At 44.4% G+C, this 120,526-nt stretch overlaps 4 protein-coding genes and 1 pseudogene across 10 annotated transcripts; 3 read left to right on the top strand and 2 right to left on the bottom strand.

Moving 5' to 3' along the window:
• Positions 1–5,118: 5,118 nt before the first annotated feature.
• On the top strand, positions 5,119–5,230 carry LOC129151042 (U2 spliceosomal RNA; annotated as a pseudogene).
• Positions 5,231–10,087: 4,857 nt separating this feature from the next.
• On the bottom strand, positions 10,088–35,591 carry NSFL1C (NSFL1 cofactor). 3 transcript variants are annotated; one of them, XM_008140997.3, is made up of 9 exons: positions 35,394–35,588; positions 32,993–33,090; positions 26,227–26,301; positions 22,711–22,876; positions 21,994–22,086; positions 20,366–20,475; positions 19,863–20,000; positions 12,322–12,486; positions 10,088–10,494 (listed from the first exon to the last, which is right to left on the bottom strand). In XM_008140997.3, exons 1-9 carry the CDS (start codon positions 35,493–35,495, stop codon positions 10,332–10,334), a joined length of 1,110 nt encoding a protein of 369 aa, XP_008139219.1. In that variant the 5' UTR covers positions 35,496–35,588; the 3' UTR covers positions 10,088–10,331. The 3 variants fall into 3 exon arrangements, with proteins under 3 accessions (XP_008139219.1, XP_054579954.1, XP_054579953.1); XM_054723979.1 differs by lacking the exon at positions 19,863–20,000 and having other exon boundaries at positions 35,394–35,591; XM_054723978.1 differs by lacking the exon at positions 26,227–26,301 and having other exon boundaries at positions 35,394–35,589.
• Positions 35,592–36,499: 908 nt separating this feature from the next.
• Positions 36,500–50,257, bottom strand: SIRPB2 (signal regulatory protein beta 2). Its single transcript, XM_008141253.3, has 5 exons — positions 50,094–50,257; positions 41,996–42,361; positions 40,411–40,752; positions 39,801–39,866; positions 36,500–38,594 (listed from the first exon to the last, which is right to left on the bottom strand). Exons 1-5 carry the CDS (start codon positions 50,161–50,163, stop codon positions 38,449–38,451), a joined length of 990 nt encoding a protein of 329 aa, XP_008139475.2. The 5' UTR covers positions 50,164–50,257; the 3' UTR covers positions 36,500–38,448.
• A 7,404-nt stretch (positions 50,258–57,661) lies between these two features.
• LOC103285821 (KRAB domain-containing protein 5-like) lies at positions 57,662–81,943 on the top strand. 5 transcript variants are annotated; one of them, XM_054724430.1, is made up of 6 exons: positions 57,662–57,785; positions 60,448–60,603; positions 65,887–66,013; positions 66,364–66,459; positions 70,854–70,927; positions 81,803–81,943. In XM_054724430.1, exons 2-6 carry the CDS (start codon positions 60,589–60,591, stop codon positions 81,845–81,847), a joined length of 357 nt encoding a protein of 118 aa, XP_054580405.1. In that variant the 5' UTR covers positions 57,662–57,785; positions 60,448–60,588; the 3' UTR covers positions 81,848–81,943. The 5 variants fall into 5 exon arrangements, with proteins under 5 accessions (XP_054580405.1, XP_054580403.1, XP_054580406.1 ...); XM_054724428.1 differs by lacking the exon at positions 81,803–81,943 and adding an exon at positions 71,787–74,035; XM_054724431.1 differs by lacking the exon at positions 81,803–81,943 and adding an exon at positions 71,076–71,357.
• An 11,493-nt stretch (positions 81,944–93,436) lies between these two features.
• Positions 93,437–112,089, top strand: LOC129150989 (zinc finger protein 420-like). The gene is made up of 6 exons (XM_054724427.1): positions 93,437–93,563; positions 102,482–102,645; positions 106,521–106,641; positions 107,281–107,370; positions 110,581–111,852; positions 111,933–112,089. Exons 2-6 carry the CDS (start codon positions 102,631–102,633, stop codon positions 112,004–112,006), a joined length of 1,572 nt encoding a protein of 523 aa, XP_054580402.1. The 5' UTR covers positions 93,437–93,563; positions 102,482–102,630; the 3' UTR covers positions 112,007–112,089.
• The last annotated feature ends 8,437 nt before the right edge of the window (positions 112,090–120,526 follow it).

Below are 120,526 nucleotides of genomic sequence, written 5' to 3'. Positions count from 1 at the left end.
TTCCCTACAATCTCAGGGACCTTGTGACGGAAACTGCTGTCTTATTTTTTTAAAATATATTTTTATTGATTTCAGAGAGAAAGGGAGAGGAAGAGAGAAACATCAGTAATGAGAGATAATCATTGATCAGCCGCCTCCTGCACACCCCCCACTGGGAATGGAGCCTGCAACCCAGGCAAGTGCCCCGATGGGGAATCACAAACCGTGACCTCCTGGTTCATAGGTCAATGTTCAACCACTGTGCCACACCAGCCGGGCTATTTCTTAAAAATATTTTTTTATTGCTCTCAGAGAGAAAAGGAGAGGGAGAGAGAGAGAAACATCAATGATGAGAGAGGATCATTGATCGGCTGCCTCCTGCACACCCCACACTGGGGATGGAGCCTGTAACCCAGGCTTGTGCTCTGACTGCCCTGATTGGGAATGGAACCGTGACTTCCTGGTTCATAGGTCAACGCTCAACCACTGAGCTAAGCTAGCCAGGCTCGCTCTCACTTTTAATGGTCCAGAGGCAGGTAGGACAGCTTGGCTTCACAGGCTCTCCAGAGGATTATGTTCCTTTGACTTGTGCCTCTCCATCTGTAGGATCCTACCCTCCTCTGCATGGTCCAAGCTGACTCCAACATACTTGCATTCCAACCAGTGGAAAGGGGGAGTGAAAGCTTACCCATCCCTTTAGGTGCATGACCTAGAAGTTGCACATATCTCTTCTTCACATGTCTCATTGGCTACAACCTATTTGTATGGCCAAATTTAGCTTCTTTTGTGCCCAGTGAAAAATAGGAGTTCTGTGCTTATAGAAGAAGGGAAGAACAGGTATTAAGAGCCCCCCCCCCAAAAAAAGGGGGGGGAGCCTGCAATCATTGTACAATGCAAACCAAGGACCCTTTGGTCTGCAGGCCAATGCTCTATCCACTGAGCCAAACCGGCTAGGGGCAAAGAGTTTTTACATTTTTGGTTACTTTATTTTTCAGTTCAAAGAGTTCCATTTTGTTCTTTACATATGAATTTGCTTAAACTTTCTATCTTTCCATTTGTTTCTAGATGGTTTGTCCATGGTTTGCTGGAGCATGTTTATAGTAGCTGCTTTAAAGACTTTGTCAGATAATTCCAACAGCTGTTTACTCTCAGCGTCTGTTGATTGTCTTTTCCTTTGTGAGTTGAGATTTTCATGTTTCTTTGTATGTGTTAGCTCTGATCAAATAATCGAATCGATTTAGCCTCCTCTGGAAACTGACCTTTCGATCATTTCACAACTGACATTCTCTTCCGCTTAGACCACATTCCATTTGCTAAGAACAGTAACTTTCCCCTCCAGACTTGCCCAGGATCCAGACCTGCCCAGAGAATTCTCCATGGAAAAAGCCCTCCTAGAGTCATTTAAAATTTCTGACTCTCCGTCCCTGGCTGCTGATGCCATTTTGGCTCAGCTCATCTGGTCTCCAAATGATCTAATAAATTTGTAATCCCTTGCCACTTTTGTCCTTGTGCATTCCTCCTTTGGTGACCCTAACAATATGTCAAGTAATATTGGGATATATCCTGAACATTTTGAATGTCATGATACAATACGCAGTCTTTTTAAACCCCTATGGAGGATGGTGATATTTTTGTTTTAGTAAGCAATTGACCAGATTGGTCTTAGGCTATAGGTGGTAGTCTGAAAATGCTCCTTGGTTCGGGCTTCTGAATAACTGAGATCTTAGTGGCTGGATCCTGAGGAGGGGTGGTGGCACAACCCAGGATGAGGGTTGCTCGACAGATGCTCCTGAGAGGGACAATAATGCTGACATGAAAATAATATTGTCAGGCAGACTTACAAATGCCAAGTATCAGAAACTGCTAGATTAGAGTGTCATTCTGTCATAGATTTAGCAGGTGGAAATACATCAAGCCCAAATGGCTTGAGGGGGGTTATTATTTACACGGACAGCAAGATCAACAATGGTGTTAGCATCCCTAGTCCACAAGATGATACTGAAACAAAAGGGGCTAGGTGACATGCAACAAGAGTAATGGGATCCCAATTCCATGCTGCAGCTAAGCCATTTGACAGCCTGAAGCTAGAAGGAAGGTAAGGTAGAAGGGGATGAACGCCCACCTCATCAGAATCAGGGAGGCAGATGAGAAAGAGACTATGGCTGCAGCCTTACTGGGGATAGAAATGGCCTTGTGGCAGCTTCTCTCATGACCACCTGACTTCTCATGTTCCAGGAGGATCCAGGGATGTTCCATCAAAGCATAGGTCAGCTGTGGTTAAGCCTTGCCTACATGGCCTAGGTGGACATGTGCAAAGTTGTCAGGGCACCAGAACAGAACAGTTTCCCTCCAGAGACGAGCCAGTCACAGAGAAGAAGAAATATAAGGAACACAAAACAGTTTCCAGGGTGAGGTGCGTGGTAGAGTGGGAAGAGCTGTGGGCAGGAAGGCGGGAGTCTGTGGTGTGCTGTCCTAGGCTCAGGGATTGAAGAAGACATGATTCCTGCCTCCATGGGGATTCTGGGAAGAGATTGGAAAGAAACACACACACACTAAGTGATAAGTCTAGGAAGAAAAATAAGAACAGGGTAAAGGAGCATGAGGAGTGAAGGGTATTAATTCAAATACTACATGAGGCCTTGGTTTTAGTTCAAATGTGATGGAAGCCACTGGACGGTTTTGAGCCAGAGAGAGCCAAGATTTGATTTATCCTTTTAAAGCTTTCCAACTCTCACATTTTAACAGAGCTTACAGTCTATCTGGCCTATTAACAACATGGACTCTCCGAAGGATGAGAATGAGTGCTTCCATTTCACAGGGAAGGAAATTAAAGCACAAACAGGGGCAGTGGCTTGCCCAGTGGGATCCGCTTCGCCAGGATTGGGGCTGGGCGTCCAGGCTCTCCTAGGGCAGGCAGTGCCTGTTCTGCCACAGGTGCCTGGATCTGCCCCCCATTTCCCACCCGAGGACTGGTGGCAATCATCAGCAGTGACATGCAGGAGTCCCCACAGTTGGGGAGTCTGAATCCACATTTGCAGTGCTCACAGTGGCCTGGAGCCTGAAGTGCTTGAACACAGAGGGCTGGAAGGGAAAGGAGCGGGGGCTCTGAGCAGAGCATCTTGTCAGGCTCAAGAATGTCCTCTCTGGACTGATTCTTCACTCTCAGGCCTGGGCGCCCTTCCACTTTCATTTCCCCTCAGAGCTTAACGCCTGAGTCTGCTGTCCTTGCCAGGCTGTGAGCTTCCTGGAGTGCCGGGAAGTGGTGCTGAGCGTGGTGGCAGCAGGTGGGGATGTAGGAGAACACAGGATTTGTGCAGGACTCCGCATTGCTAGGTGCTCCTGTGTGACATTGGGCAGGTGATCTTACACTGTAAAATGAGAATAGGCCCTCGTGCATCTTTTGAGGCAATATATATTAGAATGGCCTTTTAAAATATATATATTTTTATCGATTTCAGAGAGAAATAGAAACACCAATGATGAAAGAGAATCATTGATTGGCTGCCTCCTGCATGCCCCTACTGGGGATTGAGCCCACAACCCAGGCAGGTGACCTTGACCGGAATCAAACCCAGGACCCTTTAGTCTGCAGGCTGATGCTCTATCCACTGAGCAAAACTGGCCAGGGCTAGAATGGCCTTTCAAGAAAGCAGCTGGCAACATAAATCCATAGTGTTAAAAATGTGCTTACTGGACTTCTGGTTGGACAAGATGACATAGACACACTTCTCTTCATGGTTAAGCACAATGATAAACCAAGAGGCAACTTAAGGAGCACTATGGCAAGCGGTAAAGGAAGGTGAACTGATCTGGGAGGCCAGGATTGAAAAAGCAACACAGAGGCAGGGCCTCTTATATTCCCCCACCCCACAGAAGAAGGAACCTGGACCTGGCACTTCCTCACCCCAACCTAGCAACAGAAGGTAGCCCAGGTAGGCAGCCCTGGATTGAATGGGAGCCCCTCTGCCAGCAATAGATGCACCCGACACTGCTGATGGGAAGCCTCACTAACAGTAAGCATGGCGGGGGGGAGGAGGGGGGAGGGGGAAGCAATCCCTTTCCCACAGGGAGACACGGGGGAAGGTGAGCAGGTGGAACAGGTAGGAGGGAACCTGGCACAACAAGCAACCACAGTAGGTCTGACACTTCCCTCCCCACCAAGAGACACATGGTGGCCAGGCCTGGGGAAACTCCTCCCACCCTCATGGCAGCTTAAGCAGAGGCCGGTGGAAGACCCTGTAACACCAGATAATCCAAGCAAATCAAACTGTCATTGGAACCACAGCCTACAAATGTAGGCTGTGTGCTAAACCTAAACAGGGTGGCTGCCTGCTAAAATAAAGGATTTAAATAGAACCCAGAGTGAAAATCACCCATAAAAATAAGAATAAAAAAAGTCACAACTTGAATGAGAACACAATCAACTAACTCCAACATTGAGATAAGTTAGATGTTAGCCCTGGCCAGGCAGCTCAGTTGGTTGGAGCATCGTCCTGATGCGCCAGGGTTGCAGGTTCAATCTTCGGTCAGGGCACATACAAGAATCAACCAATGAATGTATGAATAAGTGGAACAACAAATCTCTCTCTCTTCTCCTAAGAAATCAATTAAAAACATAAAAATGGCCCTGACCAGTTTGGCTCAGTGCATAGAGCGTCGGCCTACGGACTCAAGGGTCCCAGGTTCGATTCCGGTCAGGGGCATGTACCTTGGTTGTGGGCACATCCCCAGTAAGGGGTGTGCAAGAGGCAGCTGATTGATGTTTCTCTCCCATCGACGTTTCTAACTTTCTATCCCTCTCCCTTCCTCTCTGTAAAAAATCAATAAAATATATATTTTTAAAAACAAACATAAAAATGGAATTATAGGACAAGGGTTTGAAAACAGCCATCATAAAAATGCTTCAACAATCTATTACAAATCTCTTGAAACAAGGAAAAATTAGAAATCTCAGTGATGAAATACACATTATAAAAAAGAAGAGCCTCTGTTAAGAACTCGTTTAATTTAATACAGATACAGATGGTTACATATAGTAATATTTTGGATATGTGTATATTGTGGGTTAGTATTCAGGCATATATTTCTTTACTCTGTTAGCTAAGATGGCCTAAAAGAAAGACACCCAAAGAGCAATGAATCGCTTCTCGGCCTTTTGGCTAAGATCAAGTGTAGTATCTGTTCTTATCAGTTTAATATCTGATACGTCCTCTATCCAAAGAGCAATGAGCTTGCCTAGTGCCCAGATCTTGGTTTCCCATACACTTCTCCAAGTAAAGAAACCAGGGCTGATTTTAGGACTGGGAAAGGAAACATAGAAGATGAGCCTGGAGCATCTTGTGGTAGAAAGTAATAAAGTGCTCAAAACAAAGAAACAAACAAAAAACCCCCAACCAAACAGACAAAAAATGAGGATCTGGTACAGGAAGCTGGGAGAGGGCAGGTGGGTGAGACTGGAATGTCCCATAGATGATGGTGGAGATTGTGGAGATGGTGGTGGTGGACACAGAGATGGAGGTACTGGTAATTGTGCAGATGGTGGTAAAGGTGATGGTGACGGAGAGCAAGTGGTGGAAGATGGCAGAGATGGTGGAGGAGGCGGTGCAGGTAGTTTTGCACGCAGTTAAGTGCATTTCATCTTGTGACCACTTGGAAATAAACACCTTATTATGGGATCCTCTGACCCTCTTTAAGAAAGGGGCGTGTTTGAGGTTTTGTAGTGAGACTATATTAAGCTTCTTTGTGAATCATTTATTTCCTTGTGTCCACCCCTTTAATTGTGGTATAGACCCCTATGGCCCTCGCTAAAACCACCTAGCAGAGGTTACTATGACTTAGCTCTTGACCTAACTCCTCCTAAAGCCAAGGATTCAGGCAGTTGGGGGTTTAGATCTTGGCTGTGCCTTTTACATGGTGTGTGACCTCACCACGCTGAGCCTGTGTCTTCCCCCATAATAAGCTAGCCATGGTACCTTTGGGTTGTTGTCACACTACACAAGGCAAGGTACATATAGGGCCTAGCACAGAATTGTGCTCAAATAATGGCAGCTGCTGTTATCATTGGTCGTGGCTGAAGATCTGGTCCTGGCATTGAGGGTCTCAGGTGCTCAAGATGGAGGGTGATTGCCCCTTCAACTTCTGAGTCCCATCCTGTCAGGGTGGGGAAGGTGCCCAGGCAACCCCTGCACATCTTGCTCTCCCACTCCACATACATATCTGCTTTTTTGTGGGTTTTTGTTGTTGTTGTTAATCCTCAACTGAGGATATTTTTCCAATGATTTTCAGGGAGAGTGGAAGAGAGAGGGGAAAGACAGAAACATCGATGTGAGAGAAACACATCGATTGCAAGGGCCCAGTTGGGTTTGGGCTGGGGAGAAGCCCGCAACCAAGGTATGTGCCCTTGATGGAATCAAACCTGGGACCCTTTGGTGTGCAGGCTGACGCTCTATCCCGAGCCAAACCGGCTAGGGCCATATCTGTTTTAGTTCCACCTTCTTAGTGTCTTTGCTGGAAGAACCTGGATGCCTTTACTGGCAGCTACAGGTGCCCTTTAGAACAATGCCCCCCTGTGGCTGAATGAGAACCTACTTTGGGAGAGAGGGAAGAACTGCAGTTACCTAGGCACCACTTCAAGGGACACTTGAAGCATCATCACCTTCACCCTTTAGATAGGGAAGTCTTATCGCCATTGCACAAGTTCATAGAACCAGTCATTTGTTGAAGACCTAAGATGTGTCAGGCACTGTGCCAAGTGCTTAGAGTCATGGAGCTTATAACCCAGTGGAGGGACAAAGGAAACAAACAGAGAGAGTATATAATGCATCACATGGAGACAGAATAAGGAAAATAAAGCAGGGAAATGGATAGCTAGTAATGGGCCAGGTCCTGCAGGGTTCCTCAGGGACCAACCAGGTCACCGCAGTTGTCCATGTGAGAGGTGATGGAGGCTGGATGCGGGAGATCGCAGGGTAGGAATGGTGAGTGGCTGGATTTGGGATGCGTTTGCAGCAGAACCTTGAGAACTTGCTCATGGACTGGATGTGGGGTGAGAAGAGATATAGTCAAACAGCAGATTGGCCACTAGAAGTCAACAATGTGCTTCCCTGTCCTGGCCTGAGAAAAGTGGACCTGGAAGAAAGTGTGTGTGTGTGTGTGGGGGGGGGGGGGGTGTGTGTGTGGGGGGGAGGGGGGAGAATCCATTTTAAAGAAAAAAAGACTTTCTTTCATTTGGCTTTGGCAGGGAGAAGTCCTGACAGCAGTTCCTCTGGAAATCCTAGTGGGCTAGAGGGCAGCAGAGAACCCACACTTCTGCACCAGTTGCTTCCATGGAATGAGCTCAGTCAGCTTGAAGGAGTTCCTGGTGGGGACTAGCATGTTTTGTAGCGCTGGTGGGTACACAAAAGGGCATTGCCGCTTTGGAAGACACTTTGGCAATGCCGTCCAAAGCCAAAAAGACATGCTCAGCTCTTGCTGCACATGCCTGCTTCTGAGGGAGCGACCAGATGTGCCCCAAACTGTACCTACAGGGTTGTTGGGCATGGTGTGGTTTACAAGACCAAACAGAAACACCACATATGCCCCACAGTAGAGAGTAGTTTAAGCTGAACTTGTTAGGAAGGGCATCCTCATAACTAATTTGCCTTTTTCACTGTGGATGTCATTCCATCAGGACATGTCCCATGCATTCCAATATATTCTTGGCCTGGCCTATTTAACTCCAGGAGGTTCCCTTACTTGCCAACCAAATTTTAGGATGATCCAAAATGTCCCTATCAATTAACAAAATGCCTCAGTTGAGAATGAATGCCCTGAATTCAGAAGCCGCAGAACCAGTTGCTGAGTATCCTATATTTAAAACAAAACACTGTGAAAGCCTATCCGTGGGTGGATGAACCTTTCCCTCTGGACCACCGAGAGAGAACCAGGACTGAAACCAGCATGGATGCAGACTGTGTGATCCTCGCAATGTGGCTGACAAGCTCTCTAACCTTGGGATGGTCAGAACTGGGAGGGCTGCATTAGATCCTTTCCCCAGGCTGGGAATCCCAAAGGCCTTTGTGCTTTTCTAGATGATGCAGGTTGTAAGTGGTGTTTTTGTGATCTCTTCTGGTATGTACTAATGAAATTTAAGCAGAAATTCTGATAAATCTTAATAAAAATTTTTTTAAAAAGCATGCCCTGGCAGCATAGCTCAGTTAGTTGGGCATTGTCCAGTGCACCAAAAGGTTGCCGGTTTGATTCCATCAGGGTACATACCCAGGTTGCAAGCTTTATCCCCCGTAGAGGGCATGTCAGAGACAGCTGATTGATGTTTTTCTCTCTCCCTCTCCTTTCCTTTCCTCTCTTAAAACCAAAAAACAATCTTTGGGGGGAAAAAACTCTGACGCAGGGTAGGAGGGGGTTGAGTGTATGTGTACAGGGCCCGGGTTGGGGACAGCATGTATGTATGTGGAGCATCAAGGTTTAGAGCATGACCTTTGGAAGAAAGTAAACCTTACCACTTACCAGCTGGGCTTTAGGTTTTGCACTGTAAAATGGGATGCTCGTGGCACAGATGTACTTAGAATGGTTGCTATTACACTTCTTCAAAGCAACCCATTATAAAGTATCCAACTCCATTGTCCTCATTCTGGTTCAATTCCCAGTCAAGGGCATGTACCTGGGTTGCATGGTCAAGGTGACAATTTACAAAGCTTTTCCAGACCTGCATTGTTTCCACAGTTGCTACCACCTGCTGGAGCACACTGGCAGATGCTGCAGCCCTGGCAGGCCCATGCCAATTTGGGATCAGAAGCACCAAGCTGTGTGTGTCCCTTCCTCAGGATGGGTCTTGGGGAAATCCAAGCCATTCCCCAGCTCCGGATGTAAGTAGTGTTGGTTCTTGGCTTGTTGCAGGGGGTGAAGCAGGATGGGTGATGAGTGCTTAGAAGAGGATTGAGGCATATTGATTCAAAACCAGGAGATTCTGAGTCAGTGTTGATTCTAAATCTGTGGTTCACTTAATTGGGAGGTGGAAAGGCTTCCAAGACCCCAGTGACCCTCCTTTCCCAAACTTGCACAGGAAAAAGCACCCTTACTTATGGGGGAGGTCTTTATCAGACTGCCTAAGTTGCTGTAAGTCTGAACTCAGTGGGGCAGAGAACTGTGAGGCGGAACCTGCACACCAAAGCCAGGCACTGACATTACCCTTACTCTTAAAATTTACTCAGCACAGGCCTCCCCTCCCCTTTCAACATTTGATTTGCCACACACATCATTATCAAATAGCTAGGCGATATAGATATATATATATATATTCCTCACCAGAGGACATTTTTCCCATTTCTTTTTTCAGAGAGAATGGAAAGGAGGAAGGGGAAGAGACAGAAACATTGATTGGCTGCCTCCCGCATATACCCTGACAGGGCAGAGGATCAAATTTGCAACCCAGGTACACACCCTTGACCAGGAATTGAACCTGAGATTCTTCGATGCGCAGGCCAACACTCTATCCGCTGATACACTGGCTAGGGTACTCAGTAATATTTTTATTATTTCTCAGTAAGATACCCTGACTCTGAACTCAGGTTGGCACGAGCTGTTTCCCAATGAAAAGATACCCCATCTATTCCCTAGGTATACACTTCTGCATGTGGAGTAAAGCAATGGCAGAGCAGCTGAGAATCACCAGGGTGACAATGGCCCAGATGATGAGGGAGGAAAGGCCCGGCGCAGACAGGTGAAATTAGAATCTCAACTGGTTCGAACTTCCCAGGGTTTGAGCGAAAGGAGCACAGGGAATATTTATTTTCATCTGAAGGAGTCATGTGCCTCTAGATCTGCTGCTGCCTGGTTTTATCTGGGCAAGAGATTTGTTCTTATGGGAGTAAGTGGCTGCAAATCCTCTTTCTACAAGTCCCCCACTTCCTTTCTTATACAGGGGGAAATCCTCTACTAGTCATCGTGGGAGAGGCACGTGGACACACAAGTAGATGGGTATTGTGGGCCACAAGCAATTTTTATGCAGAAAGGAAAGGTTCTTCTCACAGGCCCTGGAGAGAAATTATTTTAAAGCAATCAAAGCCTATTTCAGTGGGAGAGGTTCCCTATAACATGCTGGCAACATTCCTTCAATTTTTTTAGTTGTTTTTATTATTTTTTTTTCTTTAAAGTCCATTGATCGTCACAAAAACCCAGGAAATGCAACTAAGGAGAAAACAAATGTCCAACGGAGATCTAAGAACCCAGAGCTACGGAGGAGACGGCACTGGACTGCTGGGTGTTCAAGAGGGGGCGGAAGGGGCAGTCTCCACGGGGCAGCTGGCCATGGGAAACACAGGAGGAAGGTGAGGCCACCTGGCAGGGCCGGGTGGTTATGTTAATCGCTGCACGATGACGGCGTTGAGCAGGTTGGCTTCCTTAAGGGTCTGGTTCTCATCAGCCAGCTCTTTGTTCGGGAAGGTAGTCATGAGGACAAAGCTGGTGGCGGCCATGGCCGGCCGGGCGTCCACAATGAAGAGTCGGACGTCACTGATCCTGGTGGAGCAGGGGTGAGTGGGAAGTGGTGAGCAGTGCCCTTCTCTGCTACCCACAAACCCCACCCTTCAGGATGCACCACATCCCCCAAGCCCCCTCCCTTGGCCTCATCTTCTAGAGAGTGGCCAAAGCTCTCCTTTGGAAGCCCATCTGAGCAGGTCACTCCCTTGCCTAAAACGCTTCAGGGTTACTCCCATTTTCTTTGGGAGAAATACCCATCTCCTTACTGTGGTCCCAAGGCCTGACGGATTTTACACCACCCTTCTCCTTTCAGTTCCTTATCATGCTATGCTCCCTGCCTATATTTGGGCCCCTCTTTCTAGAGGCTCCTCTGCCTGATTCTTTTCCTGTAATCCTAAACAAACCTTAGGCCTCAGCTCAAATGCTCCCTCCTTGGAGCAGCCTTCCCCCAAAGCTCCATCCCCGGATCTTGCTTCCACAGTACTGATCAAGTTTGTAATGAAACAATTTTGGGATAGGATGAAGGTCTGTCTCCCCCTGTAGACCATGAATTCCATAAGGGCAGCAAATATTATGTCTCTTAGAAAATTACTAAAACTATTAGTGAGAAGAATCACTGAAGGTCAGTAACACGTGAGTGCCAGGAATCCCTACTCTAGATACTGCTTGTGTCCTGAATCTTGTGAACATGAGAAGAGTGATCTGAAAGAGCCAGCCTTCTCCCCTAGAGTGCTTAAACAGAAACTTCTTTCTACCTCCAATACTTAAAATTTATGCAATTCACAATCTGGCACATCTAAGGACGTAGACATCCATGACATAGTCCGAGACCTCCAGGAGAATCCACTTACCCACCAGCTGGTAAACTCTTGGGATGGGCTGTCCACCCGGGAGAGTGAGCAACACTCATGCTGAAAGGCTGGAGTTACTGAGTGAAATGACACTGAGGCAAAGAACTCAGACAAGTGACATGAATTAATTCCCTTAAACACAAAGCATCTGACAGTGCAGTGAACAGTTCCTACTGAACAAGAAATGTTTGAACAAAGATTCCATGTGCTCCTGGGGCCTGTTTCACAGCTTACCCGACATGTGAACCTTGTCAACACTCAAGGATTGTCAAGCCATTCATTGAGTCCCACATGTGGGTTCTGGTTCACCTGGCCTATGATTGATGACATTTAGACACTGCTAGTCTAAAAAAAGGAGTTGTCAAATATCTTTACTCTATCTTCCCCTGCTAATCACTTCATCACTCTGAGTCTTTAAAATGAGGGAGGCAGTTTGCTTTGATCCAGGCCAGATGATCTGAGATAGAAGAGCAGGTGTTCTGTACATGGGGGAAGGCTGCTCCAAGGAAGCAGCATTTGAGCTGAGGCCTAAGGTTTGTTTAGGATTACAGGAAAAGAATGCCAGATCTGGAAGAGAGCTTAATAGCCGGGTCATTTTCAGAGACCCCTTGTGGGAAGGAGGCAGAGAAAGCCATGGGTGGGATGCTGGTACTGTGTCTCCTCTCCTCTCTATCAAGCACAGCTGTTCAAATTTTATCTGTTCTACATTTGGGATTTAGCATGAGATTTCTTTTGAACAAAGAGTTTGATGGCTGAAAAATCCCTAAGGAATCCAATCCCCCAATTTTACAGGTAAGGAATGAGACCCACAATAGGCAAGAGAGCAGTCACTGGCCACATTTAATGGGAGTAGGGGCCAAAGGCTTCAGACTTGCATGCTTTCCATTCCACTGTCTCCTTTTCTAAAGGCATGGAGTGCCTGCTGAGGTTAGAAGAAAACAGTCCCCTGCTTCCCCCTCTTGTGGGAATCTCTGGGACCCTCCTAAAATAAGGTAGGCCAGACAACATAAGGTACCTGTGGCTGTGATTAAATTTCTGCACCAGCCTCCCGCCATCAGCAAGCCGTATTTGGATGTTTGTGGTAGGCTGTGACTCGTCGATTGAGATGGAAGAGCTGGCTTTGGCTTCATTTTCTGCTTGCTGGGCTGGAAAGACGGTATTCAATACCTGGGGTGCAGTGCTGAGGAGAGAGGATCGTGTCAGGATACTAACAAAAACAAGGCCCGTAGCAGGAGGGAAATCCTGTCTGACTTTTACTAAGCATTTGCTGCACCTGGCATTGTGTTTGGTGTTGCTGAAACAGGAATGATTAAGACAGAATGCCTGCCCTCATGGAACTTATAGGCCCAGCAGAATTAGCCTCAGACTCTGGATTACTGCTAGCTCCCCCTCACTCCTAGTAACACTGGGCAAGTTATTCAATCCCTTCTTCCTTGATGTCCTCACATGAATAAGGGCTTAAAGAGAGGAAAGCTGTATGCAAGACAGCCTGGGGTGGGAGAGACCATGGCCGGAACGTGGAGGGTCCAACAGACCAGAATGCGTTTAGCTTCAATGAGAGAGGTGGAGGGCAGAATGGGGAGAGGAACACTCTAAGTCTGCAGTGGAGGCAGGCTTGACACAGCCTGGCAGTGGCTGATGGGACATAAGAGATGAGTCTAGACCAGTGATGGCGAACCTATGACACGCGTGTCAGCACTGACATGCGTAGCCATTTCTGATGACACGTGGCCTCAGCGGCCGCATGCCGAGAATGAAACATTTGCTGCTCCTGAGGATGAAACATTTGCGAAATAATGTTTTTTCCTCAAAGTGACACACTTCCCGAGTTATGCTCAGTTTTTTGGCGAAGTTTGACACACCAAGCTCAAAAGGTTGTCCATCACTGGTCTAGACTCTTTCCCTGTGATGGAATTTTCAGGCCTGCATTCCCTACTGAAACCTCACTCATGTGTCTATTTCATACTCATGTGCCAACCATGAGAAAGGGGGGTGGGTGCGGGATTTCCTGAAGACCAACTAAGTGCCCGACACCATAGGGATTGATTATATCTTATGAATAAGACATGGAGTCTGCTGCAGTGTTTAGAGCTCGCAGATGGACCGGGGCTGGAATTCACCCACTAGCCATGGTGTGCTCAGCAAGTTACTTAAGGTCCCTTAGTTTCAACAAGAATAGTAACAAGGATTTTTAACAAGGGTTAAGGCTACCAGCCTTGCTCAGTTTTTGTGGGAATTTAAGGAGTAATCAAATAAAGCAATTAGGGTAGCTGACAAACACAAAATGTACATAGAACTCCCAATTCTCTGATCTTTGTCTCTCTCCTGTAAACCAACATACATCTCACTCGAAGCCTTTCTCTTAGCAGATGCCCTGGCCTAGGCCTTTGCAGATCTTGTTTCCCCTCAAAGCCTCTAAGCAGATCAGTCCCTATACCTCCCCCTTCCCTCTGATCTTTAAACGTAAGAAGGGGACTCAGCACATTCAACTGGAAGTCATTTCCCAAGTGTGCTTCCTGGGGTCCTAGTCCCTTGAGATATCTCCAGGATGGTTTCAGAAATGCCACATATCACTACACCAGCAGCATCATGGGGCACTAGCGTATTAAAGGTCTTGAGAGATTGTGCGGTTAAGGCAAACTTATTCTAGCACCATGTCCTTTTCATGTTACACTTGTTTTCTCTTGCAGAGAATGTCAGTCTACTAAATGGCAGCCATTATTATTCAGGAGTCAGTGTGATGCTGGAGAAACAGCACAAGACCGGCCATCTGGTCCCAGCTCTACCACTAAATTAAACAAGAGGACTGGCCTTGAACAAGTCACTTGACTTCCCAGGGCTTCAGTTTCTCTATGTGTAGCACAAGGAACTGTTCTGCTATGAGGATTAGATAAGATAATGTATGCAGAATGCCCAAGACAGGACACTCCATACAAGAAAGCAACTGATATTTTTGGCTTTCTTCCTAGCACAGCCTAGCATAGAGCTGGTGCTCATCATTTGAAGGTCAAAGAAAGCATGACACATGGACTTGCCATGCGTCTGACTGTTTCTCTTGCATACTCTGAAAATAAGGTTGATTAGGGAAGCATGATAAATATAGTGTATGTTTACGAAGCACGCATTACCAAGTTGGACCCTGTGCTGAGTACTTTACAAGTATCAGTTCATTTAATCCTCACAACAGCCTTCGAGGAAGGGATTCATCACCTCCACTTTACAGATGAGGAAACCAAGGCACAGTGGATTAAGCAACTCTCCCAAAATTTCAGTGTTGGTTCTAGGTGAAGCCAGGATACAATCCAAGCTGTCTAGCTCTAGGTCCTGTACTCCTAACACTTACCACACTCTCCAGGTCTAGGAGTCAGACTGACCTAGACTTGATTTCAGAAACATTACCCCCAAGATGAAATTGCCTCATCAATAAAATGGGAGTTAAACAAAATCTCCCATAATTACTAAGATAATAGCTAAAAATAATGCACCATACCCAGAATATAGTAGAAACACATATAAAAGTCTATGTGGCTATGGAAGAACATCCAGGACAGCCCTAGCTGGTTTGGCTCAGTGGATAGAGTGTTGGCCTGTGGACTGAAAGGTCCCAGGTTCGATTCCGGTCAAAGGCACATGCCTGGGTTGTGGGCTCGATCCCCAATGGGGGGCATGCAGGAGGCAGTCAATCAATGATTCTCTATCATCATTGATGTTTCTATCTCTCTCTCCCTTTCCCTTCCTGTCTGAAATATATATATGTATTCCAGGGTAAAATGCAGTATGGAGGGAACCCAGCTCTGCACTGGCCTTGGGTGTGACTTGACTCATGGACAGAGAATTGCACAAAACAGAAAAGAGAGAGAGAAAAAACAACTCATAGACACGAACAACAGAGTGGTGATTGCAAAGGGGAGGGGGAATTAGGAAAGGTGGAGAAGGGTAAAGGGGGTATAAATGGTGATGGACAGACTTTTACCACTTTGGAGTGGTAAACACAAACTAAGTATACAGATTATGTGTTTGTGGACGAAAGGGGCCACATGCTGACCTGACAAGCTCAGGGGAGGCCTGCATGGCAGTCTTGCAAACTCAAAGACCTAAGTAACCACAAAGGATGGTCTGAAATTAAACTTTAACTAAAAGCAGTTGGTGGGTAGTCACCTCCTAGGCCGGAATCTTCACTGACAAGGTCAACCTTTACCTTAACTAAGCCTATCTGTCTTTTTGCATCTATGATAACACATGCTTGAAATGTCTGGGTAACTTGTAACTTCTCTTTTTCTGGGCCCCTTGGGGCACAACCTAATGTGCCTGGGTGCCAGGACAGATACAAATTCCTTTCTTGTTATTGTTGTCATGTTAATTGTTGACTGTTAACTATCCTGCACCCACTTAAGTATGTGTCTATCATTTTGCTTTTTATCCACTCCCAGAGGTTTCCCCACTTTGCTTTCTCCTACCTCTCTTGTCTATCACCAATGGATTTCATGTAACCCACCTGTCTCCTCCTTTGATGCAATGTATAAAAATAGATGAAAGACCACCCTTCTCTGGAGCATTATCCCAATCCATTGAGATACTGCTTCCTGGCAATTGTCGACAGTTTGGCTAAAATAAACTCACAAAAATTCTTACAGGTTTGAATGTTTTTACATTTAACATGTTGTAGAATTATGCACCTGAAACCTGTATAATTTTGTTAACCAGTGTCACTCCAATAAACTCAATAACAAGAAAAAAAAGCCTCAGAATTCTTATTTGTAGAATGTGGATCAAAACAGGATTAAAGGCCATAATATATATGAAATGCTTAGTATAGTGCTTCGTTAACTGTAGGAAAACACTCAAATAGCTGATTGCTATCATTCTTCAAGGTCCTCTTCCACTATGTTTGCCTAAATGATGGACCCAAATCACTCAGAGATGCTACTGTCTACCCATGGGCTGTAAATGGAAGGTCACCTGAGAGGCACTCTGGCCTATGCTGAGAGGTAGGGAGTGGAGGAGAAACCTCAATACCGGCCTTGTGATTCTAATTTGAAGCAAGACATTCAAAGAACATTAGATCTATATTGTTCTAATCATCGTGTAGGACAGCAATGTGCATCCGTTCAAGGGATGCCCAGCCTGTGTCTGGTGCTCGAGAACTGCTATCACCTGAGTCATTCCTCTCCAGCAGTGGCTGGGCCATCTGTAGCAGTGAGGGCACTTCATCCAGGGGCAGGAATGGTCAGATCAGATCAGACATCTATTAAAAAAGGAGTTTCTTTACTGTCTCCCTGAAAATACCATATGAGTCACAGGGAAATTGTGTCTTATTCAGATTAAGAGCTTGAATCACCTGATGCTCATTTCCTTTGTAGTGAAAATAAAGTGGACACTAAGATGCTTTGTTTCCACAATTGTAAGTTCTGAGACCCTGCCATCAAATTGACTACTACAAAGCAAGGGGAGCAGCCAAAGCTCACCCCACACTGTAATGACCCAGCCCCACCCAAGTGCAACTCCTGGTGTTTGTTACTCAAACTCAAGTAAATGCAGTCTTATCCAAACCTTCAAATTAGTTCCCATGCAAACAACAGCAACATCTAAAACAATAAAATAAGTGTAATGTAACTGAAAGAATTTTTTTCAACTGAGAACAATCTATTCATTCACTTCAGAGTATTTTTCCAGGTCATTGGAGAAAAAAAACCCAGGACTGACTTTTGAGGCAGATCTGAGAAAATTTTTTTAAACTTTTCGTTCCAGGTCATTTTAGTTGACAAGATGACAATGGAAAACAGTAAAATTTATGGATAAAACACACACACACACACACACACACACACACACACACACACAAAAAAAAAAAACACCACACACACAAAACAAAAAAATCCCCCACAAAATGGAACAACAAAAAACAAACCCAAAAGGTTATCCATCTGGTTTAGACTAAAAAGCTAAAATCCCATCTCACTTAACTATATAAAACTTTTTTAAAGCCCTGGTCAGTGTGGCTCAGTTGGTTGAACATTGTTCTGTGCACCAAAAGATTGCCTGTTTGTTTGTTTTTATAAAGTAATTTTTGACATATTTTTATTGATTTCAGAGAGGAAGGTAGAGGGAGAGAGAGACAGAAACATCAATGATGAGAGAGAAGCATTGATTAGCTACCTTCTGCATGCCCCACACTGGGGATCGAGGACACAACCCAGGCATGTGCCCCTGACCGGAATCGAACCCAGGACTCTTCAGTCCATAGGCCAATGCTTTATCCACTGAGCCAAACCGGCTAGGGCAAAAGGTTGCCAGTTTGATTCCCCATCAGGGCACATGCTTGTGGGCTCTATTCCCGATAGAGGGCATGCCAGAGGCAGCCAACTGATTAACAATTTGCTCTCACATGAATGTTTTTTCTCTCTCCCTGAAAAAACAAACAAACAAAAAATCAATAACACATTAAAAAACACACACACCAGAACTGAAATAAAATGAAAGTGGAACTGGCAATGAACATTTATTTAGCTGACAAACACCACACCTGATTATCAAACCCTGTTTCCATCTATGGTTTCATTCTCCACACTAATAAAGTATGTATTCCCATCCTGCTAAAACAGACTTCCTTAAAAATATTTTCATTTTTTGAGATGTGGAGTCTTGTACACATAATATTGTTGAATCTTCTAATAAAAGCATTTCCTGTTAGTATTATGAAACTGAACAATCCCCAAACTTCATGGTGTTCTGAGCCTTTCCCTATAATTGCTGGTGGGTAAAAAACTGATAAAACCTTTTTTTGGAGGTCAATTTGACAACGTAAAAATGTAAAGACCTTTGGAGCCAACAATTTTACTCCTAGTCCATGATTAAGGGGCATACAAAGATTTAATTAGAGATATTCACTACAATGTTGTTCATAATACTGGCAGCTGCCTAAATGTTTAACAGTAGAGACTGGTTCAATTATAGCACATACGCAGGACAGAAAATTATATTAGCATTAGAAATAAAGTTATAGAAATACTTCTGCTGATATGGAATGACAGCAATATACTATATGGATTAGGCAAAACAGCAAGTGCTAAAAGAGCATGTTTACACGCATACTATAATATACGTAAAACTAGAAGGATACTTCCAAGATACTGACTGAATATACCTGGAGTTAGGTTTAGGAATCGTTTTTATTCTTTATCTGCATTTTCTAGCTTTTTAAAAAAATAAACACACTTCATTTTAATAAAAATAAAAGAAAAAATTATCTGGTGTACTACAAAGCTTACCATAGCCGACAGGAAAGCTACAAATGGACTACTTTGAGAATGGTTGTCCTGGAGTAACCCAGGACCCCAATGTGGTAGGTGAAATGATGAGAACAGGGTGGACTTAACTATGTTTGTTCTGGTAAATTATAATCTGTTGGTCTCTAATGCTCTGAGCTATGACCCTTGCCTCCGATGAGGCATGATGGCCGACAGGGAGGTAGGGAATCCAAGGAGAGGGCCAGCCAGCAGCTCAAAGAGCACAGCTGTTGATAGACCACACTCTGATCCCTGCAGATGAAGGTGAGAAGAGAAAGGGCAATGGAAGAGCTGCGAGATCTAAGTCAGAGAGGATATCTTGTCATGCAGGACTATGGGAAGGAATGCCAATTAGAAGGCCTGGGTTCTGGCTCCAACACATACCAGTCATGTACCCAAGGGTAACCCTAAAGTCCAAGAGCCTCAGCTTTCTCTTTGTAAAATAAGGACTATGCTCCGAGTGCCTCTCATGTGTACTCAGTTCCCTCAGAAGAATAATGGTCAAGTGACCCCATGACCATGGCCAAAAGTGAATGGGACCCGAGACAAGGCAGCCTGCATATAGGCTGGTCAAGGGTCTGGTGGGAGAACTCTGCCTATCAGAGGTAACAGTGCCTATCAATTAACCAGATCCCATCAGGGGTCTGAATGCAAGATGGAGGCCGTGCCAGAGGACACAGGCAGAAAAGTCACAGGAAGTGACAGAGTGAGTGTCAGGAAGGAGCACAGAAGAAATAAGAGCTAACATAGCTTGCACTGGTCAACAGTATCCTTGAGCTTTTCTGGATCCTGAACAATGCTGCTGCAGGGTTTGCTGGGAGAGAAGAGTCTAAGATTCCTTATTCCCCCTGAATCCCCATTTCAGATGACCTGTGTATGTGTGTCTGTTTCAGCCTTAAGCCACAAGGCTTCACACTCTAAATTACTGAGTCAAAGCAGCAATGTGTTACCCTTACTGCTTACACCGACTGCTCATTGTGGGGCAGTGTTGTGTGCTCCTCGAAACAATAATCAAGGAGGTAAGGACTCTCATCAGTCCCATTTTATAACTGGGAAAACTGAGGCTATACAGTCCAAGGTCACGTGGCTAGAAAATGAAGATTTAAACTCGGGTCTATTAACATCAAAGTCCACATTCTCCCTAATTTTCCTCCCATAAAAATAAAATGTGAAATACTTTGTAAAGAGTGAAGACTTACACAAAGTGAGCAATACACAGGATATGCTGAGCCTAACAGGCAATTCCGCTCCCACCTGTGCTGCTCCTTACCTGCCCAGTTTCTGACCCTCGCCAGTGAAGGCTTTGAAGGCTCCTTTGGGCTTCACAAAGTCCTCATCTCGATGGTCCTCCATGTCCAAATTCACCTGCCCTCCATGAGCTAACCTCCGGAGCTCTGCTGGCACCTCCCTGCAGGAGAAAATGCAATGCTGGGACCCACACAGAGAAGGATGGGAATAGCAGTGAGAGTATAAACTTTTCAGTGAAAATCACCGGGCCTCCACAGAAGGCTGGCTACTCTCATGGCTATCTGTTGCCTCCCCTTCTCTCTTGTCTACTCAAAGGCATGGTAGAGACCTGTATTTATTTGGTCACTTGGTTCTGCTCAAGAACCAAACAGAAAAAGACGCAGAAGGTTTTAGGCACAGATCTGTGAATCTGTACCTCAACTGTGCTAAATCTGCTTACAAATGTTTACTTCTTAAATAGTAAACATTCAGATCACCCCATCTCACTCGCTGACCTGGAATCTAGAAGAGGATTTTTCTGCTCACCCTCTGCGGATTGATTCCAGAAACTGGGCATTAGATGGGTCTTGGTAGCTTCTGAGTTCACCATTGTCCAGGCTGAATCCACTCTTCCAGAGCTTCAACACTATATGAACCTGTGACAACAGGAGGTAAGCAGTCCATGCATTGTCAGGAACCACACCATTGTGAACCTACAAGTTAGCATGTTTTTACAATTTTACTGTGCCATTATTAAAACACAGACAGACAGCCTGGCTGGTGTGGCTAAATGGTTGGGCATCAACCCATGCACCAAGAGGTCATAAGTGCGATTCCCAGTCAGAACGTATGCCCAGGTTTCCAGCTCAATCCCCAGCAGGGGGTATGCATGAGGCAGCCAATCTATGTTGATGTTTCTCTCGTCAATGTTTTTATCTCTCCCTTAACCTTCCTTCCCCTCTCTCAAATAAATAAATAAATAAATAAATAAATAAATACAGCACAAATACTAATATACGCTCAGGAAATAACCAATCAAGTAAGTATTAACCTAAAATAAAATAATATGGCACAGATTAAGAGAATGGGCTTTAATTTAAGCAAACCTGGGTCCGTGCTTTCATTTTGCCAATTGCTAATTCAGTGGCTGCTCTGAGCAGATGATTTAATTGAAACTGTGGCTTCATCAGAAGGGTTGCCAATGTGCTTGGCATGTAGTTTGTGCTCAACTAAACTACCTACGGACTATTTGGCAGTCATTAAAAATATCTACAACTCCCTATATGTACTCATAGAAAAGTGGCTAGAAGGCTAAAAACCAACATATTAGCAGCTGCCTCAGGTGAATAGAATTTCTATTTTCTTCTTCCTGGCCTTTTATTTTGGAGTAAAAGCCCAAATGATTAAAAAACAAATACATTATGGAAACTAATGGTGACAAGGCTATATGAAAAAATTTATGGCCCTAACTGGTTTGTCTCAGTAGATAGAGCATTGGCCTGCAGACGGAAGGTCCTGGGATCGATTCTGTGTCAAGGGCACATGTCTGGGTTGTGGGCTCGATCCCCAGTAGGAGGCATACAGATGCAGCCGATCAATGATTCTCTCTCATCATTGATATTTCTATCTTTCTCTCCCTCACCCTTCCTCTCTAAAATCAATAAAATATATTAAAAAGAGAGAGAACTTAAAAAAAAAAGTTTATGGCATTAATATTAAATTAAAACAACCTCAAAATTGTTTATATAGTATGATTAGTCTTACTGGAGGGGGAACCCTTATGCACAAGTACAAGAGAACTGGATAATAGTAAGAAAATTTTATTTTTAAAGTTGCATTTCACACGTCTTCTGGTGGTCTGGAGATCATTCTTTAGCTGTGCTTATCCCACCAGACAACCCTGAATATACTGCTCTCTGCCTGAGATCCATGGAGTGCTAGTTGACTCCTTTGTTTGTCCATCCCCTCTGCTTACCCCTTCTCAGAGCCCCTGCCCAGCCAGATGAAAGCTACCTTGGATTCTCAGGTAAGCCTCTCTGTTCATGGGCCATAGCAAGGGCACTGTCTCTTCCCTTTCACAGGCTGCTGGTTCACGTGTAACATGACCAGTCCCCTCTGAAAAATGGTAGAACAGTTCACAAACTTCCCCCTAAGGAAGGTAGATGCACACTCACATCTTGACTGGAATGCCGCCTCCTTTCTCCTGCTACGTAAGCAGACTCTTCCTCTGGTGCTGCCCCAAGGCGGTAGCCACCCCCAGCAAATGGCTATAAAAGAAAAATTCATAAAGACTTGAAGAATGGGTCAATAGAGGTGGGGATCCTCTATTGATGTAGTAAAAGCTCGTTAACTACTAGGTCCACTTTCCATAAATGTAGAGCTACAGGCCCAGGTGGAACTGCAGAGCCATTTACATGCCTGGTCATTAAGTGGCCAGGATTAGGGTGAGAACTGGAAGAGGGGAATGCTGCTTGGCTCAAGAGAACAGTTGCTCCTAGCTCTAGTTAATCATCACCATGTAGAAAACGGTGTATAGGATAACTGCAGAATTTCTGATCTCCCCAAAGAGACAGAAATCCAGATTTTATATAAAACAGGTGCCTATTAATTCAACTAAAACAAAATAAAGCAAAACACTAAGTCAAATCGGATAGGCCATATAAAAATGGGTTAGGTTCTGCACCCAACCCAAACCACAGGTCACAAGTTTGAAAACACTGCTCCAAATCTTGATTTCATATTAAAGGGTGGGAGAAACTGTGCTGCTCTTCTGTGTATGAGAGTAAGCGACAAATGAAAAACAAAACAAAAATTCACTACGGGGGTGAGAAGGGCCTCCTTCTCTTGCTGGAACCTGAGTCCTGTGGACAGAGATGGCCTTCTATGCTCACTTTTGGTTTACTGGTCTCTCCAGGGCTCTTGGTCATTTGCTCCACAGCTACAGCTCCATGTTCCTTGGCACCTTTAAACAGATCATCCACCAGCTCATTGGGACTTTTCTTCCTGGGAGGGCCAACAATCTGTTGTCCACTTCTCTCTGAGCCTCCGGCATAAAACCTGTGCAGAAAATACACATCTAACACCAAACGCACTTGAAAACACAAATACAGTATGTACCAGGTTCTGGGCTAGGTGATGGGCACACTGAGGAGAAGGGTACAATGCTCATCTTTAAGGAACTTACTATCTAGTTGGGGCATATGTAAGGAGGCAGGCAGGCAAAATGCAGGGTGAGCAGCAGCAGGCCAGTATAAGGGATACTCTAGGAACACTGGAGCTGGGGAGGACAGGCAAGGCTTCCTAGGAAAGGTTCTTCTGAGCTGAGTCTTGAGTAAGAGGATGAGATTATCAGGTGAAGAAATCAGGGAAAGGCATTCCAGGCATGCATGACAGCAAGTCAGCTCCGGAGAGTCCCACTGGCAATTAGCCATACGGTGGTCAGAACCTCTCCAGAACATAGCAACTATGGTCACAGTCAGAAGCAGCTACCACTAGCAGTTCTGTGTTAATGGTGACAATGGCATAGTTAGTACAGGCAGCAGAGACTCCAGTATTGGCTCTGCTGCAGAGTGACCCTGGGCAAGCCAGTGCATTGCCCTGTACCTTATTTTCTTTGTCTCTGAAATGAGAGGGAAGAACCACATGCCCTACCTACCTGCTCCTTAAGTCAGGGCCATGAGGTTCAAATCAGCAGATGTATGCAAAAGAACAAGCACAAAGTAATGCACACATGTAAGGTGGGGTGATATAGCACCAAGAGCTCACCCAAGCCTTACCTCACCTTGCTAGTCTTGTGACACTGAGGTGAGGGTACTGGAAAAGATCAGGGATGCTCAAAAACAAGCCTGAAGATACCCACATTGGGTGTTGCAATGGGCCAAGCATGCTTGAGATTAGGTTAGCACTTTTTTACCTGGGTCTGAAAACCAGGAGTCACATAGCCTGGCTAGCTGCCTCCTTATTACTCCTATTCACAGCTAAGTCAATAGCATTACCTGGGTAGGGGGAATTAAGAACCTATAAAAATAAGTCTCAGCCTTTCATTTCCTGACATTCCCTAAGAAATGCAAGGCAGCCCTAACGGTTTGGCTCAGTGGATAGAGCATTGGCCTGAGGACTGAAGGATCCCAGGTTCGATTCGGGTCAAGGGCATGTACCTTGGTTGTGGGCACATCCCCAGTAGGGGGTGTGCAGGAGGCAGCTGATCGATGTTTCTCTCTAATCGATGTTTCTATCCCTCTCCCCCTCTGTAAAAAAATCAACTATATATATATGTAAAAAAAAGAAATGCAAAGCAAAGCTATAGGCTTTGGCAAGAACACTACCACCAGAGTCATCAGGTCTAAAATGCTGAGGAGCCAAGGAAGTAATTAGGAGGTGAAATGAAGGGTCAGTGCTTGGAAGACAGGTCATTTAGGAGCTAGGCAGTCACATACTTGATGACATTGCCTGTCACTCAAGGAGTGTAAAACCCAAAAATTAACATTTCTTTCTCAACCTTGAGTGTATCCAAGAAGGCTGAAGGCAGTGTAAAGTGTATTCAGATGAAATCAGAGAATAAAACACATGCAATTTCTCAGCCCACTTCCCAAAGAATGACCAGGGTAAGCTAATTGCATTTCCATAATGGTTATTACACAATGTTCCTTAGGAATGTCTGACAGACCGAGGCAGAGTCCACGGAGAAGCAAAACCCGTGAAATGAGGCTGCAGCCAGTTCATTCTTGCTCATTTCAGGTAGATGAAGTTTTGCTCAATGGACTGTAAGGGATCTCCAAGCCTTGCTTATGAACTAGAGGCCTGTTCAACAATTGTCTTAAAATCATTCATGCCCATAGTCCATGGACATACACAATAGTGTGATAAAGACCAGAGGTGGGAGGCGGGGGGGTGGGGGGGGTTACTCAAAGGGGTCAATGGCGGAAAAAATGGGACATCTGTAATACTTTCAACAATAAAGATTTTAAAAAACAAACACTAAATTCATTAAAAAAACATTCATCATTCATGGCCATGACCTGGTATTTTCATTTCTAGAAACTATTCTAAGAAAATAATCTGAAATGTAGTCAAAGATTAACAGACAGATATGTTCAAAGCACTAATATTTATAGTGGTAAAAAATGAAACAATCTAAATGTTGGGACATCCATATGAAGTATTATTATAGTCACTGAAAACACTTATAATTTTAACGACATGAAAAAGTATTTAAGATGTAGGAGCAACCCAACAGAGCAAAAAACAAAATTATCTGACCATCACCATGTAAAATACAGTATATAAAACAAAATGTATTTATTTTACAAAAAACAAAATTATCTGACCATCACATGTAAAATACAGTATATAAAACAAAGTGTAGTTACCAAATAGTAGATGAATGTTTGTATTTTTTTATTACACTATTCTGTATTTTCTACAATGAACACTAATCTCACTATAACATTCCTAAAAGTTAAAAACAAACAGTATGTGTGCGTGTATAGTAGGGGAAGTATACATTTATAAGCCTTTTATTATTTATTATGTGATGTATTGCTTTTTATTTTATTTTTAAATATTCTTTTATTGATTTCAGAGAGGAAGAGAGAGGGAGAGAGAGATAAAAACATCAATGATGAGAGAATCATTGACCTGCTGCCTCCTGCATACCCCACACTGGGAATGGAGCCCACAACCCAAGCATGTGCCCTGACTGAAAATTGAACTGTGACCTCCTGGTTCATAGGTCGCAGCTCAACCACTGAGCCATGCTAGTGGGGAACGATGTATTGACTTTTTTTTTTAAGATGTGTTTTTTTTTTTTACTGATTTTTTTAGAGGGAGAGGAAGGAAGAGAAACAACAATGTGAGAGTAGAACATCAATCAGCTGCCTCATGCATACCCCCTACTGGGGACTGAGTCAGCAACCTAGGCATGTGTCCTGACCAGGAATCGGACCAGCAACCTTTTGGTGCACAGGACGATGCTCAATTGAGCCACACCTGTCAGGGCTGTAATGTATTGCTTTAATTAAAAAGAAAACGCTGGAAAGAAATACACCAAAAAATATTGATACCTGGTTACCTCTGGGTTGTGGTATTATAAGTTACTTTTTTCTTTCTTATTGATTTGTTTCCCTTCTCATAATTTTCTTCAACAAATAAATATTTTAACCATTAAAAACAAAAATAAACCCCAAATATACCAAAATAAAAGCAGTAGTAACAGGGGATAGGGATTACTTCTAAGCTATCTCTGGGAGGAGGGGGAGACTGTTTCTACTATGTGTGTGACTAGTCCACGGTAGTAATAGGTAATGATAACCAAACATGTTTATCCTTCTAGATGATTTACACATTACCATGATTTATACATTATCAAGGACTTTTCTGTGGACTGTGCTCCCCCATCAAAGACTCACCTCTGGCCCTCTTCCTCTTCCTCATCTTCATCTTGGTCATGAATGAGGTCTTTGAAGGATGTTACCCTGTTATCGCTAGAGATGCAGAAAACAACAAAATTATCTCAGGGAAGTTCATGAAAGGTAACCCCCATCACCAGCTGTTAAGGAGTTGAGGACACTGGGGTTAGATATTTTGGTGGTCAAGAAGAGGATCTTTGTAGAAGACAGTTAATCTCTCCAAGTTTATATATAAAATAATGTGGCATTTATTTCTTCAAGGTGACACAGGATTGAGAATAAGTTTAGAAAGGGGGAGAGGAACAAGATGGGGGTCTGCACTATTTAAAAAACTTACTAATGACCCTAGCCAGTTTGGCTCAGTGGATAGAATGTCAGCCTGCAGACTGAAGGGTCCCAGGTTCGATTCCAGTTGAGGGCACATGCCCGGGTTGTGGGCTCGATCCCCGGTTGGGGGCATGCAGGAGGCATCCAATCAATGATTCTCTCATCATTAATGTTTCTATCTCTCTCATCCTCTCCCTTTCTCTCTGAAATCAATTAAAAAAATTTTTTTAAAAAAGAAGTATTTTCAGTGTTTAGAAAAAAAGCAGTTGTCTGAGGTGTGGTAGAGAGGCACACAAAAAATGGGTGTGTGAAGGATTAACTCCCCCCTCTGACTTTGTCTTACACTGCCACTTTTTTTCTAGTTTAGATTTGTCCACGAAGAACCATCTTAGTTTTTCAAGGATCACGAGACACTCATTTTATAAAAACACTAGAGGCCAATTGCAACAAGAGATTCTGCCATCTTCGTCTTCACTGTGTCACTGCAGACTCCAGCCGGAACCTGCCATCTTCGTCTTCAATGCAGACTCCGGAGTCTGCAGTCTTGTCTTCACTGAGGCACTCCGCTCCTGTACATCCCTTCACCCTCCGCCCTCCCTCTCATAGCAGGCGTCCTGCCCCGCCTGGCCACTCTGCACCTGGAGCAGCTGGGCAGCCGCCACCTTTGGCCTTCTAATTTGCATATTCACTCTGATTGGCTGTGGGCATAGCGGAGGTATGGTCAATTTACAAGTTTGTCTATTATTAGGTAAAACTAGAGGCCTGGTGCATGAAAATTCTTGCACTGGAGGGGGGGTCCCTCAGCCCGGCCTGCCCCCTCTCACAGTCTGGGAGCCCTCAGGGGCAGGAGGCGACCTGGCGATCAGGGGAAGGCGATGCCCATCACACCTCTGCTGCTGCCACTGCCGGCAGCGCAAGCCTTGGCCGGCCCTGGTTACCTGAGTCTTGGGCGGCCCTGGGAGGCTGGGCAGCCGCCATCTGAGGCTTGCCTGTACCTCAGGCATCAGCTGGGCAGCCACCAACCAAGGCTTGCCTGCTTCTTGGGCCAGCCCTGAGTGGCTGGGGTGCTAAGGGGATTGGGCGCCGCCATTCTTGTGGCTGTGGACATCGCCATCTTTGAGGGCAGGACAGTCAATTAGCATATTCCTCCTTATTGGCTGTGGGTGCTTCCATCTTTTGCGACGGTGTGAGGGTCAATTAGCATACTCCCTCTTTATTAGATAGGATTTTCTGTATTTCTTAGGAGAAAATAATTGCATTCCTATGATATGGAGGCAAGAGGGCAAGATTTAGTCAGGCTAGACAGAGAAGGAAGAATTGTTTAACTAGGAAAAAGTTCCAGTTCAGTCTTGAAGATTTATTTCAAAGAAACAAGTAGGGGACAGAACAGGCTTTGAGGTTCCATCAACTAGAAATGGGAGGACAAAGACCAATTGATGAGGTGAATACATTCCCTGATCAAGTTAGTTGAGAGCAACTTCCTGGGCATTCTTTGATGTTCTATATGACATGGTAAAAAAAAAAAAAAAAAAATCCTGTCTTTCTGTTGTTAAACATCTTCAAATACACGTGTGTACACTTGCTTGAGCAAACCACTTGTTCTGGATATGGGTTTGATTCTTTCCCCAAAAGTTTTTATATCTAGACTCTGACATTACCTAATACAGAATCTGATGTCCACATATCTGCACCCGATCCCAACTTAGCCTCCTACCCTAGGACTTTGGGCATACTAATAAAGTTTCTAAGCCTTTGTTTTTTCAGGTGGAAATAGAGACAATCACAGCACCAACCTCATAGGCTTTCTGTGAACAACCGGGTACTGATGCATAATGTAGCACATTTCAAGTACTTTTCTTGAGCAGTGGCTCTCAAAGTGTTGGTCCTTGGACTGGAGCATCGGTATTACTTATGAAACTGTGAGAAACACAAATCCTCGGGCCCCACTTTAGACCTCTTCAAACAGAAACTATGGAGGAGTGTCTAGCAATCAGCTCTTAAGGAGCCCTCCAACTAATTCTGATGCATGCTCAAGTTTGAGAAACTCTGCTCTGAGAGTTACCTTAATGGTATGGATGTCTTGAGGACACTGCCAATTTCAGAATATTTTATCTTTGTCCTCCACAAGTTGGCAAAATGTCTCAGAAATCTCAATTTTTCAACATCAAAACTCTATCTCCCAAGCTACCCTGGAACCCTGAAGTGGCACAAATGTCCTTTGTTAGATCACATTTTCTGCAGTGTGGATTATCCAATACGGAACCACTAGTCACATGTGGCTACTGAGCATTTGAAATGTGGTTAAGTACAAATACTTAATTTTAATTAAACAACCACATGAGGCCAGGGGCTATAATGGACAGTATAATTTTAGATCAGACAATGGTAGTCCCTGAAATTCTCAAAAAGTATAGTTTTGTTAGATGGAAGAAAAAAACAAAAACTGCTACCTCTTGGTTGACCCTGGGCTAGGTACAGGGGTTGAGGTGCTGAGCGGGAAGTAGAAGTAACTCTGGAGTTAGACAGACTTGGGCTTGAATCTGGCATAAGAGCAACTGTGAGTTACTCAACCTTTCTAAGGCTCTTGACCTGTGAAATGGTGAGCACCCTACCTACTTTCACAGCTATCCTATATAATAAAAGCATAATATGCAAATTGTTCCCTCGACCAGGAGTTCGGACTGCTCGCTATGACGTGCGCTGACCACCAGGAGGCAGCGTGGAACACGGCAGGTGTTGGCAAAGTAGCACTGGCATTGGGCGGCAGTGGAGGTGCTGCTGGCCCCAACAAGAGCAGGACCGTGGCAGGATGGTGGAGCAATTGAGCAGGTGGTGCCAGGTCAAGGCAGGTGCGAGTGGGGCCTAATCGCCCCACCGATTATCCCACAGACGGCAACCAGTGGTGGCGACAGGAGTCAGAGCCGTCACCCGGCTCCCACGTGCTGAGGGAGCCATGTGGGGGCCTGATGACTCAGGTAAAGGGGGACACATGGGGGCCCAGGGACCCAGGTGCTGCCCAGGGCACAGGGGTCAGCTGGGACCTGCCCTTCCATGACAGACATTCGTGCTTCTATAGCTGGCCAGGCGTAGGGACCGCACCTGTGCATGAATTTCGTGCACCGGGCCTCTAATTGAGATATGAGAACATAAGTGAGGATATCTGGCAGAGCTAGACAGATGTGGGTGCTCCTGAAATACTAGCCCCTACCACTTCTTGGGACTTATGATTTACTTAGTGATAAAAACGAAGTTAAATGTCAGGAGAAGAGTTCACGAAAACACAGTAGAGATGTTACCGAGCAGAAAAGGATAGGCGTCAAATAAGTGAATTACAGTTGTGACTGGAGTTCTGAGGCACAGGGTTGTGGTGTCCTGCCTATGGGTTGGGGATAACATGCTCCATAGGGAAGGTGGGGATGGAGCTAAACCCGGAAAGAAGCAGATCTGGACAGGCAGAAAGCAAGAGTAGGCATGCCCCGTCAGATAAGAGGCTCAAACAAAAGCAGAAGAACCAAAAACAAGGCAAAACCGAGACACCAAGAAATCAGTGAGGTAAATGAGAAAAGGGAGGTTACAATTAGGATGGCAAGTTCACTGCACTCTGGAGGACCCTGAAAGTCCACAAGGAGAGGCAGGACATGATTCAGCTGAACGCTGAATGCTGGAACCAGAATGCTGCATTTAGATCCTTGTTTTACTAGCTGTGTGATCTTGGGATCTGTAAAATGGAAATAACAACAGTATCCACCTCATAGAGTTGTAGAGAGGCCTAAAGAGATATACGTAAAGACTTAATCCAGTGCCTGGTACTTGGTAAGTGCTCAATAAATGGTGGCTGTTACTATGAAGGAATTTAGATTTTCTCCTGTAGCAATGACTAATCTTTATGTCCTGAAGACCTTTGAGAATCTGATAAATGCTATGGATTTCCTTGGCAGAAAAAATACTACAAATTTTTGCCTACAATCTCAGGTAATTTACGAACCTTCTCACATTAATTCCAAGGATTTGTCCAAAGAGTTCAGAGCCTCCCACTAAGAACCTTGCTCGAGTCTAGAGTCAAAGGAGTAACTTACTAATTGTCATTCACAGGGCGACATGAAAGATATCTGAGATGAAAGAGAGTGGAGCACGGGGAGAGAGCCGAGAAGAGGCTAAGTGTCCTGCAGCAGTCAAGTCAAACAGGACTGGGGGTGGGAAGAAGCAGTCCCCACACAGAATTCCTTTGAGGTGCTAGCACAAGCTCAGCTTCGGAGAACGTAGTCAGTGTTTTCCTTCTGGACAAGGACAACAATGCAACAAATTGCCCTTCCTTTCCCTCAATGCCAAGTCTGAGGTTTAACCAGAGCAATAAAGCAAGGCCTTTGCGTCTGCATGTGTTCAGCCTTTTACTGCCCTCAGTCTTAACATTAAACTCTCCTACGTCCTTGATTCTTTTACTTTATGTCTATTTCTAAATATGTATACTTGCTGTGAAATGACAAAAGAACATAAAGAAAAAATGGGGAAGGTGAGAATGGATGCCAGTAATAATAAAATGATAATAATAGCTCTTTGTATTCAAAGTGCTTTGTAAGTATTAAGTCATTTACTCTCCTATTTCAGTGGTCGGCAAACTGCAGCTCGAGAGCCACATTCGGCTCTTTGGCCCCTTGAGTGTGGCTCTTCCACAAAATACCACGGCCTGGGCGAGTCTATTTTGAAGAAGTGGCGTTAGAAGTTTAAGTTTAAAAAATTTGGCTCTTAAAAGAAATTTCAATCGTTTTACTGTTGATATTTGGCTCTGTTGACTAATGAGTTTGCCGACCACTGTCCTATTTGGTAGGGACTATTATCATTCCCATTTGACAAGTGAGAAAAACTGAGGGACTGAGATGTTAAGTAACCTGCCCAAGGTCACAGATCTCTTAACCACTCCCTTAATAGTACTTTGGGATTACTAGAGAAGAGAGGTGTGAATACATGACTGACATCATAGGCTAAATTTCAACTTCTCCTGCTCTATATCTCTGACATGCCAACACCCCAACAGTAACCTGGGGTGGCTATGAAAAGACTCACACTCCAGGAGATCAGCTATTTATACCAGCAGCTGCAAGAGCAGTTATCCTATAACCATGTTCTAGGCAGTAACAACCTGATGTGCCATTAAGGAGATCTCACAGGTTAGCACCTACGAATAATGAAAAGATCTGTTGTCTACAACCTCTTTCCTCTGGAAATGGGAGGTAGGGAAAGAAGTTAAGCAAGCAATGAGATCTGGGGTTAGTGTTCTACTGAAGGGAGGAAATGTGCCTTGGCTAGTGTTGCTCAATGGTTAAAGCACCAGCCCAAGCACTAAAGGGTTGGAGGTTCAATTCCCAGTCAAGGGCTCATACCTGGGTTGGTTTCAGGTTCATTCCCAGCCGCAGTCAGGGTGCATGCAGGAGGCAACCAATTGATGTGTGTCTCTCACATTGATGTTTCTCTCTCCCTCTCTCTCTGAAAATTGAAAAAATATCCTCAAGTGAGGATTAACAAAAAAATAAATAAACAAACAAACAAACAAACAAAGGGATGTGTAATTTAAGGCTCAGAAACACAATTAGCAACTCACTGGCAAAGAAACACTATATCTATATTCCAGGATTGAAGTCAAACCCAAATACATTTGTTTTCTGTAAGACTTTTTTTCCTTAAATGTATTTTTATTGATTTCAGAGGAGAAGGGAGAGGGAGAGATAGAAACATCAATGATGAGAGAGAATCATTGATCAGCTGCCTCCTGCATACCCCACACCTGGCACTGAGCCTGTAATCCGAGCATGTGCCCTGACCGGGAATCAAACCGTGACCTTCTGGGTCATAGGTCGACACTCAACCACTGAGCCATGCCAGCTGGGCTCTAAGACTTCTTAATAGGGTAATGGGCATCCTAAAATGTCAACAAACAAACAATCCAAAACAACAACAAAAGCCCTTTTAAACTCTAATCTTGTACATCTACAGCACCCCTGGAAGGAAGTCCTTCAGTTTCTACTGAAACCTCAGAGATGGAGGCCACTCCTCACTTTCATAAATGAAAGACCCTCAAACATCTTAAAAGGAGGTTCTGTGGTTTCCCCCAGGACGATCATAAACCACACTCACTAAGAGTCCCCACCGGAGAGTGTTCTGCATCTCTCTACAGGAAAGGAACAGGGAGGTCAAACAGGGTTGGATTGGGGGAAGGCAGGCTCAACACAGAGTTCCTCTAAGGTGCTAGCACAAACTTGGCTTCTGAGAATGCCACCAGAGTTTCCTTCTGGACAAAGAACTAGGACCCACCAGTCAGTCTAACTCTGTCACTGAAACCCACTGGTCCATAACCCCAGGCCTGAACCGTCTGTCAAGTTAGGAAACAGCTCCTCATCACTGCTGGAAGCACACCCATGTAGCAATCATTGAAACTGGCCCTTACCTGGGGACTGTGCCTCTGGATAATGAACTGGGGGTTGCCTGCGCAATGGTCACAATGTCTTCGTCCCCTCCATCCTCATAAAAGCTCGCTAGGGCGATCTGAAACAGAGAGGTAGTTACTTGGGATCCTTACACAGGCCTTCATCTAACACAGATATCCTTTGAGTACAAAGGAGCAAAGACACTAAGATATGGCCCACACTTACAAGTAGGTCTGTACCTGAGGGTCATAGAAAATTAGACCAACTGTTACCCGAAACAAATTCCACCTACTATGAGGGGGAAAAGGCAAGAGGGAAGGCTGGGATGGAGACACTCCTCATTCTCATTTTATTTAAAGACATGATCTAGGAAAAGCCGTGTACAATTATTGAGCACTTACTACATGCCACATTGAGTGTAGCTGCACATGTGCTAACTCACTTCATCCTCAAAGAACCCTATGTAATTTTAACTACTATCCTCTCATTTTGTAGTTAATACCGAAGTCCTCAGAAATTAAGAAAACGGCCAAGGTCACACAATTGGTAAGGAGCAGAGCCAGGTTCCATCCCAGGCAGTGTGCGCAGGCTCTTATTCTCTGCTCTTATGTGACAGCCAGGAGTCAGGAACTGTGAGTGTGAGGCCAGTCCAGATGCTACTTCTACTTTCTCTCTGTGGCTCTTTCCTACCCATCCCACTAAACCTGCACAATGGATGAGAGAACCCTTTAATATTTATACAGAGTCATGTCTTAGCTTTATACACAAGGAATATGGAAGTCTTTCGGCCATTTGTGATTGCTTCTCTCGACTCAATGGGCAGGCATTTACTAATCACACTTACTTTGCGGAGAAATAGAGCACGGAGGTCTACAGAGATGAAAAAGACATGGCTTCTGTCCACAAGGTCACCAGCCTTAAAGGAGGCAGTGAGCTGTTATGGGACATAATCATCCTACTAGGAACTGTGTGCCTTCATGGGATATAATGTAACTTGCAGGACACAACAGGCTCGCCAGGAGAAAGTGTGCAGTCATGGGATATGAGTGATTGGCACTGAGAGGTGCCTTCATTCAAGTGATGGCCTGGCCAGGCAGATCATGTCACATGTGTGACACTGTTTCCCCACCTACAGTGTGAGGAGACTGGGGCTGATGTCGGGCTAATTGTAACACTGTGAGCTTCTAGGTCTTTCAGGCAGAAACTGCACTTTGTATTTCTGCCCTGCACGAGAGCTTTGCTCACACCGAGTCTGCAGAGGTGTGATGCGTACTCTCTTTGGGGAAGCAATTTAAATGGTGGAGTCAGCGGACCCAGTACAAATCCCCAACTCACTACTTATTGGCTGTGTAGCCCTGGCATATCAATTACCCTCTGAGCTTCCAAATCCTCGTCTGTACAATGAGGCTAGTCTTAACATCAGCGTTGCCAGGATTAAACGAATCATCATATGTAAAGTGCCTGGCATATGGTGGTAAAGAAGCTGGGTTTTGGGATCAGACATCACTGAGTTCTAATGTTCTCTCTTCCACCTGGTAGGTAGTGATGCCTTGAGCAAGTAACTTAAGCTCCCTTAAACTTAGCTGCAAAATGCAAAGTTTAAATGACTCAAGACACGTAAAGCAGTTAGAACATCATCTGGTTCATGGCAGGTGCTCAATAAAACATTAATCATCCTCTACCCAAGATGTACGCTGGCCAGGAACATTTATGCAATTCTTTCTATGATTTTTATGTGCCGGGCCTTGTTCCACATACGGGTGATTAAACAGTTTACAACAAAAACCCTGCGTGTGGCTCATCTTAATGTCTTAATAAGTATTTATGAATATCTAATACGTGCCAGTGAACTAGACAATAATCTCTACGAGACTTCCATTTTTCAGATAAGGTAGCTAAGAAAGATAAATACATTCCAACCTTGCGCCACCACCCCGGAGGTAGTTTCTCCCAGCAATTAGGTAGGAGGGGGCGTGGGCCAGATTCTTGGCCGGGCTTCTCCCTCCTCCTACGGTCGGAAATGGAAATAAACGACCACCTCGGCCCCCACCGCTGCTCCCCTGCGGAGCTGGTCTCTCGGCCCGGCCTCCGACCGAGAATCGGCGCGGCCGCCACGCCCCCAGGGTCCCCTTATCCACGCGGGTGGCTGCAGGGCCCACGTCTCGCTGGCCCAGCGAACCGGCGAGGCAGGAGGGGAAACTGAGGCCAGGCAGGGCAGGGCCGGGCCGGGGCTGCCCCGCGTTTTCTCACGACCCAGCTGAGCTGGAAACGCCTGTCAAGCGGCCGCAGGCCCCTAAGGCCTGTGTCGGGCCGCGGCCCGGCGGGATGACTGTGCGCTTCGGCCACCACGGGCTGGACGTGCCAGGCGCCCGCGCCACGCAGCCCCCGGCCTGCCCGACGCAGCCTGCCTCGCGGCCCTACCTGCAGATCCCAGCCGGCCGACTCAAGGAAGAAGCGAGCCCGGTCGTCCTCGGTACCCGTCACCGCCACGAACTCCCTCAGAGCCTCCTGCCTCTCCGCCATTTTCGCCCGTGTGCTCCCCAAACCGCTCCGGTCGTCTCTGCACAGCCTCAGCCGCTCCGTCGCGTTCCGCCCGCGGGTGGGTCCGGCCCAGCTGAGCGGCGCCCGCCCTCAGGCCCCGCCTCACGCGGTGCCTCAGGGAAAGCCTTCCGTGCTGGCAACGCCACCGCTCCGCGCCCTCTGGCGGCTGTGGCGCAGAGCGGCAGCCCAACGGCGGGGGGTTGGGGCGGGGCGGGTTTGAAACATGGGGGTAGATAGAATGCAGGATGGCTGAAGGAGTCAATCATGGACTCATCCGGTCTTTGCATTAATTTATTCATTTGTTCATCCACTTGTTCAAATATTTACGGAGTGTTCTCAAGGGCCCGATGCTCTTCCAGGGCTGCCGATCCGCAGCGAACAAAGCAAAGTCCCTGCCCTCCTGTTGCTCACTCACACTCTAGGGAACAAAAGCAGACCTTGAACAGCAGGTCACTCCTCTCTTCCAACCCTTCGGTGGCTCCTCATCTTCGCGTGAGTCTCTAGGGCCTGCCAGACCCACGTGACCTGAGCCTGCCCCTCCACCACATCCCGTAGGCTTCTCACTAGCTTCCTCTGCTCCAGGCACATCCCCTTCTTGATGCTCCTCAATGTGCCAGACATGCACATGCATGAGTCTTTGCATTTGCTGCTTTGGCCAGGCACACCTTTCCCTCATTGCTGGGCACGCTGCTCCCTCACTTTCTTCAGGCCTCTGGCCCAAGGCCACCTTCTCAGACACAACCCTGTCTTTTAGGTCCTGAGCTTCTTGGCCCTCTTGCCTCTTGCCACCGGCCTGGATGCGCTTCTCTTTCTCTTACCTTTGCCAGATGTCCCAGTTAGGCCCCAGTTAATTATCTGTCTAGACTTAGTGGGACAAATGCAGGTGACCAGGAGTCAGCAATAATGGTCTATTCCCTGGTACTTCAATGTCTAGACCGCTGAGCCGAACCGGAACACATGAATACACAAGACAGAATTAGGATGCAATCACGCAAGGTTTATTTACCTATTCCTAGTGGATCCTAGGCTCCGGCAAAGGCCACCTGGCGATGCACACTGAAAGATGGATGACGAAGACGGAGACAGACAGGCAGCCGCAGTTGGTTCAGGCTGGCACAGCAGAGCAGTCAGTCAGAGGCTCATCTTACGGAGCGACGTGGAGTCCTCCTCTTATCAGACAGGAGACGTCGACTGAAGAAGGTCCGGTGCTTATATAGCCGGTAGTAAACAACTTGTGTCTTATTGGTGTGGGCCAGACGGTGTGCCTTATGCTAGGAGCAGGGCGTTTACACTTTAAGGGCTTAGGGCGTTCACATCAAGATAGTGGGGTGTTCACCAGTTTGGAAGTTACAGAGTATTGGGGTCTCCACACAGCAAACATTTCACACAATAATCATTTCACACATTAGAGGGGTTTCCTTATGACCATAACATTGTTATAACACCAGATCCCGCTTCTCCTTCTGGTCTCAGTTTAGGTATCCTTTAGGCGTCAAGGAGGCCTTTCTGTTACCACGTAGACAGGCAGTTGGAGGCCAGGGAGTCTCTCCATTGGCCAAGATGGCGCAGGGGGAGATTCTTACACTAAGAGGCGCAAAGCCAAAAAGATGAATGGATAGAGAAAAAAGAACCACAAAACCTCCATGGGCTTGAACAGAAAGGGGAAATGGGCTCTGAGACAGGAGAACACCATTCTCCCAGGTCACAGGGCACCTGAATACACCTCTTCCCTTTTGCACTAACACTTGTCTCATGATTTTGACTTTTGTAGGGAGCAGGCAGCCAAACCTGTGTTTTCAGTTACATGTGCATTCCCATTAAGTGTCTGCCTTCCCCAAGGGCCACAATCCCGGTGGCAGCAGGGGCTGTGGCTGTCTCCAGCATAATATGGGTTAACAACACCTGCCCTGGATTCACATAGCCTGGGGTTGAAATCCAGTTATTACTGCTTATATGATCTTGGGCAGATCTCTCTCTAAGCTTCAGTTTCCTGATGTGTAAAGTGGAGCTCCCAACAGTACCTCCCTCAGAGGGATGCTCAAGGATTCAGTGGGAAGTGCTAAGAGCAGTGTTTGGTACTTATTAAGCCCTCAGCAAACATTAGCTGTCATTTTATCTCCCCTGACCTGCAATCGCTGATATTAAATTGCCCTAATGACTCTTTGCTGAATTAATGAAGAAGTAAATGAGTGAAACCTTTGTTAGGGGCAAAAATAGAATATTGAGGACTAGCTATGGTTATGGGAAATATTAATTATGCTCTATTAACCATGACTGCCTTGTTCTGGTTAAAGAAAGGGCATTCAAACTTGGCTGGAAGTTGTATGCCCTGGGACCTGGGAGTCAACCTTCGACCTAGGAGTCAATTTTGGAATGTGGGCCTCCTGCATGCCCCCCACTCAGGATGGAGCCAGCAACCTGGGCATGTGCCCTTGATCAGAATAGAACCTGGGACCCTTCAGTCTGTAGGCCGACGCTCTATCCACTGAACCAAACTGGCCAGGGCAAAATCTCCTCTTCTTGAGAATGACTGCCCTCCAGTATGCTGTCCTACTGCAGGTGCTGTTTCCTTGGGGATTGAACTAGGTGTCGCTCAGAGCAAGGAAGAGGCTGTGTCTGTCATTGAAGTATCGAGTTGGAAACTACTGGTTATAACAAGCATGTCAAACTCGCGGCCCGTGGGCCACATGCGGCCCACAATGAAGAGAGAGGAAAGCACACCCGAGGGGAGCCCAGTGCCATGTGGGGTATTTCACCAGGTGAACTGAAACCAGGTGTAGGGATACTGGAGTTTCTCATGAGTCCTGGGGAACATCTGGAGGCTGGGATTGGAGGCAGAGAAATGGTTGGGGAGTCCTGGCCCCTCTCCGACTCAGAGCACTATCTGGAGCTGACCCCTCATCCATGCACCATGCCCCATGCCCCATGCCCCAGGCTAAGATAAACATAGCTTTGCTGGGTCTGGGGTTTTGACATTTTCTTGCCCAGTGTGTCTCCAGCAGGCAGCCAGGGCCAGCAGGAGTGCAGCCAAGGTCACTGCCTTCAGTCCCAGGACCACAGCTGTGAGCACCGACAGGAGGCCTGGGGGACGCAAAGAAGAGTTCAAGAAGGACCCTAGGTGAGTCCTCAACAGCCCATACATCAGTGCTCCCTGTGGGCGAGATTTGGGCTCAGCTGTTCTCTAACTTTGGGGGCCACGTTCTTTCTATTACTAGAAGGGGAGATCCAAGACCTCCCTTCCCTTTGTCCCAGGCCCGAGAAGGCTTTGCTCAATATACTACCTGTACCTTTAATCATCCTGATAGCATCCCTGACTTCTGACAATACAGTAAGTCCTCACTTAACATCATCCATAGGTTCTGTGACTTTAAGCAAAACATATAATATTTGTAATGAAACCAACTGTACCACAGGCTATTTGATATAAACAAGAGTGAAGTTCCTATGGCATCTTGTTCACATTATAACAAAATGATGGAAACTACGTCATCCAAGGCCCTGCTACAATAGAAAACTGCTTTCATTTATTGGCTGATTGACTCCTCTGCCCCCGGTCCTGAGCTAAGCACTTCCTAATTGCCTAATAGAATCCTCAAACTAATCTTGCAAGGTAGGATAGCAATGCAATTTGTATAGATGAGGAGATAAACGCAGAGTAGGGAAGTGATTTGCTCAGGACCACATGTGTCAAAGAAGTGGTGGGCTCCCAAGGATGGCCGGAACAGGGCTGAGCATCAGGGAGGGCACCCTGGCAACCTCTATTCCCAGTTCCCCCAGTCATCGAGCGTCCCTGAGTACTAACAGGTGATATGAAAGACACAGTTCTGGGCATTCAGCACATGTGACTCATTGGGTCCACACACAACCCTGTGAGGTAGGCTCTCAGATCCCCACCCAACATCCCAGTTCACAGAGCAGGACATCAGAGATTCAAGGAGTGAGGCAACCTGCCCACAGTCTCACAGAGAGAAAGGGGCTCAATCCAGAGCCATGTGCTTATGCACAGTTATGCACAGTTTTGCAGTGTAATCTTACAAGGAATCACGGGGAGACCACTACCTCTCAAGCAAGACCGCCCACTGACCAATTAGCACTGTGTCTCTGGTGGAGCTTTAGCAAGGTTCTCTGGCTTCCCGGTTCTGCAGTTGAGATGGAGTCCTAGGAACTCTCTTGGTGACAGATGGGCCCTAGACGGGACGACTCCCTTCCCATGGCTAAGCCATCTGTGCCCCACCTTCACCTGTGGGGTACTGGTTAATTCCACTGGAGGTAGGAACACTCACTCACCTGGCAGAAATCTCCTGGCTACATGTTGATTGATGACTTCTGCCTCTTGAGAAGAAGTGGGCTCTGCTGCAAGGGAGAGAGGTGGTCTCAAATTCCATTTTCCTTTCTGTCCCACAACTTTCTAAGCCCTGTGCTTGGAGCTGGGGTCACCAAAATGAGCCTGCCAGTTTCTACCTGGGATGGGGGCTATGAGTCAAACCTAGTACCTATAAGGACTAGTTAGACCCGTTTGAGCATCTCTGGGGTTGAAGCAATGTCTGATTTCTTGCAGTATCCACAGCACCGAGTACACTGCAGAGCAGTCAACAGGCGCGCAGTAGATGTTTGTTGAACCATTAACTATAGAAAATTCTATGGGGTCCAAAATGAGGAAAAATGAACTCTGCCTGGTAAAAGGAGAAGGTTTCACAGAGGAGAGGCTATTGATACTGAGCTTTGAAGGACGAATAGGAGTTTGACATAGAAAATGAGAAAACATTCCAGGCAGAGGGAACAGTTTACGTAAAGGCATGGAGGCTGAGAAAAGCTGGCATGTTTGGGACCTGGTGAAAAGTTCCTTGTGGAAAACCTCCCCATTTTCCCCTAACACCTCCTAGACCACCTGCCTTACCTTTCACCCTCAGCCTGGTGCCCTGTCCAGACAGGTATTGCCGGTTAAGCTTCCTCTGAAACTTTACACAGTAGTAGGTGCCTGCATACTCAGTAGAGACACCTTGCAAAAGGATGCTGAAATCGCTGCTGGAGGCCTGGACCGCAGTCACATTGGGTTGGGAGATGCCTTCGAAGTTGTAAATGGCTTCACGGCTCAGACCAGACCCCCGGAACCACCTGATGGGTCCGGAAGGACCATCTCCAAGCACTGTGCAGTTCAGGAAGACAGTGTCTCCAGGGGTTGCCAACACCAGCTCTTGGGGCTGAATGATCCAGAGGTTTGGCTCTAGGTTCCCAGCTCCTGAAGCCAAAGAGAGATCCTTGTTTTATTCTCTCTCTTCTTCCATTGTCCACTCATTTCCATCCTTCTATCTTTCCTCCCTTCCGCTTCCCTGATTTCTTCACTCGGCCACTGCCTCCTATGTTACCTCTTTACTCAGTAGTTGAAGAGAGGAAGGGAGAGGGAAAGAGAGAGTAACAACGATGTGAGAGTGAAACATGGATCGGTTTCCTTCTGCACATGCTCTGAAAAGGGATCGAACTCCAAGCCTGGGCATATGCCCTGACTAGGAATCCATCCAGCAACCTTTCAGTGTAAAGGATGAGCCACACCAGCCAGGGCAATAAAGAAGTCCTCAGTACCGACTTTGTGCTGATGCTAGAACAGGGGAAAAGGAAGCTCAGAAAGACACACAAATGTCCTGCCCTGAAGAAGGTCTCAGTCTGGCTGTGGAGATGGCCCAGGAAATCCCCCTGAGTTTGGAAACCCAGAGCACTGCAGGGCCAAGAGAAGGCACCAGCCACAGCTTGGAAGGAGCCAGAGAAGTCTTCCCAAAATGCTTGCATCAAGTGAAAAAGGACCTCCCCGCCCCCATCACCACACTCACAGATACTCTCCATGTCAGCAGTTTACAGAGTGGTTTCACAAACATCTGTTCCTTACCCGAACGACGCTTGAAGCAGGAATTATGTTGTCTATTTTTCAAGTTAGGCACGTGAAGTACCTAGAGCTGAAGTGACTGATCTAAGAACACACTTCTATTGAATGACACACCCAGGATTTGGGTATCCAGGTCATCATTGGCGAACTTATAGATAAAATGACTGATTCCTTGGGGAGTGAGGAAATTAAAGGATCAGCCCCAGTTCTTAACTCCCCTCTGGAACATCCACACTCCTGCCATAGCCTCATGATGGTAGGGTACACTTTCTTGTCTATTGAATTGGAGCTGAGTCATGTGACTTGCTTTAACCAATGGGCTGTTAGCAGACACTAGGTCAGTAGAAGCTTGAAATGTAGTGGGAGTGTTAGGACTTGACTTCTTGTTCTCCTGCCATCTCCATGAGAAAATGCACTCTGGCCAGTCTGGAATGAGACATATGGACTAGAACCACCCCAGCTGCCTATAAATGTGTGAGTGAGATATACTAATTGTTATGTGCCACTGAGATTTTGTGTATACAGCATGATTGTGGATAAAAGTGACGGATGTAGATAAACAGATCAGAGCAGAATGCTTTAACCTGCAGGGCCTGATACTCACCCTTCACAAGCACTGAGGTGCCTTCATCCAGCTGCATTTCTGAGTGCTCACTCAAGCCATCAAACCTCACACAGTGGTAGGCTCCTTCCTGCTCCTTGGTGACATTATGAATATAGATGGAATAGTCGCAACTAAGTGGCTCCAGCGTCTGCTGGATCATGGGTGTCACCCCAGGGAAGAAGCCATGTTTGAAATTATAAATTTCTTGCTTGTCCCGATTGCTCACCTTGACCCATTTTATCATGGCATCAATGCAGGAGCCAATCACTGTACACCTCAGTAGGAGTGTCTCACCTTCTGCCACCAGCATGGGACCCTCAGGTTGCAGCACCTGCCACTCATTCCCTTTGCTCCGCTCAGAGACGCCTACAATAGACGAAGAAAGGCCTTGAGCTGCGCAGGAAAGACTTGGAGACCTAAGAGGCAAGCTTAACAGAAACTGGTCATTAGCTGACCAAGAACAATTGCTCAAGACACTCTAGGGGTTGCTGGAAATGGAAGTGAAAGAGGAGATGAGGCAACTGGCTGGAGAGAACCGAGATATTGAATGGAGAACTTACAAATAATAAATGGCACTTGACTACTCACCAGGGCCAGGCACTGTATGTATTACTGTATTTATTCCTCCCAGCACTCCCTTGAGGTGGGCAGCACCATTCCCATTTTAGAACAGAAGACATTGAGTACCCAGAAAGGTGAGGTAACTTTCCCAGGATCATCGCTTATGGGCTGAATGGTGCTCCTACCCCCACAATTCATATGTTGAAGTCCTAACCCATGTACCTCAGAACATGACTGCATTTGGTCATAAAGTCTGTAAATAGATAATTAAGTTAAAATGAGGTCACATGGGTGGGTCTTAATCCTTATAAGAACAGTAGATTAGGACACACACACACACACACACACACACACACACACACACACGGAAGACCACATGAAGACACGAGGAGAAGACAGCCATCTACCACCAAGAAGACAGGCCTCCGGGTAAATCAACCCTGCAGACATCTTCATCTTAGACTTCTAGCCTGTAGAATTATTATTTTTTTCTTAAATATATTTTATTGATTTTTTTACAGAGAGGAAGGGAGAGGGATAGAGAGCTAGAAACATCGATGAGAGAGAAACATCGACCAGCTGCCTCCTGCACACCCCCTACCGGGGATGTGCCCCACAACCAATGTACATGCCCTTGACCGGAATCGAACCTGGGAACTTTCAGTCCGCAGGCTGACACTCTATCCACTGAGCCAAACCGGCTTCGGCCTGTAGAATTATTTTTAAAAAATTCTGTTGTTTAAGCCAGCAGCCTGTGGTACTTTGTTATGACATCCCTAGCAAACTAATTCACCACCCCCAAAAATGTGACAGAGCCTCAATCCAAACACTTAAAGACTGTTTCTAGAGCCCCTGCTCTTAACCCCCACATGGAGCACACAGAGCACAATTGCTGTGGTGCTCATTGTAAGTACCCTCCCTGCCTCCTGTGACTCCTTCAATGCTTGTTGCTGCGTTGTGAAGTGAATCTACCTGGGGGATCGGTTGAACTTTGAGGTTGGCCTCAGACTAAGCTCAGAGAAAGAGGGTGGAGGCCACCGATGAAGGTTCTTCTATACCCAGGTAGGTACCAGCACGCTATGAGAAGGGCGCTATTTTACTACCTCTATTTTTTTTAACTTAAAAAAATATTTTTAGCCCTGACTGGTTTGGCTCAGTGGATAGAGCATCGGCCTTCGGACCGAAGGGTCCCAGGTTCGATTCTAGTCAAGGGCATGTACCTTGGTTGTGGGCACATCCCCAGTAGGGGGTGTGCAGGAGGCAGCTGATCAATGTTTCTCTTTCATCAATGTTTCTAACTCTCTATCCCTCTCCCTTCCTCTCTGTAAAAAAATCAATAAGATATATTTTTAAAAATATTTTATTGGTTTTAGAGAGAGAGGAAGGGAGAAAGAGATATATAGAAACACGGATGCCCCTCCTGCATGCCCCTCACTGAGGATAGAGCCTGAAACCCGGGCACGTGCCCTGCCCAGGAATCAAACTCTATGACCTCCTAGTTCAAGGGTTGATGCTCAATCACTGAACCACACTGGATGGGCTATTATCTCTATTTTTGAGATGAGAAAACTAATGTCAGAGAGTTGAAGAAATCTGAGGTGACCCATGCATTCAGTAGGTGTCATGGCCAGGATTTGAGTGCAGATCAGATGACTTAGTGTTCTGCTCTACACAAGGTCATCAGCTTTGTGCCCTTGGTTTGTGTTCCCATCAGGCCCTGGGAATAACTCAGTCTCACTCCAAGACATAAGCTTGCAATATATCACGGTGTTTCTCAGTTGCAAATGAGGTGAGGTAGGGCAGTGAAGCAAATGTCCCCTTCAAAGAGGATGTAGGGAAGGGTTGTAGAAGTCTAAATTTTTTTTTCTGCCTGTCTTCTGCTAGACGTATGGTATTAGTCAATGTTGTGACCAAGTGACACCCCCTATTTAATTCTAGAATCCTAGGGATGCCTTTTGTCCTTGGTGTTCTTAGTTTCAAGAAGTTCAGCAACACCCACTCCAAACACCATTATCTGAACTAGTCAGATCTGTTCTCTCCAATCCTTTCTGGTGGGCCTTTCCCTGGCCTCAGGTAGTTTCCTCACACGTATGCACAGAATAGTGACAATCCCTCAGCACAGGACTGTGAACTGTGCCTATTCCCACCAGCCAGACTGGAAGACCTCATGACCCACAGGGCAATGGGTAGACTACACAGGAAAGAGCACTTGACTCAGAGAGAAGTGCTCCTGTCCCACTTAACAAATCTGAAAAGCAAGGCCCCAAATTTATAAAAATAATAACATTCTAATGTGAGGTTTATAGTGCTTATTTAAGTAAAGACAATAATAGAATAAAGGCAGAGATGGAAGAAATGTTAGTATACTATTGTAAGGTTCCTATACTACAGTCATGCATCACATAATGATGGTTTCATCAACAATGGGCCACATGTACTACAGTGGACCCATAAGGTTGTAGAGGAGCTGAAAAATTCCTAGTGACATTGTAGCCATGGTAAGGTCATAGAGCAACATATTCCTCATGTGTTGGTGGTGATGATGGTGTAAACAAACCTACTGCGCTGCCAGTTGTATAAAACTATAATATAGCCTTAGCCAGTTTGGCTTGGTGGATGGAGTGTCGGCCTGCGGACTGGGGGGGTCCCGGTTCGATTCCGGTCAAGGGCATGTACCCTGGTTGCGGGCATGTCCCCAGTGGGGAGTGTATGGGAGGCAGCTGATCGATGTTTCTCTCTCATCAATGTTTCTGACTCTCTATCCCTCTACTTTCCTCTCTGTAAAAAATCAATAAAATATTTTTTTAAAAAACTACAATATACACTAGGGGCCTGGTGCACAGATTCGTGCACCAGTAGGGTTCCTCAGCGTGGCCTATCGGTATCGGCCGAAACCGGCAGTCCAACATCCTCCGAGGGATGTAGTAGTGCGTGAAATGGCAGGCTGCTGGGGAGAAGCCCGAGCCCGGGCCAGACGCTGCCTGCTCCCACTCATTCTGGCCCTGCTGTGCTGGCCGCTGGGTGTGCAACCACAGCTGTGCTTGCCAGTCGTGAGCCCAGCGTCTGGTTCCCGTTGGTCAGCTGAGCAGCACTCCCATTGTGGGAGTGCACTGACCACCAGGGAGCAACTCCTGCATTGAGCGTCTGCCTCCTGGTATTAGTCAATGGGACTAATGTCATAGCGACCGGTCGATCTGTAAACTGGCCAAACAGTTGACCAGTTACTTAGGCTTTTTTATATATAGATATAAGTATGTACACTACATAATACTTGATGATTATAATAAATGACTATGTTACTGGTTTACATATTTACTATGCTATACTTCAATCATTTTGGAGTGTACTTTTTCTACTTTTAAAATAGAAGTATTTAGTACGCTCTGAAACAGAATGCCATGTTAAACTGGCCCAGCCTCACACATCTCATGTCTATCGAAGCTCTTGATTGCATCGTTTTCTCTTGGGTATGATTTAATCTCATGTTGCTTTGCTCATCATGAACCCTAAATGTAGACACAATGACAAATTCATCTAATGATGCCTTTCTCAGTCCGTGTCCTAAATAATGCATGACTGTATTGTGAAATGGTATGATAAAAGGTAGATGGTGATAAATTAAAGGTGTATAATTAAACTCTAAAGCAACCACTAAACTACAAAATAAAGAATTATAGCTAACAGCCAATAAAGGAGATGAAATAGCATTATAAAAATATTTAATTACCAATAATAGGTAGAAGGAAAAGGGAACAAAGAACAGAGAGTAGGATAATAGATTTAAATTGGTCGATGTAAATGGTCTAAATATCATAAGTACAGGTTAGAACTTGTCATATTAGATAAAAAAATAAGATCTAACTATCTGTTGCTTATAAGAAATGCACTAGAAATATTAAAGGTGTAAATAGGTGAAAATGATAGAAAAATATTCAGCATACTAGCACCAATCAAAAGAAAGCTGGAGTGGTTATTATTTTTTAAATATATATTTTATTGATTTTTTGCAGAGAGGAAGGGAGAAGGATAGAGAGTTAGAAACATCGATGAGAGAGAAACATCACTCAGCTGCCTCCTGCACACACCCTGCTGGGGATGTGCCCGCAACCAAGGTACATGCCCTTGACAGGAGTCGAACCTGGGACGCTCTATCCACTGAGCCAAACCGGTTAGGGCAAGGAGTGGTTATTTTAATATCAGATAAAGTAGACTTCAGAGCAAACACTATCTCCAGGAATAAAGAGTATTATTTCATAATGATAAAGGAGTAAATTAATCAAGAAGCCATATAAATCCCAAACATTTATGTACCTAATAACAGAACTTCAAAGTATATAAAGCAAAACCCAGTAATAGAATAGCAGGGAGAAACAAACAAATGCACAAAGTGTGAGATTTCAACATCCCTTCTTTCAGTAGTTGATGGAGGGCTCAGTACAATGCAAATGCTAAACATATTGATAACCTGCAGGGTTAGCTGAGGTTTTTTTCCCAGGGCCGCGTCTCCAACACCTAAGAATGAGCTCCATGGACCAGAAGATTTAACGAAGCAAAAGTGTGGAAAATTTATTACAAGCAGATTCAGACTCCCCTCACGGGGAGGGGGCGCCAATAATGGGCTGCCCCCTTGAAGCTTTATAGTCTAGAGGTATATATTTGCTCTACACCTGCTCTATATTTACCAGTGTCACCTGATTGATTCCCTCAATTGTTCTTGCCCAGCAACAGACCTGAACTTTCCCTGTCCCTATGTGTCAGTTCACCTTATTGTTGCAGACCCTCCTTAGTTTCACCTGCCTCCCACTCTGAGTCCAAAAACATTTTGTTATTCCTGCTTGGTTGGTTTCTGTGATTAGGCTGCTCAAACTGCCTTGTCTGCCCCAGCCTATGTTCCACTTTCCTTTGTTTTCCACTGGACCCCTGCCCTGTCTGCCCGTATTTCAAGCTAGCTTCTCTCAATATTAGCTATCATTATTCAAGGAAACCATCTTGGAGAAGTGAAGTGGTGCCTCAAGTCATAGCCATTGAACAAGGGAGCATTTAGGTCTGGCCCCACACCTAAGTCCCACCAGGGCCCCTCCTGGGGTTACCACAGGGGTGGGGGGGGGGACCGAAGGTGTGATGAACAGAATCTAGATCTCAATAGGGCCTGGGGGCAAGGGACCAGTTGGGCAAGAGATGGAATGAGCCTGTTGAGAGCTAAGCATCTTGTCTGGTGGATCACAGTGTTCTGGGTTGAGAGGCTGAACAATACCCAGGATCCTCAAGACCCTGCAGCTAAATGATCTTAGAGGAGATATGAGTCTGATAATAATAGCCAATAGTTATTCAATCTTTACATTGTGCCAGGTACAGTTGACCCTTGAACAACATGGGTTTGAACTATGTGGGTCCACTTAAACATAGATTTTTTTTTCAGTAAATACATACAGCACTATATGTGTGTTTTCTTTTCTTTATGGCTTTCTTTAAAAAATATTTTTAAAAATATTGTTATTGATTTCAGAGAGGAAGGAAGAGGGAGAGACAAATAGAAACATCATTGATGAGAGAAAATCATTGATCGGTTGCCTCCTGCATGGCCCACACTGGGAATTGAGCCCACAACCCAGGCATGTGCCCTGAGTGGGACTCGAACCTGGTTTGATTGACCTCCTGGTTCATAGGTAAATGCTCAACTCCTAAGCCACACCAGCCAGGATCTTTATGATTTTCTTAACAACAGTTTTTAAATTTAGCTTACTTTATTATACGTATACAGAATATGCTATATAATAAAGAGGTAATATGCAAATTAACCCTCATGCCCTCACCAGATGGCTGCCTACAACCAGGCCAGCAGGGGGGTTAGTGAGGGACAATGAAACGACTGAACAGCAGGCTGCATGGGGCAACCAGGCCAGCAGGGGGGTGGGGGCCATGAGGGGCGACCAGGCCAGCAGGGGGGGCAGTAAGAGGTGACCAGGCTGGCGTGGTGGTGGGGGCCGGGAAGTTAGGGCTGATCAGGCCGGCAGGCAGGTGAGCAATTAGGAGCCAGCAGTTCAGGATTGTGAGAGGGATGTCTGACTATCAGTTTAGGCCCAGGGATCTGGCCTAAACCAGAATTCGGACATCCCCCAAGGGGGTCCCAGATTGGAGAGGGTGCAGGCTGGGCTGAGGGGACCCCCTGTGCACGAATTTTGTGCACCAGGCCTCTAGTAGTACATATAACACAAAATATGCGTTCGTGGACTGGTTATAAGGAAGGCTTCTGGTCAACAGTAGATTATTATTAGTTGAGTTTTTGGAGAATCAAAAGTTATACATGGATTTTAATTGCCTGGGGAGTCAGAACCCCAAACCCCTGCATTGTTCAAGGGTCAACTGTACTTATAGTTATAACCTCATTGAAACCTCCTAACAAAGTCATGAGGTGGGTCTTATGATTAGCCCCATTTCACAGAGAGGGAAACCTGAGGCTCAGAGAGAAGTTAATTAGAGCAATCGGGAATGAGATTTGAGCCTAGGTTTGTCTCGGGCTGGGCCAGTGCTGGCTCATGGCTGTTCCATGTGAATAGTCACATAGGCCCTATGCTTGAGTTTATGCTCTGTTGTTGCTGCCTTAAAATTATTACTATTTTTTTTAAAGAATGGAATATTTTGCCTTAGTCAGTTTGGCTCAGTGAATAGAGCCTGTGGACTGAAGGGTCCTGGGTTTGATTCCTGGTCAGAGCACATGCCCAGGTTGTGGGCTTGATCCCCAGTGTGGGGTGTGCAGGAGGCAGCTGATCAATGACTCTCTCATCATTGATGTTTTTATCTCTTTCTCCCTCTTCCTTCCTCTCTGAAATATTCCTATATATAGAATATTTTTGTTGTTGTTAATCCTTACCAGAGGATATTTTCTATCAATTTTTTTTTTTTTAGAAAGACTGGAAGAGAGAGGGAAAGACAGAGAGAAATATCCATGTGAGAGAAACACATTGATCGGTTGCCTCCTGCTCACACCTCAGCCAGGGCCCAGGCTGGGGATGAGCCTGTAACCAAGGTACATGCCCTTGACTGAAATCAAAGCTGGGACCCTTTGGTCTGCAGGCCAACCCTCTATCCACTGAGCCAAACCAGCTGGGAGCTGTAAAATTCTTAATACTTCATGAACAAAGGACTTGCGTTTACATTTTGCAAGAAAGGGAGAGGGCCCTGCCAGTAACACCAACGGCCCTGAGCTGCGCCTCGCCATTTTTATGTTTAATACTCCCAGCATTTCTAGAGAAATGTCCCATTAGCGGGCCTGCTTGGTGGAAGAGCTGACGTGGCACACAGGTGTCCGAACCAGAACCCACCTGGCATGAGCCTAGAGCCTGGGAACTTAACTTCACTGTGCTGCCCAAGAAGTTCTGCTTCTTTGGACACTAGGTCTGTGCTCTGCTGGGTCAGGAAAGGTCTCAACCTACTCCGTCTTGGTGGGTTCTTGCCCCACCAGGCATTCCAGAGCAGCTGATGCCCCTCTCCGGGACCAGCCAGGGGTAAATTCTGTTCTGTTCCAGATCCCACTCACCTGAGAAGACAAGGAGCAGCACCAGTAGCCAGGAGGGAGGTGAGTGGGCCAAGTGGGGAAGGGTGGGCATGACGAGGGCACACGGTGCCTCTTGTAGTCCCTGCGACCAGCCGTGTCTTTGCTCTCAGATGCGTGTTGGAGTCTGAAGTGGGGCTGTGGGCCAGGGTGTGTCTGCTTCTCGTGGTGAAGGCTACTTGGGGAAGTGTTTTGAACACAGCAAAGTAAGGCTGCTGATGCAAGAGGGAGGAGCCTGGTGGGCCGGGTTCCTGCTTTTGTGTCTGGGCAGTGGTTCCTGTGATCAGTCTGTAAAAACTTTAATAATCCCTTGCCACATACTCTGTCCTCGGCACCTTGGGAGGGAGATGAGCATGGCTGTCAAAATGTGTGCTGTTTGCAGAGGTTGTAAAGCTTGCGAGATCTGGCCTGCTGAGGATGTGGGATCTCATTGTCCTCCCAGCAATTCAACTCTTCCCTGAAGGCCCTCAATAAAATAGATTGTTCTTTAAAAAAATAAAATAAAAATGGTGTGCTCAAGTCAGCCAGACTTTGGACCAAGTACTGGGTTTGCCTCTTCCTGGCTGTGTGAGCTTTCAAACTCACTTGCCATCTCTGAGCCTTTGTTTTTGAGCCAAGAGTGGAAATGCCAGGTTATTGGGTATGTGAATGTTCAATGTAAAATTTTCCAAAGTAATTGTGCCAATTTATATGCCCACCAGTAGTGCAGGAAAGAGCCATTGTTTCCTTATTTTTGCTATTTGAATAGGGACAAAATGGCATCTCAGTGTGGTTTTATTTGGCTTTTGCTAATTACTCATGAGATTGGATGTCTCTTCATTTCTTTTTGGGCCATAATTGTTTTTCTTTAATCCCATTTTAATGATGGGGCTGTAAAGGTTTTGTGGCAGAGCTTGGGTATCCACAACGGAGTTTCCCAGGAGCCAGGAAGGGTCCTTTCAGAATCGCAGGTATGTGTTTCATCTGGTGGGAGCTTGTCCTGTCTCTGCTGGATTTCTTGTTCTGGGTCAGAATGGCCACAGAAGCTTCTTTCCTGGGGAGGGCATGAGAGCCCACCTCTCACTGCGGACCTTCCCATCCAGGTTTTTAAAAAATATATATATTTTATTGATTTTTTTACAGAGAGGAAGGGAGAGGGAGAGAGAATTATAAACATTGATGAGAAAGAAACATCAATCAGCTGCCTCCTGCACCCCCCCCCCCCCCCCCACTGGGGATGTGCCTGCAACCAAGGCACACGCCCTTGACCGGAATCGAACCTGGGACCCTTGAGTCCGCAGGCGGATGCTCTCTCCACTGAGCCAAACCTGTTAGGGTGCTCATCCAGGTTTTTACCTCCTCTGGGGGCTGCCGGCGACAGGAAGGGACAGCCAGCACTGAGCATGTCTCAGAAGGCTGATGAGTCAGGAGAAGCTAGGGTAGCAGCTACAGGCATCAAGTGCCCCTCGTGGATTGGTCCTCCTGAATAAGATAAGAGGGTACTGGGTCCCTGATCAGCTGAGTGCAAACGTTGTCCAACTGGCTCTGGAGAATCCAGTTGGGGTGAGACGGAAGGAGGTGGTGCATCTAAGCTTCCCTGACCAGGCAAAGGAGCACTGGGTGCCACTTGAGGCACCTATGGAGGTGGTAAAACTGGCCGCACTTCCTGTGGGGGGTGGGGGGGGGTCCTGTAGAACAGGGGGCTGAGCTTCCCTCTGAGGGACCTGCTTCTGTTCTGCCACTGAAACCTTACTCTGTCCCTTCTTACACACGCAGAGCCGGATCCAAGAAGCCCTGTGCCGAGCTATTTCTAGCCATTGATCTATGCAAGAAAACTGATCAGGATGAACAGGGTCACCCGTGATGACCTCAAAGAGGGCCCTGACAGTTGGGACATCTAGGGTTCCCTCTCAGGGCCAACCCACACCATAAGCTGGCCATTCTAATTCACAGGATTTTTCTTAACTTCAAGGGAATTAGTTTCACACTATAATCCCCGGCAAATTTTTTTTTTTTAATATATTTTCTTGATTTTTTACAGAGAGGAAGGGAGAGGGATAGAGAGTTAGAAACATTGATGAGAGAGAAACATCAATCAGCTGCCTCCTGCACACCCGCCACTGGGGATGTGCCCGCAACCAAGGCACATGCCCCTGACTGGAATCGAACCTGGGACCCTTCAGTCCACAGGCCGACGCTCTATCCACTGAGCCAAACCAGTCAGGGCACAAATTTTTTCTGTAAAACCCAATATTCTATAATATTATAACTAATCACTATTAGTTATAACTGCATTTGACAAAGGCTCCTATGTACCTTCAGTATAAAATTTTCCTTCATGAGAGAGAAAACAAACATTTGAGGCATTTCAGAGCCTATTGGGATGATCTAAAGCCGGTTCTAGGTCAAGAGAAAGTTTCTTAAAATTTAAACCCTTGAAGGATTGATAAACTTGATTTTACCAGAAGATGATACATCAAAGTGTATTAGACCCAAACATTCTTATAACTTTCAGAAATTACCAACTTGAGAAACTACCTTCTTTCTCCTTCAAAATGCATTTCTATGCCTATGCTTTCTTTATTGCACCAAAGCCATATTTTCCTTAACCTTAATTTTTAGGTGACATGTAAGTAATTAACATTCCTTAGATTAGCAATACACTTATATTTTAAGAGAGATTTCAAATAAAATGCAAGACTTTTCATTAACAGATTCAACTTCATCCTCTAGATTCTCCAGAGAAGGTAAACTCAGATCAATTAATGTTTCAGTATCATTTAACCCAGCAATGCTCCAAAGCCTTTAAGTTATCAAAGACTTTGGAAAATTATGTATAGGCCTATATTTATAAACCAGGGAAGAGTAAACTAAAGTCCCTAAAAGATTACATTACAGATATACAGACAGAAATCTCACTAGCTTAACTGCGTTTCCCAAAGTGGGACTTGCCCCATCTTCAAACAAATTAAACAAACAACAAAAAGACATACAGTTTCAACAGAAACACTCTGGCCACGCTCTGGGAGGAGACAATGATGTCTCTTAGCTTTGGAGAATCTGTATAAATCCTGGAACTGGATCACCGCCGCAGGGAGGGGCCGGGTTGCCTCAGTCTCCCAGGTGAGGACACCTCGCTTAGCCATATGAGAATCACCATTCACGCTCTCATTCACGCACCAGTCAGTCTGAGTTTGACTTCCATTCAATGGTAAAAAGACCATTGAAACCTGTAAAGAATTTTTGCGAGTTTATTTGAGCCAAACTGTCAACATATGCCGGGAAGCAGAACCTCAACGAATTGAGGTAATGCTCCGGAGAATGGCGGGTTACATCTGTATTTGTAAATTTACCATCAAAAGGAAAATATTTAAGTGGGTTACATGACATCCATTGGTGATAGATTAAGGAGGTAGGATAAAGCAAAGCGGGGAAACCTCTGGGATAGGATAAAAAGTGAAATGATGGACATATGCTTCTTTTACATAGATGGATACAGGATAGTTTTACATAATTAACAGAACAATGAGGGAATGTCCTGGTGCCATTTGTTGTGCCCTGAGGAGTCTGGGGGCGGGGTGTGTGTGTGTGTGTGTGTGTGTGTGTGTGTGTGTGGTGGTGGGGGTGGGATTTGGAAAGCGGGGGTGGGGGGGTGGGGAGGGTGGAGGAAAGTTACAAGTTACCCAGACATTTCACAGATATGTTATCTTAGAGGCAAAAAGACAAATGGGCTCAGTAAAGATCTTAGTTGATCTTTGTCAGGGAAAATACTGGACTAGGACATGACTACCCACTATAACCTGTTTGTGGTTAAATATTTAATTTTCAGATCATCTTTTGTGGTTATTTTAGGTCTCTGAGTTTGTAAGACTGCCATGGAGGCCTCCCCTGAGCTTGTCATGTTAGCATGTGGCCCCTTTCGTCCACACTCCTCAGGAAGTCCCACAACAGAGGCAGATAAGCTACCTAAGAGCTCCACAGTCAGTCTGAGCAAACAGAGGCAGATAAACTGCTTAGGGGTGATCAGCCAACCTCTTCTCTCCCTCTGTCCTGAAAGACAGGCCTGAACTCGGACTTTGGGTGGGGGTGGGGGGGGGGGGGAATGTAACCACGGATCCAGAAAGCTGTTTCCTGCCTCAGTGAGTCTGCTGAAGCACAGAGTCACAGCAATCTCGAGAGTCCAGGAACCAGCGAACATGCCGGTGGCGCCTTCCCAGGGTCTCAGAGCCCGGAACGAGTGTCCCGGAGTCCGGTCTCATCAGCGGTGGCCCCAAAAGCCAGCCCAGCTGATGCTTCCTGGGTCAGGGAACCAAGAATGTTGTGGCAAATGGCCCAAGAGAACGATAGCCGGCACCCAGAGGAATCTGGAAAGTAAAAGCTTTATTTCACAGTGCTGCTGAAAAGTATGGTAGCAATCATCTCAGGTAGAAACTGCAGTTTTTAACCTCAACTTTAACCCTGCTGTTTGGCTTCTGTAATTATTTGCTTGCTAAAGCAATAGAAAAGTTATTTTGATTTTCTGAACTTATGTATGCTCTCCCAATCGACTGAATACTCCATCGATGGTGGTTTGAATATCCCATTGATTGTGATCTCACTGGTTATCGAAGCACGTTCTTCTGGGAACCAGGACAGCTCAATCACCCTAAATTGTCTCAGTAGCTTCGTTTGACTCAGTGGTCCCGGAATCAGAACAGCACAATTACCTTAAATTGCCTCAGTAGCTACAGACAATGCATTCCGGTTGACTCAGTGGTCCCGGAATCTGGACAGCACAATTATCCTAAATTGCCTCAGTGGCCCCAGATAATGTGTTTCTGTTGATTCAGTGATCCATAGACCCAAAACTATAGGTAACTAACTTGCTCAATTTCGCTTCTGTAACTGCTTTGTGCAAACCAGGTTCCTCATGCCAAACCCAAAGATGTTATCGATGCCTTTGTGATATTCTGCCAATATAAGCCAGATGTGGCAAGCTTTTCGGCGCTGCGAGATCTGGAGCACTTTTGCCCCTCGTATGCCGCAGGCCTTTAATAAATGACTCCATAATTCAACTTCTTGAGGCGTCCTTTGTGAGATTCGGGTTACAATACAACACTGCTAGTCCAGGGGACTTTGATCCAAAGCCTGAACTGACCATATGGGGAGGTTTTGGTATATATATCTTCTTGTGGTGGGCCCCTTGGGGTGGGCTTTGTAGCTCCGCCCAAGCCAGTTAGAATGGGGCTTGTAAAATTACTGTTTAACTAGATACTGAACTAAGCTGTAAGCCCCCAAATTTCCCCCCTATTTTCCTTCTCAGTATTATATACAGAAAAGTCAATTGCGGGGGCCTGATGCGGCGGGGGCCAAACATGGCGGGGATCTCCCTTTTCCGCGTCCCGCGCAGAAAGAGAGATGAACGAACCGGTTCTAAGGGGAGGCAGCCAGGGATTGAGAAATATTAGAAATAAAGAGAGGAGAGATAGATTTGAAAGCTGGGGCTGGGTGGATCTTTCTGTGCCTGGCTGAGGCCACAGAACAGATCCAGACTGCAAAGCTGAGGCTTTATTTATAATCAGGGACAAACAAGGCAATTAACAATGTTCTTGTAAGTTTCACTTGTTTTGGCAGCACTTGCTGCCCCTCCCACAGCCCACTAGCTACCCAGGAAAGATCTAGGGATCGGTTACAGGATCAGGCTTAATTATGCTGGGAGGGGTCTGCCCTCCAAATGAACTTGTTTGTGACCCTGCCACAGGTCAGTCCGAGGCTTAACCCTATAACCGCTTCCTACAGTCAATGACAAATGAATTATGATATCACAAAAGTCTATCTCAACAAAGGTATTTGAGTTTATCATTCCCTCAAGTGCCGAATATGTAAAGGACAATACAATGTATATCTATTTTGTAAAAGTTGTTGCTGTGTTTTAAAAAAACAACACAGAAACCATGTATGGTGTTAGAAATAAGGCAAGCCCTCTAATTCAGGGGTCCAGTAGGACACAAAACATACCCGGGAGCTAGGCAGCAAAGCAAACATCTTTACTTCTACGTACAATGGTGCACACACATGGTCTGGAAGCACGCACACACTGAGCAGGTGGTCTGCTCGCCTTTGTAATCCTTGACACGCGTGACCTGTCCCTTACTCTTGATTGGAGCTCAGACACACAGTCTTTCGTGATTGGCTAACTCAAAGGGAGGGGCTGGCCTTTGCTGTTTCAAGATGGAGGCCCTCAGGGGAGCTGCAAGCCATGCGGCCAACACACAGTCCAAAGTGGCAGCTGTCTAAACTGCTTTTTGACAGGAAAGATGACTTGTTTCTTCTCACAGATGGTGACCTAGATGACCACATGCTTCATTCCTCTAGGTTGTGTCCTTATAAAATTCTCTGCGGCTGAGCACCGGTCAGCACAGGGTGAGTGGGGAATAGGAGTGGAAGTGGTGTTCTGATAGATGTCCGTCTGTGATGGCTTGTTTCACAAAGGTAGAATTTTGAATTTTACATTCAAATTTGCATCTCCTGCAGACTCCTTGCTTCATGAAATTGCTTATTTGGATGGTTCCTCCATCCAATTATTGTTCACCACAACTCGCTATGGAAGTCAAGGTTCCCAGAACCCAGAGCTGGAGTTCAGCTGGCATCTCTGCCGAGATGCGCAGGCATGTCCACCACTTCACACTAGCAGTTTTGAGTGCATCCGTTGTCAGCCTGTTAAAACAAAGACAATTTAACTTTTTCTTTCTTTTTTTTGGGACAATTTAACTTTCAACGTAAGTGGCCCACAGGACTCTCAATGTTACATTACACTGTTAGAAACATCAACTTAAAATGGGCAGGAAATAGCCCTGCTTCACAGGGCACAAAAGAAATTGAGCAAGTTGAGAAATCGAAAAATACAAACTCAGACCCAGGACTGGAGCCGTGGCCCAGCCGTAATCCCCGGCGGAGCGGACCCTGGCCAACATTCTGGGGGCTCGGCTCCACCCTCCTGCCATCAGGCGGCTCTGGGCCCCGTTCCACCACTTTCTTTTCCGGACCCTGCCACACTCTTCCACCCGCCCTGCGGCACTCTCCCACGGGCGTGGGCACCACTTTTGCTGAGGCCAAGCCAGTTCGTCGACACCTCATCCCAACACTCCGCCCCCTCGCCCGCCCCAGGCGCAGCCGCGCCCTCCCCTCTCCTGGGTGCGCCTTTCGGGGTAGGACGGCTCCGCCCCTCCCGCACGTGCTCACGCCCCCCCCCCGGCCCGCCCCTCCCCTCCCACCCCGGTCTCCACCTCCCTGGCCGCTTGATAAGGTGACCAGATCGTCCCGCTTTTGGCGGGACAGTCCCGATTTTTAACAATTTGTCCCGCATCCCACGGCGTTTTAAAAAAGTCCCTATTTTTGGAAAGATTAGGGACTTTTTTAAAACGCCGTGGGACGCGGGACAAATTGTTAAAAATCGGGGACTGTCCCGCCAAAAGCGGGACGATCTGGTCACCTTACGCTTGGAGCCCCGCCGGTCGCCGGCAGGGTCCGGCCCCGCCCCTGCCCCCGGTGCCGCCCGGCGCGCACATCCGGTGTCTCGCACTCCCGGAAGCGGCTAAGGCAGAGGGGAGGTAACTGCGATGCTTGGTCTTTATCTTTTAACCCTGAGCATCTCCACCCAACGTCCTATACAGAGGAACCACGGACCTTGAAATCCCCAAACCCGCGTCTCCCAGGGCGGTGAGTCTCGCGTCCCGGTGAAAGGCTTGGAACCCTTAGGGCTTTGCTTTGGAAACGGAATTTTTGGATGGGAACACGTGGTGTTCCCCTGGACTGGACCCCGGATTCTTCGTCCGCTGGAATCGAAGAGTGAATCCACGGGCAGAAAGTGGTATAGCAAAGGTGGAGATTTATGGAAGACCAAGTACAGACTCCACGTGGGGAGAGGGGGAGGGTCCCCCTGAGTTCCTTTTCCCTGTGGCTTGTAAAGCGGCAGATCCTGGTGCTTTGATATCCCCTCTGATTGGTCACTATTCCCCTAGCACCTCAAGTGGGACACGTGAAGTTCTCTCTCTCCCCTTCCCCTCCCCTCTTCCTTATTGTTTTTCTGTTCCCTTTGGGCTTTCTTCTCTCCTTCTGGATGAAGGGCTTCCTTCTATTTTGTAAATATAGACCTTTTGCTGTTCCCAGCTCCCTCATTCTATGGAAATGTACCTGTGGCAGCTTTTCAGTTTCCCTATTCTATGGAAATATACCTTCTGCTGCTCTGCAGCCCTGTGCTTCCTCCATGGTCCCCTTAATTTCTAAAATTTCCTAAAACCTGCCTTCCCCTCCCTCCCCCAAATTCCTGTTTCACTTTTGCGTTGAGGTTTCCGCGTTAGTTTCTGGTTAAACTCTTTCTGCGTCCGCCCTGCCTGTGGACTTTCCTTCTTGGGGCCACTGCACCCCGCCCGCCCGCGCTTAGTTTTCCTGCCTAAAACCTTCCGCGGGAGAGCCTTCCCACCCCAGGCCAGTTAAAGTCTTGGGAGATGGACTCAAACCCGCTGCGCCCCTCCTTCAGCCTCGCGACTCTTCTACAGCCCCCTCCCGTCCCCCCCCCCCCGCTCCCCCCCACACACGTTCTTTCGGAGACTCCTCCACAACTCTCCATTTAGTTACTAAAAGGCCAGATGCCAAGGAAGGGCACACGTTTCCGTGAGATGTCGGGGTGTCCCAATGTTACCCGTCGGGGTCTAGTAGTGTGTGGGTTCTTTTCACAACGTGAGTCCAGGTGGCTTTGAGAGTATGCTTATTAAAAGCTGGGGACAGTGAAATGAAATAAGGCCTTAGGATGAAAGAGGGAACCGAAGCCCGGCTGCTTTGTATTTGGGGGTTAACTGGAGAAAGTGAACATGAATGGCGTATGAGCAATCTCATACAGTGACAGTCTTCTAGACTACGCTCCTTTCGTTCATTTTCAAACAAAGCTGTGATGGAAACACTTTTCTGCTCCTGGTCCCTTAGGGTTTGAAGCTCCATGCACCTGTGGACGGCATCAGGGAATATGTTGTCCTGTTATACATGTGTCCTATGGGAGGGGACTGGGCGAAGGACTGGGGTCGGGGTAGTTTGGGAAGGATACTGAGGGCAACCCTGTTGCCACCACATCGGTTTCTTCTCCCCTGGTGCATCGGCACAGTGTCCAAGGATCTGGCCATGCCCATTCAAGGACAAGCCCACCTCTAGGAATCCACCCTGGGAGACTGCAATCCGGACGTTCCAGCCCCAAGCCCTCACACTACTCAAATCTCAGGTGGGTTGGGTCATTTGGTTTCAAAACGAGGCTAGTATTTATCAGAAGCGCTATCTGCCCTGGTGCTGCATTTATGAGAGTTGAGAGCAGGCTTTGGTCCCGTGGGAGGTAACAGGGCTCTCTTTTGAATTTGGGAGGAACAGAAGTGCAGCCCACATTCTCATTGCTGGGTTGGAAATTGTGCACATTTGTGGGATGAGAGAGCAAGGGAAGACAGGAGAGGAAAACTTAGTTTGGTCTTCATGTAGCATCTCATTGTTTCTTTTTTTTTCCTTTATATTTGTATTGATTTCAGAGAGGAAGGGAGAGGGAGAGAGAGATAGAAACATCAATGATGAGAGAATCATTGATCAGCTGCCTTCTGCACGCCCCCTACTGGGGATCGAGCCTGCAACCCAGGCACGTGCCCTTGGCCAGAATTGAATCTGGGACCCTTCAGCCCGCAGACCAACGCTCTATCCACTGAGCCAAACCGGCTAGGGCTCATTGTTTCTTTTGTTTGTTTTGTTTTGTTTGTTTATACTTTTTTTAATTGTTTGAAGTATTACAAATAGTGGTACATATGTCTCCTTTTTTTCCCCCCATTGACCACCCCCTGGCCTCCCCTACCCCCCAGTACATGCCCTCACCTGCCCTCCCGCCCCCCAGTGTCTTGTATCCATTGGTTACGCTTATATGCATGCGTACAAGTCCTTTGGTTGATCTCTTACAGCCCACACACACCCCTCCCCACCTCCCCTGCCTTCCCGCTGTAGTTTAGCAGTCTGTTCAATGCTTCTTTGCCTCTGTATCTATTTTTCCCCCCATTTCTTTCCTTTAAAAAATCTTGCCTCTGCAGACTAGAAAATAAACATATAATAACAAAAAATGTTTGAGTCCCAATTTCAATGTCCAAAAGTTCTGAGTCCCCGTTTCAATGTCAAACAGTTCCTTATGTGTACACGTCAGCAATGATATCTGGATGGTGGGCACATGGTGGCAATGCAGGTCCGACCCTCTCTGCTTTGGTCCTAGGCAACCTGCAGCGACGCACAGCTGCTGACTGCGAGCATGGCAAGGCGTCGTCAGCAGGGCTCATTGTTTCTTAATCTCTCCTGTGACAAAAAGCAGGGGAGTGTGACATTTTTCAGCATTTCAAGTCCTGTCTGTGAGTGTGGTGGCAGCACGGCATGGCCTCAAGATGCAGGTGTGATTGGTCCACATAAAGTCGCCTGAGAACACAACCCAGAGCAGGAGGAGGAAGAGGACAGTATGGCTGCTTCTCAGGTAAACGCTCTGTCTTGGCTCAGTTCTGGGTCTGCTTTTCCTTCTAAAGTTCATGGATGTAGGTGGTGCGGACCTTTGCTTCTCTATTTCTGATGATCCTGCCAAAGGGAGTTTGTTTTCAACTACTAACTTTTTTTTCTTATGGCTGTCCAAGTTTCCTCTTTTTTTTTTTTTTTTTTAATCGTCATGATAGGATATATTCTCTGCCAAACCCCCCCCCCCCCCACACCACACACACACACACACACTGATTTCTAGAGAGAATGGAAGGGAATAAGGAGGGGGAGAGAGAGAGAGAGAAACATCTACTTGAAAGAAACATGTGGACTGGTTGCCTCCCACATGCGTCCCTCCTGGTGTTGGGGAACCTGCCACCAAGGTAAGTGCCCTTAACCTGGAATCTAACCCGCATCCCTTCTGTCTGGGGCAGACGCTCTCACCACTGAGAACGGCAGGGCCCAAGTTCCTTCTTTAAAATGTTACTGTCATTTGGGGTTTTGGGTTCTCCAAGATAGAATTCAGGAGGAGCTACCAGAGAAATTTCTGGGCATATTTTCTTAGGCTTTTGCTAAAGGATGAGGGAGACGACACAGAAGAAAGGAAGGTCCTCTGAGCTGACTCAGGGGCTGGCTCTGCTTGGCGGCCCTAATAAGCTTGGGACACATAGGAGGGTGGTTTGAAAAGGCCTGCTGGTGGTTACTTGCTTTTCCAATTGGGTTACCTGGTAGTGCCTGCCCTGTGAGGGAAAGGTGGCAGTGTAGTTCACTAGAGCCACCCCAGGAAGGTCATGCAGCGGTCAAGCCTTCATCAACTGCTCAAGTACGTCAGCAGTTTCAACATCTGCAAGGAAGCAGGCCTTTAGGAGGGAGATAAAGTCAGCAAAGTCAGCTACCTCTGGGTTTTTGTCCACAGCTTTCTGTTTGTTGTGTCCATCCAGGTCCCCCATAGGAATCTCACCATACGTTAATGGCCATTGTGTGGGAGGAAGATACTTTCTTCTACCTTCAAGGTTCTCTCAGCTGGCCTAATCAGATAGAGGTGATATGTATGGGAGCTCCACACACATGACAGAGTCAGAGACCCCACATGCAAGAGAGGTTCAGAGACTGAAAGGGAAATTTGGTATCTGAGACATTCTGAGCCTGGGATGAGGTAATGCACTTTGGGACTTCAGAAGATCTTTGACCGGAGATCATATGTTCAGGGAGTATTAGTTTGCCTACCACCTAGATAGGTAAAAAGTCATTGGTTTTAACACTTATCCTGGGCCAGGCTCCTAATTTAAATTCTTCTGGGTAGTTCAGGGGGAGAGCAGAAGCTTCTCTTGAGCCCACAGGGTCTTGGTGTCTTCAGCTCAACATAATCTACCTACCATTGAAGCACATCTTGGGTGCCATGGTTTGAACCCCTGCCTTCAACTTTTGAAAACATTGTGTGTGACAGACCAACATGGGAAGGCATTGATATCCAAGATCCCTATAGAGATGAGGTGTGAAGCGTAGATGGGAAATGTAGGTTTTAGACTTCGTATGGCTGCAACATCTGCTCTTTAGAACAGGATTGAGACAATGCACATTTAACCAAGCCTTGACTAGATCAGATGGTTCTGAAAGAAAAATCGTTTCAAGAGACTTGCTCACTACATTGATAAGAAGGAATTACTTTAAAAAAATATATATATTTTTATTGATTTGAGAGAGGAAGGGAGAGGGGGAGAGAGATAGAAATAATGGTGAGAGAGAATCATCGATAGGCTGTCTCTTGCATGACCCCCACACTGGGGATTCCTAACCAGGAATCAAACTGTGACCTAATGGTTCATATGTCGACACTCAACCACTGTTCCATGCCAGCTGGACAGAAATAATTATTCTTGAAATCAGTGGTTTCCAAACTTTTTTGGCTATGCCCCACCTAAGCATCTCTAAAATCCTGATACCCCTCCTGTGACATATAATTCTTATTATTCAAAAAGTGAACTTCTATTCTCGTGGAGGAAGCCTAAAAGGTCATTAACTTGGTCTAAACAAGCTTCCAAAGAACATGGCATCCATGAAAGAGAAAAATAAAAGAATGAAAGGACAGTTGAAATACTGAGGAAGAAATCACTAAGGAATTGTTAAAAATACTAATAATATGAAGTGATATGAAAAATAGCAAAGTTTCAAAATAGCAAATAAAGTTTCAGGCCCCACCCCAGAAATCCTTAAACTTTTACAAGAACTTTATAGTTGTCACTCAGAATGACTTCTCTCCCTAACAAATATATACTGGTACACTTGAGTATTATATTCATATACTCTATATGAGGCCCCTAGGACCATAAGAAATGCAAAAAATTCATTGTTAACTCATTCTTGAATTGCCCCCCTTAAAATCAAATTGCCCCATATTGGGACCACTGCTTTAAATGCACTGTTCGATGTACAGAGTCTGGGAGGTATGTGGATTGAAATCTGTATAAGCTGATGTTAGTGATGTGTCCTTTCCTGTGCTTCAGTCCCCACTGTGATTTCCTTTGCACCTGATTTTCACTTGGTGTAGGTATTCTCTGCCAAATTTCTGAACTACAGAGTTAAATTATTAAAAAATATATATTTATTGATTTCAGAGAGGAAGGGAGAGGGAGAGAGATAGAAACATCAATGATGAGAGAGAATCATGGATCTGCTGCCTCCTGCACACCCTCTTCTGGGGATTGAGCCTGCAACCCAGGCATCGAACCTGGGACCCTTCAGTCCACAGGCTGATGCTCTATCCACTGAATCTAACCAGCTAATAAACTTGATTTTATTTCAGGGTAATTTGTTGACATGAAAATTTTATTTTGTATTGCATTCAGTGTGTACATTATTTCCATTTGTATGTCTTGGTTTTTGCAGAAAATGCTAACGTTGAGCTCTTCTTTCTTACCTTCTTGTTTCTATTCTTTACAATTACAACAGCTGTGTACAGTCATGAGGGTTGTGTCTGTGAGTTGGTCTTTGTTCCGTTTGACAAATTCCAGGTAAAGTTTGGAATAACGCCCAGGCTCTACCAATTGCTGGATGTTTTACAAAATTTTTTCATAAAAAAGGAACAATTGCCATGGTTCAGTTGGTTGAGTGGTGACCCTGAGAGGTCACTGCTTCAGTTCCCAGTCAGGGCACATGCCCTGGTTCAATCCTTGGTAGGGGGCATGCATGAGTCAGCTCATTGATGTTTCTATCTCTCTACCTTTTACTCTCTTTCTAATCAACAAAAACTTATTTTTTGAAAAAGGAAGAATAATATTATTGTTCTTTGATTACTTTTGAGATTGATTAATATGTATAAAACTGTTAGAACAATATATTAAACAAGGACTGTGGCCGTTAGGCTTACTAATCAATGAGATTTGTAAATTCCATAAAACTGTTCCAAATCTTATATATGAATTGTTTTCCTGTGTTTTCTTCTGTGCTATGTAAAATGCAACATATGAACCAGACACATTGGCATCCATAGTCATACATGAGTTAGTTAAACATGTGGAAACTCAGTCCCCACCCCAGAAATCCTTAAAATTTTACAATTACTTTATAGTTGTCACTCAGAATGACTTCTCCACCTAACAAATAAATATATACTGGTATACTTGATCCTCTGTGATTCAAACAAAGCACTCAAAAATGAATATTCCTGTGTTGATGCTTTTATTTATTACTAAAGGTCCGGTGCACAGAATTCATGCACGGAGCGGGGGTTTCCCTCAGCCCAGCCTGCACCCTTTCCAATTGGGGACCCCTTAAGGGATGTCTGACTGCCGGTTTAGGCCTGATCCCTGTGGGATTGGGCAGGGATCGGGCCTAAACTGGCAGTCGGACATCCCTCTCGCAATTTGGGACTGCTGTCTCCTAACTGCTCACCTGCCTGCCTGCCTGATAGCCTCCAACTGCCCTCCCTCCCTGCCTCGTTACCCCCAACTGCCCTCCTCTGCTGGCCAATTTGGTTCTGATTGGTTGGTTTATATGCCAGTCAGTGTCAGAAGCTCTGCCTCCTAGGCAGCCATTGGTTCTTTACAGCACCCACATTTGATTCTGATTGGTTGTTTCTTATGCCAATTAACGTCAAAAGCTCCACCTCCTAGGCAGCCATTGGTTCTTCACAGCACACACATTTGGTTCTGATTGGTTCCTATGCCAGTCAGCGTCTCTGAGCCTATCAACAGGGCCTGATCAGAAAGGTGGGGCTGATCAGCTGCCCTGGTGGAGGTCTGGAGAGAAAAGGAGGTGCGGCTGCTGGCCAGACTGGGAGAGAAAGAGAGAGGCTAGTGCTGATCAAAAGCTTCCACAGAGGCAATGGATCAGGCCTGAAGTCCCTGCTTCTCTCTTCAGGCCTCTCTCTGGCCCAGATTGGAAACCCCCTCAGCAGTTAGTGCTGACTGTAGGACTGACTTCCGGTTGGTCGAGCCTCAGTTGTTATTGGTCGTTACGACCCAGGGTTTTTATATATTAGGATCATTATTTTTTTAAAAACATTTTTGTTGATTTTAGAGAGGGTGGGAAAGGATGATAGAGATAGAAAATCAATGATGAGTGAGATTTGATCAGAATCAAATGTGGGTGCTGTAAAGAACCAATGGCTGCCTAGGAGGCAGAGCTTCTGACACTGACTGGCATATAAACCAACCAATCAGAACCAAATTGATTGGCTGCCTCCTGCATGCCCCACCCTGGGAATCAAGCCTGCAACCCGGGCATGTGCCCTGACTGGGAATTGAACCATGACCTTGTGGTTCATAGATTGATGCTCACCACTGAGCCATGACAGCTGGGCTATTTTTAAAATTTGTCTTCTAGAAAAGTAAAGCTTCAACTTTGGTTTTGTGGATCATATGCCATCCTTCTTTCTCAAAATACATTAGAGAATATTAGTGTCAAAGTGATGTTATTGGATAACTCAGGATATTTTCCTGGCTCAAATCAGTTCAGCACTAGCCGATTTGGCTCAGTGGATAGAGCTCTAGACTGTAGACTGAAGGGTTTCTGGTTTGATTCCAGTCAAGGGCACATACCTTGGTTGCAGGCTTGATCCCAGGCCCTGGGTCAGCCACATGCTGGAGACAATCCATCCATGTGTTTCTCTTTGTCTCTCCCCCTCCCTTCCAGTCTCTCTAAAAATCAATGGAAAAATAACCTCGGTTGAGAATTAACAAAAACCAAAAACAAAAGTTCAGTAGAACTTTTTTCTTATTGGGTGACATTATGACCTCCGCCCATGGTCACTTGAGTAATGTTTGTTTGTTTTTTCTTTTAATTTCAGGGACAGTTGACCTTCAATGATGTGGCCATAGAATTCTCTCAGGAGGAGTGGGCATGCCTGGACCCAGCTCAGCGGAAACTGTACATGGATGTGATGTTGCAGAACTACAGGAACCTGGTATTCCTGGGTGAGGATCACTTCCTTCCAGAATTTTTCCTCCACCTGCAGGGTTTTGTTTCTTTCATTAGTACAGTGTCTGCTTGTAGCTTCTGCTTTTTATGATATAATTTCAGATCCATGTTATTAAGGAAAGAACTTGGAGTTTTGCTGGTGTACTTGCAAGTGGAAATTAGAATCTGAAAACTTTAAATGTAGTCTCTGGTATGATAAATGTGACATTAGAAAATAATATTTTGGGGACACTTTTTCTAGACTATTCTGATATTCTACAATGTCCCGTCTTCTCACTTGAGCTCAGTGTATATTTGAAATTGGAGAATCTCCTTTAAAATTCCCGTTCCTTTTTCTTATAAACAGGTCTTGCTGTGTCTAAGCCAGACCTGGTCACCTTTTTGGAGCACATGAAGGAGCCCTGGAAGTTGAAGAGAAAAAGAACAGTATCCATCCACCCAGGTAGGTGGGAATGAAGGAAGCAGATGACCCAGATGAGAGGCCAAGGTTGACAGAGGAAGCCGGACCTTAAACTATGGTTTGAGAAGCTTGGCTTCAGTGGAAATGATTTTTGAGAGGGTATATGTGGGTGAGGTGTATTTATTTTTAATCTTTTATGTCTCATGTAATTAATTTGTGAGGGAAGCAGTTGAGATACCAGAATTTAGCTCTCACAGACCAGGAACACTAGAGATAGGTGTCCAGGTTGTCTTATTTCCCCTTCTGTTTGATCAAGTCTGATGCTGATAGTTCTATTGCATATTTAAATTCAGGTACTGTGCTCTTCAGCTCCCAATATATGTGTTTTTTCTTACGCTTTCTGTCCCATTTTATTTTTCCCATGCATAGTTTTGATGATAATATTTAGTTTTTTATGTTTTCTATATTTTGCAGTATTTCCCCTTTATGTTGGTTTATTTGAGATCTTTGTCAGGTAATTATTAGCAGATGTGACTTTGCCCCTGGCACTAGTCTCAGTGAAGGTTCTTCTTTATATCCTTAGTTTGAAAACTTCATTCAGTCAGCAGGTCTCTGACATTTCTGAATTATGGTTTAGTTGTATATTTTATGTGGTTGTGGGAGGATGCCAGTACCGAAATTACCTACACTGCCATCTTTTCTTTCTTTTTACCTTTACTGTTGAAAGTATTACATAGGTTCTCCTTTTTTCCCCCATTAACCTCTTCCAGCCCGCTCCCATCCTTCCCCACAAGACCTCACCACCCCATTGTCTGTGCCGACAGGTTATGCATATATTAAGGTGACCAGATTTTAACATTGGTAAAGTGGGACACCATTGACGGGGGGGGGGGGGGGGGGGGGGGGAGTGGGGGGAGGTGTCCTTGATTAAAAATTTGGTCTATATGGAGCAACAAAAATTTTCATAGAACGCAAAAATAGTAAAATTATATTATAAATTATTATATACATATTGCTTAAAAACACAGTAAGTAGGTACATAATTACATGAACATATTTTATTGTTAGTTTATAAATTAAATTAATTTGATTGTTATAAAGTAACTATATTTTAAAAATTATTTTAATCCTATATTTCTTTCTAAATAATAACAATACTAACTTGTATTATTTTTCCTCTGAATTTGCCGTAACGTAAGTCGTGTCACTTTCAAGGCCGGCGCTAGAGTTTTTGCCGCCACTATAAAATATAAATAATACGAGTACTGTCTGCTAAATTCAAGAAAATTTATGTATTTATGAAATAAATAAATAAATAAATAAATAACTTACCTAAATTATCTGAATAGCTGATTTGTAATGACATCACTTGTTTAACTAGCTTACTAGCACGCAGTACGATGTGTATCATCTGAGAGACAGTTACAAAATGTTTTCGTCATTGCCAATCCCAAAAAATGCCATTGTTCATTAAGTCCAAACAATGGTGGTCGAATTCTAACAACTGATCAACAATGCGAACTTTGATAAGCAGTTCTCGATAATCAGTTCTCAACAATTATTTGTTATTATTAAAGTTTAACATTATAAAATTAACAAAAATAATATAAAACTCATATCCTGGCTAAATAGCCACATGGCCGTCGAAAACCGTATATTCCCTTCTCCCGCCGTTCCCTAGCTTGTTGTGCATTCTTTCCAAAAATCAGGCAAATTGTTAAAAATCGGGACTGTCCCGCCAAAAGCGGGACGTCTGGTCACCTTAGCTTATATGCATACAAGTTCATTGGTTGATCTCTTCCTACCCACCGTCTCCTGCCTTCTCTCTGGGGTTCAAAAGTCTGTTTATGCTCTATGACTCTGGGTCTATTTTTAATCATCAGTTTATTTGGTTCATTAAATTCCACATATGAGTGAAATCATGTGGTACTTTCTCTGACTGGATTATTTCACTTAGCATAATACTCTCCAGGTTCAACTATGCTGTTGCAAATGGTAGGAGTTCTTTCTTTTTTATTACCTCATGGTATTCCATTGTATAAATGTACCATAGTTTTTTATCCACTCCTCTGCTGATGGGCACTTAGGCTGTTTCTAAGTCTTTGCTATTGTAAATTGTACTGCTATGAGTATAAGAGTGCTATGTTCTTTCTGATGAGTGTTTCAGGTTTCTGAGGATATATTCCTAGAAGTGAAATGACTGGATCAAATGGGAGTTCCATTTTTAATTTTTGGGGAAACTCACTGCATACTATTTTCCACAGTGGCTGCACCAGTCTGCATTCCTACCAGCAGTGCACTAGGGTTCCCTTTTCCTCCACAACCTCGCCAACACTTGTCATTGGTTAATTTGTTGATGATAGCCATTCTGACTGGTGTGAGGTTATATGCCATTGTTGTTTTGACATGCATTTCTCAAATGATTAGTGACTTTTAACATTTTTCATGTCTCTTGGCTTTCTGTATGTCCACTTGTGCCAGTATCAGTCTGTTTTGAGTACAATGGCTTTGTAGTATAACTTGATATCTGGTATTGTGATTCCTCCAACTTTTTCTTCTTTCTCAAGATTGCTGCCGCACTTCAGGGTCTTTTTGGTTCCATTTAATTTTGGAAGTTTTGGTTCGAGGTCTGTGAAATATGCCCTTGGTATTTTATTTGCATTGAATCTGGAGATTGTTTGAGTAGTATGGATATTTTAATGATGTTGATTCTACCAATCGATGAACATGGTATATTCTTCCACATATTTATATCTTCCTCTACCTCTTTTTTCAATGTCCTTTAGTTTTTCAAGTACAGGACTTTTACTTCCTTGGTTAAGTTTATTCCTAAGTATCTTAATTTTTTTGTTGTTGCAATAGTAAATGGGATTGTTATTTTAGTTTCTCTTTCTGAGAGTTCACTATTGGTTTATTAAAATGAAATAGATTTTTCCATGTTAAATTTGTATCCTGCTATGTTTTTTAATTCATTTATTAAATATAGTAGTTTTTTTTTTTAATCTAGTAATTTTTTGATGGAGTATTTAGGGATTTCTATGTACAGTATCATGTCAACTGTGAATAATGAGAGTTTTACTTCCTCCTTTCCACTTTAGATGCCTTTTATTTCTTCTTGTCTGATCACTATGGCCAGGACTTCCAGAACTATGTTAAACAAGAGTGGTGAAAGAGGCAAAGTCTTCTGGTTCTTAAGGGAAATGTTTTTATTTTTTGCCTATTGAGTATGATGTTGGCTGTCGGTTTGTCATATATGGCCTTTATTATTTGGAGATATGTTCCCTCTATTCCCACTTTGCTGAGTTTTTATCAAAAAAGGGTGGTGGATTTTGTTGAATGCTTTTTCTGCATCGATTGATCTGATCATGTGATTTTTGTCTTGCAATCTGTTTATGTGCTGTGTCACATTTATTGATGGTACCAGCCTTTCATCCCTAGAATAAATCCCACTTGGTCATGATGAATGATCTTTTTAATGTATTGCTGGATCCGGGTTGCTAAAATTTTGTTGAGGATTTTAGCATCTATATCCATCAGGGGTATTGGTCTGTAGTTCTCTTTCTTTGTCATGTCTTTATCTGGGTTTGGAATTAGGGTGATGGTGGCCTCATAGAAAGAGTTTGGAAGTGATCCTACCTCTTGAATTTTGTGGAATAGTTTGAGTACAGGTGTCAGTTCTTCCTTGAATATATGGTTAAACTTCCTTGTGAATCCGTCTGGCCTAGGGCTTTTGTTTGCTGCCATCTTGACCAGAAGCTAGTGTGTGTGTGTGTGTGTGTGTGTGTGTGTGTGTGTGTGTGTGTGTGTTTTGTAACTTCCCCGTTTAAAACATATTTTGATTTCACATCTTCCCATTTCTGATGTCTTTCTTCAGCATTGCAGTCTCTCTGGTGTTTGAACAATTATTCTCTTACCTTCTTAGTAGCCACCATAATGCATTCACAGTATATTAATCTTTCCTTTAAATCTGTGTCATTCGCATTCACAGTGTATTAACATTTCCTTTAAATCTGTGTCATTCAAAAGAGAAACAAGTTCCTCAGGCAGTTGTGAAAAATCCAGACTACTGGAGACACAGTACACATTGATTTCTATTCTGAGAAGAAGCTGAGAATTGGGAGTTATCCCACAGTTATTTTGTAGTATGTCACAAAGGGTAGTAGGTATTGTAGGCAAATGTAGGTAACTTGATTTCCTCTTTGATAATGACTTTTTTATTTTGTGCTTTCTGGTGAGTATTGTGGTCCTCGAACTGGCTTCTGAAGCAATTTAGAAGGTATTTGGGTCATTTAACATCTCCATGGAGGAAGAAAGTTGTTTTGCTACCTATTCTGCCATCTCACTGAGGTCTTCTTACACCGATTAATTCTATACATTAGAATTTAAAGAATATTTACTTGAGTGTAGTGTTTCATACTTAATTTGCTATATTTCAGCTCTGTCTTCTCAAGTCACCCAGGGTTTGTTTTCAAAGTCAGACGTAGAAGATTCATTCCAGAAAATGCTACAGGTAAGATCTACCACATGTGGCATTGAGAATTTACACTTAATGGAAGTTTTATAATGGGTAAGGGAATATGAAGAGAAAAAAAAAAGTATGTTCTGATGGATATAATCAAAGTGGGGCAATTACCCTTAATAAAATCCTTGTTGCCTAGGGAGATTGAGTATATAAAACATCTTGGAAAAAAAATCTTGAAAATATCTACTTTTCATCAGCTACGTTGGCAGAGCAATGGCTCTCTGAACATAAAGACCAAAAAAATAAAAACATATTTTCTGCTGTGGTTAGTGTGGCATGGTTGGTTGGAATTTTGCCCTGTATAATGAATGTTGTGGGTGCGATTCCTGGTCTGGTTGCATGCAGGAGGCCATTGATCGATGTTCTTTACTCTCTTTTTTCCTCTCTCCCGCTTTCACTCTCTGTAAATATCAATAATCATGTCTTCAGGTGAGGATTAAAATGAATAAAGAAGTGAATAGATAAATAAATAAATAAATAAATAAATAAATAAATGCATATTCCCTAAAGTAAAATTTGGAATATCAGAGAAGTCAGCTAGTTCGTTGTGCAAATAATTTTGTGAATGATGTAATGCAGGATTTGATTAAATTTTCAAATATTGCTAAAAAAAATGTAGGTCTTTTTAAAATGAAGGTAAAAATTATAAATTAGTTTTTCAAATCCCTCAAAGAAGTTTCCATTATTCTTTCATGGAGAAATATTTACCTGTGTTTCAGAGTGTATACTTTTTTGTAAATGTGGGAGGATGTAGATAGGTATCAGAATAGGTAATGGGAAACAACTTTATATGTGCAATGATATTAGAGCCCTCATTAAAAGATTTTATCTCTTCAATGATTACCAGAGTTCACATAATGAAGAGAGAAGTAATCAATGCAATGAATCTCAGCAAAACATTAACCAAGGGTCAAATTCTAACAACCATCAGGGAACTCTGCTTCCACAGAACAATTATAAATGTCCAAAAGTCTGTGATAAAAGCTCAAATATGGTTTTATGTCAGAATAATCATACTGTAGAGAAGACAGAAAGATATCGCAAATGTGCCAAGTCTTTCAACCAATCATCAAATCTTACTGAACGTAGAAATACTCCGGAGGAGTCTTTCCGGTGTAATCACTACATGAAAGTGTTTAGTCAGTCTTCTAAGTTAAATATACATAAGGAAATCCATACTGCAGAGAAGCCTTACAAATGCAAACAATGTGATAAAGCCTTTAGGTGGCAGGCAAATGTTATTTCACATCAGAGAATTCATAATGGAGAGAGGCCTTATAAATGTAAAGAATGTGGCAAAGCCTTTAACCACAGGTCAAGTCTCATTCGACATCAGGTAATTCATACTAGAGAGAAGCACTATAAATGTACAGATGTTGGCAATGCCTTTAACATGTGTGGAAACCTTAAGAAACATGAGATAATTCATTCTGGAGTAAAGCCTTATGAATGTAGAGAATGTGGCAAAGCCTTTTTCTTGAGCTCAGAACTGGTTCGACATCAGAGAATCCATACTGGAGAGAAGCATTATATATGTAAACAATGTGGCAACGCCTTCACCTGCAGCTTAAGTCTTTCTCTACATGAGAAAACTCATTCTGGAGAAAAGCCTTATGAATGCAGAGAATGTGGCAAAACCTTTACCTTGAGGGTGAATCTTCGTCGACATAAGGTAATTCATTCTACAGAGCAGCCTTATAAATGTAGCGAATGTGGCAAAGCATTTATGTCGAGCTCACATCTGACTCGACATCAGTTAATTCATTCTGGAGAGAAGCCTTATAAATGTACAGAATGTGGCAGAGCCTTTAATGAGTGTGGAAGCCTTAAGAAACACCAGACAATTCATACTGGAGAGAAGCCTTATAAATGTATGGAATGTGGCAAAGCATTTAGCCGGTGTTCAACCCTTACCCATCATCAGAGAATTCATTTAGGACAGAAGCCTTATATCTGTGGAGAATGTGGCAAAGCCTTTACATGGTCTTCGCACCTTTCTAGACATCGAAGGATTCATCAGAGAGAAGCCTTATGAAGGTTGAGTATGTGGCAAAGCCTACAGTGCACAATTCTTACCAAATATATGTGAAGCTTTAGAAATGTGAGAAGTATGACAAAGTCTTTAACCTTGCTCTAGCTCTATTCAATATTGGGGACTACATGTTGAATAGAAGCAATCTAAAGAATATGGAAAAAACATCAACCATTGCCCAAACCTCATTAAATATCAGAGAATTCATACCACAGAGAATCCTCACAAGTGCATAGAATGTGGTAATGCCTTTACCCAGTGTTGAAACTTTAGTCAATATCATATAATTCATGCTGACTGACACGATAGAAACATAAAGAATGTCAAAACCTTAAACCATTTATCAAGGCTCACTGAACTTTAATGAATTCATACTGAAAAGAAGCCATACAAATAAAAAAGTTCTCCATTGCCTATATTCAGCTTTTACATCTTAATTGACACATGAGAATTCATAGTGGAGAGAAACTTCAAAGAATGTGGCAAACCCTTTACCTGGACCCAGAGTCTTCCTGAATATCAGAGAATGCCTTTGAAATAAGTGATGAAAATCTTGTCCCCCAAATACACATTTCAGAAAAGTCTACAGAATTTGTGCGTGAAAGTGATTTAAAGAAGTAGAAAATGTGTGAAAGTAGATAATGCAAATTAATGTAAAATATCAGAGAATTCACGTTAGAAACTAGTAAGTCAATAACACTTTTCAAATGTGACTTTAAATCAAAAGTATTCATGTGATTTATACCAATTCATTTCATGATTCTTTGAGTGGTTGTAATGTGTATTTTGACTCGAGGAAATACAGTGTTCTTGCAATGCTTTATTTAGACTATGTGTGGACTTAATGTGTTCATTAATAAAGATGAAGTAATTGAAATATGTTTACAGTGATGTGTAATGAATGAGGTGTTGACATGCCATCAGTGTTAATGTTTTCCACCTTATTCACCATTGTGGGTAACTATTTGTAATGCAGTGGAGTGACATCATTTACTCACAGGCCTTAAACCTTAAATAATGTATTAAGAGTTTACCCATAATTTATCTTTTTATTCATTGTATCTGCTGGGACATTATGATGGTTACAAAAAATATCTAATGGGATTGTTTGTAAAGGTTTATGTAAAAGTGTGTTGTGTTTCAGTGTTGTCATTTATTTTGTGTAGCTAAAACATTTTGAACTGAACTCCCATGAATCCCTAGTGCACACAGACACCAGCTTACAGTGTTATAAGTGAGTGTAAGTTTTTGATATAACTTTCCAGCAGTCCTGGTGATCAATAGTCTTTGTGCGCCTCAGGGCCTTCAATTTGTATGCCCTGGATGTAAGATTTCTGAAGAGCTAGCCAAACCTCGCTGGTTTTGCTTTGAGTTGAACAATCTGGACCTAGCTCGAGAACCCCAAAGCACTCCACATAGTGATCCTACTACAAGCCTACACTATGTGTACTCCCACTCTCTTCCTGCATCCTGTCTTGCTCTGCCTGTGTTAGCCCCTGCAGGCATCTTGTGTACTTCCTCCGTGAGTTATAAACTTTTATTTCCAATTTATCTGTGGTCTTTTAGGTAACTGCTGGACACCATCCAGTACCAGTGGGCTTTCCTTAGCAAATGCTAATTTAACAAATATCTAAAAGAATATGATTAGCACCCTAACCAGTTTGTCTCGGTGGATAGAACCTCGGCCTGCGCGGACTGAAGGGTCCCGGGTTTGATTCCAGTCAAGGGCATGTACCTGGGTTGTGGGCACATCCCCAGTAGGAGGTGTGCAGGAGGCAGCTGATAGATGTTTCTCTCTCTCATCGATGTTTCTAACTCTCTAACCCTCTCCCTTCCTCTCTGTAAAAAAATCAATAAAATATATATTTTTTAAAAAGAAAAGAATATGATCAGCACTAGCCAGCTTGGCTCCATGGATAGAGTGTCAGCCTGCGGACTGAAAGGTCACAGGTTCAATTTTGGTCAAGGGCATATGCCTGGGTTGCGGGCTCAATCCCCAGTAGGGGCCATGTAGGAGGCAGCCAATCAATGATTCTTCTCATCATTGATGTTTCTATCTCCCTCTCCCTCTCTGAAATCAATAAAAATTAAAAAAAAATAAAAGAATATGATTAGAAGCCCAATTTTTTTATTTCTGCATCATTACAACATTTTATCATATATATATATAATGTATACATATATATATGTTCATCTATGAATAGCATGGCCTTTTTCTGATTTTTTATAACAGCTGTACACGTTTTGTTTTACACTGAATGCAATATGTAAATATAGTAACATAAAAATGTAATTTAGGAGTAAGAGGAGTAATGAGGAAGTTTGTATGTATGTACTAATGTCTTCAGAAGAAAAGGGAAATAATGGATTAAAATTGGTTATTTTGAAATATTTCTGATTTACTAATAAATCTTATAGATTTATAATGTGAAGCACCTATTACATTACATTGTTTTTTTTTCTCCCTGATCTGATGACTCTTCTGAGATTCTCCTACTGCAGTTCTATGCTTTTTACATTTCTGTGTCTCATGTAAGATGCCATATATTTTCCTTGTTCCATAGCTCATGAAATGTTGCTTTTATGTGCTCAGGGTTTTTAGGAATGGCTTTCATTGAATTTAGTATTATACAGAAATATCTTGAAAATGGAAGTAATTTCACAATGAGCATATGAAGTTGTAGTTCATTTGGTACACTTCATATCGTCTATTAGATAAAAGCTAAGTCAATATTTCTTTAGTTACTGTTTTCATTGTTTATTATTAATGTCACCAAAGTCGTTCACTGTTTGCCAGTTTATTACGGTCACAACTTGGTGATGTCATAAATTATTGTCTTTTGACAGTAATATGAAGTGAAGAAGCATAGCACATTTGAGTTGTGTAAGAGATACTCCATTATTAGAATGAAAACATTGCAATAGTAGTGATGTAGTATTAACTAGCTCATGGAAAAGATCCAGGATGAAAAACTGATATGAATTCAGCATGTGGAAAGAGAGGATATCTTTTTCCAGACTGCAATACTGACTCTGAAATTAGTAACATAAATGGTGTTTTTTTTTTTTCATTTCCTTCCTATCTCCCGTTCCTTTCTGTTCATTCCCAGCTACATAGATATCACAGTCATTCTCTTTTGAGGTGTTATGGCTACAACATCTCCCTATTCTCCCCATCCTAAATCATCCTTACAGGTCATTCGTTTGGAATTTATATAATAGAGGGAAACATCAGATAGTGTTAAAAATTTTGGATTATATTTTGAATGAAAAAGAGACCTCACAACTTACAATTTCATACTGAAACCTCTCTTTGGAATGTGAATATTGAATACTGGAAAACATCAGAATGGCATCCGATTTGACAATTGGAACGATCTTCCCAGTCACAGTTTTATTAGAATCCTGAATAAGCATCAGCAATCTTGAGAAAGAAGATCAAAGTTGTCGGAACCACGCAACATGATATCAAACTATACTACAAGGCCTTAGTAATAAAAGCAGCATGGAACTGGCATCAGCTCATACATAGATCATTGAAACAGAATAGAAAGCCCAGAAGTCAATCCCCACTTATTGTGTCAATTAATATTTTACAAGGGAGGCAAAACATACAATGCAGTAAAGACAGTCTATTCAATAAATGGTGTTAGAAAAACTGGACAGATTTGTGCAAAAACATCAAATCTATGTCCTTACACCATACACAAGTATGAATACTAAATGGATTAAAGACTTAAATGTAAGACTCAATACAATAAAAGCTATATAAGGTAAAGTAGGCAGTAAAATCTTGAACATTTTCTCAGATTATCTTGATTAGCTTAGCCCAGTCACGTGTTATTATTATAAGAACGTCTTTCGAAGACCCCTCCATTGCTCCCTGAATACCTTCTATAAAACTCCACACTCTACAAGGTACTTGACAGGAAAGGAATTCACAGAACAGAAATGTACATGTAAGAATGTTCAGTGGTTAACAGTATTAACTGGTGAGTATAATAGAATCAGGGGCATAGAAAGGGAGTGGACTGACAATTCTTGGGGGGAAAGGGGAGTGGGGGGTGCGGGAAGAGACTAAACAAAAATCGTACACCTATGGAGGAGGACAGCAGGTGGGGAGGGTAAGGGTAGAGGGTGGGGTAGGAACCTGGTGGAGGGGAGCTATGGGAGGAAAAAAGAGGAACAATTTAATAATCTGAACAATAAAGATTTATTAAATTAAAAAAAAAGAACATTCAGTGAACAATCGTGTTTTTGGTTCTGAGTCATAAAGAGCAGACAAAGAATGTCTATGTTGTGACTACTAGCAGCTGTGTGTCTGGTCCAGGTGGGAAAGTGTAGGGTGGATTAGGGGCCATGAAAATATTAAAAGAGCAAGGAGAAGGGCAGGTATGATATCAACAGTGACTTAGGTGAAGAAAGCAAGAGACACTGAACAAGACCGTCTCTCTTCCTCTTTATTTCTTTAATGTAAAATGGTGTCAAGGATCTATCTAGGTATTTATGAAACTCTTACCAATGGTGACTCTTAGAGTGTGGGATCTGGGAAGAAGGGAGCTTCATTCAAAATGGTAACATATCTATAAATTTGGAGATTCTTCTATAAGAAACATAAATTACCACTTTTAATACTAAAAATGATAAAATTTAAATATCAGTTCTTTTGGAGTAGAGGCCTCACCAGAGGGTTCATCTCTGCTGGTCCTTGTGGTGAGCCGAGGCCTCCAGGGCAAGGATTTTGGTGACCACTTGCTGCTCATCATGCTCCACCAGACAAATGAGCATCACGCCCTCCCTATAGACAAATTCACGAGGAGCCAGCTTTTGTAATTGATGGTCCCTTCCTTTTCTCTACATGGGTCGAGGCTGTACAGGTTTGGTACATATTTCCATTCTCCAACCAGGGAAGCTGGAGGTGCTGGTGATGTTTAAGTTCTTTACCGATCAGGTGAGGAGCTTCACCATGTTGTTTGAAAGTGTGGTGGGTAACTTCCAAGATGGGCAAAACTGAAACAGTACAGGGCAGAAGCTCTGACCTCATAGAGCAGGCAGATCACAGAGGAGGGTTCATAACTTAGCATCCCCACCACAGCAATTACTTTGAGTTTCAAAGTAACCCAGAACACTGAAGTATCCAGCAAGTGCTCAAAACTCAGCAATCTCTTTGCATATGAATGAAATCAGTAAGCACAGATCCCTGCAGACAGTAGGTGGTTAAGGACTGGTAACTGCTCTTAGGGTGATATGTGAGAAATCACCAAGCACAGCCCCTGCATATAGGAGGAACATAATAACTATAGCAAAACAAGTGAAATCACCAAGCACATAGCTTGGCTTATAGTAGGTGCTCGGTTATTGGAGTTGTTACTGGTGAAGTAGGTGAAACTACCAAGTATAGTAATAGATGTTCACCTGGGAGCTGCCCTTAAACAGTGGTAAGTGATGGGCATATCCAGGTGCCTGGCAATGGGATTGACTCTCTGGAATTAGATTCCAGGCCTGAAGCAAAGAGCAGAGGGAGGAGCAGCCTTGGAGGACAGGGGCCAGGTGTGGGTTTGAGCTGTGTGTGAGGGACATCTACCTTGGATAGTCTCAGACAGTTTGGCTCTGCTGTAGTTGCTTGCTGTAGAAAGGGCTGTCTCCATCTGGATCTGCAGTGATCTTGAGACTGGAATCTCATTTCCATCTTGGAATAATTTCAGGAATAATTTTTTGTGGGTCAAGTCATGAGACTTGGTGTTTGAAGCTCACTGTCTGCCCAGGTGGAGACCTCCCTAGAGGACCCAATACCACAGGGGGCTAGGGGGGTGGAATGTGCTGTAAAAGGAGCATAATAAACAGCAAAGATTATTGTGATTATAACTAACTAGAGGCCCAGTGTATGAAATACATGCACGGCGGGGGTGGGGGGGGGGGGTGGAGAGGGGGATGGCGTCCCTCAGCCCAGCCTGCACCTTCTCCAATCCGGGACTCCTTAGGGGATGTCCGACTGCTTCTCACAATCCGGGACCACTGGCTCCTAACTGCTCGCCTGCCTGCCTTCCTGATTGCCCCTATCCACCTCTGCCTCACCCTGCACCCGGGACCTAAGATTCCCTCCCTTTGGCCAGTCACAGGCACCCAGGACCTGGGCTAGCCAAAGCTGCAGGGGACCATGGGTGGGTGGCTTTGCCTGGGCCACAGCCACAGGCACCCAGGACTGCAGGGCAGGAAGCTTGTCCTGCTCCCGGGCCACAGGCACCATGGGGCAGGCGGCTTGTCCCTCTCCCCAGCCGCAGGTGCAGGCACAACCGATGGTGCCCAGGACTGCGGGGATCATGGGGTGTGTGGATTGTCCCTCTCCCAGGCCGCAGGCACAGGCGCAGCCACTGGCACCTGGAACCATGGAGCGGACAGTTTGTCCCTCTCCCCAGCCACAGCCCAGGCCGCTGGTGCCAGGGACCGCAGGCCGGGCGGCTTATCCCTCTCCAGGGCTGCAGTCCCAGCTGCTGGCGTGCGGCTTGTCCCTCTACCAGGGCAGGCAACAGGAGCAGGCACAGTCGCTGGTACCCAGGACTGAGGGGCGGGCGGCTTGTCCCTCTCCAGGGCCACAGCCTGGCTAGTCCCCATTTCTCTTTCCCTAGTGTTGAGTATCTGAGCTGTTACTGTGTGATGGCATGAGGGTGTGATGAACATTTGCATATTAGCTCTTTATTATATACTAGAGGCCTGGTGCATGAAAATTCATGCACTGGAGTGGGGGTCCCTTAGCCCGGCCTGCCCCTCTCACAGTCTGGGAGCCCTCAGGGGCAGGAGGCAACCTGGCAATCAGGGGAAGGCGATGCCCATCACACCTCTGCTGCTGCCACTGCCAAAAGCACAAGCCTTGGCCAGCCCTGGTTACCTGAGCCTTGGGTGCCCCTGGGCAGCTGGGCAGCCGCCATCCAAAACTTGCCTACACATTGGGCCAGCCCTGGGTGGCTGGGAGGATGAGGGAACTGGGGGACTCTGGAGGCAGGGGCATGGAGCAGCCAGGCCCGCCCAGCCTTGCTGCACCTGCCACCCTGGTGGGGCTGAGGGGAATGGGCACCGCCATTTTGTGGCTGTGGGTGCCACCATCTTTGAGGGTGGGACAGTCAGTTAGCATATTCCCACCTTATTAAATAGGATTAGCTCTTTATTATATAGGACTAGAGGCCCAGTGCATGAAAATTCATGCACTGGACGGGGGTGGGGGGTGTCCCTCAGCCCGCCTGCCCTCTTTCACAGTCCAGGAGCCCTCAGGGGCAAGAGGCAGCCCGGTGATTAGGGGAACGCGACGCCCCCATCACACCATTGCTGCTGCCACTGCCAGCAGTGCAAGCCTTGGCCAGCCCTGGTTACCTGAGCCTCGGGCGGCCCTGGGCAGCTGGGCAGCCGCCATCCGAGGCTTGCCTGCGCCTCAGGTGTCAGCTGGGCACCCTCCATCCAAGGCTTGCCTGTGCCTCAGGGCGGCCCTGGGCGGCTGGGCAGCTGCCATCCAAGGTTTGCCTGCACCTTGGGCTGGCCCTGGGAGCCTGGGGGGCTGAGAGGACTGGGGGACTCTGGAGTCAGGCGCCCCAGCAGGGCTGAGGGGACTGGGCACTGCCATCTTGTGGCTGTGGGCGCCGCCATCTTTGGGGTGTGGCAGTCAATTAGCATATTCCCTCCTTATTGGCTGTGGGTGCTGCCATCTTTGAGGGCGTGGCAGTCAGTTAGCATATTCCCTCCTTATTGGCTGTGGGTGTACCATCTTTGCGATGGCATGAGGGTCAATTAGCATATTCCCTCTTTATTAGATAGGATAATAAGCATCTGGCACTGTCAAAACTTCAAATATTGTTTTTTAAAGTATTTTATTGATTTTTTTACAGAGAGGAAGGGAAAGGTATAGAGAGTTAGAAACATCGATGAGAGAGAAACATCAATCAGTTGCCTCCTGCACACCTCCCCACTGGGGATGCGCCCACAGCCAATACATGCCCTTGACTGGAATCGAACATGGGACCCTTCAGTCCACAGGCCGACGCTCCATCCACTGAGCCAAACCGGTTAGGGCTGTTTTTTATCTTTCTAATAATGCTGGGATGGTGTTTCATCATCCTCAACTTATATAGGAGGACACTCTTGTCTTCTTTTTTCTTCCATTTTTTTTATTAAGGTATTATATGTGTACATATTTTACCATTGCCCTCCCCCCCAATCCACTCCCATACATGCCCTCACTCCCCAGCATTTTTCGTCCATTGGTTATGCTTATATGCATGCATACAAGTCCTTCAGTTGATCTCTTATCTCCCCCACTTCTCCCTAACCTTCCCGCTGTAATTTGACAGTCTGTTTGATGCTTTACTGTCTCTGTATCTATCTTTTTGTTCATCGGTTTATAATGTTCTTTATTATCCATAAATGTGTGAGATCATGTGGTATTTTTCTTTCATTGACTGGCTTATTTCACTTAGCATAATGTTCTCCAATTCCATCCAGGTTGCTGCAAATGATAAGAATTCCTTCTTTTTTATGGCAGCACAGTATTCCATTGTGTATATGTACCATAGTTTTCTGATTCAGTCATCTGCTGATGGGCACCTAGGCTGTTTCCAAATCTTAGCTATTGTAAATTGTGCTGCTATGAACATAGGGGTGCATATATCCTTTCTGATTGGTGTTTCCAGTTTCTTAGGATATATTCCTATGAGTGGGATTACTGGGTCAAATGGGAGTTCCATTTTCAGTTTTTTTGAGGAAACTCCAGAAGTGAACTCTGAGTGAGGGGCAGGGCCAAGAAGAAATCCAGTCCTGAGTTCAAAGTCACCTTCTTTCCTCCCCAGGTGATTTTCCACCATTCTGGGCACAGGAACAAAATCAGTGAGTAGTTTTACTCTTTGTATTAACTGTTTTTAGCTGATCCCCCCTCCCCACCCCCTTTGGAATTGTTGCACTCTGCAGAGGAAATGTCTCATTATTAAATGCATGGGAAACTGTGGGGTAGGAGAATGCCTATGAGAACAGGAACAAGGCTGGCCAGCCCAGGAGGGGTGGCCAAGGAACATCACAGTTTCCCATCTGTAAAATGGGACAGCAGGCATTTCTCCTTTCCTGGAATGTAGACAAGTTTTGAATTAAAAAATCATTTTGCTTTGAGCAAAATAGAAGATGTTTTACAAAAATAAATACCAATCTGTCTGGAATCCAGAGTTAATTTACATTTAGAGGTCTATCTTCAGGTATTAGTGAATTACAAGGATAGTTTTCATTTATTCCACAGATGTTGCAGTGGTATCTATCTAATCACTGCCAGCCTCTGAATTTCAAAGGAGGGAGGGCAGAGATGGGAGGGTTTTTTCTGAATCTGGATTCTACACTTGAGTCAGTTTTGGTTTGAACACAAAGGTCACTGAGTGCTTTGAAAGTCAAAGGTGGTTAATTTCTTAATCATTGTAAAATGGGAAGAGACACAGCACAAGCTTACGAAACAAGCATAGTCCTGTATTCTGAAAGCATCCAGACATCAGGGAATCAAAACCAAGAGCAGAGTAGATTAAAAATGGCAGTGGAGTAAGTGGATGCTACACAGACACACTGCCAGGTCCTAACTGGAATTACAACTAAAATACAAAACAAAACAAACAAACAAGCTGAATAATCAACTAAAGATGAGCTAAAGAGAACCCTGATAACCAAGGATGGAAAGTGGAGATGGCATAGAGACAGGTAGGAAGGGCAGGGTCATGGAAGGTCTGATGGGCTCCCACAGACAGCAGCTGAAGTTTTGGAGAGATATCTCAGCTGTAGGGTGTTGCCACTGAGAACTCTGGGGTCTAATCCCCAAGCTGGGCCCCCCAACAGAGAGCACCAGAACTGAGAAAGATGTCCACATAAAATCTGGTTGTGAAAAGCAGTAGGGTTCCTATATGCCAGGAAAAGATGGCTGGAAATGCAGGCACCATCCTCAAGGGCCAATGCACAAAATTCATTGTGTAGCCACTGACCTTATGCTCAGACAGAAGGAGAGCAGATTGAAATGGAGCTGTGTCAGCAGAAGCCAGTGTTGAGGGCTCAGGGGTCAGAGCTCAGAAGGTAGATACCCCAGTTTCCTGTGGTGAGTCATTCCCTCAGGCTGTGGAGATGAACTTTCTCATGCAGACACTTGCATTTTTGCTTAGGAGGAAGATAGTTGACCCACCCTATTGGAAAACACTTTGTCCATTGGTGTGGTATATCTGAGGCCCATTATGAAACTGGGAATAACAATTAACCTCCAGGCAGAAGCAATTGCCACACCCTATTGGAAAAACCACACCTGTGGATGATTGCCTGAGGGCTACCTAAAACTGAATCCAATAATCCTGCAGGCAGAGGCTGTCTCAGGGGGCTTTGAGACTTTACCTGATCTAATTAGTCGGTGTTTGACACTGTCCTGTACTAGAGAATGAGAGGTGTAGCACATCTACCTAATACATAGTCACAAACCCAAACAGGCAGCCAAAATGAGTAAAGAACCCACCCCCAATTGAAAGAACAAGAGAATTCTCCTGAAGAAGAGATAAATGATATGGAGAGAAGAAATTTATCTTATATAGAGTTCAGAATAATGATGGTAAAAATGCTCAAAATCCTGAGAAAAAATACAATAACTATGAAAAATGAACAATAGGAAATAAATAATGACATAGCACAAATAACACATTGGAAGGAATACCCAGCAGATTAGGGAAAGCTGAGGATTGGATCAGTGAATTAGAAGACAGGGTATGAAAAAAATCATTCAATCAGAGAACCAAAAAGAAAGACAATTGAAAAACAGAGGGACAGATTAAGGTAGCTATGGGACAATAAGAAACATAGCAATTGAGTAATAGGGTGCTAGAAGAGGCAGAAAGGGAGAATGGGATAGAGAATGTGTTTGAAGAAATAATGGCAGAAAACTTCACTAACCTAGTGAAAGAAAGTCACACAAGTTCAGGAGGCACCGAAAGTTCCAATCAAAAACCCAAACAGGCCAATGCCCAGACCCATCATAATAAAAATGCTAAAAATTAAATACAAAGAATCTTAAAGGTAGCAGAGAAAAGCAAACTGTACCTACAAAGGAGCTCTCATAAGGCTGTCACCTGATTTTGAAACAAAAACTCGGCAGGCATGAAGGGAGTGGCATGAAGTTCTTAAGGTAATGGAAAACAAGGATCTGAAACCAAGATTACTATATTCAGCAAAGCTATCATTCAAAATAGTGAAATAAAGAGCTTGTCAGACAAAAACAAAGGCTAGAGGAGTTCATCACCACCAAGCCAGCATTACAAGAAATGCTAAAGGGACAGCTGTAATGAGAAAAAAAAATTAGATAGAAACCTAGGCATACAGAATTAAAAGGACAATAAGTACCTATCCTACCTAATAATAGACAAATATGCAAATTGACCGTACCTTCGCTATGCCCACAATTGGCCAGGAGGCGCGGGGGGGCGGGACTCAGGGGGGCTGATTGGGCCGGCGGGACGCTGAGCTCATGTCGCCAGCGGCAGCGCGAGCTCCGCGTCTGCGCCATGGCTGTGCTGCGGCACACAAGGGGCTTCTGGGGCAGCGAGCCCATGTCCTGCTGCGGACCATCAAAAGCGGGGAGCGAAAGTGGGGAGCTGGCTGTCTGTCCGCTCTGGCACCAGTGGACAGACAGCCAGCTCCCCCGCGATCCAAAGCGAAAGCGGGGGAGCTGGCTGTCTGTCCGCTCCTGCACCAGACCTTTCAAAAGCCTCTGACGCACTGGAGGCTTTCGAAAGGCCTGGTGCACCAGCGGACAGACAGCCAGAACCCCCGCGATCGAAAGCAGGGAGCTGTGTGTCCGCTCCAGCACCAGCGGAACCCCTGCCATCAAAAGCGGGGAGCAGGCTGCTAGCAGTGTCCGCGGAGCGTGCTAGGCTTTGCGGGGCAGTGGATATGGCCTGGATGACAGGTTAGGCCTAGGGGACCTTACACGTGCATGATTTAATCATGCACTGGACATCTAGTCAATAATAACCTTAAATGTAAATGGATTAAATGCTCTAATCAAATGACATAGGGTAGATGAATGAATAAAAAAACATGACCCATCTACATGATGTGTATAAGAGAACCACTTCAGAACAAAGGTCTCAAACAATTTGAGAGTGGAGGGATGGAAAAGTTTTCCATGCAAATAGAGATGGAAAAAAGTCGGGGTAGCAATACTCATATTCACAAAATAGACTTAAAAATGAAGGCCATCACAAGAGACAATAAAGGTCACTACATAATACTAAATGAATTGATCCAACAAGATGATATAACCCTGGTAAACATATGCACCCAATATAGGAGCACCTAAATATATAAAACAAACTTCTAGAGGACTTTAAAGGAGAGATCAACAATAATACAGTCATACTAGGGGACTTTAACATACTGCTTGATAGATCTTCCAGACAAAACATTGACAAGGAAACACTGACTCTAATGGCCACACTGAATCAGATAGATTTAATTGACATTTATAGAATATTTCACCCCCAACCTCCAGAATATACTTTCTTCTCAAGTACATATGGGTCATTCACAAAAATAGACACAAAGCAAGTCTCTACAACTTCAAGAAGATTGAAATCATATCAAGTATCTTTTCAAATTACAGTGGAATGAAATTAGAAATCAACTATAGTTAAAACACCCCAAAACATTCAAACACATGGAAGCTAAATAACATGTTATTAAATAATGAATGAGTTACCAATGAGATCAAGAAAGAAATAAAAAACTTCCTGGAAATAAATGAAAATGAATACTAAACAACCCCAAATCTCTGGGACACAGCAAAAGCAGTCCTGAGAGGGAAGTTCATAGCACTACAGGCCTACCTCAAAAAAAAAAAAAAAGCAAAATTAACAATAAACTACTTAACCCTACAACTTAAAGAATTATAAAGAGAACAACCAGTGAAGCCCAGAGTAAGTAGAAGGAAGGAAATAATAAACATTAGAGCAGAAATAAATGACATAGAGATTAAAAAAATAATACAAAATAATCAATGAAACCAAGAGCTGGTTTTTGGAAAAAGATAAACAAGATTGATGAACCATTAGCCAAACTCATCAAGAAACAGAGAGAGGACCCAAATAAATTAAGTAAAAAAAAATAAAAGTGGAGAAGTAACTACTGACACCATAGAAGTACAAAGGATTTTAAGGAAATACTCAGAATAACTATATGCCAACTAACTGCTCAATGTGAATGAAATGGAAAAATTCTTAGAAAAATACAATCTCCAAAATGGAATCAGGAAGAATGAGAATACCTGAAAAAGTCAATAACAACCGATGAAACAGAAGCAATTAAAAAAAACAAAAAACAACACCCAGCAAAAACCCGGGTTTGGATGGCTTCATAGGAGAGGTTTACCAAACATTCAAAGAAGAACTAGCACCTATACTCCTCAAACTATTCCAAAAAATCCAAGAGGAAGGAACACTTTCAAGTTCTTTTTCTTAGGCCAGCATTATCCTAAATCCAAAACCAGATAAGGACATTACAAAGAGAGAGAACTACAGTTCAGTATCCCCAATGAACATAGACTCTAAAATCTTCAACAAAATATTAGAAAATTGGATCCAGCAATATATTAAACAGATCATACACCATGACTAAGTGGGATTTATTTTAGGGATGCAAGGCTGGTACAATATTTGTTAAATGAATAAACGTGACACATCACATAAATGAACTGAAAGACAAAACTTACATGATCCTATCAATCAATGCAGAAAAAGCATCTGACAAAATCCAACAACCATCTTTGATAAAAACTCTCAGCAATGTGGGAACTGAGGGAGCATATCTCAACATGAGAGAGGCCATATATGACAATCCTACAGTGAACATCATACAATGGGCACACATTAAAATCATTTCCCCAAAGAATAGGAACAAGACACTTTCATCATTCTTATTTAACACTAGAGGCTCAATGCATGAAATTCATGCAAGGGGCTCGGCCCTCACAGCTCTGCCTGCCTCGGCCAGCCCTCGAATCCCCGGCTTCATCTGGAAGGTCCTCCGGAAGGTCGTCCAGACGATTGTTCGGCTGTTTGGTCTAATTAACATATTAGCTCTTTATTATCCTACCTAATAAAAGAGTAATATGCAAATTGACCGCACCTTTGCTACGCCTAAACCACGCCCACCAGCCAATCAGGGCGAGTATGCAAATCAACCCAACCAAGATGGCGGCTAATTTGCATACGCTGAGGGATGAAGGACTGAAGACACCATAGAAGGAAGAGAGAGGGAAAGTAGAAAGCAAGGTGGCTGCTGGAGGGAAAGCGTGGGTGGTGCGTGCAGCCACAGAGGCGGGCAGTGGCAGGTGGCGGCTGCAGGTGCGGCGGGTTGGGGGAGCGGGGGGCGGGGTGGGGCATGCCACGGAGGCAGCGGCACGCATGGCCGCAGAGGTGGCGGCGGTGGTGGTCGCAGGGGTGGGGCACGCAGAAGCAGCAGCGGCGCACGGGGGCCGAGGAAGCAGCGGCAGCGGTGGCGGAGTGGGTGGGCGCGCCCCGCCCGCCCTGCCCCGCCCACTGCAGTGGGACCGGTGGGGAGGTGGGAGAGGTGCCGGTGGTGGCAGGGAAGCCTGCAGGAAGTCTTATAGGAATCTTCCTGCAAAACGGGCCCCTCGTATAGGATGGTACTGGAAGTCCTAGCCACAGCAATCAGACAAGGAGAAGAAATAAAGGCTTTCAAATTGGAAAGGAGGAAGTAAAACTGTCATTATTCGAAGATGACATGATATTGTACATAAAAAGCCCTAAAGACTCCAGGAAAAAAGTACTAGATTTAATAAATGAATTTGGCAATGTGGCAGGATACAAAATCAACACCCAAAAGTCAATGTTTTTTTTATACATCCATAATGAATTCTCTGAAAGAAAAACTAAATAATCCCATTTACCATTGCAACAAAAAAATTGAGATACTTAATTTTAAACTTAACCAAAGTGGTAAAAGACCTATACTAAGAAAACTATAAACTCTTTTTGAAAAAATAGATAGAGGAAGATATAAACAAGTGGAAGGATATACCGTGTATATCCTTATAGAATTAACATCATTAAATGTCCATATTTCCCAAGGCTATGTACAGATTCAATGCAATCCATTTTAAATTACCAACAGCATATTTCATGGATCTAGAACACATATTCCAAAAATTTATATGGAACAAAAAATAACCCTAAAACTTCAGAAATCTTGAGAAAGAATAACAAAGTTGGAGGAATCACAATACCAAATATCAATTTATACTACAAAGCCACTGTGCTCAAAACAGACTGGTACTGGCACAAGAACAGGTATATAGATCAATGGAACAGAAAAGAGAACTCAGAAATCAACCTAAGCCATTACCCTCAATTCTGTATAATAAAAGGCTAATATGCAAATCGACTGAATGACCGGTCACTATGATGCTCACTGACCACCAGGGGGCAGACGCTCAACGCAGGAGCTGCCCCCTGGTGGTCAGTGCACTCCCACAGGGGGAGCGCCGCTCAGCCAGAAACCGGGGAGCCTCTCCCACCTCCAAGGCAGCGATAAGGACCCCTTGGCAGACATTCCCCAAGGGTTCCGGACTGCGAGAGCCTGCAGGCCAGGCTGAGGGACACCCCGCCCCCCACCCAGTGCACGAAGGTCGTGCAGCAGGCCTCTAGTATTTAATAAAGGAGGCATGAGCAAACAATGGAGTCAAGACAGTCTCTTCACTAAATGGTCTTGGGCCCTAGCTGCTTTGGCTCAGTAGATAGAGCATCTGCCTGCAGACTCATGAGTCCTGGGTTCAATTCTGGTCAAGAGCACATGCCCAGGTTGCAGGCTCAATCCCCAGTAGAGGGCATGTAGGAGGAACCCGATCAATGATTCTCATCATTGATATTTCTATCGCTCTCTCCCTCTCGCTTCTTCTCTGAAATCATTAAAAATCCATTAAAAACAAACATAAATAAACAGTGTTGGGAAAATTGGAAAGATACATACAAAAATATGAAACTAGACTGCCAACTTATACCATACACAAGAATAAACACAAGATGGATAAAAGACTTAAATGTAAGCCCTAGCCTGTTTGGCTCAGTGGACAGAGCTTCAGCCTGTGAACTGAAAGGTCCCAGGTTTGATTCTGGTCAAGGGCACATGCCCGGGTTGTGGCCTTGATCCCCAGTGGGGGGCTTCAGGAGGCAGACGATCTATGATTCTCTCTTATCGTGGATGTTTCTCTTTCTCTCTCCCTCTTCCTTCCTCTCTGAAATGAATAAAAATATATTTTTAAAAAAGACTTAAATGTAAGCCGGGCAACCATAAAAATCCTAGAAGAAACTTTAGGCAGCAAAATCTCAGACATCTCTCATAGCAATATGTTCATGGATACATGTCCCAGGGCAAAGGAAACTAAAGAGAAAATAAACAAATGGGACTACATTAAAATAAAAACCTTTTTGCACAGCAACAGAAACCATCAACAAAACGAAAAGTGAGGCCACTATATGAAAGTATGTATTTGGCAGATAGAGCTGATAAGGGTTAAAAAATATAGTCTCGCCCAGTCAGTGTGGTTCAGTGAATGAGCATTGACCCATGCACCAGAAGGTCACCAGTCTGATTCCTGGTCAGGGCACATGCCCTGATTTCATGCTCATTCCCCAGCAGGGGGCGTGCAGGAGGCTGCTGATTGATGTTGATGTCTCTCATGGATATTTATGTCTCCCTTTTCCTTCCTCTCTCTCTAAAAAAAGTAAATATACAAAAATTAAAAAAACTCTTACCTAATAATAGAGAAAGATGTAAATTGACCGTACCTTCGCTATGCCCACAGCCAATCAGCGTGAGTATGCAAATTAACCCAACCAAGATGGCGGTTAATTTGCATACATACCTGGGTCCAGGGAACCTCCTCGGCACCCAGGTCACTCCCAGCCAGCCATCAGGTGGAGGCTTTAGGTTTAGGAAGGGGTCAAGCCTGCTATTGGAGGGGCGGGGTACCCTTTCCAAGCCTAAACCTGGGGCGGAGGCTTGAGGCATGGGAAGGGGCCGAGCCTGCGATCAGAGGGGCGGGGTCCCCTTCCCAAGCCTAAACCTGGGGTGGAGGCTTTAGGCTTGGGGACATCCTGAGGGGAACCCCTTCCCAAGCCTAAACCTAGGACGGAGGCTTAAGGCATGGGAAGGGGCCAAGCCTGTGATCAGAGAGGCGGGGTCCCCTTCCAAGCCTAAACCTGGGGTGGAGGCTTTAAGCTTGGGAAGGGGCCGAGCCTGTGATTGGAGGTGCAGGTGGGGAACTCCTTCCCAAGCCTAAAGCCTGGGGTGGAGGCTTTAAGCTTGGGGAGGTGCTGAGCCTGTGATTGGAGGTTGGGGGGTGGGGTGGGAAACCCTTTCCAAGTCTAAACCTGGGGTGGAGGCTTATGGCTTGGGAAGGGGCTGAGCTTGGGATCAGAGGGAAGGGGAAAATATCAATGGAAAGATATCCTCAGGTGAGGATAAAAAGAAAAGTAAATAAAGAAATGTCATATCCTATGAAAGACCCATCTTAAAAAATGCTTAAAGAAAATTGTCATTTTTTCATGGTGAAGGGACTGGAGTTTGTGTTGATGAAAATACCTTGGCAGCAGCAGGGTGATGGGGCTGGCGCCTTCCCCTTATCAGCCCAGTTGCCTCAAGCAAAGGGAGGCCAGACTGCGGCTTAGGTCCGCTCCCAATGGGGTGTGGGCTTAAGCCATCTGTAGGACATCCCCTGAGGGCTCCCAGAATGTGAGAGAGGGGGCAGGCTGGACTGAGGGACCCCTCCCCAGTGCACGAATTTCGTGCACCGGGCCCCTAGTCTATATATATGATCTGTGATTTTGTGATATAGAATTTAACTCACCAGGTCAAACTAATTTTTATGTTTTTCAGTTTTTTAAAGCCTTTAATAATTTTGAAGATTTTAATAACCTAATTATTTGCATCTGTTTTATAGTGATATTACAGGGAGACACATGTCAAAAATTTCCAGTGATTAAGGAAATACTCCTTTTATTTGTGTGAATACTCCTTTTATTCACTTCACTCCCTTGTAAATTTTATAAGCAGCAAAACTCCCCGTGAACAAAATGGATGCTTGACTTTGATCTGTAATTGGGTTTTCTCCAACAGTTCTGAGTTTGATAAAAAGTTCATGTGGAAATGGGAGCCTGTGTTGAAAGCTCTTTTGTGGCAACATGGTTGGTTGGTAATATTACTTCAGACAGTAAGTCTGCATAATCTACCTTGTCAAGATCATCAAATCTAAGTAGAACATTGTATTAAAAACCCATATATATTCTGGAAGCCAATGCCTGGAATGGTTTGATAAAAAGATGGGGTTAAGCTTTCAGTTACCTCAGGCTTAACTGTAGAGATCAATATTGAGGATGCATAGTATAAGTGTAATCAAGTCAAGAAATCTTTCAAAATGGTTCCTTAGTTTCATAACATGGAAGAATCCTTCCTAATATCAAAACCCAACATTTGCAATAGAGATAGGGAAAGTTTCAATCCATTCTTCATTAATGACCAAACATCACAGTTATATATATTAGAAAAAAAATTTACAAATAGAATGAATTTGGACTGTCTTTAGGAAGGATGAATCTCCAGGAAGCATGAGAATTTCCTACTTGGGGGAGGTGTCTTGAAATATAATGCACTGGACAACATATTTTACCAAGAGTCGAACTTTGCCAAACTTCAGTAAATATACATGTAAAAGAAATCTTAAAAATACATTGTGTGGCAAAGTTCTTACCCAAATGTCAACAGTTGGGGGATAATCATGATATTGAGTTTGTAATGAAATTTTACATATGAGTAATGATGTTCAAATTTTACAAAATATTAGGTAAGTCAAATGTAATGAATGTCAAAAGAGTATAACAAAGGCATACTTGGGAAACATCACATATGAATAGGGCAGTGACAACTTATCAATATATTATATGCTAAAGGAGAGTTTATCCAAAATGCCTTTATCTCATCAAAAATTCTTACTGGACAGAAATGTTGCACATGCAGGGATTTGAGAGAAAAATCTAATTCATGATGGATATTATGTCATAGATATTGCTTTAAAGGTTCTTGAAGGTTTGAATGAGACCTCTGGAAATTGATTAGATTGCTTTAATTTAAGGTTCATTTGAAAGAGGATAGACATCTTTACCAAATGTCTTTAGAAAAATTGCAAAAATTTCTATAAGGAAAAAGCAAATCTTATTGTCTAGTTTTCTTTTTTAAAAAAATATACTTTTATTGATTTTGGAGAGGCAGGGAGAGGGAGAGAGAGATAGAAGCATCAATGATGAGAGAGAATCATTGATTGCCTGCCTCCTGCACACCTCCACAGGGGATCAAGCCCGCAACCCAGACATGTGCCCTTGACCTGAATCGAACCCAGGACCCTTCAGTCTACAGGCTGACGCTCTACCCACTGAGCCAAACCAACTAGGGCTGCATATTTTTTAAAAAGCATGGACGGTGACCTAAATTATCCCATGCTTCATCCCTCCAGGTCTTGTCCTTATAAAAGTCTCTGCATCTGAGCACAGGGTGAGTGGGGAATGGGAATGGAAATGGTGTTCTGATAGATGTTGGTCTGTGATGGCGTTTTTCGCAAAGGTAGGATTTTGAATTTCACACAGGTACAATTTTGAATTTTACCTTCAAGTTTGCATCTCCTGTACAGACAACTGCACCGCTTGCTTCATTAAATTACTTATTTGGATCGTTCCTCCATCCAATCATCGCTCCACCACAACTCTGCCAGGTTCTCAGACCCCAGAGCTGGAGTTCAGCTGGCATCTCTGCCAATACCCACAGGCGCGTCCACCACTTCCCAATAGAAGTTTTGAGCAAATCCGTTCTCAGCCTGTTAAAGACATTGTAGCTTTCAACATAAGTGGTCCACTGAACTCGAAATTTTATATTAAACTGTTTGAAACATCAACTTAGAATGGGCAGGGAGTAATCCTGCTTTTCAGGGAACAAAAGAAATTGCACAGGTTCAGAATTCAGAAAATACAAACGCTGAGGCAAGAGGACAGGAGTCAGGACCCAGCTATCATCCCGGGCGATGCTGATCCTGGTCATCATTCTGGGGGCTGGGCTCCACCCTCCTGCAGGAAACGCTGCTCCAGCAGCGGTTCCGCCACTTTTTCCACCGGACAGGCAACACCCACCCTTAGGCCGCAGTGCATTTCACGCGCCTCCCCAGTTCCTGGAGCTCAGCCCAAACCCAGCGCCCCAGGTGCAGCCTCCGAGTCAAAGCCCCTGGTTCACGCCCCGCGCATCGGCCCGGCCCACCCTCTCATTGTCCCCGGAGCCCAGGCCGCCCCGAGCCCCGCCTCCTTTGCCAGCCCCGCGCACGCGCAGTTACTTCCGGACCCGGAAGCGGCTTGTGCTGAGGGAAGGGAGCCCTGGTGTCTGAGACGTTAGGTCTTTCTCCTGTAAACCTCCGCTTCTCAGCCCACAGTCCTGCACGTGTGAAGCCCGAGGGCCGAGGAGACCTTAAAATCCCAAACCCGCCTCCCATCAGCGGTAAGTCTCGCGTCCCAGTGAGACCTCCTGACCCTGAGGGCTTCGCTGCGGGTTTGGGACTCCGCGTTACCTTTCGCTTAAACGGAGTCTGCCCTGCCGGTGGGGTTTCCTTCCCGGGGCCGCTGCACACCGCCCGCGCGTAGTCTTCCTGCCGAAAACCGTTCACTGGCCAGCCATCCCTCCCCAGGCCATTTAAATAAGTCTTGGGAGATGGAGTCAAACCCGCTTCCAGATACCCCCCTACTCCCCATTTAATAAGTAGGAGGCCGGATGCCGAGGGAGAGTACACTCTTCAGTGAGGTGGGATGTAGGACAGAAGAACACGGGGTGTCCCACCAAGCTGTCACCTCCCCCCATGCAGGCTTCGTGGAAGCCGTGACTGCGACGGGGTGGCCCTGAAAGGGGCGCAGTACGGATGTGAGTGGGAATCACGAGAAAGAGGTAATGAGAAGAAATAAAGTAGTGAGAGGGCAGAAAGGTCAGTGAGGGTGCCCCTAAGGAGACAGCAAAATTGAGCATGTGGAAGGTCCTTGCAAATCGACTGCAAGTATGAAAGAGGAACTGGGGAAAGTAGCAAATGGAGAAAGAAATAGAGACCCATGGAGGCAAGGGAGGAGCTCTAGAGACGTGAAGGGAGCCAAGGGGTGAGGAGTCCCTGGTTAGCGGAGGTGGGGCCCCGAAGGGCAAGGCGTTGAGATGGAGTCAGGAGAAAAGGTTGGATGAGGCCCGTGCAGGAGCTGAAAGGGAGGAAGGGGTGACAGCCCAGCAGGAACCAGCACGGAGAGCTCAGCCAGGCGGCGGTGCCCTGAGTCCGGCAGGAGAGGTGTAACCTGACAGACAGGGAACTGGAAGCAGAAGGGACACAGCGATGGGGGAGAAAGGAGACATGTATGGAGGTGGGGAACAAGCAGAAAGACTGGGGAGAAAGGGCTACTGACGGTGACTGCTCCAGTAACTTCACGGACAGGTGTAGGGAAGGAGTAGAATAAAGGGGAGCCAGGAGCGTGAGGGAACACAGGAAAGCACAGTGGAGAGGAACAAAGAGAGGGACCTAAACGGATCGAGAAACAGAAGTGGAGGAAGAAGGAAACCCAGTTCTGGGTGAGTGGAAAATTGATGGGATGTGGGTGATTAAGGTGTGGCTTGTGGCTTTATAACCTATTTTATTTAATATTTGTATTTCAGTTACACAGATGACAATGAGAATTGCACAAGTCCAGTTTATAAGGCTTGCTCATTTTATCCTCTCTAATAATAGACAAATATGCAAATTGACCATACCTCCGACACGCCCACAAAGCCACGTCCACCATCCAATCAGAGCGAGTATGCAAATTAACCCAAACCAAGATGGCTACAGCCACAGAGAGCAAGGTTTCCTAGGTAACAGTGGAAGCCAAGCTTTCCGCCTGCCCTAGCCAGGCCTAAGCCCCCACTCAAGCTACAAAGTTTCAATTATAGAAGGTAAACAAATTCAAACAAATGGCGGCAGAATGAAGCTTGAGAGAGCAGGCCAGGGTTGCTGCCGGCAACAGGGGAAGCAAAACTTTTCACACACCCTGGCCGGGCCCACCTGCTTAAGGCAACAAAGTTTCAATTATAACCCCAACACAAATGGCTGCCAGCCTCGGAGGGAGCCCCAGGCTTGCCTCTGCTCCAGGCTACAAAGTTTCAATTGTAGAAAGAAAATAAATTCCAGATACCAGGGCCTCTGCTTGGGTCGCCAGGGCGTGTGGCCAGCCTGCAAACCACCACAGGCCCCTCGCTCAGGCTGCCCCACACCCCAAGGGAAACCCCACCTGATCTGGGACGCCCTTCAGGGCAAACCAGCTGGCCCCCACCCCTGTACCAGGCCTCTATCCTATCTAATAAAAGAGTAATATGCAGATTGATCATCACTGCAACACACAATATAGCTGCCCCCATGTGGTCAAAGATCCTGCCCCCATGTGGACACAAGATGGCCACCACAAGATGGCCAGCAGGAGAGGGCAGTTGGGAGGCACCTGGCCTGCAAGGGAGGGCAGTTGAGAGGGACCAAGCCTACAAGGGAGGGCAGTTGGAGGTGATCAACCCTGTAGGAGAGGACAGTTAGGGGTGACCAGGCCGGCAGAGGAGGGAAGTTGGGGGCAAACAGGCTGGCAGCAGAGTGGTTAGGGGGTGATCAGGCTGGCAGGCAGAAGCGGTTAGGGGCAATCAGGAAGGCAGGCAGGCAAGCAGTTGGGAGCCAGCAGTCCTGGATTGTGAGAGGGATGTCCGACTGCCCATTTAGGCCCAGTGGGATCGGGCCTAAACGGGCAGTCGGACATCCCTCAAGGGGTCCCATATTGGAGAGGTTACAGGCTGGGCTGAGGGACAACCCCCCTCCGTGCACGAATTTCGTGCACCAGGCCTCTAGTAAATTATAAAATGATTATTTGCATCAGCAGATAACCTTCATTTGCAACCCTTATTCAGCCAGAGGGGAGAGAGTCTTGTCTCAGTCAGCCCTGGGTCTCTTCCCATTTCCTGGGATGGGATTAGCGAGGTGAATTCGGACAAGAATGACCAAGTCCATCGCCACATAAGCTTTTTCAAGGAATATTAAAAGTGTTGGTTTTTTATTTCTTTGAAATGGGTTTACTTTTTCCTTTCTACTGCTGTTACATTTATTTCACTGTTCTTTACAAAGTATATTGAAATAGTCCTAACTGGTTTGGCTCAGTGGATAGAGCATTGGCCTGTGGACTGAAGGGTCCCAGGTTGGATTCTGGTCAAGGGCATGTACCTCAGTTGTGGGCACATCCCCAGTAGGGGGTGTGCAGGAGGCAGCTGATCAATGTTTCTCTCTCTTCAATGTTTCTAACTCTCCATCCTTCTCCCTTCCTCTCTGTAAAAAATCAATAAAAAATATATTTTAAAAATAGCATATTGAAATTAATTTTTGTTGAATTTCCACTTTTTTGTAAATTTTCATTTACTTCTGAAATAAGCATTGACATCTCATAACCAGCTCTTACCATTCTTTTCTAAATATAGGGCAGCATAAATTAAAAAATAAAATTAACCCTGTAAGTTATTTTCAAAAATTTGAGTTGTTTTCCCTTCTAAATATATTGTATCTAGTTTAGATCATGTGTTGCTTTGCATTCTTTCTCTCCTTTAAAATATGTGGGAATACCCATTGGTATACTTAGTAAGGATGGCTATGTTCTTGAAAGAACCTAGTTTTAGTGAGTTAGTATAATATTCACAGTTTTTAAAATTCTATTTATATTATGTGTTAAATTAGTGAGCTGTAAGCTACACTGCTATTCCTCTAAATCCCTTTTCTCCATTCTCTGAAAATGTTGAAGGATGGACATGAAACTTGGTTCCAAGAGAGCTCAAAGTTTTCAGGGCCAAACCTACGTGCATCTTTTTATGTATTATAAATAATTCGTTGTGAATACCTGGAAAAGATGCAGGAAATGCTTGTGTCTCTTTAATAGACCTATGCACAGACAGTTCTATTAGGGTGGAAGGAGTATTATTAGCACCTTTTGGGCAGACAGATCAGGAAATTGAGGCAGTAGAATGAAAGGCTCAGATGCTGGAAGCAGAAAGCCATGAGTCAAGTCAAATCTTGGCTCTGTGACTCACAAGCTGTGTGAGTTTTGGCAAATTATTTATCTTGGGGTCAGCATCTGTGAAATGGGATAATAAAGGCTCCAGCTTTGCAATGAAGTGAGTGAATTTGTAGAAAAGCCCAGCACAAGACCTGTGTCACTGAGGTGCTATGTGTGCAAGTGATCACTACAAAGTGTTTCTTGTTAGAGCTCTCTGTGCTCATCAGGAACTCACTAGGACTTTCCTACCCCCGCCCCCTTCAACCCACCTGCCTCCTGCGCCCACACCTGTTCCCAGGTTCTTTCTTCCATCACAGGCGTCCCATGATGCTGCTGCCCTGGGCAGGAAGTCCCGGCACCCTTGCCTGGTGTTTGAGGCCTTAGTTTTCTGTAGTATTTTCAAAGCTTCACCCACACCCATCCCAATCTGGCTAAAGTTACTGGAACACCCTGAGCATTTTCACTCTTGTAGGGCTTTGCATAGGGTTCTCCTCCCCGTGATCCACGAGAACACACTCTCCTGGCTTATAGACTGTTGGGCCCAAATATCTCCCTGGTGGCCCTTCACACCCACAGTTCCCACTGAGCTCACTGTCTTTTCCCAATCTTCCTGTTTTCCCAGCTTCCCCTCTGTCCACTCAGTCACTGGACAAGACCCAGGGTCCTCTGTGCCAACAAGTGCCCCACCCCCATTCTCTATCCCTCTTTCTCCTGGTTTCAGACCCCTGAATTGACCCATTCTCTCCTTTCCATCTCCATGGTTTCAGCTGGTTCAGCTTCTGTCCTCTGTCCCTCAGCCTTCTTCAAGCCTCCTCTTTGGTCTCCAGTTTCTGTCATCCAATCTGTTCCCCTCTCATGGCCCTAAAAGGGTCTTCCTGTATCCAGAGCTGACCTACCCTCCCTTGCTTACAGCCCTCTCATCCCACCTGTTCCTTCAACAGTGTCCGGGATCCTCAGTTTAATGAAGAATGCACCAAGACAAGTTAGTGCCCATGAGCCAAAAAGGCAGCATTGGGTGCCTGGGGCCCCTCTACCTCTTCCTTCACCAGTGCAGGCATCAAGCAGGTACTAGCAGCAGGAGCAGAGGGGCCTGAGGGATTGTAAGGGCTGTGTTCCCCAGACCCTGTTGTTTTTTTGAGGGGGGAGGGAGAGGCCTCAGGGACCGTAATGTTGTCACAAGAATTAATGACTCTGCAGAAAGTGCTTAGAACTGAGCCTGGTCCTTAGGATGGTTGCGTTTTATTTTGTAACTAGTAGCCCATTTGCAGGAAGAATCCTGCAAGCGGCCGTTGCGGCCTTGTGCGCTGCCGCTGCCTTTGCGGCCGCCGCACCTGCACCCGCTCGCCACTGCCGCCCGCCCCGCTCCACCCCATTCCGCCTCGTCCTGTTCCGCCCCCGCTTTGCCCCGACCGGGCTTTCCCTCTGGCAGCCACCTTGCTTTCTGCTTTTCCTCCCTCTTCCTTCTAAGTTGTCTTCAGTCTTCATTCCTCCCTCCCTCAGCGTATGCAAATTAACCGCTATCTTTGTTGGCTAATTTGCATATTCACCCTGATTGCCTGGTGGGCGTGGCTTTGGCTGGTGGGTGTGGCTTGGGTGTAGCGAAGGTGCGGTCAATTTGCATATTACTATTTTATTAGGTAGGATTGGAAAAATGTGTTTCTATTGCTTTTCTATCAAATTGTTTATTCCTCTTCTTTCTCTAATATTCTGTGAGAGTTATATATATGACAAGAACCTTATCTGTCTAATTCATTGCCAGAACCTATTAGTTAGAGCTCATTAAATAATATTATAATAGTTTTAATAAATGAAACATTTCAATGAAAGGATAGATAATAAAACATGCAGTGTATGAAGCTAAGATGGCCCATTGGAGCCCACAAGATCAGGCTCCCTTTGCTCCTTCTCCACTCCATCTCCTGCTCTCTCCCACTCCATGGATCAGCTGCCGGCACCGGGGCCTCCTCACTGTTCCTTAAACACAGGCAGGTTTCTGCCTTAGGGCCTTCGTCATGGCTATTAGGTTGCTCCCAACTTTCTGTGAGTTTTCCACGCTGTTTTAACTTGTCTTCATTGGGCTTCTCTAGACTCAAGATATTTTTCTGTTTATTTATTTGTTTATATATTTATTGTCTGCCTCCTGATTAAGGTGTCTCTTGATTAAGGTTGCACATGTGCAAGGCCTTGGTCTTGTTCTGTTCTGTGTCTCCAATGCCAGGCACCAAGGAGATGGTTAATAAAACTTGTTGAGTAAATGCGTAGTAGTCATAAATGTACGTACTAGTGACAAAGCTAAAGATGAATGACATAATGATTGGAAATGTAGGGAGCAATTGAGAAACATATATCTAGAGTGAAAGTTAGAATTTTTAAATTTCCTCTCTCAGAACTTGGCAGATCTTTAGACAAATACAACAAGAACAGAAAGACTGAATAACACCATATACACACCCACTTGACTCTAATCCTACAAAAAAAAATATTCTTTTCCTAAGACCATGCTCAGTTACAAAGGTGATTTTATACTTAACCACAAAGAAAGCATCAAATAAATGAAAAGGATGAATCTTACAGGGCACAGACTTGCCCTCATATTGCATAAAATACTTTCATGTTGATATGTAGTGCTGGACCATCCAATATGGCAGCCAGTCTCCTCCTGGGGCTGTTGAGCTTGTGAACTGTGGCCGTCTCAGTTGAGATGTCTGTCAGTGGAAGATACATATTGATTCCTCAAAACACAGAGGGGGAAAGGATGTGAAATACCTTACATAAATTTCTTTAAATATTGACTGTTTGTTGAAATAGAACTATTTATAGTAAATATATATTCAGTTAAATAAAATATTGGGTTAATTCAAATTTGTGATTTAATGATTAGTTGTTTGAAAATTATAAAGTTATCAAAATTAAATCCAACCAGATCAGTATAGAGAACAGATTAATGGTTGCACTGGATTAGGGATGGGAGTTGTCAGGAGGGGTGTCAAGTTAAAGATCTGGTTTGTGGTCCCTGATTTAAACAAACCTACCTGTGTGATAAAATTTCATAGATATATACATATACACACACACACACCCATGTACATTTACCGTGTATGGGTTCAGTTGGATCTCTCAAAAATCATATGTTGAAATCTTATCCACTGCCTTGGGATATTATCCTATTTAAAGAAAGGTTCCTTAAAAAATAATCAATTTAAATTAAGGACATTAACAGTGGGCTCTCCTCCAATATTCCTGATGTCCTTATTAACAGGGGAAATCTGTTCATAGAGATATGCATAGAGGGAAAAGTTACTGATTTTTTATTCCCCAAAACAATGTTAATGAGAAATAATGACTTGGGCCTATTGACTTGCTTCACTGCAGTTAAAAGCATAAATTTACACATGAAGATTAGGGCTGCTTTAAGGTTTTATTATAGTCAATCTGCTATGTTTCAGGAATTTGTTTTCTATTTCTTTCATAATAATTAGGTTTGTTAAACTATAAAATTTAGAGTTTATTTTAATTTAATCATATTTTCTTCCTCAAATTTAAGAATATGACTACTAACCTTATAGATTTTGAACTTATATGTCATAGTAAGTCCTTTTTTAAAAAAATATATTATATTGATTTTTAACAGAGAGGAAGGGAGAGGGATAGAGAGCTAGAAACATCCATGAGAGAGAAACATCGACCAGCTGCCTCCTGCACACCCCCTATCGGGGATGTGCCCGAAACCAAGGTACATGCCCTTGACCAGAATCAAACCTGGGACCCTTCATTCTGCAGGCTGACGCTCTATCCACTGAGCCAAACCGGTTTCGGCTGTAAGTACTTTTAATGTATAAACCCAGTATAAATACAGGTTCAGAATTCTCACAATAGAGTCAAACCCATAGGAACAAAGATTAGAGGAAAGAATAGCATTGCCACAGGCAGAGGAGAGTGGAAATGGGAGTTGCTATTCAGGGATACAAATTTTGATTTATCAAAGATGAATAAGTTTCAGAGATCCACTGTACAATATTTTGCCCATTAACACTATTGTATTGTGCACTTAACATTTTATTAAGCCTGGCCAGTGTTGCTTAGTAGTTGAGTGTCGACCTATGAACCAGGAGATCGTGGTTCAATTCCCAGTCAGAGCACATGCCCAGGTTGGCAGCTCGATCCCCAGTGTCGGCCTACAGGAGGGAGCCTCTCTTATCACTGATGTTTCTGTCTCTTTCTCCCTGTCCCTTCCTCTCTGAAATCAATAAAAATATATTAAAAATTGAAATGGTAGATCTCATGTGAAGTGTTCTAACATTAACAAGAGCAACAATTAAAATGTGTTTGGGGGTACAGTTAGAGAAAGTGAACATAAATGTGATACAAACAATCTTATGTCTTGGCAGGCTTCTAGAGTATGCTCCTTTACTTCATTTGCAAAAATACAGCTGTGATGGAAACACTTTTCTGTCCCTGTCCCTTAGGGATTGAGGCTCCACTCATGTATGGACAGGGGATGAGGGAGATTGTCCTGTTATACGATGTGTCCCATGGGAGGGGTATGGGCAAAGAACTGGGGACTGAGTGGCATTTTGGAAGGATTTTGAGGGCAGGATTCTCACAGAACCCTGTTGCCACCAAGTTTTCTCTTCTCTCCTGTTGCATCTGCACAGTAGCTACAGGCCTGGCCAAACCCATTCCAGGACAACCCCATCTCTAGGGATCCACCCTGGGAGCCTGCCCGCTAGAAGTTCCTACCCCAACCCCTCACACTACCCACCGGGCTCAGGTGTGTTGGGTCTAGTATCTCTAGCGCACTGCTACCTAAAGCAGGTCACCTGCACCAGAGCACTAAGTAAAGATGCTATTTCGTGGTCCTCACTGCCCACCTACAGAATTATAACTTTTTAGAGTGGGACCTTGATCCTCAGCAGTTCTGTATGCCCGTTAAAGCTGCAGAAGAAATGCTTAGCTAGATGATCCCCTTAGACCACTTGACGAGTTGTAAGAAATAACAGTGCCTGTGCCTTCCCCCTCAGAGTTGAACAGCTGGTCTGGGTAGAACATCGTTGTCCTTTCAGTGTGGTGCTCCAGGTGATTCAAAAGTGAGGCCAGTGTTTAGCAGAAGGGCTCCCTACCCCAGGGCATTTGTGAGAGTTGACAATGGGCTTTGGTCCAGGGCCCTCTCTTGGGTTTGGGAGGAACAGAAGTGCAGCCCACTTTCCCATTGCTGGGTTGGAATTTGGGCATGTCTGTCGGAGGGGAGAGCAAGCGAAGACAGGAGAGAAAAACTTACAGTTTGGTCTTCATGTAGCAGCTCATTGTTTCTGAATCTCTCCTGTGACAAAGGACAAGGGAGTGTGACACTTTTCATCATTCCAAGTCCTTCTGCCTGTGAGTGTGGTGGAAGCACGGCATAGCCTCAAGATGCAGGTGTGATTGGTCCACATAAAGTCGCCTGAGAACACAGCCCAGAGCAGGAGGAGGAAGAGGACAGTATGGCTGCTTCTCAGGTAAACGCTCTGTCTTGGCTCAGTTCTGTGTCTGCTTTTCCTTCTAAAGTTCATGTATTTAGCCCTGACTGGTTTGGCTCAGTGGATAGAGCGTCGGCCTGCGGACTGAAAGGTCCCGGGTTCGATTCCGGTCAAGGGCATGTACCTTGGTTTTGGGCACATCCCCCCTAGTAGGCAGCTGATCAATGTTTCTCTCTCGTCGATGTTTCTGACTCTCTATCCCTCTCCCTTCCTCTCTGTAAAAAATCAATAAAATATATTTAAAAAATAATAAAGTTCATGTATTTAGATGGTGCAGACCTTTGCTTCTCTATTTCTGATGATCCTGCAACGCGAAGTTGTTTTCACCTGCTTACTTTTTTTCCTTGTGATGCTATAAGTTCCCTCTTTAAAATGTTACTGTCGCCCTGGCCGGTGTGGCTCAGTGGATAGAGCGTCGGCCTGCGGACTGAAGGGTCCCAGGTTCGATTCCGGTCGAGGGCATGTACCTTGGTTGCGGGCACATCCCCAGTAGGAGGTGTGCAGGAGGCAGCTGATCGATGCTTCTCTCTCATTGATGTTTCTAACTCTCTATACCTCTCCCTTCCTCTCTGTAAAAAAAAATCAATAAAATATATATAAAAAAAATAAAATGTTACTGTCATATGGGGTTTTTTGGGTTCCCCAAGATAGAAATCAAGAGGAACCTCCAGAGACATTTCTTGGGAGATTTTCTTAGGCTTATGCTCAATCATAAGGGAGACAACACAGAAGAAAGGAAGGTCCTCTGAGCTGACTCGGGCTGGCTCTGCTTCGCGGCTCTAACAAGCTTGGGACACAGAGGAGGGTGGTTTGAAAAAGGCCTGCTGGTGGAGATTTCCATTTCAGGGTGCAGTTACTTCCTTTACCAACTGGGTTGCCTGGTTGTTAGCGCCTGCGCTGTAGGGGAAAGATGGCAGTGTAGTTCACTAGAGCCACCCCAAGAAGTTCATGTAGCGGTCAAGCCTTCATCAACTGCTCACGTGCGTCAGCAGTTTCAACATCTGCAAGGAACCAGACCTTTAGTCAGCTACCTCTGTGTTTTTGTCCACAGCTTTCTGTCCATTGCGTCCATCCAGGTCCCCTATGGGACATAAAGAATAAATTGTGGCCGTTGTGTGGGAGGAAGATACTTTCTTCTACCTTCAAGTTTGTTTGTTGTTGTTGTTCACTGGAGATACTTGCTTTGCCCCAGACCTGTAAATTTTTATTGTATTTCACTGACTTGTCATAGACACACTCTTCTTTATCACTGCTTTATATTTTCAAAAATGTTTACAAGTATCATAGTAATGGATGTTCAAGTGTGTTAAATTTATAAAATATAGATCAGCACCAAATATAACTTTTATCAAATAAATAAAAGGCTAAGAAATAATAGCGCTGCCCTAACCCGTTTGGCTTAGTAGATAGAGCATTGGCCTGCAGACTGAAGGGTCCCGGGTTCAATTCTGGTTAAGGTCATGTACCTTGGTTGTGGGCACATCCCCAGTAGGGGTTGTGCAGGAGGCTGCTGATCGATGTTTCTCTCTTCGATGTTTCTAACTCTCTATCCCTCTCCGTTCCTCTCTGTAAAAAAATCAATAAAATATATATATAAAAAAAAAGAAATAATGGCGCTAATATTTTTTATCATGGTGTGTTTACCTCCCTTTTGTGTTTATAAAATACAAAGACAATCATTCACAAAGAGATTTGTGACATTGACATTAATGTTGATTTTTTTTCAGGGTAATTTTATTGACATGAACATTTTATTTTGTGTCGCATTTAATATGTACATGGTTTCCATTTTTATGTCTGCCTCTGTGCAGAAAATGTTAACATTATTTGCCCTCTTCTTTCTTCTTACCTTCTTGTTTCTATTCTTTACAGTTACAACAGCTGTGTATATTCATGAGGGTTGTGTCTGTCTACTGGTCTGATCTTTTTGACAAATTTGAGGAAAAGTTTGGAATAACACCCAGGCTCTACCATTTTATGGATATTTTACAAAATATTTTCATAGAAAAGGATGAATAGCCATGGCTCACTTGGTTGAGTGTTGACCTATCCACTGAGAAATCATTGGTTCAATTCCCCATTAGGGCACATGCCCAGGTTCAGTGCTCAGTCCTTGGTAGGGGGTGTGCAGGAGTCCGCTCATTGATGTTTCTATCCCATCAACATTTCTGTTTCTTTGTCCTTCCCCCTTTCTCTCTTTCTAAAAATCAATAAAAGCATTTGTTAAAAAATGAACAATGTTATTGTTCTTTGAATACTTTTGAGATTTATTAATTAATCCTACCTAATAATAGAGTAATATGCAAATTGACCGCACCTTCGCTACGCCGAAGCCACGCCCACCAGCCAATCAGGAGCAAATATGCAAATAACCCAACCAAGATGGCTGTAACAAAAGAAGCCAAGCTTTCCGTGCCTCCTGTTGCGGGCCTAAGCCTCCACTCAGGGCTACAAAGTTTCAATTATAGAAGGTGAATTAACTCCAACAGAAATTGCTGCTGGCCACGGAGTGAGCAGCAGGCTTGGCTTTGCTCCAGACTACAAAGTTTCAATTGTAGAAGGTAAATAAATTCCAGATACCAGGGCCTCCTCTTGGGTCGCCAGGGGGCGTGGCCGGCCTGCAAACCACCACAGGCCCCTTGCTCAGGCCGCCCCACGCCCCAAGGGAACCCCCACCCTTCAGGGCAAACCAGTCAGCCCCCACCCCTGTACCAGGCCTCTATCCTATCTAATAAAAGAGTAATATGCAGATTGACCATCACTGCAACACACAATATAGCTGCCCCCATGTGGTCAAAGATCCTGCCCCCATGTGGACACAAGATGGTCACCACAAGATGGCCAGCAGGGGAGGGCAGTTGAGAGGCACCAGGCCTTCAAGGGAGGGCAGTTGGAGGTGATCAACCCTGCAGGGGAGGGCAGTTAGGGGTGACCAGGCCGGCAGAGGAGGGAAGTTGGGGGCAAACAGGCTGGCTGGGGAGCAGTTAGGCATCAATCAGGCTGGCAGCGGAGTGGTTAGGGGGTGATCAGGATGGCAGGCAGAAGCGGTTAGGGGCAATCAGGAAGGCAGGCAGGCGAGCGGTTGGGATCCAGCAGTCCTGGATTGTGAGAGGGATGTCCAACTGCCCGTTTAGGCCTGATCCCGATCAGGCCTAAACGGGCAGTCGGACCTCCTCGAGGGGTCCCAGATTGGAGAGGGTGCAGGCTGGGCTGAGGGACACCCCCCCCTCCATGCATGAATTTCATGCACCGGGCCTCTAGTATATAAATAACTGTTAAAACAACTGTGGTTGATAGGCTTACTAATCTACCAGACCTGTAAATTCCATAAAATTGTTCAATCAAAATCTTGTATATGAATTTTTTTCCTGTGTTTTCTTCTTCTGTGGTATCCAAAGGTACGACACATGTACCAGCACATTGGCATCCATAGTTATAAGTGAGCTGGTTAAACATATAGAAATTCAGGCCCCACCCAGAACTCATTAAAATTTTAAAAGTGCTACACTGTGCTCACTCAGAATGACTTCTCCAGCTAAGAAATATGTACAGTTGATCCTCTGTGATTCAAATATAGCACTAAAAAATGGATATGTTTGTGTTGATGACTGTATTTTTAAAATTTATCTTTCAGAAAAGTAAAACTATTACAGTGGTTGTGTGGCTCATATGCCATCTTCCTTTCTAAACATTAGAGTATATTAATGTCAAAGTGATGCTGTTGGATAACTCAGGATACTGTCCTAAGTCTAAACTGGTTCTATTAACTTTTCATTTTGGATGACTTTATGACCTCTGCCCATTTTCAATTGAGTAATGCTTTTCTTTTAATTTCCTTTTAATTTCGAGGACAGTTGACCTTCAGTGATGTGGCCATAGAATTCTCTCAGGAGGAGTGGGCGTGCCTGGACCCAGCTCAGCGGAAACTGTACATGGACGTGATGTTGCAGAACTACAGGAACCTGGTATTCCTGGGTGAGGACCACTTCCTTCCAGAATTTCTCCTCCACCCACAGGGTTTGTTTTCTTCATTAGTACAGTGTCTTCTTGTAGCTTCTGCTTTTTATGATAGAGTTTCAGATCCATGTTATTAAGGAAAGCAATTGGGGTTTTGCTGGTGCAGAACAGAAAGGCTTCCTGATGTATTTGGAAGTGGAACTCAAGATTTGAAAACTTTAAATGTTGTCTCCAGTATTGTTAAAGGTTCTGTCAGAAAATAATATTTTGGAAAATAATTTTTAAGAATATTCTGATATTCTACAATGTCCTATCTTCTTACTTGAGCACAGGGCTGGATTGGAAATTGGAGATTCTCCATTGAACCCATATTCCTTTGTCTTTTTTTTTTAAATAATTTTTTTGGTTGTTGTTTTTAATATATTTTTATTTGATTTCAGAGAGGAAGGGAGAGAGAGAGAGAGAGGTAGAAATATCAATGATGAGAAAGAATCATTGATTGGCTGCCTCCTGCACATTCCTTATTGGGGATCGAGCCTGCATCCCAGGCATGTGCCCTTGACTGGAATCAAACCAGGGACCCTTCAGTCTCCAGGCTGACACTCTACCCAATGAGCCAAACTGGCTATGGACCATGTTCCTTTTTCAAATAAACAGGTGTGTCTAAGCCAGACCTACTCACCTTTTTGGAGCACATGAAGGAGCCCTGGGAGTTGAAGAGAAAAAAGACAATACCCATCCAGCCAGGTAAGTGGGAATCAAGGAAGCAGATGATCCAGGTGAAAGGCCGAAGATCAGATATTATATAATGGTTTGGAAACATCTGCTTCAATGGAACTGATCTTTGAGAGGGTCACATTTATTTCTGTTTCTGTCTTCGAGGGACAGATCCTCTCCAACACTTACTCTCCAACATCATCTAAGGATTCTCTTTCTGCTTCCATCACATTTGCAGTGAGAGCCAAAGTCCTCCTGTAACAGTGTAAGGGTGGCATGACCTGGCTACTCTTGCATTTCTTGGTGAACCTGGGGAAGTCTGTGCACGTTGCTGAGGAATTTTAAGTTAAACTAATTTTAAAGTTCTGTTTTCTGCCTCATTCAAGTACTTTGGGAGGAAAGTGGTTAAGATACTGGAATTAGGTTCCCACATCCCATGAACACTGTGCGTCAGTGTCCAAGTTGTCTTATTCTTCCTTTTGCTTAATCAAGTCTTTTGCTGATGTTTCTATTGTATATTTCAATTCAGGTACTAACTATATTCTTCAATTCCCAATATCTGTTTGGTTCTTTCTTATACTTTCTGTCTGTTTGCATTTTTATTATTGTCATGCCTAATTTTGATGGCAATAATTAGTTTTTTATGTTTTTTTCCAATTGAGCCCTTTTAAGGTTTTTTTTTCCATATCTTTGTCAGGTAACTAACATATATTCATTAACTTAGGGCCAACTTATGGAGATTTATTTTGTTCCTCTGGTTGGATTGTTTTTCTGTTTCTTCATAAGCCTTGTGATCTTTTGTTGCTATCCCATTCTTTATAAACTTGCTTTGTACAGGAGAAAAAAAATAACTATCAGCTGTGGTAGTTTTCTAATGACCCGTCGTCACACCTATTCTGGAAAGTGTAATTGGTGTGTGTGTGTGTGTGTGTGTGTGTGTGTGTGTGTGTGTGTGTGTGTTTAACTCATTTAAACATTTTTTCAATTGTAGTTGCCAATATAATATCATATTATATTAGTTTCAGGTGTACACCCCAATAATTAGACATTACATAGTTTCCGTGCTGGGGCCACTTAGCCAGAGTTATGGGGGGATACACTGGGGCGAGATCCTGCTTGTTTGAGAAATTGTTGTAAAGACTGAAGCATAAGCCAGTTTAGGTTGTTTGTATTGAAAAGCCACTGGAAACAACTTCGGTGGTCCCGCATGTTGATGGGGTGTGGTGTCAGGAAATATTCAGGGTGTGGTGAAAAGTGTGAGCCAAGTTGATGGAGACTCAGCTGTGGCTCCTATTTGCTATGTGGGTGAAAGGCTCAGAAAAGGAACAATGGCTTCTACCAAGACTTATGCCTGGGAGGAAGCTCCTTCTCCAGCTCTCATCCTTCAGGTCCAACCTTTATGTCTCTGGTGCCATTCGAGCTTCTGCCACAGCACTGGAGCTCACAGGGCATGAATCTGAATAAGTCAGAGCATGAGCCCTTTAAGAGGAACTGCCTAGGACTCCATCAGCTCTCTGTCTCACTCAACCACAATCCTTGCTAGTTTTTACAGCCAGAGTAATGGGAATATCTCTTCATGGCATTGGAACCCTGGGCTGGTGGGTCTTCTGTGGGACAGGGACCCTTTACTCCTCAGATGTGCCCTCTGCAGCCGATATATCACTGGTGATTTTTATCCACCACGTGGGCCCAGTCCATTATGTGACATTGCACCTCCTCTTAGTCTGGATAAGCCTTCTTTATGTCCTTAGTTTTACAATTTCATTCAGTTAGGTTTCAGTCAGTTCTGAAAGATGCTTTTCCTATAGTTTAGTTTTTTTTTAATACGGTTGTGGGAGATTGCCAGTGCCACAATTACCCACACGTCTGTCTTGACCAGAAGCCTGCATGTGTGAGTTTTGTGTAACTTCCCAGTTTAAAACATACTTTGCTTTTATTTAGAGCCCATGATATTTTCCCATTCCTGTGTCAGAAAGGGTGAGCAAGTATTGTGGGCAAATGTAGGTAACTTGTTTCCCTCTTTGATATGACTTTTTTATTTTGTGCTTTCTGGTTGATATTGTGGTCTTTGAACTGGCTTCTGAAGTACTTTAGAAGATAATTGGGTCAGTAATTGTTGGTAAGTTAACATCGCCATGGAGGAAGGAAGTTTTTGTGCTTCCTATTCTTCTATCTCACTGGAGTCTTCTTACAGGTATTAATTCTGTACATTAAAATTTAAAGAATATTTACCTGAGTGTATTTTATAATTAATTTGTTATATTTCAGCTATATCTTCTCAAGTCACCCAGGGTTTGTTGCCAAAGTCAAGTGTAGAAGTGTCATTCCAGAAAATGTTACAGGTAAGATATAGCAGATGTGGCATTGAGAATTTACACTGGATGAAGATTTTGTAATGTGCAGGGGATTATTAAGAGAAACAATCTTGTTAGTCATGATGGATATGGCCAAAGTGGGGCAATTACCCTCTACTTGACATCAGTTACATTGGCAAAATAATGTGTTTCTGAACAACAAAAAAAAACTAAAGAAAAAAATTTTAAAGTACATATTCTCTGCTCTGGCTGCTGTGGCTCAGTTGGTTGAAGTGTCACCCTGAAATGTTGTGGGTTCGATGCTGGTTGGGGCACATGTAGATTTAGGGTCCAATCTCTGGTTCGGGTGTAGGCAGGAGGCAATTGACCGATCTTTCCCTCTCACATCAATTTCTCTTTATCTCTCTCTCTCCCTCCCCCCTTTTCTTTCTCTCTAAAAATCAATAAACATTTTCTCATGTGATAATTAAAATAAATAAATGAATACATATTCTCTGAAGTAAAATTTGTAATATCAGAGAAGTCACCTAGTCCATTGTGCAAATAAATTTTGAATGATTTAATTTAGCATTTGATTAAACAGTCAAATATTTCTAAAAATGAGATATTTTAAAAATGAAGATACAAGTTATAAATGAATCTGTAAACCCCTTAACCAATTTGATATTATTGTTTGATGGAAAAATATTTCTTTTTCCAGAGTCTATAATTTTCATAAATGTGACAGGGTATATATACAATCGTCATGGTATCAGAATAGGTAATTGGGAACAATTGTACATGTGCAGTGATATTAGAGCCCTCATTAAAAGTTTTTCTCTCTTAAATTATTATCAGAGTACATATAATGAAGAGAGAAGTGACCAATGCAATGAATCTCGGAAAAACTTTAACCAAGGGTCAAATTCTAATAACCATCAAAGAGCTCAGCTTCCACAGAACAAGTATAAATGTCCTAAAGTCTTTGAAAAAAACTCAAATATTTTTATACCTCAGAGTATTCATACTGTAGAGAAGACAGAAAGTTTCAGTGAATGTGTCAAGTCTTTCAACCAATCATCAAATCTTACTGAACATAAAAATACTCATATTGAGGAGGAGTCTTTTCCGTGTAATCACTATGTGAAAGTGTTTAGTCAATCCTCTAAGTTAAATATACATAAGGAAATCCATACTGCAGAGAAGCCTTACAAATGCAAAGAATGTGATAAAGCCTTTAGGTGGCAGGCAAATGTTATTTTACATCAGAGAATTCATACTGGAGAGAAGCCTTATAAATGTAGAGAATGTGGCAAAGCTTTTATCCAGAGCTCACATCTTACTCGGCATCAGATCATTCATTCTGGAGAGAAGCCTTATAAATGCAGAGAATGTGGCAAAACTTTTATCCAGAGCTCACATCTTACTCGACATCAGATAATTCATTCTGGAGAGAAGCCTTATAAATGTACTGAATGTGGCAAAGCTTTTAGCCACTGTTCAAACCTTAGCCATCATCAGAGAATTCATACTGGACTAAAGCCTTATAAATGTAGAGAATGTGGTAAAACCTTTATCCGGAGCTCAAATCTTACTCAACATCAGAGGATTCATTCTGGAGAGAAGCCTTATACATGTAGAGAATGTGGCAAAGCCTTTACCCAGGGCTCACAACTTGCTAAACATCAGAAAATTCATTCTGGAGAGAAGCCATATAAATGTGGAGAATGTGGCAAAGCCTTTACCAGGGGCTCACATCTTACTCAACATCAGAATATTCATTCTGGAGAGAAGCCATATAAATGTGGAGAATGTGGCAAAGCCTTTAGCTGGTATTCAGCCTTTTCCAAACATCAGAGAATTCATACTGGAGAGAAGCCTTATGAATGTGGAGAATGTGGCAAAACCTTTATCCGGAGCTCAAATCTTATTCAACATCAAAGGATTCATTCTGGAGAGAAGCCTTATACATGTAGAGAATGTGGCAAAGCCTTTATCGAGGGCTCACAACTTGCTAAACATCAGAAAATTCATTGTGGAGAGAAGCCCTATAAATGTAGAGAATGTGGCAAAGCCTTTACCCGGGGCTCACATCTTACTCAACATCAGAATATTCATTCTGGAGAGAAACCTTATAAATGTACAGAATGTGGCAAAGTCTTTAGCTGGTATTCAGCCTTTTCCAAACATCAGAGAATTCACACAGGACAGAAACCCTTATAAATATGAAGATGTCACAATGCCTTCACATCATGTTCAAACCTTTATAGCATCAGAGGACTCAACTAGAGAGAAGCCTTACAAACACAGAATGTGGCAAAGCCTTTATCCACCGCTCAAATCTTACCAAATATGTGAGAATGAATACCTGAGAGAAGCTTTACAAATGTGAAGAGTGTGACAAAGCCTTTAACCTTGCTATAGCTGTACTCAATATTGAGAAATTCATAGTGAATAGAAGCAATCTATATAATAAAAGCCTAAGCGACCTTTATGGCAGAACAACCAGAATGACTGGCTGCTATGATGCTCACTGACCACCAGGGGGCAGGCACTCAATACAGGAATTGCCCCCTGGTGGTCAGTGCACTCCCACAGGGGGTGCACTGCTCAGCCAGAAGCCGGGATCATGGCTAGTGAGCGCAGTGGCTTTGGTGGGAGACTCTCCTGCCTCCACGGCAGTGCTAAGGAGCAGTGAGCCAAGCAGTAAAGAGCAGCAAGTAGGCAGGCGGTAAGCAGTGAGGGGGTCCCAGACTGTGAGAGGGATGTCCGGCTGCTGGCTTAGGCCTGTTCCCCGCGGGGAGCGGGCCTAAGCCAGCAGGTAGACATCCCCTGAGGGGTCCCAGACTGCAAGAGGGCACTGGCCGGGCTTTAGGACCCTCACCCCCACTCCAGTGCACAAATTCTGTGCACTGGGCCTCTAGTATAAATATAAAGAATATGGAAAAACTTCCAACCATTGCCCAAACCTCACTAAATGTCATACCAGAGAGAAGCCTTACAATGCAGAGAATTTGATAACACCTTTACCCAGTGTTGAAACCTTAATATCACATAGTTTATGCTTTACTGAAAGAATACAAATATAAACAATGTGGCAAAACCTTTGACCATTGCTCAAGCCTCAATGTACTTTAGGGCCGCGGTCGCCAACCTTTCAGACCTCGTGGACCACCAGTGGTCCGTGGACCACCAGTTGGCGACCACCGCTTTAGAGAATTTATAGTGGAGAGAAGCCATGCAAATATAAAAAGTTCAGCAAAGATTGTTTTCAGTATTTACTGGTACATCTTAACTGCCACATGAGTATTCTTACTGGAGAAAAACTTAAAAATGTTAAAGAATGCGCAAACCCTGTATCTGGACCTACAATCTTTCTGCATATCAGAGAATGCATACTCATGAGAAATTCTACTTTTTAAAAATATATATATTTTTATTCATTTTTTACAGAGAGGAAGGGAGAGGGATAGAGAGTCAGGAACATTGATGAGAGAGAAACATCAACCAGCTGTCTCCTGCACACCCCCTACTGGGGATGTGCCCGCAACCAAGGCACATGCCCTTGACTGGAACCAAACCTGGGACCCTTGAGTCTGCAGGCTGACACGCTATCCACTGAGCCAAATTGTTTAGGATGAGAATTTCTACCTTTGTAATAAATGATAAAAAATCTTTCCTCAAAATACGTATTTCAGAAAACCCCACAGAATTTGTGCTTGAAAGTGACTTTAATAAAATTAAATGTGTAATATCAGAGAATTCACAGTAGAAAGTAGTAAGTCAGTAACACTTCAAATATGACTTTAAATCAGAATACTTATTTTAGAGAATCTATTAAAGAAAGTTACATGATTTTTTTAGTATAAATAAAAATACCAAGGGGATGAATATTAGGACAAATGTAATTGTCTCCACTGAGTCCTTTTGTATTACAACAGTTATTTGTGGCATTTTGAAACAAAAGTATTATTGTGATTTATAGTCAATTCATTTCATGATTCTTTGAATGCTTATAATGTATATTTCAACCCAAAGCAATACAGTGTGTTTGCAATACTTTATTTAGACTATGTGTGGACTTAATATGTTCATTAATAAAGATGAAGTAGTTGAAATATGTTAAAATATGCAATTTGTAATTCAGTGGAGTGTCATCATTTACTCACAGGCCTTAAACCTTAAATAATGTGTAAAGAGTTTACCCATAATTTATCTTTTTATTCATTGTACCTGCTGGGACATTATGATGGTTACAAAAAATATCTAGTGGGAGTATTGTTGTGGGTTTATGTAAAAGTCTGTGGTGTTTCAGCATTATCATTTATTTTTTGTAGTTAAGTAAAGAACTGAACTCCCATGAATCCCTAGTGCACACAGACACCAGCTTACAGTGTCACAAGTGAATGTAAGTTTCTGATATGACTTCTCCAGCAGTCCTTGTGAACAATAGTCTTTTGTGCACCTCAGGGCCTTCAATTTGTATGCCCTTATGTACGATTTCTGAAGAGCTAGCCAAACCTTGCTGATTTTGCTTTGAGTTGAACAATCTGGGCCTAGTTCAAGAACCCCACGGCACTCCACATAGTGATCCTAATATATGCCTACACTGTTTACTGCCACTCTCTTCCTGCATTCTGTCTTGCCCTGCCTGTGTTAGCCCCTGCAGGCATGCTGTGTACTTCCTCCATGCTTGTGAGTTATAAACTTTAATTTCCAATTTTCCTGTGGTCTTTTGAGTAACTGCTGGACACCATCGAGTACGAGTGGGCTTTCCTTACAAATATTAATTTAGCAAAATCTAAAGAAGTATTAGAAGCCTTATTTTTGAATTTCTGCATGTTCATAACATTTTATCATATCCTATATAATAAAAGGGTAATATGTAAATCGACGAACGGTGGAATGACCAGTTGCTATGACTCGCACTGACCACCAGGGGTCAGACACTCAACGCAGGAGCTGCCCCCTGGTGGTCAGTGCACTCCCACAGGGTGAGCACCGCTCAGCCAGAAGCCCAGAAGCCAGGCTCACAGCTGGTGAGCGCAGCGAAGGTGGCGGGAGCCTCTCCCGCTTCCACGGCAGCTCTAAGGATGTCCGACTACCTGCTTAGGCCCACTCCCTGGGGAGTGGGCCTAAGCCATCACTTGGACATCCTCCAAGGGCTTCTGGACTGCAAGAGGGCACAGGCCGGTCTGAGGGACCCCCCACCCCCCCGAGTGTACGAATCTCTTGCACCGGGCCTCTGGTATATAATATACATATGTATATATATCACATGTCCTTTTTCTGAGTCTACATAACAAATAGATATACTTGGTTTTGTTTTGCACTGAATGCAATATGTAAATACAGTAATATAAAATTTTAACTTAGGAGTAAGAGGAATAATGAAGTTTATGTGTATGTATGTACTCATATCTTCAGAAGAAAAGGGAAAGAATGGATTTAAATGGGTAATTTAGTAATATTTATAATTTTTAGGCAAACTAGAAACCTTACAGATTTCTAATGTGAATTCTATTACATCACATTGAATTTCTCCCCTATCTTATAACTCTTTGAGATTCTCCCACCCTCAGATGCACTCATTATGTTGTCAGTTGTCCACAGCCTCCTCATAACTCTGAAGCCATTGCCCCAATTTCTAAAATCTCTGATTTTCTCCTGGACCTGTTATGCCCGTAGTACGCACTATCTTCCTTGGTTCCCTTCATCGTCCTCCACCCTCTTCATCTCTTTGTGTCCATTATGACCCGCTCGTTATGTCTGTCTGGAACAGTAAGTGTCCCCAGGACTCCATTTATAACCCACTCTCCACCTTCAACCTCTGTGTTCTCTAAACCTTCATAGGTGTTAAATTTTCTGAATGTTTTGCCCATCTTTGCCTTGTACACCCCCTTTACCAATTACCCCCAGTCTCCATTATTTTCTTTATTCCTGCGACTTCCTCAATTCCTTATCCCGCAACACGTAGTCTTCATTTCCTTGTTCACTTTTTTTGTACCCTTGCACCCTGTACATTCAACCCTCAGTTACTTATTTATCTTGTACCTTGCAGTACTTTTGAATGGTGAATTGTGTGACTCAAATGCACGTTCAAAGCCTGATATTCAGTACCTGTACTTGTAGTATTATTTGTGAATAGGATGTAATCAGGTTAAAATGAGGTCAGACTGGACTAGAATGAGACCTAACACAATGTCTGGTGTTCCTCAAAGAAAAGGGAAGTTGGACCCACAGATACAGAGAACACCTTTGATGATGAAAGCAGATAGAGTGATGACTGTTTAGGCCATACAGCGCCAAAGGTGCTGACATTCATGGGGCAGAAGCAAGGGGTAAGACTTATCCCTCTAGATTTCTAGATAGATAGAGCATGACCCTGCCCACAATGTGATTTTAGACCTTTTGCTTCCAGGACTGTCAAAAATATATTCCCACAGTTTTAAGCCCTGGGAAATTGGTGCAGATCCTCGCACTTTCTCTTCTCCTGCACTCTGGGACCCCTGAGACCCAGACTCTGCAGCTCCAGTTTATCCTTATGCCCTTTTTTCCATACCCCTTTCCACTCTGCTGCATTATCCAGCCACACACTGTCACCTGTCCACACACACTAAGTTTCCCACCATAGTCTTTGACCTAAAGTGGCAATGCTCACTGCACATCCAAAGTTCTGAACATTGGAAGCCATTTCCACGTGCATTGTTGCAGTGTAGGAGGGATTATGGATGAGGGAAATAGCCACCCTGTTAGGCACCCAGAGAACTGTAGTTCCTACTATGTATCCAAACAATGAGTATGTTATTGAGACATTCTCACTCATGGGGCCTGTTAACATGATATTTTTTATAAACCTGAGTACACCCATGTGAGCTTCTGTGATGGCATGTTTCATTATGAGTATGTATGAATGTGAGTATGAGTGTGTATGTGATGTGTGCAGGAGTGTGAGTGTGTGATAGAGTGTGAGTGAAGGTATGCATTTTTGCATTTTAATGTGTGGTGAATCTTTGTACAAGTGTGTTGGTGTGCTGTGTATTTGTTTACGTACAGAGCATGAGTTGTCTACTGGCTCGTTTGTTCTTTCTTACTGATAAAATGTCTTTCAAAATCTTGTGCTTTGATACCATCTGGAACTTTTACTTCGTCAGGTAGAAAGTTACACACTCCAATTCTACTCCATATTCCTTAGATTGTTTTAGGACATACTCTTTTATGTAGAAAAACTGTGAACTTCTCTACTGTAAGTATTAAGAAAATTTAAATTATAACGAATACATAACATTTAATTCACAGTCATCGTAATTTTTTTTTTTTATTAGTGAGGCCAAAGTACATTGCGTCTTGGTCTCACTGCTGAGCTTATGATGTGGCTGCTTTAAATTAGTGCTCAGGTTCCTGAGAGATGTGTGAATAAACACCTGAATGTTGTGAAAATCTAGGATTTACATTGTTGTGATAATTGCAGGGCATTTTGTATTCTTTATCTGTGCAAACCAGGGCCTGGCAGTTGAGAAACAGCCGTGATTATTAGAGATGTTCACTAGTCACCAACTGGGGTTATTGAAACGGCTGAACAAATGTGAAAGATAGAAGACAGGGTGAAAAAAGACATAAAGACACACACCAGGAAAAGGATGCTTTGGGTAGCCCTGATGTGAGGGAGGATCTGAGGGAAATGTTAGTTTGATGAGTGTGTTGGACCCACTGCTGTGCCTGTACAATATGAAAACCGAGAAGCTGCAGGCTCAGAGGATGGGCCTTAAAAATAAAATATCAGGAAATCATTGAAATGCTGTAAATAGTGAGATTGTGATTCCCCCCGCCCCCTCTCCCCCCGCCATAAATGCCCCAGAATAGTATCCAAAGTCTCTTTGTGCTACTCCATTTGCCAGTTCTACAAAGAGGAGAAACTCAGTTTGTCACAATGTGTGTGAAATCCAGTAACACATTTTGGGAAGCCAATGAACCTGGGAGCTTTTACTTTAATCTCTGCCCACCAGGAATACCTGGGGCTGATTGTGATAAACTGGAAAGTTCCCAAGAGTCAGGTGGAGTCTCTGGACACACCCTTGCCCACTCTGTGCACATGGAGAACACATTTGCAAACACTTGCCACTGAGGAAACAGGTCCACACAAAACCTGCCATGGTCTTGGTGACTTTTGTTGAGAATAACGGAGAACTTGGCTAAGGTTAGGTGTTGGAGAATGAAATCTGTGGACTTTAACTTGCATCCAGTGAAGTAAAGGAAGGTAAAATAGTAGAGAAGAAATTCCCCAGGATTCTAGCTGTAGTCTATAATGAACAGATCATTCCTATCGCCATATTCCTGGAGGCCATTCTGCCGGTTTCAAGGGATTGACGTCTATCTTCATGGCCAGAGGGTCCTCCATGGGAATACAAGGCAGTTGGTACATGGGTCGTGTCAGCTGTAATCCAATATTCTACATTTACTATTAATTCCTACTGCTGGTTCACAAGTAATGTTGATTTTTTTTTTATGTGTGTAGTGAAAACCAAGTCTAACCATGTAGTATAATTTTCCACAGGTTCTTTCCCTTTATTTTTTCTATTAAATTAGTGGACTATGCAGTTGAAACCATACAAGTCTCCAACAAGCTATATGTTCTCCTCAAGCTCCCTTTGTTCTTCTTAATGTTGAAGGTTGGGCTGGATGAATGTGGAACTTTGTTCTAACTGAGTCCTTCTGCTCACGGTGGTCAAATTGCTCAGAGCTGTTCCTATCGCTGGCCTTCTTCCATGTTTCCCAGGCCAATCATTAAGTCTTCTCAGTTTTGTATTTGTGAGTTTAGTGTGAATTTCTAAGAAAACAGGAATTACATTTTAAAATCATGGTTATTAAAACCATGAAGAGACATTTCTTTTGATCATGTTATACAAAAGATCACCTGAAATCTTTTTGGAGCAGAAGTGAGATGGGACAAAGCTGCCACTTACCACATCCAGGCTCTCCCTTCCTTCCTGGCCTTGCCCATGCACTTTCCTGCCTGCACCAATACACACAAGTCACAAGGCAATACTGAGAAGAGGGTCTAGCCATTTACAGCTCTGATTAAAAATATCTCTCCAATTAGGAGAGTGTACTTGGTTCTAGAAATGGAGTTTAGAAAAGGAAGGGGATTCCCGGCTGGTGTGGCTCAGTGGTTGAGTATCAACCTATGAACCTGGAGGTCACGGTTCAATTCCTGGTCACAGCACATGCCTGGGTTTCAGGCTTGATTCCCAGTAGGGGGCTAGGGGGCGTGCAGGAGGCAGCCAATTCATGATTCCCATCATTGATGTTTCTATCTCCCTCTCCCTTCTTCTCTGAAATCAATAAAAATATTAAAAAAGAAAGAGGATAGCAGTTTGAAGATTAAAGCCCCAAGAATGGGAAAGAGAATGACTGGGGAACTCCGAGCCTGGAGAAAGGAAAAACACTGCCCATCATGACCTGGTGACCAGAGACTGCCAGATCTGTACTTAAGGGCAAGGTCAGTCAGGCCCCCATAACCCATGGCCGCCTCATAATGTAGAGGATTCACTAGGATGGAAGGACGTTCTGAAGAACGGGGTACAAAACTCAACCTGTTGGTCTCCACGTAGGAGCTGATTGTGTGTGGCACCTGCTGTGTTGCTAGTTGAGTCCTCAGTGTATAAACTGGAGTTTAATAAATACTGAATGAATGAATGAATGAATGAATGAATGTTTAACTCTTGTGAGTTCTTCAGGACTCAGATAAGATATCAGCTCCTGTGGGCCTCTCTCCAGCACCTCCCCTCGGCTCCTACAACCCTTCTTTCAAGCCTGGATTTTAGAATTTATCTGACTTTGTTGTGATCTCCTACTTCTGCCTCCTCACTGAGCCTTTTCCTCTGCCACCTCCCTGTGGCCCTATGTCTTGCTGGACACCCTTCCTGATGCCCCGTGTGACCCTTCCCCACCCACTGGAAACAAAGAACATGGGCTTTGCAGTCAGGCAGACCAGGAGCAAGGTTGCTTCACCTTCCTGGCACACAGCTGGTGGTACGTTTACACAATGGAATACTATGCAGCTATAAAAAAGAAGGAATTCTTACCCTTTGAGACAACATGGACGGAACTGAAGATTATTATCCTAAGTGAAATAAGCCAGTTAGAGAAAGACAAATCTCATATGATCTCACTTATATGAGGAATCTAATGAACAAAATAAACTGACGAACAGAATAGAACCAGAGATATAGAAAGATGGAACAGACTTGACAGATCTCAGAGGGAAGAGGGGTGGGAGAGTGGAAAGAGATTAACATAAGAACTTATATGAATACTAGAGGCCCAGTGCATTATTGAATCATGCACGTGTAGGGTCCCCTACACGCTTTTGCTTTTGATCACGGGGAGCTGGGTGCCTGTCCGCTAGGGCACCTGGCCTTTCAGAAGCCTCCAGCGCGGCAGAGGCTTCTGAAAGGCCTGGTGTCTGAGCAGACAGGCATCCAGCTGCCACACTTTCACTTTCGATCGCTGGTGCACCAGGCCTTTCAGAAGCCTCTGGTGCGGCAGAGGCTTCTGAAAGGCCTGGTGCCTGAGCAGACAGGCACCCAGCTCCCCCACTTTTGATGGTCCATGGCCGCTGAGGGGGGCTATCCTGCTGTTGAGAGGCACAGGGGGTGGGACTCCTGCCCCCTGCACCTCTCAACGGCCACTGAGGGGGGCTGCCGCGGACACCTGGCTACCCTGCCGTTGAGAGGCGCAGCTGGGTGTCCGCGCAGGCCCCCTCAGCACCCGCGGATCTGGCCTCGATCTGGCCGTTGAGAGGCGCAGGGGGCGGGAGTCCCACCCCCTGCACCTCTCAACAGCAGCGTAGCCCCCCTCAGTGGCAGCGGATCCGTGCCTCTCAATGGCCG

This window comes from Eptesicus fuscus, chromosome 12, assembly GCF_027574615.1.
Source record: "Eptesicus fuscus isolate TK198812 chromosome 12, DD_ASM_mEF_20220401, whole genome shotgun sequence".
In the NCBI taxonomy this organism is placed as follows: Eukaryota; Metazoa; Chordata; class Mammalia; order Chiroptera; family Vespertilionidae; genus Eptesicus; species Eptesicus fuscus.
This window is presented reverse-complemented; position numbering and strand designations above follow the sequence as displayed.

Coding starts and splice junctions, on each gene's coding strand:
- NSFL1C (XM_008140997.3), bottom strand. CDS start 35,495: ATGGCGGAGAGGCAGGAGGCTCTGAGGGAGTTCGTGGCGGTGACGGGT. Junction 22,877..26,226: donor GAAGAGGAAGAGGGCCAGAG/GTGAGTCTTTGA, acceptor TTTTCTGCACAG/GTTTTATGCCGGAGGCTCAG. Junction 20,001..20,365: donor CTGGAATCAATCCGCAGAGG/GTGAGCAGAAAA, acceptor TTTCTCCTGCAG/GGAGGTGCCAGCAGAGCTCC.
- LOC129150989 (XM_054724427.1), top strand. Junction 106,642..107,280: donor CAGGAACCTGGTATTCCTGG/GTGAGGACCACT, acceptor TCAAATAAACAG/GTGTGTCTAAGCCAGACCTA. Junction 111,853..111,932: donor TCACACAGGACAGAAACCCT/TATAAATATGAA, acceptor TAGAGAGAAGCC/TTACAAACACAGAATGTGGC.
- LOC103285821 (XM_054724428.1), top strand. Junction 66,014..66,363: donor CAGGAACCTGGTATTCCTGG/GTGAGGATCACT, acceptor TCTTATAAACAG/GTCTTGCTGTGTCTAAGCCA. Junction 66,460..70,853: donor AACAGTATCCATCCACCCAG/GTAGGTGGGAAT, acceptor GCTATATTTCAG/CTCTGTCTTCTCAAGTCACC.
- SIRPB2 (XM_008141253.3), bottom strand. CDS start 50,163: ATGCCCACCCTTCCCCACTTGGCCCACTCACCTCCCTCCTGGCTACTG. Junction 39,867..40,410: donor CACCAGGCTGAGGGTGAAAG/GTAAGGCAGGTG, acceptor TCTCCCTTGCAG/CAGAGCCCACTTCTTCTCAA. Junction 38,595..39,800: donor AGCCAGGAGATTTCTGCCAG/GTGAGTGAGTGT, acceptor TGCGTCCCCCAG/GCCTCCTGTCGGTGCTCACA.